This window comes from Brachyistius frenatus, unplaced genomic scaffold (genome assembly GCF_029030835.1).
Source record: "Brachyistius frenatus isolate BFR_SWC_R1_liver_20210118 unplaced genomic scaffold, ASM2903083v1 Contig_118, whole genome shotgun sequence".
NCBI classification, from domain to species: domain Eukaryota; kingdom Metazoa; phylum Chordata; class Actinopteri; family Embiotocidae; genus Brachyistius; species Brachyistius frenatus.
In genome coordinates this window covers 720,416-864,594 of record NW_027210717.1, presented here as the reverse complement: position 1 = coordinate 864,594, position 144,179 = coordinate 720,416, and the positions used below count along the sequence as shown (strand labels likewise).

Genomic DNA, 144,179 nt, shown 5'->3' with positions numbered 1-144,179 from the left:
TTTGTTCAGCATCTTCGTTCGCCAGTTTGCTCTCCTGCAGACTTTGTCTCCTCTTGTCGTCCGTCTCATCTGGCTCTGGTATTACCGTTCTCTCTGTCTCACATGGTCTGCTTATCACATTCTCAGCTTTTTTTCCTTTTGTCCTTATTTACCTTTTCTCTGTCTATGGTGAAAACATGGTATTAAATTTAGCCTGGAAACTCCATTATAACCCCCAACACAGCAGGGATACAGTGATGAGATGAACTAGATATCTTGGCAGAAGGTCACACTCTGCGTGCAAGTGTGTATGGGTGTGTATAAATATGTTACTGAGCAGACATAAATTGTACATAACTCAAAAATGATATCAGAATTCAAATCAGTCTTTACCTCAGCCGAGGGATGTTGGTTTTAAGCCCCGTCTGTCAACTAGACTATGAAAATTGGTGAAAAGTTGGACACAGGAAACTTTTAAAAACATATGTGATGGTAAAATCTTTAAAAAAAAGGACAATATTTTCATATGAAATAGTATACTTACCACAATGAAGAAAACTGTACCCTATTCTATATATGCTACATGTGCAGACGAAGTTTGTGTGTGTGTGTCTGTGTGTGCATAGTGCATTCTTTGTCATTATACAACAAACCTTGAAGTGTGTAATGTGAAATATATTATAAACTATGTACACGTCATTACCAAAATGCACACAAAAAAATATTGAGCTACATTTATTGGTTTACATCCTAAGTGTTGATCAAATTAAGTTGCAATAAATGTCTATTATGATAAATACAAAAATTAAAAAAGGCAACACTGCAATTGTAAACATGTCACTTCCTTACACTTTCTATTGTGTTTCAAGGATGCATTTACAGTGGCAGCCACCAGGGGGAAGATGTGAGTCTTCTTCTGAACTGTATTTGAGTCCGACTGAGAGAACATGCCTGAGTGTGTGTCCCCGTAAAGTTTTTAGGGCTGGACTGAGAACTTACAAATGCTGTTTTGTTTTCAACCCGGAGACCACACAACTCCCAGTGTTCCCAGGCCTGGGGTGCACTAGTAAGGGTTTCCACCTCTGCTGGTAATAGCAACCTCAGCTAATTAACCGCAGGCATTTAATTTGAGCCGTAGGAGACCTGAGCCTTGCTCTGAAATGTCCCTGGAGGAAATGGGGATGAGGAGAAAGGCAGAAGGACCAATAAAAAGGAGCGGGGTTTAGGTTCGGGGGGCCACGCCAGAGGTTTGGGCCTGAGCACCTGTCACACACAGGCTGTGAGAAATGAATGCTATTGATGAACCAGGCAAGGTCAGCCCCGACCACACCGGGGCCGCCACTCAGCCTCTTTGGATCTCCGGCGCAAAGCCAGGGGGATTGTTGGACACCTGTCAATCAGGCCGGGGAGGGAAACAATCTGGACTTGGCTACTGTGTCTCAGCTGTAAGACAGTTAAGCTGGCCCAAGGCAAGCTCATGACATTCTCACGGAAACCCCTGTAACAAGATAATGATCTTACAATATTACACCAACATTGAGAAACATTTTGCACACTAGCACATTATGAGGGATGAGATGAGTAACATACTCCCTCAGCAGTAAACAGACTTTCGATTGTCTGTGTGGCTTTTGTGGAGAAAGCTGTGCTGCCAATTGTGTGGGTGTGTGTGTAAATGATGAATGAGGAGAATACAAGCACTGCACATGACTTAAAAGAAAAAAAAAAAAAAAAAGTTATTTTTTTATTCTCAAAACACTGGATACAAATTTATTCAATGTTGAGAGAGAAAAACTCCCTGGTTCCAAACAAACATGTATTGATGAACCTGCTAGTTGATGTCTCAAGTAAACGTTCCTTTAATATGAACATGCAGAACAGATAAGCCATGACATGAGCTCTGAAAATCCACTTTTCTTGTCACAACTTGGTAGTGAGAGGTTGTTCAACGATACAGTATCAAAAGTCTTAAGGAACCTTAAGACTACCTTCAATACCCATACTGACATACTATGTAATATACCAGAAAAAGATATAATATGTCTCAATGCATAAATGCAGTATGCCATTAATACCAGGATGTTGAAGATACGTCACATATACAAAGCCGCTGAGAGCACCTGTTCCATATCACATTATTGTTTCTTTTATTTCAAATGTCGTGCTACAGTTTGCGACGGATGTGACCAAGAGAGTCAAAGTTCAAGGCACATTTTTGTGATGAAGTAGTTTGTCCCAACTGTATGCATACTGCATGTAACGGTACATACTTTGTAAGGATAGCTGAAGTTCGGATTGCAGCTACACACTAGGCCTGATTATAGCCACAGCAGGTGTCTGTGTTGAATTGTCTGAAATGAGGCATGACCACTGACTTCTCTTGTTCTCTGTTTTGTTGTTCAAGTAGCAGTCCTGTACTTCAGAGTTCTTTTTTTTCTTTTTTTATAGGATTTGACAAATACTAAATATTAATACAGATTTCACAATACCCTGCCCCACACAGGCTTACTCCATAATTGTGCCTGAATAGACCTGTGATGAGGACAATGTGGGCATGTACAATATGTGTTCAACAACTCTCTAACCCTCCTACTATTCTGTTGCACACATTACGTTGTAAAAATGTACATCTTTTACCATCATATTGCATGATTAGGTCGACTAAAAGTAAGACTAGCTTCACCCAGTTTCACCCTGAACTACACTCCAATCATCCAAAATAATGAAAAACATCTGTGTGGGTTTACATGGCTTTTAATAGGAACATCTTGCTTTCTGTCTTGTTTATCTACCTTTCTAAAAAAAAAAAAAAAAAAAAAAAGAGAGAGAGAGAAAAGGCTGAATTATTGCACACTGTCAACGAGTTTCAAAGATATTTCAGTCATGGATCTTTACCTCTAATAAACCTGGTATACTTATATATTGTGTGGGAATTCAGCTTTTTCTTTAATGATTTCATTTTACTGCCTACCTGTGAATTAGATTGTTTCTTTTTCTTTAAAATGCTTTGTTTTGCACAACAGAAACTTTACAAGTTTACCAGAGCTGTTAAATATTAGGCTATTCCAGCAGAAGTGTGTCTGTTGTCATTAATATACATCATGTAAACTGACACATGGCCCATTAAGCGCACAAGATAGAGAAGACCATCCAGGACAGACCTTCAGCACCGGATGAATAGAATTTAAATTATGGCTCATAAACCAAGATGACATAAATGGCAAAGAAAGCTAATGTTGGAAGCTGCTGTGAGAAAGGTATTGTGACATCATAATGTTCAGGTGTGGTAATCAACTGAGTAAATAAGCATGTTTTTTTATTTTTTATTAAAGGTCCCATATTGTATAACTTCAGATTACAATTTTTTTTTAATTACAAAGCAGTTCTAGGCGCTATAAATTAGCGCCAAAATGCTCAGTATATCGAGAAATGCATGCAGCCTGTACTCAGCAACCGTGCTGTTTGGATTTCCGTAAATTTGTGATGTCGCAACCTCACAATCATGTCCTATATGAGCCCTCAGCACGGCCCACTGTCCAATCTTTTATGTAGAAGAAAACATAGATTGATCATTGGGTTAGAAATGTCTTCCAATCAGGGTTGTTGATATCAAGAGCCTGTTCTTAGTAGAGCTCTAGAAAGAAGCTTAAGAGAAGAGATGTGAAAGTATATTGAGATGGTTTTTGGTACTTGAAAAATATCTTCTCATGGACATCAAGACATTGGCAAAACAAATATGGGACCTTTAAAGACATTCGTCCATTAAGTAAGCAAGCCCTTAAAGTAGTGTCTCTAAATAATATGTATCATGTATCTGATTCGAAACAGTTACAATGACATCAACTTTACAGAATGTTCCTGTGTAACAGAAAACACACTGCTGTTCCAGATTTGATATAACCCATCATAGACCTACGATAAAGACAATGTGCTATTTTCTGTGTGCTCACAGGTTTCAGTATGTGTGTGATGTGATAGTGGTTGAATCACACTGGGGAGGTCTCAGAGTTCCTTTCTAGATGCTGGCTAAGCTCCCCTTGGGAAATGGCATTAGTTCAGGGAAAATGTGGGACGTCCCGTGAAACCTGTGGTGATTCCATCTGGGACTGACCTCTGACCTCTTGTCTGAGAGACTGAGGGAGGCATTGGGGTTGTGTTGAGAAGGGATAAGAGAGTGAGAAGGACACCGAGATGATTGAATCTTGTTTTTTGGTTCAAGGAGGGGGGTTTGAGGATTTAGTAAGAAATCAAAAACCCCTCCTCTCGCTGCCTTCTTCCCTCTGTCATCCACAGGACCTTGCAGCTGTCCCTTTTCCCTCTAATTTTTCTCTGTCAGATTTCAGCCTATAATTAGCAGAAAGACCTCAGTGACTCTCCACACACATGTGAGTATTTGCCCAGGCAGCCCAGAACTAATGGCCTAAATCCACCCCCATACACACACTCCTCCTCCCCCACCAAGCCTCCAGATTGCAAGAGTGACAGGTTCACATGTAGAGACTTCAAGCTGAACTTCGTTCTCACTGCCTTAAAGGGCAACCCTGCAGAGGTCTCCACCACAGTGCCAAGGGGCATCTTTAAGCCCCCACAGAGTCCTTCACCCTGCTCGACATTCCTGACGTGGCATGGAGCCCCCACCTGCTGCCCGCATCGCATTTAAAGAGCGGTTTTATAGAACCGGCTAAGATTCAGGGTCTGTGAAGTTACAAAGTGCAGGCCGCAGAGTATGTGTACACTCCATGCCGGTGCTGAGAACAGGGCAGCAGGAAACTCTGAGACCTTTTCCATTACATCCCACCTGAGCCCATCCGTATCGAGTTGTGGTTGTGTAATCAACGAGCAAGGTTGTGTTGGTGCAGCTCACCGGTTTGTCCATGACGAGTCGAGGTGCTCGTCGTGCTGGGCACTGGGCAGCGGAGGTCAGTCCCCGGCCCTTCCAAGAAATCAATTAGGTCGCAGTGATTTCTCCACCTGTTCCATGCTGCTGCCTTAAGCCAGAGAACACGTCAACACAAAAGCAGTGAACACTGGACATCATATATGCTGCAACCAGCTTCATTATGATCATTAGTCAGTGTGAGACACCTTTATGTTCTCGTTCCCCAAACATATTCAAGCATATTGATGTTGTTTTTGAAGACACTTGATATCTACGTTTTCAGATGATTCACTGAAGTAAATCTTTATTTATTTATTTTGATTAATTTCTTCAACGAAATGAAAAACATCATCATTTTTTTAAAGTGATATCCTGTTTTGCTGCAGGATGAGTTACAATTTATTATTAGAAACAGATTTGCACAACTCCAACCAGATCTAATAAGCCATGTAATAGTGCATCATGTGCCTATTCGTTTAACTGTAAAATTGAACTTAACTTTATATAATATAATATAATGTCTGTAGGAGAGTGGGAGAGGTAAAGAGTGGCATTTATAGTCGATTTAAGTTCAAGTAACTAAAAGTAGTACTCAAGTAGTGTTTACTGCTGTAAAGTAAGGTAGGCATGTAATCATTGATCAAATGTTGTTACCACACTGAAAAACAAATGCTTTGTGCTGCAATATGTCTCCAATAAAAATAGTAACTACTCCTCAGAAATCCTCCGTTGCCAATAAACATGTGAGTGCAGTTTATATTTAATGGAAGTGAAAGAAGTTCAACGCAACATCGCAATAGCCTGAAATCCAAGCATAACTATTTCCAGTGTAATACCAAAGCTTAAGTCAGCGTGCAAAATGAGACAAATGCCGGCCCGCATTTCGGACGCGGCATTATTTCCGAGGAAACATGACACTCATCCTAGAGTAAACCGTGTCGTTAAAGGTATTACAAAGTCATTCTTTTCCCCCTTTTTCTCACACTTCATTTGGGCATTACACTAGTTTACGGAGGCTTTCTGTGGTTATGGTGGATTTGTGTGGTTTATCAAGTTTTCCTGGCTTTTACCCCTGAAAGCCACAACACTAAATCACACATTTGTCTAAACAGATGTGGCTTTTGCTCACTATGACTTAAGAATTATACATAGCACCTTTTCAGTTGTTGTTACACGCAAAGTTTTGATCGATTCAGTAGTGTGGCACTTCTCACAACTGCGATCTGTCCCTAAATTTGACACCAAAGCAATCATTCATTCACAAATGCATTTGGCATTCGGTCTTAAGAACAAGTTCCTCCCCTTTGCTTCGATTCACTCTTCTGTGTCTCACAGCCATGTTTTAATAAGAGCAGAGGCATCGAAAGTTAGCAGAAGGAAATTGTAAACAAATAAACACTGTTGACCTGATGAAGCAGTAAAACTAAAATGCTAGCAAAACATTCAAAATGAGGTTAGCAAGAGAAGTGTAGGAAAACAACAAAACAATAAAAACATCAAGTAGCTGCAGCTTGATTGACAAGTTCATGTGGGGAGATCTTTACCATAGCAACATAACTTTGGTTGCTAGGAATAACACGAGCAGATGGATGGACCGTCTTATTTTCCGCACTGACCAACAGTACGAGACGGCATCTGCTAGTGTGTTTATTTGTGTGCGTCAGCATGTGTACTTGCATCTGAGTTTGTGTGTATGGGAGCGTCCATAGGACCATGTGTAAGTGTGAGGGCCGTGATTCCCCATGTGATTCCCCATGTGATTCTCCATGTGATTCTCCATGTGATTCTCCATGTGATTCTCCATGTGATTCCCCATGTGATTCTCCATGTGATTCTCCATGTGATTCTCCATGCCCGGAGAGTTGGCACAAGGAAAAAGTGTTAGATTTAGGGGACCAATAATTAACTGACATCAGCTGGTGAGGTCTGGAGAAAGGTTGCGGCTACAAATATAGCCGGGTTTTTTTTTCCTAATAAATCGTTGCCGTCGTAGGCAGAGGCCTTTGGATAGACAGAAAACACTGCCTGGCATTCACTACAGCCCTGATTAATGTGACAGAGAGGTCTTTCAAGTGGGCACTGAAATAGAACATCAAACGGTTTGAACAACAGCAAAACAGCGTTGTCTCGACCAGCAGGCCGGCCTGATATAACAGGACAATTTGTCTGGTGTCCTGCCACAGTGGAGGACACAAGGAGTCCCGCAACCCCTTCGGTTTTTACTCAACAGAACTTGTCTTCACAAAGCAGTGTGTTATGTTATAACAGACACTGGTGGTTGAACAAGACTCCTGCCTGATCATAATTATAATGCTGTAAAAAGTGTGAAAGGATTTTGTTTTTTGTTGAGTTTTAAATGTATTCATTTTTATTCAAAGTTTAAAATGACTATTATTTTTAGTTATTGTTTTAGTTACAGTGCTTCCATGGGCAGAATTCTACAGTCTGCTGTTAATTGACAGTCCCACGGCACTGTAGGGTTGATTTCTACCTAGTTCTTAACATTTACAACAATAAAGCTTTTTTGCATTTTTATGGCATAAAATTAAATGTTTAACATGTTCAAAATGTTGGAACAATATACGAAGCGAGTCTTGTGATATTTCCTTCTTAATTCACTGTATAAACATAGTCATACAGTAGTCATTATTCCAAAGAGAATTCAATCATTTATCTTTTTTAAACATTGAAAAGAAGCTGCCTTTTACTTTTATAAATGTTACTTCATATAATATTATAATATATAATACAATAATTATAATATTCATATCATATTTTGTAATATAAAATATATTTGTAAAATATATTAGAAGGAGGGCATCAAAAGTAAAATGTTTTTATAGGAGCTTATAATTTTGTCTCAAGTCACAACATGATAACCCTTGGCCTATTAATTGGTCTATGCTTCAGCTCATCTGGTCGTACAGGAAATTAAATTATGTGTGTACACGTCTAAAGATTATCAGTAGTAAAAGTTAGTGTGTGTGCTCATAGTAAGAGTGCTGATGGAATGGGCTGCTACAGCAGTTTGACCTACTGTAATACACGTGTGAAGACTGTCAGTAAACACCTCAATGTATTAGGGTGTTAAGAGACAGTACCGAGGTGGTTTGGGCAGTCAATTACCGATCAGTAACAGGGTGATATGAGGGAAGGTGTCAGGGACCCCATGTCAGCATCTCTAGCACCGGAATCACCACAAGCCGGGAAAAGACGGGCAGCCCAGTTTTCCCATCGGTTGTACCGGCACTGAAATCTTTTGCATATCTGTGGGTTTAAGTGTTCTGGTGTCATAAAATTAGCACCTTTCTTAAAAAAAACTGAGAGTGTTGTTTGGAGACGAGCCGGGCAATACGACGAGGGATATTTTGGCAGCTGTTAGGCTCGTGTTTAATGACGAGGCTGATGATATTTCTGCTTTTATTGACCTGTCAGTTCTTATCAGAGACTGTCTGTGTAAACAGCCATGTAGCTATGGCAGGATTTTAGTCCCTGGAAAAATGAGCAGAACTGAGGTGGTGACAGTGGATGTCTCTCAATCTCAAGAATATGTCTTTGGTAGGACGGGTACTTCCACTTCAAAGGGTTGGCAGGACTCCTTTCTATCATTGGAAGGACACAGAACAGTCTGACGAGTAGGGAGGTGTGCTTCCTACTTATTGTTCTCCATTTCAATGACAAATTGAAACCGGGAAAAGCATTATCACTACTACTAGTGCTGTGGTTCAGAGTCCTTATTTTCTAGGTGTGTGTGTCATTGAAAAGGTCCTGGCTGTATATGAAAGTGGACGTACAGTATCTTCCAGTCCTGTCATTATGGTGTTGTTAGCTAAAGTCCTTCTTTCTAATTCGTATTCTAGCTGTCCATCTGAAAGTAATCCTGTCATTAATTAAAATGTATCCTTCCAAAGCCGTGTTTATCTAGGTGTGTCAAATTGATTGACAGGCCTGCGGTGCTGTAAGGTTTTCGCTACCTGTGGGTGGGGCATAATGTCCTCAGGTTTCCAATCAGATCGAGTCAGATCCACCGCTCGCTCCTCCTAAGCTTGTCCAAATATGGTCACTTCTGGCTCCAAACCATTTTGAACTAGCAAAATGGCGACAGCCTAAATCAGAAGTTAAGGGGTTCACAGCGGTCATTCACAAACCAATGGGTGACGTCACTGTTGGTTACTGCTTGATCCCATGCAGGATTGTTGGTGCTTTAAGGACGCCGAGGATACATCTGATGAAAGAATTCTTTGAACGAAGCACTCCGTCCTCAGTAGAATTTCGAATGAACGGTCCTTCATGGGATCTAATTTAACTGCATCCTAGAAAGGCAACCAACCAAGGACTCAACCTTGAGACTTAGAAACACTCAGTATCTCACTACAGGTGTAGCAAAAGCCATTTCATTTCTGAAGCTCAAACTGCCGTGCTAATTAGATTTGCATTCCTCTGACTGTGAGTTAAATCAGTCAGAATAAATTTCGATCAGATCAGAGTTAAAGGCTTTGGTCATCTTTTGGCTCGTTCTGCTGGCTAAATATACACAGCTACTGGAATCACAACTCTTAGTAAGCTTTTTGTAATTATATCAACTCATGGCCTTTTCAGATTTGCTTCAGAAATGCATCCATCATTCAGGTAGAGTCTTGCCAAAGTCAGCCTCTTTTTTCTTTTGAAAAATGAAAAAAGGACACATGTTCTTACTCATAAAAAACCTCCTTTACAATTTATACAATACAGTTTCTACTTATATGCCCAAAGTCAGAGACACAAACAGGCCTGCTACACACTGTGCACACACACCAGTTCACAAACGGGTTACGGTCTGTAAACAAGGTACAAATGCTGACAACTTTGCACACAAAGTTGAGCTCAATTTTAGCCTCCAAAGTAAACTATCATTCCTGGTCCAGCACATGGCGCTCACAAAGGCCCACTGTAGTTATCACCTAAAGTGTGAACGGACTTCTCTCTCAGCTTCTTTATAAACAATGTGGACAGCCAAGAAAAACATCATAATTCTATTTATTTACTTTGAAAAAGATGTAATCTCTGGCACTGGATATCTCTGAGTGTATCTTTGGCCAAAACAGGGTGAACTTTGGTGCCGCACATTTCTACACACCTCCGCCCACAGCCCCACTCTCTGATTCCTCAATGCCTTTATTTGATTTTCACATTCCTACACAGCGGCTGGCTGAGATTGAGACGTTGGGGGCAGGGGGTGATAGCCTAAAGGTTAGAGAAGCAGGCTTTTGACCAAAATGTCGATGGATAACAGCGGGATGGGGATCATGAATGAGCCTGCAGTAGCTCTGAGGCTAACAGATGAATACTATGGCTGTACTGTGCAGATCTTAGGAGTGAATAACTGTAATTGTGAAGGGGTTTGGAACACTTCTGAACAGCAGCAGTGACAGATAAGTTTAACACAAACATGACAGCTTATAGCAAAATTGGTTTAAATTGATCGGGTAAATGCTACAGGAAGCTCGAAAGAAATGAATAACAAACCAGCAAGTTTTATTTATTCCGATAAATCTACCAACACGGTATCACGGCAAAACGTGAAATAGGCACGCCGGTCCACTAAAGTAAAACGTAAAATAGCCACGCTTTGGCCTGTCTAGGTGTAACAGTTACACGTTTTCCTGTCTTGGGCGAAAATTAAACCTACTGCATGCATAGAGGCATGTGATTTACAGGAAAATGAAACTTATGGCTAAAACACGTGGTTGGGGTTACTAAATAAGCACTTGGTTGGGGTTAGGGGAAAAAAACATGGTTGGGGTTAGGAAACAAAAACCAACTCAACAAAAACATTGTCCCTTCTTCATCTTACATGGCAGCCTGTGACTAATGCCACCAAAGAACCCCCCTGCCTCCTAATACTGCCAAAAAAAAATCTTTTGTTGCCTCTGTTGCAGGACCTTGATCGCATGACATTTGCGCGTGTAAGTTTCATGCTTTTAAAACGTGTAACTGTCATGCCGCGACCGGCCAAAGCGTGGCTATTTAATGTTTTCTGGTAGTGGACCAGCGTTACAAATTTAGGGGTCAAAACATATTCTACAATGTATTCCATATTCTGACGTGGCTGTCACACTTCAGGACACACTAGGCCGGAGCATTGTCAAGCAGAGCCACATCTCAGACACACACACATACACACACGCCTGCTGATATATGCTGCACCATGATTGATGTGCGCAATGAGGAATCTTCATGTGATGTGACGATATCCGGAACATGCGGTGGCTGCCCACCCACATGCCGGGGGGTCGCTGCCCATCCTGCTTTTAGATTTCCACTGGCCTTTAATGTGAAAAGCCCACCCTGCTGTAATTTGCGCTCCTCTAAGGCCCGAGAAGTGACTCAATGACGGTAAAGGTTGCACTGACCCTGTGAACGGCCCCGCCGGCAAAGTATTAAAATTCAACTGACCCAGAACGGATACGTTTATTGCAACGTTAGGTGTTCCTATTGAGGAATATGCCACGTAAGTACAGTTTATCTTTTATCAGTTTACAAATATGATATTCATATCCAAAAATGAAACAGTTATTATTGTATTAATATCACAAAAGACAAACCCTGTTTTCAATTACTTAACTTTGATGGACTGCCCACTTCTAAAAGAGAAAGTTCGTTACGAAAGTTGATCAGCTTTATCATTGTATACCTGATTGTAAGAATACACTCAGTTATCTTAAACATGCAGTGAGTTACGTTACAATGCAGTCTTTCTATTTATACACTGTGTGTATTGTAAATATGCTCTGTACCTTGTGGTCTATCTATATCTCCATCTGGTTGAACAGGTGCAACCTTACATGCAGCCAAAGCGTTCTGGAAATGTATCCCCATAAATCAATTTAGATATAATTACAGACAACACTATTCATCAGTCAGCATGAGCTCATATCGGGTCTTCTGAAATGATTATCATAGCAAGCTATTTTCACTGATGGGGTGATCAAATCACAAACTACTTTGGTCCTCTTCTCTTTCATCTGCTATCGCGTCAAACACTTATGTACCTCGGAATGTTGAGTCAACATTAAACAGAATATAATATTAGGTAAACTACTACGTGTTAATGCTCAAAGCACATTGTGTTCAGTACATGTCCAGAGTACTGGAATTTGTTTGACGTTAATATGAGCAGGATTAGAAATTACTTCTTCTAATACTAAAAATGAATACTTTGCTCCCAGATTTTTTTGTGTACATAACTATCCAACAAATCATTTATCTTAGGATGTTGTGTGATCGGAAATCTGACTATGACCAACAAACATGCCTTGAAAGAAAAAAATATATATATATATATTGGCTGGAATCAAACCAATACTCAAACATGACGTTATCCGTCGGTTTGTGAACTGCCGCTCTGAAGCCTTGAGTTTGGTAATTACAGCTGTATCCATCTTGCCCTTTTGGAGCCAGAGAGAACCATATTTGGGCGAGATGGGGAGGAAGCGAGCAATGGATCTGATTCGATCTCCGAAGACACTATGGCCACTCACATATAGCGGAAACCTCACCACACCACAGGCCTGTCAATCAAACAGACACGCCCCCAAACATGTCTTTCTGATGCCAAATATCAAATTAATGATGGGGTTTTTGTTTCCAGATGTACCATCAGAAAATGAATGTGACTTTAGCGAATAACATAATAATGACTTTATATTTCATTAAATGGGAGTCTGTGCATGTGTACATATTTAATAAGTAAATACCAGGTGTCCTGTAATGTCAAAAGTAAGTCAAAAACAAAAGGTCTAATGAAAGGACTCATGTACAAAAAACAGATACAGAAAAGGATTGTATTGCAATACAGCCAACCCCATTGGGACTCCATCCAAATGAACAAAGATGGATCACACTCTTATTAGTTGACAATCATAAAACTACTGGTTGCGCTCTACCATGGTGATGGACTGAACATGTGTGACATGTAGAACCAGGGAAAGTGCTGATTAATTAGAAGCCAGCTAATTGGTGGTCGTCTGAAATAAACGTAACGACCTGCTGACACACAGTATGGGCAGTGTAAACGATCGGGCTCATGGCATTGTGACAAGGAGGTGCGGGAGGGGGGGCAGTGGAGAGAGGAATACTGTATAATATTACATTTTATGCACAGATGACTAGTTTAACGGGACCAGCAGGCACATGATCCGCTGTCGATGGATGAGATCTGTCCTCAGACCTCAGGGAGTCCTGCTGTAGTTTGATTTTAGCTTGAGCAGAACACAGAGAATTGGCTCAGTAAGCTTACATGCTATTCATATCACTGAGCCTGACCCAGAAATTACAAACAGGTTCCAGCTCTGACTTCGTCAGCTGTATATATGGTCAGCAAACTGGAACAGAGAATTAGTCTCAGTATTTATTTGGTTTGGGTCAACAAAGTATGTGCCTTTGACATTGGAGACTGCAGTTTGCATCCCACCTAAAGCCAAGTGTTATTGTTTTTTGGGGGGTTTTTTGGTTGTTTTTTTTTACCAACACCCCAAACCAAGTATTTTTTTTCAACATCAATCTAACTACACAGAAAGGCTCCTAATTATACTGAGTCTCTTAGTGTCTTTCAGGTCATTGTTTTGATTTCATGGCTTTAAATTATGTTTTTTGGGGTTTTTTTTCAAATCTTTCTGCTCTTACTGGTTTGAGCCTAGAAAGCTCAAGTACACAACAGAAACAGATGAAAAAGTGACCAACAGGATGGCGAACATATACGCGAGCTGAACGGTCAGATACTTCCCTCTGAAAGTGGTGGAGACCAAAACAGAACTAAAACAGTGAAAGTTAGACTTGTGTACAAAATGAGTCCGAATAAATGTTAATGTTTTTATATCTGCTGGATGTGTAAAGGCAACTGTTTGTTAACACATTCACCATATCAACTTGAGAAAATTGTAATACAGTATGTCAGTGTCTGCCCCATAGACGGAATATAACAATTTAAAGTGACACCAATACAGAAGTCCCAATAACTGCAATACCACTAAGGGCCACTGGGGGCTGGCTTCCAAAAACCTCAGGCTCCAATAGGCTCCTATTCAAAAAACATGAACTTCTCTCATGAAATATAAAGTGAAGAAAGTTTTTCAACAAGTCATTATGGTGTCATTTGCTAAATTCCTAAAAATTAAGAGAGGTGCCATGCCTGCTTTAATCGACATGCCTGGGGTGTGGTCAGATTTCTAGCACAGATGGACGGGCATGACGTCTTCAGGTTCTCCGTAAGATTCACCCCCTCTCTCCTCCCCAGCTCGTCCCAAATATGGTCACTTCTGGCTCCAAAAAAACAAGATGGCGACAGGCAAAATGCCAGTCAGTTCATAAACCAATAGGTGGATTTCAGCCTTGCCTGCCCCCATGCGCACAAAAAAAAAAAAAAATCTGTTTTTAGTGATTTATTCAAAGAAATCTGGTGGCAGCAAAGAAAACTATTATTGTAATGACTTTGAAATTTACTGACAAACAATGTTGTTGGCATTGTGGCAGCACATAAAAAATTAATATGGGTCTCTTTGCATGACAATGACAAGCAGCCTGTGATGTTTATTTCGGTGGACTCTTTGTGGATATTGCATTTGTCTCAAAACCTAACTGCTAACTAAATTTACCAGTCAGGACCACAAAAATGTTCAGGACCTCTCAAAAAAGTGCAGTCAGTGCCAGTTGATAGGAACTTGCTCTGACATTCTGAAACCTGGCTCGGCCCAGTGATGGTAAAGTAATCCTGGGGTCCACGCTCTCTCTCTCTCTCTCTGTCTGTCTTTCCCTAGTACTGAAACTCTATATCTGCAGCTCAGCCATCGCTGAGGTGATTAAAGCAGATCTGAGCCAACCGAGTGAAATGCAGTCTGCAGGAATGTTCCACTTGACCATCCAGAGCATACCAAGTGAGAACGAGAGGTGATGTTTGGGAGGAGGCTTGTGTTTCACGAGACCTTCTAATGTTGTAGCAGTCAACAAAACATTTAAGCTAATAAAAAATTGGATTGACGGTGACATTGGTCAAAATAGCCAGTTGATGTGAGAATATTAACGAAACTTGAATAGCATTAAAGGAGGAACATAGAATAGCCTAAATATATCTTTATTTGTTTAGCTATTAAACAAATTATGTGGAGAGCAGCCCTGTGTTTTGATATCAGGGTCTGTATTGGCAACTGGTGGGGGTAAAACATGAACAGACAGCTTTCATGCAGATAATAGTAACAACACTGTAACTTTCAATACTTTATATTTTTTTGTTCCAAGAGCAACAGAAGTGTAAATAAATCTTCAGTCCGACCAATTCACTGCACAAGTCAAACCACAGTAAAGATGAAGTCTTGTGTGATGTCTGTGAAGTGGTTCCATTAACTGATTCAGAAAATGTGAACTGTCAAACCTCAGTCCATCTGTGTTTATTGTTCTCCAAGGTCAAGAAGGAAAACTCCAGTAACATTCAGTAAAACTAGAGGGTTATCATGGGTGGCTTTCAAACGGAAACATCTTGAATAACATGTAAAGACCAAAAGTTTTACCAATGCATTTCATTTTAAATTGATTTAATTACACACACACATCAATTACATTTTTCTGAATAAATTACTTTATGTCTCATCTCAAATGTAAAAATGCCCATTGCTGCAAAGGGAAATCCAGGTTAAACAAAGCCACTTGATAGATAGCTTTTCCAATGATCACCAATGCTACAGAGTAAAACAGAGCCTAACAAAGCTAAACATGGTTTATGATACATGTCATAGTTCCCTAGCTGATTCAAAAAAAAACCAGTACTAACAAATACACCACTTCCTGAGCACAAGTGTATTTCCAAGTGTTTAGAAAAACAAGTAGTTCAGTTTGTTCCCATAGAGTTTCTGTGGAAACTCTGTTTCTGTGAAATTGTTTTAGTCTGTGATAGTATTTTGTAACCATCTTCTCATTCAAAAAACCTTAAGACAGTTCAAAACAACAATTCACAAGTTATTTCTGCTCCAAATGTATCCGAATACAAATGTTTGTTTATTTATGTACTAAGTGCCTATTAGAGAAGTTTGCTTCATGTCAGGTTTACTTTCAGAAATCACCCTTATGTTGAATATTTAACTACAAACTAAGTAGAACAGCATATAACTGATAGATTGATGTTCTTTAAATGAATACCAGACGTAACTTTGTCAGCTGATCATCCAAAACATCCATATAAAATCTTAGCCTGATATTTTGATGTTGCTCTCTTACATTCTTAATATTTAACAGATATATTTAGTCAGATTTAACAATCTGACTGTCATCTGAAACCACATGTGTCACCAAACTCAACAAAATAAGCTTTCAGACTTCCTAATATGGTGTGGTCTCAACTCAAGATTAAAGAAGTGGTCCTAAACTGGTACAACTGTCTGTCATTACTGTGAACAAAAAGTGAGCACCTGCTTCTGCACACAGACAGAACAGGCACACACACACACACACACACACACACACACACACACACACACACACACACACACACACACACACACACAGACACACTCACCTTCATCCTGGGGTCACTGTCACATTCTTTAGACAAAGACAGATCGCAGGTGTTCTTTCCCACTCACCCCTCCTTGCGTGCGCACAGACACACACACACACACACACACACACACACACACACACACACACACACACACACACACACACACACACACACACACAGGCATGCACACAGACACACACACGCACATGCACACCACTAACTGTTCTTTTGCCCTCCCGTCTGAGCATTTATCATTGCAGTCCAGGAGAAACACACATAAAGAACTACTAAAACTACTAAAAGTAATATTTTTAAAAGATGACAGTAACAGTTTTTCAGTTTGCTTCTTCACAGAACAGCAGCTGTGGTCAACTTGGATTTATTTCTGTTGCTAAAGGATACAACAGTATGGATGAAATCCATGGAAACTTGACAAACTGCTCTTGCAGTGTGATCCTTCTGTCTATCTGTTTGTTCAGAGTGCTCCAAACAGTAATTATATTACAAGAAACTAGCAGATACACAGTTTTCAGATCATGTTATCGTCCTTCCTAAAGCTCAAGAATAGTCAATACTCCAGTGATTTGGATGGAATATTAATTTAACCTCCCAAAGAGCAGGAGATGATTTGGAGAAGGATAATATTATTATCATTATTAATTAGGTTATTCATATTGTAGGTATTTAATTATTTGTATGCAATTAACAGGCCATAATAATAACAAACAGTATATATATTGATATATTTTCAAAAGAGGATTATTTTAACATTCCAGCAGTCCTGAAACATCCGCTGCGCTGCTCTTCTCCCACCCACATGAAAAGTTAATTAGCAAACACGACATCTCCAACCAAGACATCATGTTCTGGAGGCACCCAATGGTGCGGAGAATCAAGGTGTTAAAACGGGGAACTGATTTATTAAGCTCTAATTGTTGGTGTGGATGTCTCTCCGTCAGACAGGGGCTGAGGTTACTGACAGACTCCGCTGAGTGCTAACTTTTGTCAGCTGGCAGATTCATGGCGGACGCTCACGAAAGCTCCTGCCGGGGGAAAGAATATTTTCGAAAAGTTGCAAAGTTTTTGCCACCACTTGAAAGTTGCCCCTTGTGTCCTGGAGGGGGTACTGTTTTGGGGTTTTTTCACCTCTAGCAGGCAGATGATTAATAAGAGAGAGGGAACGAGGAGGGAGAGAAGTAGCATGGGAGAAATAGGAGAAAGAGAAAGGAGGACAGATAGACAGAGAGCAGGGGGTTGTGGGACTAAAATATCCTGGCGTGGGGGGTTGGCCGGGACAGCAACGGGGGTCACCGTGCTTGCCTGTGGGCAAGTGTGTTCACAGACCAGCACGCATAACACATGACTTACTGTAGATAGCAGGAGATTGCAGAGGCTCAAAAAAGTGAAGCTTGTCTGGCTGGACTATTTGTGGAGCAGAAATTCTGCTCTGGACACTACTGTCATCCAATGATGGATCAGTGGGAGAGGAGTAGATCAGATGGGAGGACAGGACATCTCGTTTCAACACAGGGGTTTTGGGGAAAACATATCTCAGCCATCCAGCCATGTGCCTGCCAGGCCATCAAGCGTTGGACGATCCCAGACATTCAGCATGATCACAGCCACAGTTTGTTTTCTTTGGTCTGAACCACAGACGGAGAGCTGACTCTGTCTGTCGGTCTGCTGCCACGTAGACTCACAAGCAGCTCGTTCACTTCTTTCCAGGTTAACGATTCAAATCAAATCTCACTCAAGACGTGTAGCTTCATCTACGTGTGATCACTTCGTTCGCACAATTTTCTATAGTTGACCATCTCTGGTGTAATAGCAGTTAAAACTTCATCTTAGCAGCCATTTACAGTATTTGCATTTAGTTTGCCTTCTATTCTACACATTGTCATTTCTGATATGGCAGACATGATGCATACACCCTACACACAAGTCGTATCCATCCATTCTCCGCCTACCTGTTCTGGCTTTGACTTGACATTTTGTTTGATTGGCTCTGTTGCTGTGAATACCAATACTCCAACGGTACATTCCAAGCATCAAACAGACATAACTGGCAAGTAACTTCAGAGAATGTAAAGAAAATGGAACATTTTTTCCTTTGGTTTGGTGGAGCCCAAAATCAAGCTACAAGGAGAGGAAATACACTGCTCAAAAAAAATAAAAAAAATAAAGGGAACACTTAAACAACACATCCTAGATCTCAATGAATGAAATATTCTAGTTGAAAATCTTTACTCATCACATTGTGGAATGTGTTGAGAACAAAATAACATAAGAATGATCAATGGAAATCAAAATCATTATCTCATGGAGGTCTGGATTCAGAATCATACTGGAAATAAAAGTGGAAAAAATCAGATCACAGGTTGATCCAACTTCTGTGGAAATTCCTGAAGACAAGTCCAAATGAGTCTCAGTAGTGTGTGTGTCCTCCACGTGCCTGTATCACTCCCTACAACACCTGGGCATGCTCCTGATGAGACCACGGATGTTCTCCTGAGGGATCTCCTCCCAGACCTGGATCAAAGCATCAGTCCACTCCTGGACAGTCTGCGGTGGACGTGGTGTCGGTGGACGGAACGAGACACGATGTCCCAGATGTGCTGGATTGGATTCAGGTCTGGGGAACGGGCGGGCCGGTCCGTAGCATCGATGCCTTCATCATGCAGGAACTGCTGACACACACCAGCCACATGAGGCCGAGCATTGTCCTGCATCAGAAGGAACCCAGGGCCCACTGCACCAGCAGATGGTCTTCAATGGGTCTGAGGATCTCATCCTGGTACCTAATGGCAGTCAGGGTACCTCTGGCTAGAAACATGCACATTAGTGGCCTGCTGGAGGTCATTTGTAGGGCTCTGGCAGCGCTCCTCCTGTTCCTCCTTGCACAAAGGAGCAGATAGCGGTCCCGCTGCTGGGTTGTTGTCCTCCTACAGCCCCCCCCCACGTCTCCTGGTGGACCGGCCTGTCTCCTGGTATGTCCTCTGTGCTCTTGACACTGTGCTGACAGACACAGCAAACCTTCTTGCCACAGCGTGCATTGATGTGCCATCCTGGATGAGCTGCACTACCTGATCAACTTCTGTGGGTTGGAGACACCTCATGCTACCTCTAGTGGTGAGGACACTGGCAAAATGCAAAAGGGACCAAAAATCATCCAGAAAGGACGAGGACAGAGAAATGGTCTGTGGTCACCACCTGCAGAACCGTTCCTTTATAGGGTTGTCTTGATAATTGCCTCATTTCCACCTGTTGTTTGTTCCATTTGCACAACAGCAGGTGAAGTTGATTCACAATCAGTGTTGCTTCCTAACTGGACAGGTTGATTTCACAGAAGTGTGATTGACTTGAAGTTACATTGTGTTGTTTAAGTGTTCCCTTTATTTTTTTTTGAGCAGTGTAGTTCACTTTCATTCATTAAGTTTTTTTGAGACACAACACATTCATGAGAACATCATCTATTTTTTTCTTCTGGGTTTATTATTTATCACCTGAAGTAGCCAAAAAAGAAAAACAAATGTTAATACAGCATATCAGCTGTTTTTAATGTTTTTGACATGTTTTATAAATTTGAGTTATATTCCTAAAATAGGAGGGTAAGACAAATAATGAGTTTACATTGAAAAAATGTAAAATTCTTTAAAAATCTCAATTTGTATCTGAAATATACATTTTTAAAAGTTTGCCTTTTTTGTTAAAAAAAAAAACAACAATAAAATCCTTGAAAGGCAAGAAGGACTTGATAGTATACAGTAAACATGATAGACAAATTATTTATTTCGGGCATGAAAAGTGCACACATGTATGATCAGGGTCAAAAAAGGAGGCCCTCTGATGGAGGTCATGTGATGTAGTAAACAGAGTGATAAAGCCAGAGTAGGGGGAAGGTCAGGAGTACTTGGATAGAACAAACATAGGACTTCCCCCCAGTTGACCGGTGTTGGAGTCCAGCAAAAGACAGTGTAGAAAAGTACAAAACATAATGTAGTTAAGTATCATCAAGAAACTTATGTATGTAACGTTACTTTCATAAAAATACTTATTTTAACCTAAACTCTGATCTATTCCTAAACCTAACCATGTGGTTTTTGGTACCTAAACCTGATGCACATTCGTTTTCAGATCTCGGCTGGGCAAAACATGACACTGACACGATATCCTCTAGTGGACTGACAGGTGTATACATGCTATGGTGTGATATTGGGTTGCTTATTAATATAGAATTATTTTTGCAGTGTACTGAACCAATTAAACTGAATTTATTTTTCCATAGTTTGGGGACCTGTTTAAGTCCCCCCATTAGTACAGTGACACCTTCCTCCCCCTCCTCTCACACTCTGCCCTCCTCTTCCCATCAGTGGTTGAACAGCTCGACTAGGTTTGGAATAGCACCGGTGACCCTGGGGGCAAAAGTCTGCAGATCCTGTCATGGCCCCCCCTGAGCCCACTGTGCCCTGTGATTTATATATCTGCTCTGAATTTACAGCTTGCGAAATACTCTCCGTTAACAGCAGGACGAGAGAGGATGGAAAAGCAGGGTGGTGCGAACTGAAGGAATCATGGGCCTTTCCACTGGGACACAAATTTGTGTGAATATTTATTTGTATGTGTACCTAGAAGATATATTTAAAGTGTTACTGTACGTGTATACAATCATGTTTTATACTCTGTGTGTGTCAAATATTCTAAAAGTGTGTATTTATGTGTGTGTATGTCAGCGGCTGTACAATTGTGTTTTAATGTGAAGGTCCATGTGAATGACACATGTCTGCACTGTAAGTGCATATCTGTGTGTGTGTGTGTGTGTGTGTGTGTGTGTGTGTGTGTGTGTGTGTGTGTGTGTGTGTGTGTGTGTGTGTGTGTGTGTGTGTGTGTGTGTGTGTGTGTGTGTGTGTGTGTGTGTGTGTGTGTGTGTGTGTGAACATTCCCCACACAGAGCACCTGGTGCAGAGGAGAGCTTATAAATTCCCACGATAAGGAGAGGGGAAGTGTCACATAGCTGGGTGTCATTTTTTTAAGATGTGAGGAAATGCCGCCCAGCTTGATTTCCTTTTGAAATACAGCAACACTGAAAATACTGCTAGGTTTCCCATGCTGCGTAACATTTTTACTGAAGCTAAAGATGGTGGAAGATTCTGCGCGTGTCAGTCATCAATATCAAATCCAATCATTACTCACTGTTTTAATTTTACAGTTCTGATGCTCAGAGCTAATGAATCTATAACAGAGGTTAAAAACAATCTCTTTCATTAAATTCTTTGAGTTGTTACAGTTGTGTGTGAGCAAACAGTTTCAAATCTCACACTGTGCAGAAACAATTGTTTTTACATCCACCTGATATATGACGTTTCTAAATTCACTATAAGTTCTGTTTTGGTCTCAACCCAAAATATCTTTATCTTAAAGTAAATGGTATTAACAGTTAGTCAATAACTCTATATGCTCTGAGCTGCTGAGCAGGTACAGGGAAGCCCACGTAGAAAACAAAAGCTTAAGCAGTCAGTTTAGCTTCCACTGGAAATACAGTTGTACAATTTATGACTGTGACTTGTGGGCTGGAAAACAAGTCACTGAAAAAAAACTAAATCAAATTATTGCAAAATTTGCAATAATACTCTTTAAACCTCAAAGAGAGCTGCAGAGCTGTCTGATAATCTTCGGATTCAGCAGTACAGAAACACAATTTTTGCAATACAAACATTCATTGTTAATGTAAGAAATAGAATTGTTCTATTTCCAGTGACTCCCAAAACAACATGTTATATAAGTGTTTTTTGTACAATCAATATGACCCATACTTACTTGCACCTTAACGACATGATAGCTCATTTGCCAAAATGACATACGACCACTGGACAGTACCGGTGAGGGATGTATCAAGCCTTCATTGTTATGGTAACCATGCGGTCGCAGTTCAGTATAGGTTTCGGCACCAAAAATACTTGGTTAGGATAAGATCATGGTTTGGGTTCAAATAAATATGTTACTTAAATTAATTTATAATGTAAGTTAAAAAAGATATGTAAAAAAGCTAGTGTTGTTGCTAGTGAACTATGTCACTCTACGTCACCTGACTTCCTCCTTTGCTCCCGCCATAATAACTATGGAAACCACAGGTTCCAATACATGTAAATATGGGTCTCAATAAGCTGCTTGCACAGACAACCTACAGTATACGGTCATGTTTTAAGGAAGGATGACTGGGTTGAATGGGTTTAAAAGAAAATTGACTGCCTAAAAATAAAAGTACTAATGCTGGATAAGTGGAAAAAAAGAATCGATTGTGTTCTGAAGTATCTACCAACCAACAACCATTATAAGTGTGAGGCTATGTAAAGGCATGAATATATTAATTAATCACAAAATCTGATCTTCAGATACACGGGTGTTTTAACGTTTGCAATGTTGTAAAGCACAACCACAAAATCAACCCGATGGTTCGATGACAGCACGGTGAAACCGAACACTCTGATCCTGGCCTTGACTTTGTATTATGAAATCAAAAAGTTCAGTGATTTCTCAATATGTGATTCCTAAAATAACTCCTCCCCCAGTGATCTGCCTGGATGTCTCCGTACATAACTGCACTGCCACACAACCCTCCTGGTATTGATGACACTCTCCTATTAAAAGAGATGTTCCACACATAAGCTCCTCATTAATTGGTTGTCAGGAGAGATATTTTATCATTTCATTTTCCGGTCGAGTGAGACATGTAATCTCTAAATGAGACAGTTTATCAGAAGAGGTTTCTTCGTAAAGGATAGGTTTACATAATCTGTATTATTTGGATGAGTGGGGGCAGTGGGTGGGGGTGGAGTAGATCAGAGAGATCAGGGGCCACTGGAAAAGCAACCCTTCTCATTACAGCTAATTATAATGTACACCTGCACAGTTGTATGCAAATAACAGGCTCCACTCAGAGGAAGCAAGTCTGCCTCTTCTTTGTCCCCACATATTATAACACATATCGATGCGTCCTCTACCTGTTCAGTCTTTTGAAACTTGAGACCTGTGCACATTTGCTTCAATGTGATGTACAGTATCCGTGGGTACGTCCCACACTGGATAGTGCTGCACCTAATGGTTTACATCCACAGTCATGCTTTTATGATGCATAGTAGAGAGTAATTGCTGGACTCCACAGGGACTGTCTGCAACGCGGCTTTCTGTCTTTGTTTAACCCTAACTGCAATATGTAGACTGCAGCTTGCACTTGTATTGAATTGATATCGATGTATGAAATCAATCTTGCATTAACTTGTAGTGTTGGCATTTGTTTCCTTTTGTGGTTCTTGTTCTTGTTGTGAGTCCTTCTTAGCTTCTAAGATGCGGTCTTTTCTGGGACCATCTACACATAAACATTGTCTCATCATCATTGTCTCAAGTGTGTAACTACAATGGGCACATTTGACTTTAAAGAAAAATGCAGTCAGAATTTGCAAAAATTTCAAAATCTTTTACAGTTTCTTTGTATAAAAGATACTGACGTTTCTGTTCCCTGAGTGCATGCCAGCTAAAGGCTGAAACTATAAAATGCTAGAATCACACAACCCCAGAAGTACTGTGTTCAGCTGTTGGCCTGGAAACGGCTGCTGGTGATGTTTAGCAGAACCAGGGCTTCATGCTGATTTTAATGTCGCAGTACCTAATGTACCTGAAATGGGTTTTCCTTCATTTCCTCATTCGTAACCAGAAAAGACTCCACTTTTTTCCAATTATTTGAGAAATAAAGCAGAACTGGTGTTGAACAAGCTAAAAAGCTAAACCAACCCCAACAATCTATAGTAAATCTCTGAATGGGTCTCAAATGCATCTGTAAGTTTTATTAATAACAGAAATTTCAAGGAAATGGAAATCTCTTTCCGTACTTCCTGATGTTATTCAAATCATCTGGGGTTCAAAAGGGGGTCAAAGATACACAACTGGCTAAAGACAAGGCAAGACAAGATGTGGGCTGGGTGTTGTGGCATGGCGCATGTTGGTGTCGGAAATCGATCCTTTGCGGTGAAAGTAAGAGGTAAACAAACAAACAATTTTGCCGAATGTCATCGTCTCCCTGCTGGGTGTTTGTCGGTGGGGGTCAAAGGAGTAGAGGGGAAAACAGGAGTGGAAACGTCATAAATCAGAAAGATTTTAGAATCTGATGACAAACCTAATTCCTGTCTGAAAAGAGCCGAGCCGCCCCCCCCGCGACTGTCATCGAAGCTGGCCTATAAACATCGCAGCTGTCATCCAAGCTCGCCCGGACCGCGAAGGACATGCCATCGTGCCTCTCACATGCTCTTTCCGTGGGCCAATTCTGGACTGGAGGGGCCGGCGAATTCCACTTTGCATTTTGTCACATTCGGCCGGAGTGGGGGCTGAACCCAGACCCCAACAGTACCCCCCCCCCCCACACACACACACACACACACACACCACCACCCGCTATCCCCTGTCATGTCTGGCCATCTGTTGAAGGGCATTTACTCCTGCAAAATCACTTCATCCTTCTATCACTCCCAAAACAGTTTGTGAAGACTTAAAAAGGGAAATATGGGTGAGGGCGAGGGTGAGAGGTGGGGACAAGGGAGGGAGGGTGGTGAGTGGTTGAGAGGGGGGGGGGGTTGCAGCACACAGTGCTAAATGTTGTCACTGTGAAAGGTGAGTAGAGGAGCTTTAGAGGCCATTTTCCACTCAACGAATGCTCTCCCCACCACGCACATGCAAACACACGCTCCCACACACACAGGCAGCGGTAACTAGATAGCTCCCAGTGAGCCTGCACTGTAACCTATACAACTAAAGTTGGCAACACCCTCACTAGAGGTAAAAAAAAAAACAACAACAACTATAAAATTACACTGGGACATCCAGGCATTTAAGGAGCATGTCTCACTGTGCCAAAACTGTTGTGTTAACTTGAACCTAAAGCAAGTGAAACTGGGGATTGTTCAGAGGCACCAATAACTTGACTTTAATACCTGTTTCTGATTGGTGTTTTTTTCGACACCAATTTTTTTTAAATCCATCTCGTGAGGAAGAAAACTTTACTTTTCATGCAGGTTAGAAGGGAAGAGAGAAACCAGGTTATTTTCTGAAGCAACAATTTACAGACACCCCTTAAATGCATCAAGCTATCTGTAGACGCAACAATTTACTGATGTTCGTCACATGCTATTTGCAGATGCTAGCTCACTGTCTGTGCATTGAGAAGCCAAAAATGTTCTCCTTAAAGAGTGAAATGAAGCGTCCCAATGTAAGATTTACCCACATACCGTGGTTTTATCAAGGCGGGCAGGCAAATTAATGCTAAATACTGCGCCACTGACACTGATGAAATTTACTTCTGTAAACTTAACAAATAAGTAAAGTATTGAAATTTGGTGTCCAATGAAAAGGCATTATATGATTGTTGATGCTAACGAAGCTATTCAAGCAGTTTATAAAAGTTCATTACTTAGCCATAGATGAGAGCCTCTACTGCTGTATAGCACCTAGTTATCCTAGTTATGGGGTATGGCACCTTAGAGGTCCTGCTGACACTCATTGAAATATCAAATCCATTCAAATATTAGACCTCAAAGGGCAATGATTAAAACGATGTAATGTAATGTTCTGAGCGTTGCCAGAACAACAAATAATGCATTCTGCACATTGACATTTAAGATATGCTATGGTTAATATTTTTGGTAATTCACATTCAAATAAAGTAAATTAAAGGACAAATGACAATGTTCTGATGCCCCAGTTGGCAGGACAACATAATTTGTCTGTGCCTTCCAAAACCATTAAATCACTATTGAAAAATGTCTGTTTTAGTTGGATTTCAATTTAAAATCACGTAATTTAGTTTGTGCCAGAAGATAGCCAACATTGACTGAGACATTTTGTTTGTCCATCCACCCACCTCAGCATACTGTACATGGACCTTGTCACTCTAAATGCATGTCATCTGGCTTCCTCAGATGTCACTACAGTTATAATTAGTACAGCCACGACAGGCTTTTTCACTTGAATGTAAACATAAAATATGTAGTTTTTGTTCACTTGCAGAAAAGACTGATGCCCATTAGAGCTATTTCCAAACTATGGGGAAGTAGTTGAAGTCACCTTTTTGCAAAACAGGAAACATTATATCATCATAAACAAATGTAAGTTCATTGCCCAAAAATCCCAAATAAGATGATTCTTAAGTTTTGTTGTTGTTTTGATGCCCTTTACTGTAAAGGAGTGTTTTCCGACCAAAGAGGTTGAAATTCCTGACTAACTGCTGCCCTGAATTTCCCCTTCTTGGATGGTTTAGATATAAATGGCCACAACACATCATAAATAAGAAGAATGTCATAGAGCCTTCTTCCTGTATAATTAAATCAACGTGTTGTACTATATGTGATGCTAGAGAACGCCTGCATGTGTGCTCACCATATGCACCATTAGACACACACACACACACACACACACACACACACACACACACACACACACACACACACACACACACGCACACTCTGTCTTTGTCCCTACTTTCCTCACACACACAGTTGAACGTGTTGTATGAGTGAACATAAAACAGTTTCCGTATCTCTTAATAAAGAGGTTCACATCCAGCTGCTGGATTTATTGAACGCCATCAGCAATTATGGGAAGAGCCTCTGCGGCTGTTTGTATTTGGCTTTAGTTTTAAAAGAAACAGGCATTATTCATTTGTGACAAAATTAATTACTCACTAACCAGATTTTAACAAAGCATGTTTTAATGACACAATAATTGTTGTGTATTTTTTCACCATCACAATTACAATTAGAAATTCAAATTAAATCACAGATTCAAGTTGCAATTTGTTGATTTTGTTGGTTTTTTTCTGGTGTAGCATTACTTTTCATGATGTTGACACTAATCTGAATTCAGACTGTTGTTACTTCAAAATTATCCGCAGTTTGGTACACACCTTGGTTCATAAAAAACTTTACTCAACAGCGTCAATGTTAAAATAATTGTATTCTTTAAATGATACTAATGAGTATAGTCATTAATCAGTAATCAGTCCAGCTGCCTTGATATTTGTTCATTCCTTTATTGAAACACTCCAAATCCTGGGTTTTAATCAGTAGCATAATATGTTATTGGTTAAGTATTACCGGGCTAAATATGACGATGGAGTTTTACTTTTAAGAAAGGTACATTTGCGGTATGCTCGACTTCACCTTTACACAACCAAAACAGAGCATATATTGAGTGCGAAAATGATTCCTTCAACTTGAAAACTCCCAAAGACCTTGAAATGTGGTTGAAATTGAACTTTTTCCTGTTTTCTTGTTAGTTGGTTGTTTTGTTTGTTTGTACGGCGGCATTTTCTTTTATTGTATGTATGTAAAAATTATTTAAATACTCTTAGATATCATAAAACTGTATGGTTTCTGTTCAAGATGTTTTCCATCCTTCAAAAAGTTTCAAAAAGTGAAAGATGGTTTTTAATATCACTGCACCACAGCAGGTAGACTGTCACTAACCATAAACCAGTGGGTTGTTGCTGGTTAGGTTCCCCTAATGTTAAGTTTCTGCATGATGTCACTAAAATAGCAAGGTGGCAACAGAAAATATATTGTTGTATTGAGTTGGGCTTTGGACTTCAAGGACTGAACAATGAACAGGATGTTTATTACTTTGTAGACTCCGTAAGAACATATTATGTTGTGAATAATGTGAATCTCAATGGTTCCTGATATGTGTGTATAATTAAGTAGAATGTCAAAGTGTTGAAGGGGTTGATGTGTCTGACCATCTGCCCTTTGACCATAAACAGACCCACAAAACACTTCCCAAAACTCATTTAGCTTGAATAGGAACTCATCTGTCAACACCTTTTGCCTCTGTAGCCAAAACAGTGATTATCTCAATCACTGCGGCTGTGACTCATGGAGATACCAGAAACACAGCAGAGAGAGAATTGAGTCCAGAGCCGAGAGGCAGGCAGGGAGAGGAGCAGCGCTGAGGGCCTGCCCTGCTCTCTGGTTCCCTCCACCACAGGCTCCATTGTCATTTTCAGGAAGGCGATCACAGTAATAGTCTTGTAATTGGCTTTAAGTGGATTAGGTGGCAGGCAGGGCAAAGCAGCTCTGGCCAGAAACGTGCAGTCCAAACACAACCTGTTGCCCAGGCGGGGACTGAGTGTGAGGTCTCAATCTGGACAACAGACATGGCGGCTTGCAGTGTGTGTCCGAGTCACTGTTCATAACAAAGCCTATTACTCCAGCCTATGCTTCTTGCTGAGTCACTTCTGAAGATTTTGTTAAATAGCCAATAAGAGCACACCTGTGTACACTAAACTGTCAGTTTACTGAAACACCACATGGCAACCACTTTGTTTAGCTTCTGTTTAGCAACTACACTGTGGACCAGAAGATCAAAAGTAAAAAAAAAAAAAAAAAAAGGTTTTATAAAATTCTTTAGATCATCTGAGAGCATGTCATATGATGATATTATTATCGAGTTCGGTCTTGACAGGAGTAATATGGACTTTTTAGCATACAAAGCTAAAACACAATGCTGTGAAGAGTTATCAGGGAAATTAACACTTCTGTGGTAGTTAAGATGGAGTTAAGTGGATCAAAAAGTTTCAGGATTGTTACTGTTGTGTACACAGAGTGCAGCACTGTGATGTGCACAGAGCAGAAGAAAGCTATAACCTTTGTGAGTTGGTATTCTAAGTTAGATCGCTTCATCAAAACCATCACCATTTATGTGACACTGGTACCTATGCATTTTCAATTTTAACATGGACCTCAAATGTTAGCAGAGAGCACACATCAAATTTCTGGGGGAACAGAAAGAAGTCACGGAGCCCACGCCAGTGAGTCGGGGTGATGGGGAGTGACGATTGTGTTGTTGGGTGCGTTGCCATGTTGGCGAACCAAAGTGAGAGTTGAAGTCATTTGCTTTGAATGTTTTGCCTCACACGCCTCAGAACGTCACAGCAAAACTCAGTGTTGACAGTTTAAGCCTGGGGGACAAATTGATGGTGCACAACTTTACATTACAACACATCCGGTTGTGCTCCTGACCTGACGCCCTTTCGTATTAACCCAACTTTCCTGCACATATATGAATTTTATTGTATTATATTAATTTATTATAAAAAAAATTAAAAAAAAAACTATGAATATGTAACACCAAAGCATTTGGCTAATGAATTACTCTTTCTTGCTCTGATGAAGGTAAAACATCGGAGTAACAGTGCCTTCGTAATAGTTTACAGCTCATTTTGATCAGGCTCTGTCACACCATTAAGAAGTAAATGAATAAACTACAAGGATTAACACTTAATTTAATGTAAACTAAAGTGATTCACACAACTGTGTTGTGCAGGCCAAACGTCACAGTCCTTCCACTGGGACTTTACTTGTGGTTGTAAATTTAACTTGGCGTTCCTTTATGGAGCAGGTGTGAGGGATTAGGCTGACAGGAGTGTTCACAAACTGTACATGTTGTGAGACATCTGAACTTGAACTCTTTCACACTCAGATCGACTCACATACTGATGTGCATGAAGACCGCCGCAGGTTAAAGATACATTATTCACTGTTCACTATACATGTTAAAGGACAGTTATGGAAACATTGGCAACTTTGTAGCACCATGACAACAGACGTTGCTCACAAACATTATGGTAGATAGACATAAATTATATAGATTGAGAGAGAGATACTGATAAAGAAGTGTGTCAGCTCCTTGTTCTTTCACCACCTGACATCTTTACTAAGAGGTGCCGCTGGTGGCGACAATCTGCCTGCTGAAACCTTTACAGTTTCCTTTAAAAGTTGAAGGAACGCTGCAGATGTAAGCTGAGTATCCACCTGTCTGCGTATCCATATAATGAACTCCTGAAAAGCTGGGAACAGAGTCATGAGTCTAAGCTTCCATAACCTGTTTTTCGCATCCAAAACTAATTGTTGCATCAATATGTTTCAGCAGAGATTCGCAAATATTATAATTGAAGTTTGTGAACGGCCATTATGAAGCCTCGAGTTTTGATTTCGGACGGCACCATCTTGCTAGTTCGGAGCGCTTCGGAGCTGGAAGTGACCATATTTGGAGGTCAAAGCATTTTCGCATCTGCCTCATTTTTCAGACACAGAAGCTACGTCCACTCTTATATATAGTCAATGACTGAGACAGAATTTGCAACAATTCCTTTTTCAAAACAAGCACTTGTTGTCTAGAATATAAATAAGATTCTATAAATAATCTTCACTCCACAACACACCCACAAAGTGCCCACAAGCAAAGTGTTCTGATCGAGAATGCAAAGAAGTTGTCTTTGATTTACACGGAGCTTACAGCTCCCGTATACTCTCACTCCATGGACTGTTTGCTATTGTGTGTCCACGTATGAATACTGAAACTTAATGCTGAAGCCACTCACACAGTACATTCACCCACAGCCAGCCTTTGCCTTCCAGTTGTGCATTTCAGGGACTTAAAAGAGGGTTTGGCCGAGTTCAAGCAGTTGTTCAGTGTAAGTTTTTGACACAGGTTTCAGGATCTCTCTGAACATGTGCAGCCACTCCGAATTCCAGCAGGCGAAAGAGAGAGGACCCCGGCTTCCTGTTTTCCTCTCTCAGCGCACGTCGCAATGTGACCCAGCCAAGCTGCTGGGCAGCACAATGAGCGCGGGTGTGATTCAGCTTTCAACAGGCGTGTTACCAAGGATTACCGCAGCGTTGTTTAATAGTGTTATCCGGACCACAATAGAATGTTGGTTTATCAGCGTAATAAGTCAGACACTTTGCTCACTGACGGCTTCAGAAATGTCACCGTGAAATTTCTGCGAATATGTCCCTGGCCTCTGCCCAGTCAGTGCAGGTGAGGTCCATGAGAGAGTGCAGCTGCCACCCTCAAACTTGCATTCAGACACGCACTAGCAGGCATGTATGGCCCCCATAGATAGATTGATGGTGGGGGGGGGGGACCAAGAGCTGCATGGCTGTCCTGAAATCAGGCCAGCCTTAAAACAGCGGACACGCTCTCGAGACCTCAGTCGTGGTAACATTTTATGTGACAAGCATTATAAAGGTGATTTATAGAACGCATGTGTGTGGGGCTGAATATTTTCCAGAATATTTAGCCGGGGGTATTAGCTCTGCTTTTTTCAAATCTGAATGGTTGTTCGCATCGTCCCTTACATTGACCGTTAAACAAACTTCCTGTGAAAGTAATGAGCGTAGCGAATGGAAAACCCTGACTACCCTCTCAGAGGACCTGACAAGGACAAAGCAGGCACGCCGTTCCAGGCACACACTTCTAAGCATTGTTTTTATAAGACGGCCTTTAATGTATGGCACTGACCTCTGGCTTGTTCTCTTTTGTACTCTTACATTCAGAACAAACCTGGGACCTAGAGACAATACTACCTGCCAGTCCAAAGGTTGCATGTAAAATGCATGCAGATCCAAGTGAGTGAAGCTTAATGGAAGCAGTGTGACTTATCAATCACTCTATGATTTACTCAAATTACTTTGAAACGCTGTTTTGCTTGTCTGAACATTTCTTGTGTCATGCTGTGAGTACAGTGAAACCTACAGGCAGTATTTCACTGCATCAAAAGTTCAGCTTTTGGAATATTTAGGAAGCACATCTGATGTGTTATCTTTTCATTAATTTCCATCTGAACCAAAAATATTTATAGATGTTTAGAATCAGTGTGTCACTGGACAGTAAGACCCCATATGACTTAAGACAGCATACGTTCTGCTTTAATAGCTATGGTGCCAGAGTTGCCGTCTATTCCAAATTTACATGCAGTGTAATAGGAAATATGCTGGAAATAGAATGATGAAGGAAAGATATACATTTACATCAAAATCTCTTTGACCATCACTCCCATTCCCGCTTCTAAAAAAAAAAAACGATGAAAAATGTAATCACACAAATAGAAAATGTTACACTGAAGAAGTTGTAAATCCTGAACTCGTATTTTATTTTCAGCTGTTGACATGGTCAGATATTGTCTGAGGGGAGAAAATTAAACTGTTCTTAATTTTCAATTCTTGTGCCTGAGGCCTGGACACACCTGTTTCACTGTATCTAGCCCCACAGTACAGCCATCACGAGTTGTCCCTCCCCTCTTATCATCCCACCAGCCAGCATCTGTGTGCTGCAGTTTTTGGAGTGAATGTCTGCATTGTAAAAATGAACTGTATTTTTTTATACAGTGGAAGAAGCACAGACGAGGGTTGCAACCGTATGAGTTTTTCACAGTGTGAAAATATCACAGGAGCATTATTAATAATATAGTCATCAAACTGTGATTTAAATAAAGTTTTATCCACTATTATGATCTCTCCTTTATTGAATTAAGTTTTTGTTAAGTATTTGCTTATTAGATAAGTTACATGTTATAAAACTAACGTCAACAAATTAACGGCCATGTGGGAGGACTGTTGTTGTTGTCTGTCAATATAGTGATTATTATAATAATAATTATTATTATTGTTTAACAGCACAATGCCCTGCTCTAACTGGTATGACCTAAATTAATCATAAGTGACTTATTTTTGTGCTGAGCAAGTGTATTTCTTCCTTTCACCACAAACGTTGCCACGTCGAGTGATATCACACCTTCTTCTTGGAGCTCTCAAAGACCTCAGACTTTCATAGAGAGATATTCCCAGTTCGACAGGCGTTCAGGTGGTTTCTCCCACTCAGAGGTCGGAACTTTCCCACTTCCCAGTTGCTTATGAACACACCATAACATTGGGTGTCCAAGTTGTAAGAAATACATTCTAGATTTGATGGGATGAGATCCACAGGACAGGTGGAGGTTCCTACACATGGGAGAACTGTAACAGGGCCAGGGCGTTAGAACAATTGACTCAATAGCATCAATATCACGACTCATCACAGGCATAATTGCAGGTGTTATGAACTATGTAACCTGGACGATTAGCTTTCAGAATGTGATTGTTGGCACTACTCTACAACTGGTAAACAAAGTGCCGTTATCTAAAGTTGACATTGGCATTATCTGTTGCAGAACTACAATTACACCAACGATTTCTGCCAATTGATCCCGTTACATCCTACACACCTTTAAAAGCTGTTCAAACAACAGTTACTGTATGTATAATCTAGACTCCAAAATAAAAGATTTGTTTTTAACGAAGCCATTTTTTACAAATGTATCTAAATTGTCTGTTTTACCTGCAAACTGCAAGTTATTTCTTCCTTTTTTTTATCATCACAGTTTCAAACAGTCCAAAATGCAGTTCATATATCGCTTGTGTTTTCAGAAGCTCTGCAAGAGAAAGAAAGAAAGAAACAAACAAACAAACAAACAAACAAACAAAGAAACAAACAAACAGAGAAAAAGTTCTCAATGTAATACAAAGAAAAACAATACATTTTCATATCTGACAAGGTAGAGAAAGCTAATTTTTGCAGAATAAATGTATTGATGCCATAATTGGTTATCAGTATTCTTAAATTAGTTTTAAACTATTCAATCACTTTTTGTGGTCGTCAGCGAACAGATTGCTCAACTATGATTGAGCACAATTGGACGTTGCTTGCTTTTACAACTGCACACTCTTCTGACACTCCACCACTTAAGTTCTCACACTCTAAAATCAACCTCTTTGGGGGTTTCAGTATCCGGGTCACCTGCCCGGTCAGTCACCCAATCTGCTGGCTCTCTGAAGACCTGACAGCAAACCACCACATAGCACCGGACCTCTCTCATTTAGACCCGGGGGGCTTTCCAGCGGGGCGTCTTTGTTCTCAGCAGGCATTGCACCGTGGGACAGCCGGGGGACGGGTCTGTCTCCATGTGGGCCCGGGGTCTTTATCAGAACCACCTGCCTGGGAGGGTCGATTATATCTCAAACATCTTTTTTTCCACTCCCGAGAAAGAAGAAAAATGTTTTTGACTGTTTTCCTGTTGACCTGCATGCCTGGCTGAGGCCCTGCTTTCTGAGCGTGTGAGGATATATTAGTGTGTTTTATTTCTCCTCTCTCCGCGTGTCTGTGTGTGGATGACTGCGTTCAGATACTGAGTCTGCCAGTCCTCTGCTCTTGAATCTGTTTCGGGTTTAAAGTTTTAGTTTGGTGTTAAACTAAGGATTAAAGTTAGTTTGAAATTTTAGTTTGGGTTTAAAATTAAATTAAAGGTTTTCATAAAGGGTAGAGATGAAGATACAAATGTAGTCACAACTTTTTTTGTAACTAGCATGAAAAATGCCCCTCTATTACATTTTACCAAACATTGGCAGCTCCGTTGCTAACACATGTTGATAAGCACTTTTTAAAATCAGATCACTACTTTGATTGTATAAAACTCAAATACCATCGACAAGTCAACTTTTTTTTTCTTTTTTGCACAAAAAATATTGAATACTTAGAAAGTTAAGATAAAGTTGCAGCCATAAGATAACACAAGAACCACTTGGATTAAATATTTTACTAAATATAAGTGTATTTATATATATGTATAGCTTCGAAAAAAGTTTGAAAAAAAAGTCTATATATGATATACTGCATGTGTGATATTTTTATACAGGGTTAAAATATTTTGAACTTTATGCAATTTTTCTATATTTTCTCTTTATTTTGTGGTCATTAAACAGCCATGAGTAGACAGCATTTATGAAGATACAACTTTAAGGGATATGGTTTCAATAATTACAACTTTGTGAGAATTAAATATTACACCGTTATGATACATTCCATTTTATTGTCTCAATATACGTCAGCATTACATGTATTCACAATCACAAATATTTTGACATCTAATAGTAATTCGAATAGTTTTGAAAACGTATCCAGACATGTATCGAGGTTTAGGTTGCAGATTTGCATATTATTAAAAAGAGGATTATTGGCCTTGGCGAAGGTGTCCTTAATAATAATATTATGATGTGACCCCATGCATGGATATGTACGGCATTACAGCACATGTGAATTCTTTGTATTTACAAGATTGGGTCATTTACTGTGTTACAGTACATGTATGTTTTTTTATGTTCTGAATCATTAAGCCTCAGAGGTCTGTACTCCTGTGACTGTGGAGACTTTGGCCACCAGAGCCTGTATGTTTCTTTTTTTAAGCCTGACGTGTGAATCATGACTTTATCAATCCTGAAATAGCTTCAAGATGTTCCTTGAAAGGGAAAATAACTTTGGTGTAAGGCAGCTGAAGGTATGTGAAAGCCCTTTTCAGAAGAACAATGATTTAGTGCTTCAATATACGTCAGGCGAACTGTAACACCTCAGAAAAGTGGATCTACATCTCCTGTCAGCCGTAATTTACAGTGGGGATGAATCCAGCCAAAGCATATCAAGCAGAAGAGTGGAATAAACACAAGAGGGCAATAGTTTACCAGGAATTTTTGATTGAAGTGTCTGATAGAAACTCACTCTGTCATATCAAAACCAGACCTGCAGATCCCAAAAATTAAAGCCGCATTTTTTTCCTCTCTTTTTTGCACATGTTCACAGCCCCCCTGCGGCCGGACTTGCATCCAATAGAGTTCCCAAGAGGGCAATTTCGGAGTCTTTTCAAATGTCTGAAATGTGTTCGGACGGACAGATCAATGGCTGAGAGAGGTGGGATTATGGGATAACTTCCAGTCAGCGTGCTGTCACTCAAAATGGGCTCAAAGCGGCATCTCTGTCAGAGGACCTCGTTAAAATACCCGGTCCTGTATCCCCGATTCTTCTAGTTTCATGTTTTACGGCGAGCCGGCCACACTGCGCCATTAATCAATCAATGGAACTGTTTGCATATTGTGTTTCTAATGAAAGACGGAGTGTGGCTCCTACTCAAGCCTGGCCATTCTTTTCCACTTAAGGACCTGATGGATAGTTTACGGCACGAAAAAATGGACCTGCTGTGCATTATGTCATACTGCTCCTCTTTACAAATATGTCTCCTAATTTAACAGGCTCTGAGGTAAATCTGCGGTGAAGACTGGCGGGGGGGGGGGGGGGGGCAACAGGGTGAGTTTTGAATGTTGCTGGAACAAGAGCGAGAGGCGCGTATCAGACAAATAATGTGAAATAATTATTGGAAATAATGTCCAGATAGATGGAGTGGAGCCAAATTGTGAAATCATACGCTCTTTCTGGTACATCACCCGGCTCATTATTTGAAGTCATGCTCGGAAAAACAGGTGTTTCCAATACTGGGGTCGCTGTCTCTACGGTCCTGCACCCCCTTCGTTTTCTGATGATGGTTCAGATATGATATTTCATGGCTGGAGCTGAACACATGATAGGAGGTGATTGGGGAGAGCCGCTCAGAAGACATGCGTGTAATGGATGCTGATTGGCCCTGGCTAAAGCCCCTGGCGTCTGTGCCTGGGTAACAAGAGGGGAACCACAAAGCTGGAGTAGGAATGATCCTGAATGTTTTCCCTCTCTGAGAGGTTCGAATGATTACAAGGGGATTTCTCTGTCTCTTTAAACAGGTGCCATATTTATGTGCATCAAGCAACAACAGTGGTGCAGCTGAGTGCGGTTGGCACAAGAGCTTTATTCTTCACTCATTATAAACAGAACCAGCAGGGGAAAAAAATTGTCTTTTTTTGGGTCTTTTTCTTCCAGTTTGGTTTATGATCGATGCATTACGTCAGCGTTTGAAGCCCAGGCCTGTGATGTGGAGCACAGCAGATGTGTGTGTGTTTTATAAGTAGAGACCACTCTGCTTATGTGATTAATAATCATGTCATTTGCTGTTATTGTGGCTGAGACGCTGTGACCAACTGGTAAATCAGCAGCCACAGTTACAATTTTAAGCTCAATTCAAAATGGCCTGTTTTTTTTTTTTTCAATAATGCTTATCCCTCATTTCTAAAAAGGAATCACCAGCTGTGAAATACAGAACATCCAGTGAGTAAAAGCAGAATTTGTCTTTATGATTATCTATTGTAAACACTGTAATTTGTTTTGCTCATACACAACTCCTTTTTCCTCTATAGTTTGGGGATCTTTATGACGTATTACCTATAAAAACCATCCTTTCTCATTCTCTTGATTTAGAGAACACAGTATGCTGTAATGGTGCGTATTTCACAGTCTGCATGCCAGCATGCTTCACTGGCTGTTCTCACCCACAAACCCCTGTGCAGCGGAAGACACGTCACATCGACTGAGCCACAAAGAGAGTTGGTGGCACTGATGCTCCGCTTGGTAGCAATTTGTAAAATAAATTAGAAAAAGAAGAGGAGACATTAAAAAGAAGTTCCATTCATTCCAAAGCAAATTCTTTTTTCTCTTACTTTAAATGTCGCGCTACAGATCGCAAAGGATATGATCAAGAGGGTCAAAGTTCAAGGCGCATATTTAATGACAAAGTAGTATGTCCTAATTCTATGCATACTGCATTGCACCAGTACATGCTTTGTAAAGGTATCTGGAGTACGTACAGAAAGTAAAAAGAAAAAGTACCTGATTTGGAATACAGCTTTGGTTAGCCTAGTATACCAAGTTTTCCAGCAGTGTGAAATGACGTAGAGTATAAATAATATTGATCTCCTGAGCTCCATTTCATCCCTGCGTTGTTTTTTATGGTTGATGACAAGGTTATTTGTCACTTTTTTGTTTTCTGACAGCAGAAATAGAGCACATTTTCTGGGGGCGGCCATTTTTGTTTGCCTGTTTGTGGCTGCACTCAACTGGGAAGCGGGACGTTCCCAGATGGAAAACTTCCCAATTTCGAGCTCCCTGACTACAATTATTTTCCCCAAATAATTCTCCTTAAATATTGAGTTTAATTTGAAAATCTATATCTAGCAAAAGAAAAAAAATCCAATCCAAAGTACATGAATTAAAACGTTTATTGAGCTTTTTACGTGCTTGGCACCTGTATTTACATTTTTTTTAAATGCCTCAAAAAGAATTCCTTTGATATTTCCCTTTTGTCACACATTTTTTTTAATAACACATTGGCCTGTAAAATTGCTATATTGCTCAGCACTTAAATACACATCTCTAATACACACCACAACATACTTTACTCTTTTTTCTATTGCTTATTTTATAACTTTTCACACGACAACTTTTTAAGCTTATGTTATTGATTGCATTTGCCATCTTATATATATATGCTTAAAAACATAATCCACTCCAAAATAGTGAAACTAATCCCAGTCTATGAGGCAAACAGGTTGATGAAGTTGTGTGGTGGAGTCCTGAGCTCTCATGCTCACGTCTGCTGGAGGTTTTCAGGATGAAGTTCCTCAGTAAACCCAACAGTTTACAGCACCATGTGTGTGTTCATTGTCTGGCACGGCAAGCGGCCGCCACAGCGTCCAGATACTTCATCTCTTGCACGTCTGTGGAGCAGCGAGTCATTCACCGATCTCGTCCGGTCGTCCCTTTTATTTCCGGCTGGGCTGAAACTTCCGACCGTGACGGCGAACCACTGACCCTGTGACATTCCTAGAGCGATTTGGCACAAGTGATGCTTAAAGTAAAAACTTCTGGATCACAATGAAGATTCTTTGGTTAGAGGATGGCAGGAAGACCGGACGGCCTTTTGAGTCCCCAGAAATCAAGGATGAGTCACTTGAAGAGGCTGTTGTTACTATTGCACCAATACATATTCATGACTGATAATCCCTTCTGAAGCAGAGCATGTGAACGCCTCCTCCTCCTCCTCACCCTTCTTCCACTGATCTGAATTTGTTGTTTCTGCTGTCAAACAGTAAAAGAGTCCCGTTGCTGTCCTTTTCTTTTTTAAATCATTAAAACAAAGATACTTAAATAATAGTTTTAACTCCGTCTATGATGCTTTATGAGTGGTGGAGTGTCTTTAAAAACTAAAACATGACATGATATCCTTTTCTGAAAGTAAAAACGTTGGTTCAACATCAACACCAAACCCAGTACATAGATTTGAGATTTGCTTTTCGGCTCAAAGACTCGTGAAGTTTGATCCAAGTTCCTACACCATGTGCATGGACATCTGAGAGGGGGGGCCGTACTGACGTCCATCACAGGAGCCGCTGCCCTGCTGGCCGCCGGGGGTGTTGCCGATCATGTGCATAGTGTCCATGCTTCCGTTGGACAGGTACTGGCGCTCGGCGAAGGCCCCCGCTGGAGCGGAGGAGCAGAGCAGCCCCCCCTGCGGCTTCTCGGGGCTGGCGGCCAGGCGAGGAGAGGTGGGGAAGTTGTATCCGTACAGGTTGTAGGGGTTGTGCAGGGAGAACGCGTTGTAGGAGCCCTGCTGCACGTGGTGGTGGCTTCCGCTGAACATGTGGGCGGAGGAAGGGGAGGATCCGGATGAAGAGGATGAGGCAGAGGTGGAGCTGCCTCCGGCTTGCATCACGTACTGAAGCTGAGAGGCCGGGAAGGAGCCCAGCTGACCGCTGTAGGCATCCATCTTGCCACCGCTGCCGCTGCCTCCGCCGGTAAGGGAGGCATGAGGACTGCCCTGCATGCCAGCAGCAATCAAAGAGGGAGTCCTCTGCGGCAGGAAGGATTCAGAGGGCTGAGCAGAGGCCACAGCGCCTCCTGCAGCCTGGAGGCGTCCGTAGGAGCTGTCGGCCAGGCCGCCGTAGCCCTGCAGGGCCGCCATGTTGCTGCGGGCACAAGCTGGGTACTCCGACAGGCCCAGGTTGCAGAGTTGACTCTCTCTGCAGCCCACGTTGAAGGTGTTTGGGGCCAGGTGGAAGGTGGGCGGGGAGCAGGAGGGAGACAGGAGGTGTGCCGCACCGGAGGGAGAAGGAGTTCCTGTGCTGGAGGTGGTGGGAGAAGTGCCGGTGCTGCCACCTGGAAAACAGACATGCAGACAGAGTGAGTGAAACACATGGTCATATGACAGGCTCCTTAATAAATATGCTTTAAAATCACTTCTAAGACCAAATCTGCTTGAGTTAGAGTCAGGACCAGTGAAAAAATGTTAAAATACTCAAAGAATTCATGAGCTAGAAACCTTTCAAGTACGGATGTAATCTGGTAAAGTATCTGTTAGAATCTGACAATAGTGGATGAGACTCAAAAAAATCCTTTAAGAATGCTGGAGTCCCAAACAGAATATTCAAGGTTTCAAAAAATGATCAATTGTAAAAGAGATGATTTCATGTCAAATTAAACATGAATTTTTTTGAACAATGAATAGTTAAGTATTACCTTTCCCTCTTAGTGTTCAAATCATGATCTTGGTTCTTTTAACTAATACAATAAAATGATATGATGTTTTTGTTCTTTAAAATAAAATCACTATAGGAAGTGTTTTGTTTGCAGTATTTTAACATAGGATCCCACACTTTTTATTTTTTTTTTTTTTTTTTTGTCAGAGAAAGTGACCTGAATTCCTGCCTGCCTACCTCTGACCTCGCTAAGAGGTAGCCAGAAACAAACACGGTTTCCCTCTGGGGAGGTATTAGTCTCCTGTTGCCAGACCTCCACATCCGTCCTTCCTCAGTGGCAGCGCAGCAGAAATCTCCTTCACTGCTGGTCTGACTGTGTGACTTTTCATTTAAGACCGACAGTTTTCACCACAGCTGCCATGTCTCTTGCGCACAAAGTTTTTGGAAAAAGTCTTTATCACGATGCTATATCTACTTCAGCTTGTGTCTTCCTTGTATCTTTCTTAATAAAAAAGCAGGCCAAAGTGAAGTGTAATCACCAGTGGGAATGTTTCCAATTTGTCCACAAAGACAGAGTCAGGCTAATAAACTAAGTAGTACACAACATTATGAATTCACTCATTGGTTGCCAGTTTCATATGTAACTTTGTTGAGCCACATGGACTTTTTTTAAACTCCTTTCGTCAACTGCTTTACTCTTTGAAACAGCGCTGAATACGAGATCATGAGCCATATTGTAAAACGCTATGTGGAAATAAATATGGATTCAGTTTGATGTCTGTTCAACACAGCCACATACAATGTATATATATTCTGTATATATATATATATATAAACTATATAAATTTGTTGGCACAAATAATCTCCACAAGTCGAGCCTTTCAGAGTGAAGCGATAGCTGTGGGATATCAATCACATTCTTCTCTATTAATGAGAATTTGGCCCGCGTTCACATCACTGTTGGAGAAATTCAGTTTGAAACCAGGAAGAGGAGGAGGCAGAACTAAATAATCCAGGACTCGCTTGGCTGAGGCTCTGATTTTGCACCATATGCATTCGATAATATCACTGCAGTGCTCTCAAGGAGATGGGGGGAGGGTGTGGGGTCTTGCTAGGAAGGAGAGAGATAGTATAAGAGGAGAAAAGAGAAAGAAGAGAGAACGATAGTTTGGTGATGTCATGTTTTCCTCTGGTTCGAGGTGCTTCAGCGCCGAGGGAGGATCGCTGATTACTTGAAGGGTAAAGGGGGCCTGGTGCCATAAGGGCAAAGCTGCACATGAACATCCCTTTAATACACTGCACACGTACACTACAGTGTCCTTACAGGATGACACAGGGTTCATTGGCGGCGCAAGGACTTTAATTAAATCCTAATCACTACGGAGGAGTTGAAAGATAACAAACACACGTCAGCCTGCTCACACAGAATGCAGAGCATCACGTCATGCTGACCTCCGGAGGTAACCGAGATGGGGTCAGCGAGGAAACAGAGTCGTCTTAAAGATATGAGCCATGACTAAGACCTTGTTGCCGGCGCTGGAGCTGAGACAAAGGGAGGCGACCCGGCTGATGCTGACTCGTGTCGTGGAGCCGTCCAAAAGCCACAGGCTTTGTTTAACGATTTTATTTTCGAAGGCTGCGCGCGAAGTGAAAAGTTCAGCAGACGCGGGTCGAGCTGCCAGAGGAGCGGTGTATGGCCAAGCTCAAGCGAAGGACAACCGTGGCTGATGCAGCGTGTGGTGATATATGCAGGGAAAATATGCAGAGGGAGAGTTCAGGTTGGGACAGCAATGCGGCAAGGTCACGCAAAGTAGCACTGCACACTCAGCGTTTACGTTAACTGTGCACTAATTCAACACTTTATCTCGTAAATAAGCTTAAATATTAACTCTTATGTTGAAGATTTTGCGAACTTTTTCACTGAAAATAAATTCAGAACCAATAAAAAACAATCTAAACAATAAATGAAGTGTATAAAACCAGAATGGCACAGGGTAAAATGGACGTCATCAGGAGGAAGTCAAATCAACAGCTTTGAATTTCAGCCCTTCAAAATAAAACAATTCTTCTTATTCTTCTAAATCTTATTGTTTCTTAGGGCTGGCAACGACCAGTGCCTACTCTGCAAGTAAAGGATCTGACCCAGAGCTTTTAGACTTTAGACTTAGAATTCTATATATCTATCTCTAAAAAAAAACAATAGCAAATCCAAGGGAATTGTTTTAAAAAGAAGAAATCCGAGGTAGGCAGGAAAGACTGAAGGATGATTTTAAATAATAAAGAGGAATTCTCTTGTTAACTGCACTGCACTTGTTTATACATGGGATATCTGTTGAGCAGGTCACTGAAACCAAATCATTGGGTGTTAAGTTAGATAATTTATCATCATGGTCTCATTATTTCCATGATGAGTAATGGCAAAGCAATTTCAAGGAAATGTTCTGCATATGTTTCACCTTCTGTTATGAAAAATGTAATTCGGTCACTTGTTTTGTCACAGCTGGAGTACTGCCCAGTTATTTGGTCTCGTGCAGCAAAAAAACATCTAACAAATAGTGAAACTTCACAGAACAGAGCAGATAGGTTCGCTCTTTATTGTTCTTTCTCTGCGTGAGATGCAGAAACGATTATCATTATCATAAAATCTTGCCTTCTGTTCATACAAAAGGTTATTTGGAAAAATACACCCCTCTTCTTTTGTGAAAAACTATTATATACAGCTTTTTGTCATGAGCATAATACTTGTTAAGTGAACACTGGTCATTTGGTTGTGATGAGTCCCTGAGTAAATCGTACGATGAGAACTGATCTTTATGGAGATTCTTATGCTTAGAATTTGCTCCCTGTGAACATCAGATGGATCAAAAGTCAATTTTCTTTTAAAAAGTCACTAGAACAAAAATGATTGATCTCACATACTTGTTACTGTAGTTATCGCTGTCATTGAATCTTTGATTGTGTCTGCATGTATGTGAACGTTTGTTTTTTGTTTTCAGTGTATTCAGTTTTTTTCTAAAGTAATAAGTGTGTTTACACACCTTGTTGTTTTTGCATATTGGTGAAGTCTTCAAATGTGAGCGTCCTCACTGGAGGTCTCCAGAAAGCATATGTTTCCATGATCGCCTCCAGGCCAGTCCTGACAGAGACAAATGGAGAGAGATATTTCAGGACATAGAAAACTTAAAAATAAAAGAAAGAAAGGGAAAATAGGACAATAACAGCCTCTGAGTGTGTTGACCAGATGACATGAACAGAGAAAAAGAGTTTCATATTTATTGTGGACTTTGATTGATTTTAGGATTTTATTGCTTGAAATGAACAGACTTTTATATCTACAATTTGTTAGGTCTCTACAAGCCTGATCATTGCGTGAGCTCGTCCTGCAGAAAAGTCATTTGTAGTTGCCTCAAAATCTCCCCTTGCCACTAACATTGACCAGACCTTTCGTAGTGCAGCTATAGAACTTTCTGTCCAAAGATCTCAAACAGCCAATGGCAGAGTCTGCTGATCTGATTTGTATATCTTTTTTTTAATTTATTTTTTATTTTATTCTTATCACATTTTTATTTTAATTTATTATGCTTGTTGTATTTTGATACTTAAATTTTGTTGACATAAAGACTGCAACATTAAATGACACACAAACAAACAACAACAATAGATATTAGTTTGGGAAATACATTCAAATTGTTTTCATCATTCATGCAGTCTAATCCAATACAATTGTTTTACTATAAAGTCTATTCTATGATACCCTTAACTCTTTTTGTATAATCATTTTAATCAGTTATATGTTTTATATACACTTTTGTGATGGTTTGGTACTGGACTGCAGGATTTTCAGAGGTGTTTCTAATATGTGTTTATTGGCAGAAACACCTTTGTATATACACAGTATTGTATTCCAGTACAACAACACCTTAAACTTTGACCTCGGTATTAAATATAGAATTCACTTTACACGTTTCCGACAATGTCAACAAAATCTGAACTTTATAAACTTCATCAAGGCTGAATTTATGGAAAATCTTTATAGGTGTCCCTAATAAAGTGGCCACAGAGGGTAATTTATGACATTGGTTTTGTAAATAAAAGCTATTTCATATTAAGTCATAAAACATGTGACTAGTGCACATTTGATTGTGTGAGTGAAAGACCGAAAGAGTATGAGTGAATAAGTTTAAGAAATAGTCAATAGGTGAATTGAACAGAGGGGGAGTGATAGTGTGTCAGTGAGAGACAGACAGACAGAGAGAGAGGGGTTGGTTGTAAATGTCTGAGTCTGAAAGAGACGGAGAGGCGGGGGAAACGGAGTCCTGCTCGGGAGGAAACTGGGGCCATTAAATAGGAGCAGGATTTTACTGTGCACATAAATCTGAGGTGACGTTTCATCTTGAATCTGTACACGGTTCTCCTTCCTGCTTGATTTACTTCCCTGCACGCCGCTCGGCCCCCGTCCCGGAGAAACCAGCGCCCGTCGCTGCTCCCCGTGTTGTTTTAGGGCCACTAACTCCCTGGCCATAGCAGCTCGTTAGTGTGCCATACTAATCGGCCCGGCCCTCACCATCACTGCGCTCATTCATACGAGTCGCACTGCTGCGGGACCAAAACCCAACAAATGAGCTGTATCCCTCCGCTCGGCCATAAAGCCTGGTCACCAGACACAACTGACGACACCGCCATAACTTACTGTAGCGCTTGGGAGAGGTCTGCATTAAGATGCAATAAGAAATTCAGAAAAAGGAAAACAAGTGGGTGCTTAATTTGAGAATTAGCAGCGCAGGTTTGCCCTTTCTTTTAATTTGGAATTTCCCCTGAATGTGGAATTAGTTGGTCATGATCCATAGCAAACAGGCTGCACAGTCACTTTACTGCTCAAATCCAAAGAAAAGTACCTCAGTTTTTCTTTTCACGACTGTTTATGCCACTCATATCCGATACTAATATAAACTGAGTAATGTTTAAAAGACACACGTGGCAATAATAGCTAAATATATCACACCTGTTTTTATGTTTGCAGCTTCTTGTTTCCAACACTTAAAGCTGCAGCTGCTAGCTCCAACTTATATATTTTGGCAAAACTGACCACAAAAAGTGAAATTCAAAAAAGTCATAATGTTTTATTAGAGGATGTTTTGGAGGTTTTCAAGCTGCCCTTTGTTTCAATGAAGCTGATATTTATTTATATTGCATTAAGAGATGCGAGGAAAGAACCGGACTGAATAACTATCAACACTTTAATCAGTCAGACCAAGTAAGTCTCTGTTTATTTGTTAATATAGATTATAAAATGTTTTGCTCTGTGATAGAAGGGGATTTTTTTTTTTTTTTTTTTTTGCAGTGTCTCTGCATCTCTGCAAACAACTATCAAATTAACCAAGCATACTCTGGCAAAAAAAAAAAATCAAAGCTGGTGAATGAAAAGATGTATTAGTTGTCATGGTAACAAGTAATTTCCATTGCAAATTCAGTCTGGTACTCTGTGCTCACTTTCAGTTCCATGATATACATATGTTCAGTTTCTTTTTGTCGATCGTGGTTCTAATTTTGACCTTTGACCTTTTAGACACCAGTCAGGATGTCCATCATTAGTTGATGTTAAAAACTGTTCAAACCTCTCAAACTTACTTTGGTGTAATTTTGAGATATACAAAATTGAACTCGACTGTTCCATGTGATTTAACTTTGCAGCCAGGATGAGTATAAAGGTGATGCTTCAGCACACTCTGCATGCGATGCTGTCAGATGAATACGGTATCAAATACCATAAAGTGTAATCACTAAATAAAGCAGCTGGAGCATTACAACTCCTAGAAAGCTCATTTCAAAATGTCTGTGTTGGTGTCAATGCACACAACCATTTGTTTTAGAATACATTTAGTTGCTGTACACAGGAGCCAATCACAAATCAGATTACCCTTTATTACCCCAACCAGCTGCATGCAACCAGCACCACTGAAACACCACCCTGATTGTGTTAGTCAGAGGGATTCTTTTTGCTTTATTTTATTTCTTGAGAATATTAAATAGTTGTCTCTTTTTATCTATTTTTCCATATTCCTTGTAATGCTTTCACTTATTTTACCAGCTCACTATACTACCTGTTAAAAATATAAATCAAATGTACTCATTAGATTTCAAAATGACCAAATATGAGGCTCAGGCCCATAATTCAAAATGCAATTTGTGCTACCATTTGATTGTCATCAACAATGTTTAATACCAATAAAATAACTTCTGATCGACCTGAAAATAAGTATGATATTCTTGATTAAAATTCAGATTTGAGCCGCATGTAGGGGAAGAAAAAATCTAAACTTTTAGCTGTGATGTGAAATCCATATAACAATGCGCTAAATCAAATCTACATTTACTATCATACCGAGCACACACCCTTATCCAGAGTGACTTACAATATGTGACCAACTGAACTCCTAATCATCATAATTATGCCAAAACAGCAGCATGAAGGTCAAAGGTCAGAGCTGAAGCTCACTAACTATATTCATGAAGGATCAAAGAAGAAAAAAAGCTACTTAAACACAAAGCATGAAATTCAGGATGACTCAGAGGACTCTTAAGGTGACAGAAGCAGACTTCTGTGTCTGAATGCTCTGTGTCCTTCTTGAATCTGAACAAAACTCAACCCAGACAGGCCGAAGGGACGAAACACCGAGCAGTACGAGCAGTACGTGGGGATACATTCATTTTCTCTAGCTGTGAAAAAAAATATCTCTCTCTCTGTTATCTTTTCATCTGTAGCTTTTCTGCAATGAAATTCTAATGCCAGTTCATAAATCAAACGGCCTATTGTTTGAAAAACGGAAAAAGATGTCTCAAATATCTGTGCCAATAATGCAGACCAGATGAAGGGGCTGCTTTCATGTGCAGAGGGGTCTGGTGGTTGAGCACACACCCCTTTCTTCCCCCTCTCCCCACTAATGTTATATATGATAATTCAGAGACACAGAGAAAAGGAGACAATCAAGCCAGGGAGAGAGAGAGAGAGAGAGAGAGAGAGAGAGAGAGAGAGAGAGAGAGAGAGAGAGAGAGACAGAGAGAGAAGGCAGAAGGAAAGGAAAAAGGTGAGACAAGGAAGAAAGAGAAAACAAACCCCAAATATATTTAAAAGTATTATTAGCTTGCATAAAAAGTTTGAGATGACTAATACGGTTTATGATAGTTAAGTGTCAACAGCCAATAGAAAACGCCTCTCTGGCTGACATCACAATGTAGTGACACAGGTGATGCAACAGCTGACAGAGCAACAAAAGAATCTGCCTTTCATGGTCATAAATGTATGTTGTGTGATCTGCCTGTCTGCCTGTCTGCCTGTCTGTCTGCCTGTCTGCCTGTCTGCCTGCCTGTCTGCCTGTCTGCCTGCCTCTGTCTGTCTGTCTGTCTGTCTGTCTGCCTGCCTGTCTGCCTGTGTCAGTAAGAGGAGATTCACCATATCTTGAAGAATCCTGTTTGAGTTGTATGCATGGTTTCCCACCTACATTTAGTCATATAGTGTGTGGGAATGTGGAATAAAAACAAAAGCATGAGTTCAGACAGTGTTAATAACTCTGTGGTGATTTGCAGGTCAAAAGATGTCTAGACGTCTAGGTTAAAGTGGGCTAAATTTGGTTACATGTCGCCATTATTTCAGCAGCATTTTATGACCAGATTTCAGTCTGAAGCAGGTCCCAAGGACATGGTGAAATTTTTACAGTTTTATGTAGCTAAATGTCTAAAAAGAAAGAAAAAAAACCCAGCCTGTTTTTAAGCTATAAGGGAGTAATGAAGGAACGCATCTCAAACTCAACAGCCTTCGCAAATTCTCAACTTTGCGAACAGCTCACTGTCCATGCTGCAAACCCAGAAAACTTAACTTAACCTACTGGTGTGTTAGTTGGATTACAATGTAATGGTACATCATATGCCTGGGCTGACCTGCACATTGGTAGAAATGTAACCATAAGTAGGCCTTTCATAATTACTAAATAAATATTTAGCATATTCCCAACAAACATTTCCACTTATTTGTATGAAAACAGCAGGATGGAACTATCAGATATGTCATATTTCCATCACTGTTTCCTTGAAGCTGTTTTAATGACATCATCATGTTGGGTCCCCTTCTTCTATTATATTTTAAGGACATGAGTGGAAAATTAGTACCATAAAGGAATGCTGTTTATTTTAATTAATTGGTTCCCGTCATTATCTGTAACTTCTTTGTAGAAGAACAGTTTCGTATTTCAGTTGTTGTTTACGTCATATCTGCCTTGTGCAATTAAAGACAAACAGAAACACATATTTCATTCATATGTTCCACTGTTCTATGCTAATAAATGGCTCCTTTCTTCATAAGATATTTGTGTTATATTAAACTATTAGGCTTATTCTATCTCAGTGTCCAAAAATGAACACAAAAAGACAGTTAAATTATGAATCACAATTAATCATCAATTAAAATTCCATGATAGTGACAGCCCTGACTACAAGTTGGGGCAACAGCGGCTGCAGAGATTAGAACTGCTTGTTTTTTGTTTTGTTTTTCCAGGAAGTCTTTGATAAAGATTGTTTTTAATGAAACAACATCAAGAGAGTTACAGTCCATCTTCACATGAGACCGATCCAAATAAAAACTGTTAACAGGATTTCTTTGGGCTATTTAATTAGAACATGCCGTGGCCTGGTAATATACCTCACATCTGACCATGGGTCTTGTGTTTTTTGGTGGTAAAACTGCCATCAACAGGTGAAATGCATTGATTAATTTCTATTTCCGCTCTCAACATTTTTAAGCATGACCAGATTTGTATTTTGGATCATTTCATTGGAGGAGTGAGACAATTATGGTCAGGTGACTCTGTCTACCAATCACTGACCGCCTATGCTGCAGCTCTGAAATGTTCCTCTTCACAACAGACAAAGACAAAGTATGTTTTTTATATGGAGCACCATATGATACTCAGCACTATCCTCTGAGGAGTATTTCCACATTGAAGGTCACACAGAAAGAAGCAGCAGGGCCGCAGCAAAAAAGGTTGTGAGTTGGAGTTTCTGCTTGTGCCAGTGTAGGTTTTTTCTTTGAGTGCTCCAATTTCCTCCAACAGACCAGAAATATGCAGGTTGGCAGGAACTGGAGACTAAATTGTGTTGGTGTGACTGTGAATTTGAAATATTGTCCTTCTCTGTGTGTCAGCCCTGTGATTGACTGGTAGCCTGCACGGATAGACTCCGCCCCCTCACGACCCTCTATATATAAGAGTGTATATTAGATGGGTGGAGCATGAAGACACTGTAACAGGTGACTCTGTAATAATGTACCTGTTTCTGCCCGAGTCCCGGAATCCTTTGGCAAATGGGTTGCGGTCGATCTTTAGTCTGGTGATCTGCGGAAAGAAAAATGTTGAAAGGGTTACATTTATTTTTAAGCTTAAAATGTACATTCAATGACTTTTGCAAAATACGATAAGAGATAAGATGAAGAGATAATAAAAAAAAGGAACTTTCTTGAAGACAATAGCCTCCCTGTGGTTAAAAGAAATTAAGACTGAGAGTCAGTTGTTAAAAATGCGACTCAATTTGATCATTTCTGCAGAAAAAATTACAAGGATTTTTAAAGAAATTTTACATTTGTGGAGGACTGTTTCAACTTTCATTCATTCTTGCAATTGCAAAGCTTGATTTTCTTGTTTTATTTAACTGTATTTTACTCAGTTTTATAGACTCAAACTACCCACTTTATGTTTTAAGGCTTTTTATATAACTTTCTTACTTTATATTTTTGTTGATTTGAATTCATCTTTCAGGTTATCTTCCCTAATCTGACAGTTAAATGGTTATTTATTAGCTAAACTGTGGTACAACCTCCTCTCTGTCAGCTTGTCTTATTGCTGTGATCCCTGCTCTTGCTTTTATTTTTCTTTGCTTTGCAATTGACTCAATGACATTGTAAATGAGGGTGAACCTTGCTGATATCTAGAGTATAAATAAAGGTTGAATGAATGAAAATATGAAAAAAGGGTTTTCCTGTGAGGACAGACTGAGAGCTGCACACCTGCTGGTTCTGGTAGGCGGTGACAGTGGTGAAGACGGTCTCCGGGAAGCTGAAGGTCTTCACTCCCTCCCCGCTGGGCACCGCCTTGTTTGGAGACAGATCACTGCTGAAGTCCTTCCTGATGACGTGAACACGAGGCTGATACTTGTGCATGGAGTGGAGGATGATCTGAAAAGAGAGGGTCAATATTTCTTCTGTCAATCATCCAGCTGGTATGAAGTCTGGAAAAAAGGTTTCGGAAAGGGTTTGGTTGTTTGGTGGGTTCACAAAGTGAATCTGTGTGTGATCGGTGCTTCAAAATGTCCTCTCTGCAAACATGCAACACACATTTTCTTCAGAACATCAATTAGCTGCACTGATTCTCCATCAGAGCAACGTGACATTAAGAGGAAACTGAGTTCACCACGCAGTGACGCTTGCTTGAGGATTATTTCACAGCAGAGGTGGCGGCATCAGACGGTGTCGGCCCCAGCTTCGCCTCGGGGCCTCGGTCTGCTCTTGATTAATCTGAGAGTGAGAAAACCTCCCCAGAGCCAAACAGCCGCGACCCCCTCGCTCTGCTACAACACAGAGGGTCATTTCCAACCAGGGCCGCGGGGGGGGGAACACCTCTGAATATCAAAAACATTACATTCAGTGTTCCAGACCTCAAAGTCACACACCCAGGCACTCACTCTCTCACACACACACACACACACACACACACACACACACACACACACACACACACACACACACACACACACACACACACACACACACACACACACACACACACACACACACACACACAGTTTGAATCATGGGCTGCTGCATGGAGACAAAAAAAACCTCTAATCTTTCTTTAAAAATCACCGTCGTTGTTGTTTAACATTAATTTCTGTGTTTGGGCATGCACTGCCCAGAGATCACCTGTCAATCAAACTGAGTGGGCGGACCTGTGATGTCTATTTACTCTGAAGATGTTGCACAATTTGTATCCCCAATTATATCGTCCTGTCTGCGTGTCTCTGCATCAGTTTTACCTTCTCATTTTGTGGGTTGTTTTCATTTCCTTAACTTGGTGAAACAGCATTTTGAAAATAGAAATGAAAGGATTAAAGAAGCCCATCGGAAGTAAAAGTATGTGAGTTACATGAACAAAATAATACTTGAAGTATGAAAAGTAAAAGTATGCACTGTGCAGAAAATGCTCCATGTCAGTTTTTTGTTTTTGTTTTTATAATGATCATTTATGGTACTTTTAAATGAATATTCCTGCTGCATTAATGTGCTGTTAATTAGGTTGTTGCTTGTCTTTATGTACTATTGGGTAGTTTAATCAGAAGTATTGGAACATATTCTGGAAGTTCTTCATAAATATATTTTCTGTTCTGTAAGAACCACGTCTCTCTAGGAAGTCAACAAACCCAGGAAAACAATGCAAATCCAAGTAGGTTTTCAAGTCTATCTTAGAATTTTCTCAGACCATAGAGGAGCATCTAATTCTTCAGTTTATCAGAAAAAAAATCTCATTAAAAATCACCACATTTGGACATACATGGTTTTTACTGGACAGGAAGGGTATGAAAAAGTGTAATCTTAAAAGTAAACAGTAACTAAAGCTGTCAAACAAATGCAGTAAATGGAGTAAAAAGCACAATATTTGCTCTGAGATGTAGTGGAGTGGAAGTATAAAGTTGCATAAAATGGAAATACTTGAGTTAAGTACTTTAGTACAGCACTTGAGTAAGTTCTACCACTGAATGAGACACACCTCACTTCCTGCATATCAGATGATTTTTGCTAGAAGACAACAAGTATTAAAAGAGCAAATAGGTAATATTTTATGAAATGCACGTACAGGCTTAATCATGTTTGAGAATTAGAGATTCTAAAAGAGGCACACAGTTCTGCCTTCGAGGCTCTCTTCAGCCCGAGGTGACGTCCAGTCACAAGTCGACATGCTGAGCTCAGAACAAACGACTCGGGGAGCAGCCAGAGGACATTAGCTGACAGTTGTTCACGCTCAAATGCAATTAGCTTAATAAGAGATGTTTTCATTTTCATGCCAGGTAATGACGTCCTTTAAGTCCTCTTTGAAAATCTTCTGGACGTTCACACAAGAGACTCCAACACATGCATGTAACAGATGTTGTGTGCAGCTCCACAAAGGGAAATCCAATAGGTTTTGTTTGTGAAGTACATTTTGGCCTGAACTGATTTTTAAACGTAGTTAAAAACAATTTAATGACCATAAAAATTTTTTTTCATCAAAGCAATGAATTACACGGACTGCAGCTGAACTCCTGTGATATAGGCTATAAAAGAACATACTGTTACAGTACAGTTACAGAGAACAATGGGGACTCTCAATGTGGGTCATTAGCAGTAAGTATTGATCACAACACACTACGATACTGCTGTCATGTGAAAAAGTTGCATCTCTAAAAGGTCACTATTTAAACTATTTTTGAAGAAAACCAGACAAATGTTTAAAGCATACGAGGCAGGACTATTTTCTGAACGATCTCACACGGCAGCATTGATACATTATAATGCAACGCATCATTAACGACGGAGAACAAAAGAGAAGCAACAAAAAAGAAAAAAATGTCTTGGCTCATCCAGCCTGCTTCAGAGTTTTATTAGGTTTTTCCCAGAGACCAGCGAGACGGGAAATAGACGACAGAGCAGAGTGACAGCATGAGGCGGATCTGCAGCCACGAGGCCGAAGCCTGAGGGTAATGAGTACGTTCAGGGAGGCGTAACAGAAAGCTTTAAAGTGCTGGTAGCTTACAGTATGATGTCCTCTCTGTACAAATGACACAAAAAGGCTGGACGGACAGTTTTGACCACAATGTTATTAGAACTTAAAATCTACAAAAGCAAACATTGGTGTAATGAAAGCACGGTCTAGTATTTTTTTTATGTATGAGGCAAAACACAATGACTTAGCATAACTATGTAAAAATGTATAAAATAAACTTTTTATATGCTTTTTTCATTATTTTTTATTGCTTAATCTATGAGGAGGAATCACTGATGGAGTATAACTACCTACTGTACTTAAGAGAGCTTTTAGGCTACTTTAAACACACTTCCCACACTTTCTTGTCTACACTGCAGAGGAAACATGATTTACTTTATTCCACAACATTTCTTTGGCAGCTGAAGTGATAATAGTTTAATATTTAACATATGCAACACAATATCAGATTTTAAACTACCCAACAGATTAATTACATAAAATAATTAACTTACAAGCAGCTACATATAAATTAATTTTTAAAAACAATGCACCATTAATTTGTGCAATACTTTAATTTTTTGTAAATTATTTTTTGAGTTAAGGATCTGGAAATGGCTTCTATTGCTGACCAAAATGGAAATAATCCATTATGCTTAGTTGGGTTTTGCAGAGTTGCAGAATTAGTAAGAGTTTAAAAAAAAAAAAAATCAACCATAAAATCAATCATAATCAGTAATGTAGAATAGTTTATGAGCTGATAATGTGTTTGTGTGTAAAGCTGAATAATCAGAAAAAAGAAAGGTTACTATAGTAACATATACAACATTTCCAAGTGAAAGTGGAGTATTGGTATTCAAAGGGATTTAATTGACACACTGATACTATCTCAAAGTTCCTTTAACCAGTAAACATTAACAGAGGATAAATCCAAGACATTATCATCTGCCATGACAGATGCTTCAATTACAACAGTTTTTAACTAATAAAAAAAGTCACTTGTGTTCTTTTTTAATGATGAGTGTTTATGTGCCACAAACGCAGTCAACAGTTTAACCTGCAAAATCATCTTAAACCCACAAACTAGTGGAGACACTGTTTGACGATGTGCTGCCTGCAACATATTAAATATTGTTATTTCTCACAGACCCTGCTTCTGTTGTGCACTGCGATGTCTAATGATTTATGACATATACGGTGTCTGTTTCTGATGAGGCAGACATTTTTGTAACACCACAAGTCAGGAGGATGAGCTAGAAGTGGTGAGGTTTCCCCACACAGGAAGTTCTAGAGTTAGTTTCCTTTGGCCACTAAATCTCACTCCAGGGCAACAAAGCCCTTAAAACTGAGCAGCGGAAGAGGAAATACAGCCTCCCCTGACTCATACGTTGTAACTTTTGTCATCACTGAGCTGATGTGATCATCCGCAGAGCCGTGACGGAGCAGGAACCTGCCGGCACCATGCAGAGCACTGCACAAAACTAGAGGCAGCCATTTTGTCGCAGAACTGGAAATGTCTGTCATGGCAGCGTCATTTCACAGCTTTTCTGATCATCACATCACCTGCATCGGGCAGTGGTGCGCTTAGAGGAGGAAATTATTTCTAGAAGTTCCTGAGGTTCTTTTGAAAAGTATCTCAGACTACAGCAATCAAAGCAGCCTCCTTTAAAATAGTTTGACTGTCAGGAGGTATCGTACCATCTTCCCAAATGAAATTGATGCTCTGAGTAGTTTCACATATTTTGTAGGGGATATTTTATTCAGTAAAGGAAGCTCAGTGTTATGGGTTACCATCTTTCATGACTTTAAATGCTAAACGCTGCACGGAAATGTTTTTTTTTTTTTTTTGTAAATATCACGTGAGATCAAATATTTAGTAACACTCAAATGTAAATTCAGTGTGTTCACAGCATTACCTGAGAGTTTTAATCCAGTATAATTGGAATCAGTAATAAAACTACTGAGCCGAAGAGCCGAAATGTGTTTCGAGATTCGTTTTAGGGCTGCATTAATCAATTTCTGGTCACTTGGAGGCAGAAGAGAGTGAAAATATAGCAAAAAAGTTAATCAAATACATCCACCATATTGTAGGGTTTTAAGGTTGTTCTGGGTAACATGTTACCAAATGATTGCATATATAAATCCAATATGCACTTCCCTTTTGCTCTGTTTTGGTCTCCAACTCCTGACAGAAAAAAACATGGTCTTTCACTTGCTAACGCTGACAATATTTTCCACTGTAAGTGTTTATCAGAGCTTTTTTTTTTTACCTGGGAATTGACAACGGTTTTGGCTGCAGTGCTGCTACACAAGTAACTTATATGGTCATTTTTGTATTATCCATTTTAATATTTTGCTGAGTATCCTGCAGGACTAAACGTGAGAGGCCATTCAAAGCTAATAGCCGTCACCTAATTTTGTCCCTTCCCCAGAAACCTATTTCTAACTTTTGAAAAGTATGAAGTGCAAATAAGGGACTCACTTCAACTAGCTGCCCATTTGCTGATCATACATAAGGACGGCTGTAAATCAAACAAATTGTGGTCTAACTTGTTGCATTACAGTTAAATATTTCACCTAGGAAACCCACATTACAAACTTAAAGCAGCCAAGAACCAATAAGAGACTTACTTTAGCTCACCACCTCTGTTACTGACTGGATACAGGCAAGGCAGTAAATCACAATGATTGTGGTCAGACTTAGAATTTAACTCAGTGGTGTGGCAGCTGGAGCGTACTACAAATCAAATCCAATCATTAAGTGCCTTTAACAAAACCGTTTTATTACAAAATGCTTTACGGTGCCATGAAGGAAATTAAAATTATATATTAAAACAAGGGCTCTGCTTCAAATCCCAGACTTCTAATATTTTTTTCCGGGTTAATCCTCAAAAACCTAAATAATATTCAGTCATAGCGGACCATCTTCAAAAGGAAAGCGTGTGTGTGTGGGAGGGCAGTTTGTGGCCGAGCAGACAGAAAATCAATTCTGAACAGGTCCCATGGCTCTGTGAGTCATGACAGCATGAAGTCCATGAAGAACCGTGTCAACTTTCCCTTCAAGCTAACGCATCACAAACATTACAATCCAAGAAGTGTCGCACAGCTCTGAGTGTGCACTCATTTCTGCAGCACCATTAACAGACGGGAAGCTTAAAACACAAAAATGAAAGTAATGAATCACAGCTTGAACACTGAAATCCAAATTATTTCAGCAAAAACAGATCACTGGGTTTTTGTACTGGTGGAAGTAAAAATGATTTATGTTTCTTTCTATTCTGTGTGTGTCGCGAACATATGCAGAATATGTACCTATATAGAATGCAGCTGTGTGTAGTACCCAGCTCCCTTGAGGACAGTAAAATACAATCTATCCTATATTTATTTCAGGAAGACACGATAGTGAGCACTATATTAAACTCTGACATTTGATTGGTCCGTGGGCCCTTAACATGATTTCACCAGTTGAAAAAAGTGACTTGAGAGCTGCATTAAATCCCACAATCACCATTACAACATATGAAACTTTAAACTCATTGATCTGCTGAAGTCATCATTTAACCTCTAGTTGTTTTGTCAGTGAAAAAAAATCCCTCATATCTTGTGCTGCCTTTAGGTGATGTAAGATATCAGAACTAATTGTGCAACGCAGGAAGAGGAAATATATGGACTTATTCATAATACAAATCCGAACAGATTTATTTTTATCAAGCAGTCTTTTGCTATTAGTATGTTATGCTAAGATGTTTTAAATGCAAATGAGCCTTGCACAATTATTGAGGGAGCAAACCGAGAGTAGCATAAATTAGTGTGGAGTTACAAGTTACTTCTGTTACAAAACAAAGTGTAAATTATCACCATTGTTACCAAATCATGGGAAGGTTTAGTATATTCCTGTCATTCAACTTTAGTTCCTCAAACTACCTAAACATAGCATACTCAGCAGTGTTTAGAGGGTTACGTTTGAGATAGATTACAGATTGATAGTTGTGATAAATTGTGTGACTATTTTAATTAATTCACCAAAGTAATTTAAGTTACTGTCAAGTTCTTCAGTATAACTTAATTAAGATTGAAATGTTTTGATTTTAAAACTCAACCCTTAAAACAAACAACATGTAGCTCACAACTGACTGCAGTGAAGGAAAAATGTTCCCTGAACCTCAAACATTCAGGTCGACTACATGCTGAGTGGTGATACAACTATCAACAGGGCTGGGTGCTGTTCCCAGGTTTTTGACAGTGGGTTCCTGAATGACTCCTTAAATATTCATCCTCTGCAACAACATGGTGAACCTCCTTGATGTGGCTTCCTATAGCAATGGACATTAATTTGATTGGGAGACAAGAGGCGGCACAAATTCAAACAAAAGAACCAATCAGAGACTCAAAATTAGAGTTCATACTGCCAAATGAATGGAGTCTGTCTGAACGTAGACGTAAGGTGAAAAGATTCAAAGCAACCGAGTCCATATTATATTCTACACATAAGCGTTGTTGAAAAGAATATATTTACATGTAACCCCTTTGTAATCACCAAAGTTTTTAGTAGTAATTGTATTTTAACAACAATTTTTTTTCTCAGTAACTGTAACCAATTACAGCTACATTTATTTTGCAATTTAATTACATGTAACTAATTACTCCCCAAAACTGGCCTTGAGTCACATCGACTCAAATACAGTTGCAGTATGTTAAAGCACTGAGCAGCAGATATGCTGTAAAGATAAAAAGAACAGACTTACGTGTCCCTGGTCGTCCAGCTCGTTGTTGGTGAGCTTGAGCTTGTCAAAGCTGACCACCTGCCTCATCCAGGTGTCTCCTGAGGCCAGAGAGTCCGGATGGATGTAGACCCGCGGAGGCACTGGGGAGTCTGCGTTTCCCGCCACCATCCACTTGGAGCTGTGGTACACATACCTGGAAGACAAGACGGGAAAACTACCATCAGCACCAGAACATGAGGTGCAACATCTAGACATGAGAAGAACATGAATGCAAACAAAGGAAGGTCACACGCCAATGGTAATGTGAAAAACGTCACTCGACTGAGGTAATCAGAGGAACTACCTAATGTAAGTAGGTCGAAGAGATGGTGTCATCATCTTTCATCCAGAAGAATGGGGTTTGAGTTTGGGAGGTAACTGTGTGTGTGTTTTTTTTCCTAACCCTAACGACATTGTTTTCCACATGGTTTTGTTTTCCTAAAACACGTGATATTGATATGCTTTTCTCTAGTGGACAGGCGTATGTAATACATGCAGTGAGGTGGTACCAGGTTGTCCATATACCAAGTTTTGAATAAATGGTAAATTCACCACAATTTAACACAGGAGGAGAATGGGATGTCATGCTTCAAACTCAAATTTGTAATATTAAAAAAGATATGTATATATATAAAATGTTGTTCACATTTTCAATTCTTTTTGACTTTTAACATGATCAATTTGCAGGAAATCAGGCTCAACTGTTTCTCTATTCCCAATATACTGAAGGAAAATGGTGCAGACTTTAATTTGAGTTATTTTAAATGTTAATGCAGACAGGACAAGCATCCTACAAATGTCATCCTTCAGAAATGTTGTTATCTTCCTGTTCTGCAGGCTTCTCTGGGATTTCTTGTGGTTTCAAGTGCATTTGTTAATCATGTTTTTGTTCCACAGAAAGGATTAATATTCCCTCATCACTTCACTGTTTTCAAAACTCATGTGAGGTTACTCCAGGGTTGAGCGGGTTATTATAAAGCCTGTTTGGATTTCAAAAAGTCTGCAGTGCCTCTGATTTTTTTTTTTTCCCACTACGCTGGAAAACAAACTCCAAACACTCATCCGCGTTGCCACAACACCGGCTGTTAAAACTCATCTGTTGTTTCTTCATTGTGCTTGAAATTTCTAACAAGCGCGACATAAAATATTCCATGTGCAGTCACACGCTCGGCTGCATAGTTTCAATTAAGCACAGCCATAATATTTGATGATGTTGTGTGTGAGTTCGGATACAACAGGGCGTCCCACCCATTAAACAGCAGGGAGGGAGAGAAAGAAAGAAAGAAAGAAAGAAAGAAAGAAAGAAAGAAAGAAAGAAAGAAAGAAAGAAAGAAAGAAAGAAAGAAAGAAAGAAAGAAAGAAAGAAAGAAAGAAAGAAAGAAAGAAAGAAATAGAGAAAGAAAGAACAACAGAAAGAAAGAAAGAAAGAAAGAAAGAAAGAAAGAAAGAAAGAAAGAAAGAAAGAAAGAAAGAAAGAAAGAAAGAAAGAAAGAAAGAAAGAAAGAAAGAAAGAAAGAAAGAAAGAAAGAAAGAAAGAAAGCATGCAAGAAAGGGGGGAACAAAGAAGGAAAAGAAATGCATGGAAATAGAAAGAGAAGGACAAACATCACAAGACATAAAGAGAAAACTAGTGAAAGAATGTCAGTAGACTGAGAGGTAAAAAAAAAAAAAGGTAAAATGAAAGAGGAAGAGGAGACACTGGGCGAGCGAGGCTGAGGGTAAGTGGAGGAGAGAGAGCCCGGCACAGCTGTTTGCCTTTAGTTCTGGCCCTGCGCTCAGTTGAAAGTGTTTTATCTGCAGCGTCTCTGCCAAAGTCATCACTCACTCCTGAAACATGGACAAAACTCTCATTTGGTCCTTTTGTTATTGCCTGGAAGGGCTGCACCAGCCCATTTTACAAATACTCATTCATATACAAGAAAGAAAAAAAACACACTTTAGAGCATTTCTAAAGCATATCGGGGGCATTTTTGGGAATCATGGCAAACGCCGCTATTTGAGCTAAAGTCAGCTTGGTGAACACCAGAATAGCAAGTTTCTGGCATTACATTAGTAAATACATTTACTTTATTTGACTATTCGGATTCACTGAATGGTCCAATAGGCATAAAAGGTGTTTAGGCCTCAAACTCCTCAGAGGAATCAGGTCTCACACTCTCCATTGATTTTCCCAGTCAGATTGGGCTCGCTGTGGTTCGTATGGACATTAGACAGAAAAGGAAACTCAGCTAAACATTAATCAGTGAAATTAAACAAAATACAAAACCAAAATTTGGCTTTGTTGGTGTCGAGATGTTGCCTGTCACTTTAAAACCATTTAATGTTGCCTCAGCTTATCTCCAGTGGCTTCTCATGAGCAGTATATGACAGTTGGACAGTTATGATTCATCATTACTTAGCATCATCACTGACAGGTGTAGATTTTTGCATCAATGAAAATGTATAACATTGTAATGTAAGACTCACAATGTGTCATGCAGGACTCATCTACCTTCAGCCATCTTCACTGATGGCCATTTTATTCATACTTGTGCATTACTTGTATCCTTTTTTGCCACACAATATCTTACAGGTAAATGTTGTACCCCTAAAGAGGTTTAGGATGTTGGACTAGTTAAAACCTTTTCAATTTATGTAATTAGAGGTTTTATAGAGTGGTTTGGACTGGAGGCCCGCACCAGAAACAAACTGGAGGCTACATCTGCAAATGGTCTGTGTTAACAAGCTAATGTTTAATGCAGTCCCCAACCACACAACTAAAAGTTTCTATTGATATTTCATTCTTTCTCTGTCCTACTTCTTGTACTACAAACTTGTAATCATCACAGGAATGCAGTTTTCAACAGATCTTTATGATTGAGTTCTGCACAGATAGCAACAACCACATAGTGACATACCGAATTGTGTTTTTCACTCACCATTATCTGAGTTTTGGACAGATATTCTGTGATATATTTTTGTTTGGTTGTTTGTGCAAATAAAGACAGACAATAAGCTTTGAGAAATAACTCAATCACCCATACATTACATTACATTTCATTTAGTTGACGCTTTTATCCAAAGCAACTTACAATAAGTATTGGAAGTTGATGAATATATAGTAACAGTCTGCTGTCTCAACTCAGTCATGGTGGGAGTTATATGAGATGTCCACTTCCTTCTACTTTATCTTTCCATAGGTGTGCTTTTTAATACGACATTGCGGCTGCTTCTGCTCATGCTGAGTTAATTTCAAACGACCTGGAAATAAGAAACACACACTTCCTGTGTACGAGGTAAACGTGACCAGACAGCAAGTCTTAAATCTGGCAGAAATTATGTTTTTGCTACTTATGGGAAGCAGAAGCAAGTTGTGAACATAACACTTACGTACCATCATGTTTTAAGTTGATATGACAAAGTGTTTGTCATAAGTTGCTTATTTACACATCATTCATTTGTTGTAGTATCCCTGGCTGCTTGGCAAAGTCCAATATCACTTTCTTTTAGCTTCGCTTTTGGTGTCCTCCAACTCTTAAAGGAAATATGTGGCTCTTTAGATTTTTAAATGCTTCACAGTTTTTACCAGATTGTCTCTAACTGTATGTCTTTGTTAATTGGTGCTGAGCAGGTAGATTGCAAAGTTTAGAGAGCTTTTTTTGATGAAAACAGGTGCCTGCTGTGGCTGATTATGAAACTATAAGAGCAGCGAGGGTAAACTAGAGCTGTAAAGTTAAAGCTGGATCACTAAGCTAGGAGCTCAAAGTCACGACAGAGCTGAGTCAGGAAGGAGCAGCAGATAGCTTCTAATTACACTATAACACTGTTTTCATATTAATATTTGATACACTGTCATAAAGGTATCCATTAGAGCCATTTTGAATTGAAGGAAAAGGCTAGTTAAGTCAAGCCAAGTCAGTTTTATGAAGCCCAACATCACAAATCCACTTCAAATGGCTTTACAATATCCACAGCTTACAACACCTTCTATTTATGGAAAAAAAAAAAAAAAATCCTAAAGTTGTATTGAAAATTGTCATTTATTAAAACTAAAATGTCTTTGCTTACTGTTAAATGCTGATACATGGGTCAATTAACTGCAAAAAGGAGCACATAACCATGTTTTACTATATCTAATACCAAGCACAACCCTCCACACACAGCCCTGACTTTTAACCTTAACACACACACACACACACACACACATTCTCACACACACATGCATACAGACCCACATAGGATGCCCGGTGTTTCTGTAATTTCCTGTTTGGACTGCTGTTTAGGGTTATGCTCGGCGTAGCAGGGAAAGTGTTAAGGAACTAGGAAACTTTAGCCCCAAACAGGACTGGAAATCTGATTAGTCCCTCGCTTTCATCTTCCATAAATCTGCCATCTGGCACCGGCACGATCAATAAAGACTGGACTTTATGTGACACTCTTACTGGACAGATGGGGGGGGGGGGGTCTTTCTGCCTTCGCAGCCAACACCAAACTATACAGCTGACAAAACTGAGCAGCAATGCACGCTCTAATTCTCTCTTTATTTCTTTCTCACACATGCACACACACACACACACACACACACACATACATTTGCACACACACACAGGGACAAACACCCGACAGAGTGTGTGTGTGTGTGTGTGTGTGTGTGTGTGTGTGTGTGTGTGTGTGTGTGTGTGTGTGTGTGTGTGTGTGTGTGTGTGTGTGTGTGTGTGTGTTTTCCCAGCTCATCACACATACACTCTGCACACAGGCTTGCATGCACATAAAAACACACATTTACATGCTTGCAGAGCCCGGCTGTATATTGGGTTACTGTACTGGCAGAGTAAATATTGCGATTGAATTACCTTTCAGGGTTGTTGGTGTGTGTGTTCTGAGCTTGTAAGATAAGACCAACAGCTTTGTGTGAGCATATGTGTGTGTGCTTTAATTTCTAGACTTATAAGGACCAAATGTCCCCACATAGATGGATATTTTGCTGATAATCTCTCCAACAGAGAGCCAGTTTCAGAATGTTTAAATATTAGAATGACATTTGGTTAAAGTTGAGCTAAATTTGTTTTGGGGATTTTAGTTCGGGTTAAGATAGGGTGAGAGGATGATTATAGTCAAAGATTGTCCTCATAAGATGTGTGCGTCTCATTTATCCCTTTAAGAAAATATTTATTTTAGTTGATACATGTGTGTGTGAATAAAACTCTTTTTCTATCCTCACAAGTACCAAATATTCTCACAGATATCGTTTTAAAAGAAAAAGTTGGAACTAGGATTAGAGCAGGTTTAGATCAATTTATATTAAGAACTTGAGTTGTGGAAACGATCTGATTAGAGTTCAGGGTCGGGGAATGGATGACTACCCTCACAAATTTAACAGAGTCCTCGGATATGTTTTTATGTTTAATGCTCAATTATAGTGTTATTAATTGTGGGTGGGTATCCAGGTATATCTGTTCTTAAAAAGACCATACATTCATAGAAATACACACAACAGAATTCCAAATATGAAATTGATTTAAACTTGTTTCAAATATTCATTGGATTAAGGTTAGAATTAGGATTAGGTTTACATAAGGGTATTACTATAGAGTTAACAATTTGGGTTTGAATGATCATAAGGTTGGGGAACAGTGATCGGAGGAATAATTATAATTAATGGCTGTCCACATAAGTGTTTTAACAAAAATGCCTTTGGTTGTTTTTGTGTCATTTATCCCATAAACGTGTATTTATAATTGTAAATGGGTACCTACAAGCATGTGTGTCTCTTTCTATAGGCTACTTAAGACCAAATGTCCTCCCAAAGATGGAATAATGATGTCATGTTGACAGTCTTCACTCACACTTGGGGTCACTTTTAGACTAGAGTTGGGTTTTCTAGTAGTAAATTTTGATTTAAGATTTAATTTGCTCTGGTAAAAAGTTAATGGAGGGTGAACAACTTGGGTTTAGGATTCAGATGATGTGCAGAGTATACAGTTAGGGGAACCAGTACATTCAATGGTTGTCCTCTCAAATGTAGTAACACAGATGCCTTTAGGTATTTTGTATGTCATAAAAAAACATTACTTTTTATCAATCCTCACATCTACATCATGTTTCATGATAGGTGAAGATTTCTTCTTTTAAAATTAACAACTTTGGTTTAGAGATAACATAGGGATACGTTTATAGGTTAGGGAAACCATGATTGTCCACGAGTATAGCGATGGTATTGCCTGAAAATGTGTGTGCAGTTTATCTCTGCAGAATGTATATTATACTAACTTGTGAACTTCCTCACAGAAATCAGAAAATGTCAGGTCAGACTCAGGATTATGTTTAGTTTAGCTAAAAGTGTGGCTTTGAGGCTTGAATCGGATCAGTGGAAGGGTTTGGGAACAGACTGAGTTCAGTTAGTAGGTGTTTCATCCAGTTTAATGTTTCTAAATGCGTGGGGGTACCTGTGTGTGTGTGTGTGTGTGTGTGTGTGTGTGTGTGTGTGTGTGTGTGTGTGTGTGTGTGTGTGTGTGTGTGTGTGTGTGTGTGTGTGTGTGTGTGTGTGTGTGTGTGTGTGTGTGTTAGAGCAGCGCTGCAACATCTGTCACACACTCGGAGGAATGAGGTATGTTTGAGGAGCCAGACAGCCCCCACGCTCAGCGGCTCGAGCTCGGAGCGAACCGAGCGACTGTCCACATAAAAGAACTATAATATATGGAGATTTAATGAGGCCAGTACCAATGAGATGTTCCTAAAGAGGGGCAGGAAGCCCAAGTAAAGCAAACCCATTCCAAAAAAGACCATATTTCCAGACCCCAAAACTCCCCAGGACTGTGAGACACAGCAGTGACAGCTCCCAGCTCAGTTTGCAAAGCCCCGCAGTAAATTCCCCAGCCAGGAAGAAAATCCTATTTAATTTTACAAGATTTTCTGGCCCCTAAAACTCCTCCATGATGTCTTGGTTCGCTGCTGGGAGAGCAAGGAGAGGCAGCAGGGCAGAACGCCTGCTGTACGCTCGGGTGCACAAACTTTACGTTAATAAACAAAGATATGAAACAAAGTAAGTTCAAATCAAATGCATTTGTTTTCATGCAGACTCCGTTATAAATAAATCTGACTCGACACGAGGGGGGACCTTCTCACTGGTAGATGTTTTGTTTTGCAGAGGATGTGGGGGTAATATCTGTGGCACAATCAGGGTCTGATCGAATATTCGGTCTCACATAGCAACACGCTGACACAAAACTAACTCCCTGCAATCATCTTTTATGTCATTGAACTTTGTGCTTTAAAATATGCTGAGCAGCTGCAGGCAGGCCTTCACAGCACTGCATATACTTGATACATCACTGACACACACACACACACACACACACACACACACACACACACACACACACACACACACACACACACACACACACACACACACACACACACACACACACACACACCACAAGTGAACCTGTTACACAACTGTACGCAACAAAGTCTATCATGTTCTTTTTCTCCCTGAAATAAAATCCACACTGAAAGTCAAATCCATATTTTTTTATTTAGGAATTATTTCATTATTATTATTAATATTTTTTACAAATACAATAGAAGATTGTGACTTTTAGATTTAAAAAATAAATATATTATGTTTTTTAGTTAAAAACATCTTATTACTAAACTATTGATTTAGCTATTGTTATGTGTTGAACAAGTTGTTGATCAAATGTAGAAGGTTCTGTTTCTTTTATATTTAGAATTTTGCTCATATGGTGACAGTTTTCAGTGATGCAAAGTATCTTAAATTTGTACTTGAGTAATTAGTCTGCTGATGTTTAATACATTTCTCCTATAGTCAACAAATCTCGTATTAATCCTCTGCGGCGGGCTGTTTTTGAAAGCTATTAAAAGTCCATTGTTAAACTAAAGGACTATTTATTCTCATATGATTACTGTCTTCTAAAAGTAGGAAATTACTAAGCCTTTTTATAATTCTAAATAATTCTTTTGGAGATTTATGTCTTTAGTAGGACCCAGTGGACAGACAGACTGACAAACAGGATTTACTCTTTGTTATAGTTGGCTTTTTTATGGGATTTTGTGACAAAAACACAAGTATAGTGTACAGGGTCTGAGTGTAGGAGCTCTGTTTTCCAGTGCGCACCGCCAATAAACATGTCACATGTATGCACATGTGCACGTGTACCGCAGCGAAGTCACTTGCAGGATGACTGCAAAAAAAACATTCTCTTTCTCTGTTAGCTACCTGCCTGACTGCCTGCCTGCCTGCCTGACTGCCTGCCTGACTGCCTGCCTGCCTGACTGCCTGCCTGCCTGCCTGCCAATAAGTGATTTGACTGCAGCGCCATCACACAGATGGCCACAGCAGGAATAGACACATCATTGTGATTATCAGTGGAGACAAATGCTCAGAAATTGGTTTGTAATGATGGAACTAACACACAACAGTGAAGATTATTATTATTAAAGCTATCATATATTTAAGGAACCTTATTGTTCAAAATTGTAATCAGACTACAAAAATGGACGATGTTTTAAATATTTCAAAGTAGGTTTTCAGGGGAGCTGAATTTAGGGTCCCCCATGATTCAAACCATGATAGTATAGATAACCAACTGCATCCTTTCAGATTACAACACCTTTAAAAAGAGGTTCATCTGTCTGCTTCACTGACCTGTCATTATTTAAATGTTGTTTAAGTGTTTAGATTTTGGATAAGTCACGAACATCAGAAGAAGAACTCTGATGCAGCGATGCAGGGTCTGAATTATTTGCCTCATTTTCACATCATCAAACACAATGACAGCCTGTATCAACAACAATATCATGAAAAAACAAAAAACATATGCAGTCCCTGTATATGCAGGTGAAAGTAAACCTCTGCAGTTGACCACTAGAGCAGCAGGTACATGTGCAGCGCTGCATGTTCCCTCCATTTCTACCCCCCCCCCCCCCTCTCTACATTTCCATCATTATACATGAATGTTGAGAGTTATCCTATTTGCAGGCAGCCTCTGGCTCTGCTGCTCGGCCTGTGGGATGATGAATATATTTCAATCTCCTCTCCCTGGCTCTGACTTCAGGGACTAAGTCCGTGGGCCAGGATATCAGTCTTATTGCATATCCAGAGAGATCCATCACATACAAGCCTTCCTCCAGTACATGCACTCTTTAATCACTTTCACTTCGCTCCACCGATGCAAATGATGGGAGAAACTACTTTTCTCTGTGTAGTCAACAAGAAGACAGGAACGCCTCCAGTAGCAGTTATGAAAAATCTGAAGTAGGAAAAAAGCTGCAATATCTTTGTTTAATCGAAACCTCGTTACTCTGACGTGAGAAATATGACAGTGAGAGTGATCCAAGTAGGTCAAAATGTTTACGCTCAGTCTGACATTTGAGAATTGTCCAGGAAAATAGAGTTTTTAGAGAGATGTGGCTGTGCGTATGCATATTATGTACCGCTCCGCATTTAATAAAAGGATTTCTGAAGACTAATGCTGCTATTTTCATACATAAGAGAAGTTTCTTTCTTTTTTTCCCGACGGGCAGCATCTGTACATTTGGTATTCTTTCATGACTATGAAAAACTACAATTAGTCCGCGTTTTCTCCTCAGTTGAATTCTTGTTGTGGTTGAAAAGCATCTAAAACAGCATTTAGACCATCATGGCACATTAAATTTCCCACTGAAACCCGAAAGAATGAAACCGTTTTAATTTAACTCTGGGACGCAGTTCTGCATTCAGAAGGAGGAGGAAAAAAGGCAAGGGACATAAATAAAGACAATTACGTTTTATGTCAGGCTTTACACTGTTTTCTGTTACTTTGTCTGCAGAGGAACTTCTGTTATGGACATGTTGGCACAGGCTTTCACTCCCTTTCATGTGTTAGTGTGTGAGGGAGGTACCTGTATCTCTTATTGTCCACAGGCACGATGTCCATAGCGATGTAATACTGCTGATGAGGGTCCAGACCTGCGATCTTTACTCGCATGGCAGGAAACATCCTCCTGGAGGCGAAGAAGCAACAGAAACAAAGAAACTCAGATTTAATTTTCAACTGTTCATGCAGCTGTGGTCGGGGAGGAACCTGAAGTACTGAAACTTAGTAAAATGATTTCATTTAAGCAAACGCTTCCCTTCTTTTCCCAATAAAAGGTTTTGACAAATATTAACATGAAAACTGCTGTGAAATACATATGCAAAGGAAACCACAGTATATATTTATTATTTATCCATATTTCCAAAAATTTTAAGGTATTGCAGTTGATGCTTCTACTTATTTTTAAGAGGGAAAAAAAGTCATTCTGTTCCTGTCACATGTAAAGCAAGGATAAAAATGTGAACTAAAAGATTAATAGATCCATATAGGCCTTTTTTTTATACCAGGTCGATGCAAAAAGTAGCCTAATAAACCCCATAACAAAATCCTGACTAACAAAGACCACCACCATCAATCAAAGCACCGTCAGTGACCGTCTGTCACTCTAAATGCTCCAGATATTTTTTAGAATGTAATCCTGTTGATTGTCAAAGACGATCCTCCTTCAGAAAAACAATCCAGTAGGTTTTTTTTGCGAGCAGCTTTTTACGACCCACAGTGACATTTTAAAATTAAGCGACCTCTAGCGGTCATGAATAAAGACAATCTGGTGTCCTGGAGACGTGATGCAGTTCAGATGGTGTCTATAAAATGTGTGTTTCCTTGTTAGAAGGAGGTGTATAGGTGGAAGGTTTGACACAACAGCAGACTTGAGTGCAGGAGACCTGTTCATTTCCCATCATGAGTCTGGAGAATTTTTTTAAGACCACATTTACTGTTGCCATGACGACAGGAAGTAGTAACTTTAACAACACAGCTAATTTTAATCCAAATCATTATCTTTTCCTATAGTTGTTTGTACTAAATATAACAAGGAGCTCTAATTTAGGAAACACTCCTGAGGGACTCATGTGGTCATCGGGTTGGAGGACTTGTTGGATTGTGCAGTGAAGCAGTGAGCAGGCTGCATCTCAGATTTACTGATAGTTACACAATAAACCGTTTCATAATCATAACTCAGTTAATTGGTAAATGATAAGATTGCAGGGCTACAATCCAGTTCAGTGATGAAGAGCCGTGTCCTCATCACTGGACACAGAACAGGATATGCAGTACGCTCACTGAATAGCAAACTAGTGAGATTTTGCAATAAGTTTTGCAATTTTTAAATATGTAATTCATTCACACAGGAAAAGTTGTTTTGTTTCTACTTAAGATCAGAAATCTCTTTTTGTTCTGTCAGTTTTAAATCTTTAAAATAAGGAGCAATGGTGTGTCCTCATCATTCATTTGAAAAACATCCCAACAGATGTAAATACAGGACACATGAAATATACATTTTTAGACTGTTCATCTATCAAAAACATGTGAGCTAAAAATATTGAAATCAGTCTGGAAATTTGATTCTTTGTCAAAAGTTATTTTTAGGTTCCTCCTTTTTTATATATATATATATATATATATATATATAAGTGGTTTTACATTAACTGGTCTTGATTGCTACTTTAATTGAAATCTGTTCAATCAGGCCAATTCTCATTAAAAGTCTCCTCTCAGAGTGTTTACCATCTGAATAATCTGCAGCTTTTTGGTCAATCAGAGTCCAGTATTTTAAGGACAGAATTATCTTAAGATTTATTATAAAAAATAGAAATAAACACATTTATGTAAAAGGTTTCTTGAACATCACTATCTATTAGCTCTTTTGATGAAAGTCTGTCCAGCTCCTGTTATACCTTTAGTGTTTCTATAATTGTCATCATTTCAGTGGAGAGAAATCCACAGTGTATCAGTAATGTGGTCAATCCCCTCTGACCTCTGACCTTTGGTTTTTATTCTGCAGTTGCAGTCCTTGTGTTATCACTTTAAAATAGTCCAATTGAATGCTATTTAGATACTACAAAAAGATTTTATTTTATATCTAAAATATTTCCTGCCACTCTTATTCTGAAGCTGCAGCCTGTAAATTCTGCGATTTAAACTGATGCAACCTCCATGAAAATTATAGTCTAAAATTAGAAAAAAAATAAACTGCACCTATTAAATAAATGGAGAGGGAGACATTTCAATTTAAGTCCACGTTTTGCGCTTCAAACGCTGCATTTTCATTTAAAGGTCGTAAATCCGGGCCAGCCTAATGAGAAAAGAGGGCTGTTCTCTTGCTTCCCTTCTCTTCTGGATTTATGAGCTTATTATGAGCAGGCCGTGAAATACACACGGCGACGGTCGTGTCCGCCTTCACTCTGCTTCGGCGCAAACCGATTGTTGCTCTGGTTATGAGCTGATTCCCAATTTAAACCCAATTCATAAAAGCAGCCGAGTGTAGTCTGTGCAGTCTATAACGAGAAGAGGAGGTTAGACTCTACTTTAAATCTGAAGAGAAAGAAGGGCTGAAAAACAACTTTAGACTCATTTTGACGCATACAAATAAGTTAAAAAAAAAAAAAAAAAAGTAAATCTGTTTTACAGCCTACAATACAAATAAATACAAACTTACCTGTTAAACTGAAAAATATACAATTAAATTATAGTCTGTAATATTTTATCAGATCGGGCCAACGAGATTTCCCGCCAGCCTGAAAGGGGGTTTGGATAACTAACACCTTCCTTAAGATTGATCGCTAGTTTTTAGACATTTTATAGTAAAAAATAGTCCTCACATAAAACGCGTCATTAGCCAGAGAAAAGAATAGAGCGCGAACCAGTTTGAAGGCAAATTTTAAGAAGTTCAAAAACATTAAATAAAAGGCCTAAACAGTTGTTGTTGTTTTTTTACTCGTTATTAATAACTATAAACTAAACGAGATCCCCGTTTCACTGCTCTTACACTTTTGTCCTGAAAATATCTTTCAGACTACCCTATAATCAATGACCTTTTGATCCAACAATGTCTGGAATGTAAAGAATGAAATCTTTAAATATTCAACACGATACAAAAACCTAATTTCGGGGGGTAATCTGCTGTAAAATTGAAGCGATATCAGTGCTGCCGACTGATGTGCGCAGAGTTTGTGTGTGTGTGTGTGGGGGGGGGGGGGGGTGCTGCGCAGCGGGCGCGGAGAGCGGAGCAGGCTGCGGGGAAAAGGTCCTTTCCTCCAGGATCCGCAAGTCAACTTCTGTGCTCGCTCTGGGTTTGGACTGTTGGCCCGAGAGAGCGAGAAAACCCAGAACATGTTAAAGAGAGATTAATTAGAACCAGCTCTCTCCTACAACATCTCGACTAACCTGCCGCGTCATGAAGGCCCGAGCGCAGCGGAGCGGCCTGCATGTGCAACACATTAACACCCTGCGAGCAGAGCTTAGAGGTGTGCGCGTGTCTGTTTCTTTTTGTTTTTTAAATGACGCATTTGTGTGTGTTGGTGCGTCTGCAGACTTTAGGCAGTCTGCGCCTTCATGGGACGACCTGAATCTGAGCTGTCATAATCTTACTTCGAAGGAAATTATTTTTGAAAGGCTTGTAATAAAATGAATAAGGAACTCACTTCACTGTTTGTCCTGATCAAATTAGGGGGGAAAGCTTTTGCGCGTAAAAGTTCGCAAATCGCCATTTATCCTCAATCAGACTGCGCCATGAGTCCGCCACAGAGTTGCAAACGTCTGAGCTACAACCAGCAGATGAGTGTGAGAGTGCGTTGAAGTGCCTACCTGCCCGCCTTGGTGATGATCATCTCGGTGCCGATGTCGTGGAAGCGCTTCCACAGGTCTGCGCACTGCAGCTCCACCTGGATCTCCTCCATGGAGGCCGGGGGAGACGGGTCACAGGGGCCGGGTGCCAGATCGGCAGGTGAGTCGAAGGAACACGGCGTCCTCTCGGCCAGACCTTCTCCGTCCGAACCGGGACTCGCCTCTGAGTCTGAAGGGAAAATGAGTTAGATGATGAGCGAGCAGCTCCGAAACAGTGGAATTAATGCGCTTTTGGCTTTACACAGGAAACTTGGCAGGGCGACGAAGTGCAGCGGTTCTCTCAGCTGACTCCAAATCACCTGCCGTTTGCAGCTTGGAGAGAAGCGGCCGAGTTTGCCTTGCTGGCCTGGCTCGTCATGGAGCTTTGGGTTGATGTCAAAAGCAGAATAAATGCTGCGTAACGCCTTTGAAATGCGATGTAGAAAATATAAAATTTTAAATTAGGGCCACACAATGCCATAATTCCGAGGGGAGACGTTCAGAAAATTAAATTTCCCCTCAAGTGCTCCTTCTGGATCAACTTTTACAGACTGACCATTCACAGTCATCAATACAGTCACAATGTCAGAGCAGACAAAACGTTCCTTCCATCCTGAACCACATCCAGACCTACAGGAGAGGTTTCCATCCGCCTGAGCTCCAACTCCCAGACACCAACCAGGGTGACCTCAGCCTGCTGCATATTAGCATTATTCTCTTTATTTCGAAGCAGCAGCCCACATAAGCAGGCCACAGTATGGTGGACAAAAAAACGGGGGACACCTGACCCTCTAATGCTTCCAAAACTCTGCATGACCTTTGTGATGACCTCAGTCTGCAGTCATCCAAGTGAATCATTCTTTTCTCTCCTGATAATTACACTTAAACATCAAAATCCACTTTGACATGAAGAGGCATGCAGACTTTCTCCATACAGAATTATTGTGCTTGATTTTGTAATATTATTTCAAATGCTTGATATCATTTAAAACCAAAATGAGAACCTTTTGGGGTTAAACGTCAAAAAGCATCATCGTTTTTCCAGCTGATACGTCATTTTTTACTGCTCAGCGCTTCACAGCTGCACTTTATTCAGATAAAACCCTCCTAAGATCCCCACATGCTGGCTCTTATTTAATTTTTCTCAGAAATAGTTTATAGCTGAATATTAGAACACCCCCTCAAACGCCACCACCAGTATCCAAATAAAAAAATTAATAAAAAAAAAATAGAATCTAATAATGTATTATTTATTGAGGGCCCTGACATGAGGAGGTGGACTTGGCAGACTGAGGGCACACAAATATGGTTATGCAAATGCAGAGCTGCTGAGAGACTGGAGAACGTCCCAGGCAAAACCACCGCAGTGCAGGCCGAGCCAAGCCCGCTGGAAACAAGAGAAGGAAGGGGAGAGAAGGAGATAGGAAGAGCAGAGGGAGGTGGAGGAGGAGGAGGAGGAGGAGGAGGGGGAGGAGGGGGGAGAGGGCGATGGGGTGTGATGACCACAGAGAGAGACAGAGAAAAGTCTTTCCATCATCTTCTTGGGAGATCCTTCCAGTGTCACTGCAGCCGGAGAGGACACCCAGCCCCTATTTTCATTTGAACTGTTCACACACATGCAGATTGACACTCAGTCAGTCAGTCAATCAGTCATTCAGCTGTACCTCTCACACTTTACAAACACACTCATTACACAAGCTGCCAGTGTTAAAGAAAAAGGACACGACTGACGGCTCAGCCTCAACAAAAAAAAAACAACTACACCTCTGTACTGTTGTCATTCAGCTGGAGGTCAACAAGGTCAGATCAGGAAAACAAAAGGCATTTGATTTGAAAGGGAGAGCAGCGACACCTGACTTACAGTTACACCTTTGTTTTTCTTCCCTGTATTCCCAATTTTGACCACAGATTTGATATTTTCATGAATTGTTTAAAATATGTTGCATGTTTTCCAGAATCAAGCTGAATGCTGCACAGATAAGGCAGCAACACTCTGATCTAAAAGTTTGAACTGCAACAAAACTGGACCAAAGCTGTTTTGTAAATGTGTTATTATAAGTCTTTCATTAAATATTAGCAGGTCAATATCATCTACAGATATACTGCAGGCTTCATACTGCTCAAATCCACAGACAAAGTGGTTTGATCCTGAGTGCAATTCATTTTTTTCATGAGAATAGGTACTTGTGAGTATTTTATCACTTAAAGGCTTAAAATAAGAAGCCTAAACAAGGGCATAAATTACAAAAAAAAGGAATTTTGGGGTCTTCTAATGATCCAAATGCATCTGTGTTTCCACAGTGACAGGAACAAGATTCCACACAAAACTTAAACAAATTTGACATTTCTGGCCTCAAAATGCAAAGCTGCCTGAATATTTACAGCAAACACAGCCTGAAAAGCCACATTGAGCGAGTTCATATCTAATATACGCATCTGAAACTGGATGTTGGTGTGTGAATTGGAGGCGTTCAGAGGAAACAGATGCATTCCAGACAGCAAAAAGCAGCCCAATTAAATGAGATAATTTGGGCAGGAACGCCTCCAAGATGCAGAGGAGGGAAATGGCGGCCAAGCAGGAGCCTGTCGACTCCGCCCGGCCGCCCTGTCATCAGGCTGAAGGACCTGTCCTCCGCCACTCAGCAGCCGCACAAACACGGGACCAAACACAGCACAGCTCTATACAAGGCCAAAGTCAAACATCAGATCTGGAGTCAGTTCTTCTCCAAAGTTTAAACACTGAGAATTATTTCAAAAAAAATATCAACACAGGAAACAACCCAGGTCAGTTTAGTCCAGAATCCCACAGGATCGAGTTTACGTGAAGGGTTTGTTTCAGTTTCTCAGCTGAAGCTTCGATATCAAATTGAATGAATAAAACCTGACATTTATTGATAAACAAAAATGTGCCCACTCAGCAGGACCCTGTCCACACACACACACACACACACACACACACACACACACGCACGCACGCACGCACGCACGCACGCACGCACGCACGCACGCACGCACGCACGCACACACACACACACACACACACACACACACACACACACACACACACACACACACTCGGGGCCTGTATATCTTGCGGTTCCCGATCAGCTCATGCCAGGCCTCATTAAAATGAGACCAACATTCATACTCGGCCACTAATCTGAATTTAATCAAGTTGGAGCTGTACATCACGTTGTCCTCTGTGTCACATTTTGTCAGACTCACATCAGTGGGTGGAGGAAGGTGGTGGGAGTGAACATGGCTCACCAATGATAAACAATAGTTCTGCACATATACATTAATGAAACTTTACAGAATGACAATTAAAGTGTTTTTTAAGAAATTATTAAAAGGATTTGAAACAATCCATTATTGTTGGGGTAGTTCACGAGAGCATTATAGATCAAATTTGGAATTTATTAAGGTGTAATTATATTTTTAACTTGAAGTAAAGATACATTTTAGATTTAAATATTAGTGCTTGATGGCAAATTAAATGAAGCTGTATAAAGGTGTTGTGTTATAGTAATCATGGCAATCGCTCTTACTATCACCCTGATCTGCAGCTGGGATTTTTCCAACATTTCATTTTTGAAATGTTTAATTTTCTTTTCAGATATCTGTAACAAAGACAATTAACCTGTCAAACCTGCATGGAGGTGTTTACATCTTTCCAGTCATTTTTTTTTTTTTTTTTTTTACAGCAAGGTATTTTTTATTTTTTTTATCGACAGAAATTGGCTGTGAAAAGTTCAAAACTTCAAAATATGTAAAGCTGAAATTTGGGAAACTGGTTTAAAATTATCTGCAATATTTCCGCTAATTTTTATTGTGCAGTGATTTAAAAAACAACAACACTATTCTGTCTTTGATTATATTATTTGAGAGTGCTCAGTATTCTGTATGAGGGAGAAATTCAGTGGGAATATCAAGCACTATAAAGGTTAATAAACCCGAGTGAATTTGTACTTCATTTAAATCCCATATAGATGTTTATCATCTGGTGAAACTGTCCTTCATGAAGATGATCTATTTAATGAAGTTACAGCAGGTTTCTAAAGTGGACAGTAGCAAATTGCCAACCATGAAATCACAGTGAAGAGCACCTGTTTCCTCCCCGGTGGAGGCTCAGACACGGAGGAAGCAGTAAAAACTTCAAACCGGCTGGTATCAGCCTGCATGCTTTGACTGTGAAATGCCTTTTCATAGAAATAATGAGTGGAAGTGTTTGAATAGTTATGTTGATAGATTTTTTAGTAAAACGTCAGGTGTTTGTGGAGGATTATTTTTGTGCGCAAAAGTCAAATCACAGTTTGGGTCAGGCCTTTAATAATTGAATTAAATATGAATTTATAGATGTACTTTACCTTGTTAATGATTGTATAAATGGATACACATTATGGATGCGTGGTGGTCGTTTTGTGAGGTCCAACAAAACTGTTTTTTCTGTGCTAACTGAACTGTTGAGCTCTCACAGGCTGGCTGTTAAATGCGCGCCTGGTTCAGAGCCTGAGCGGCTCTCAGTCCTGCCCTTGTCTTTGAGGCTAATAAACGTGTTATACGACCAGGCAGCTTCCAGCCTCGCCTGGAGTTGAGTAAAAATAAAATCACTCCGTTAAGGATTCCTCTAAACCACATAATCTGACCACAGAGACTCGCTGTTCTCGGTCACCACCGCCGGCGCGTCAAAGCGGAGGCTTTAGGACCCGAGTAGGACCCGCTGAACCTGCCAGGAACTGGCCTGCTAATGAGAAGTGGGGGGCGGGGGGGGGGCAACTGAGTTGTTCATTCAGCCACAAATCCTGAAATTATCCAAGATAAAACCTTGGGAAGAGGAAGTTTGGAGACTGGGCGCGTGGTTCTTTAAAGATGTTAAATATTTGTTGATTATCTATGCCTGTCTGAAAAACACACAAACAAGCTGCTTGCAATTAACTTTTAGTTTAATCTCCTTCATTTAAATACCGCGCTGACTGTTCTGAACTTTCATAACAGCAACAACAACCTTCTCAACCTTCATAAACTACCCTCCACAAATCCTCAAGTAAGTTACCTGTCCTTTTTTAAGTTTTGCTTTTCAATCACTTTTGAAGCACCTTCAGAGCGGAGAGGAGCGCTGCGTAAAGGCGCTGCGCCCCGGAGGTCGGACTGGTGCAGGCGGCGGGGCAGCCTCGGCCTGAGAGCCGGAACAGTGCGCAGAGGCAGGAAAATGTGACTTCTGCCTGCTACAGAGATTTAATGAGCTGTGATGTACATTAAACATGACACGATGTGTGTATTTCAAGGAAACTAGATATGCGAAAATTAAAGCTTCATTTTAAACAATACTCACGAAGATGAACCACGTTCACCAAATCCCCCAAATACTTTCAAGAGACTAAACTTAAACGATGTTCTTTAAATTATTTGGACTGAATTACTCTGATTTACCAGCAAAATGATATTTGCAGCTGTGACTGAAGCGGTAAAGTAAAAATGAAGAAAAAAATGAAGCTTTAAAAGGCCTGAACTCAAAGTTAAGTTTGTTCTGAAGGGTTTTATCTGCGATCAGTTCAACTCTAAACACTGAAATCTACAGAAGGATGAAAGCTCCAACAGCCACAATAATTCACTACACGTGCAATTGTTTTTTTTGTTTTTTTACTGTTTAATAACACTATCGTGTTAATATGTTAAAAACGTTTGAGGTTAAATAACGGTTAAGTTATATAATATAATAGTCATTGATCGCATACAAATTGTAGTTGTAGCAAAAATGGCCTGTTTTGAAAATTGCCTTATTTCTTGCTTTTAAGGGGAAAAAAATATAAAATGTGTATAAGAAAATGTTACTACTTTTCATAACATGGTGTCCACAACCTGTCGTTTACTTTACTAAACGTAAATAAATAAACAAAATCTTCATCCTTCTTTGTTTCGGTTATTATTTGTTTTGTTTTTCTGTGATTTCCTTTTCTTGCACAAGCCGCCCATTTCTATTATCAGTGTCAGATTGTTGGTTCCCTTACAAAACATATTCAAACTGCTTGCGCGTTTTCCACGAATGCACAAATTTGTTTCTACCTTAAAAACTTCTCTCAGCGCCCTCAAACCTAGAAAACAGACTACTGGATGTTCTGCGTGTGTCACAACAATGACATTTGTATTGCTATTTGCAATTTTGCACTGGAACCGGGGTTATTTCTTTGCAGATGACCATACAGAGTGATTTCGAATATTTGAAAACTGTTCCTCGCGCATTACATGAACTTTGTGCAGCGAGCCGAGGCCTCCGTGCAGGCCTGCAGCCAAATTTATGCTGAAAGCAAACACATTTGAAGCAGCAACACAACTTTAAACTTTGACTGAAGATGTATTTTAGATGTCTTGTGTATTTTACAAAATCATCCACCAGTCCGGAGTCAAAACTTGGACGAGCCAACCCACTGTGACCTAAAAAAAATATACGTTTACCTGAGTACTAACATATTATGTTTGAGATGTTTTGGTCGTTTGCTTTGTTTCTAATGTAAATCAGCTCCTTAAAGGCCATGGCACACACACTCTGTTGTCTGCTCTGTCAGTAAGACGAAGACAGGACACCATAGGCCTGCACGTACCAGCTTTCTAAACTACATCTACAGCAGTAAAGCTGCAGCGGAGCGGAGTCACTGAACGGCATCTTTCACTTTGCTTAAAGAAAAACGACTCCAGATTCTCACTGGAGTCTGTGCACCCAGTCGTGGGTTGGGTCATTGAACGTGGAGCCATGTTTTGACTCGGGACTTGTGGCCTCGCGTTGTGCTGCAGTGATCTAACGGGGATCCGGACATTTGAGCGGTGTTGTTGTGCATATCTGCGCACTGACCCGGGTCCATATCCAGACAGTGCGCCGGGTCCTCTCCGTCCGTGGCGAGGCTCTCCATGGACAACTCCAGCTCCTTCTCCTCCCAGCCCCGGAGCTTCCTCTTCTTGTTGGAGCCGATCAGGGCTTCCACGGAAAAAGCGTGGGCTCTCGAGCTCAGAGCTGCGGCAGATCGCCTCCTCTCACTCATTTCTCTCAAATCCACCCGAAGCGGGGACGCGGCGAAAAACCCGCTCCGTCCGTCCAACGCAGTGAAGCAAAACAATCAAAAAAAAAATGTGCACACGTCAGTGTTTACTGCGGGGCGCAAACTCACCAAGTGTCCAAAGTAATCCCAACTGTGACTAGAAACGCCGCGTCAAACTTTGGAAGGCAGACTGTGCCATCCTGGCTGCGCGCGGGATCAAGTCCAGATTGATAGTTTTGATGCGGTGAACCGCTTGACGCGTCTCTCCGTCCTTCCAGTCCGTGTCTTTCTTTTTCTCTTTCTGTCCCCCTAACTTCTCTCTGATTGATACTCACTTCTGGAGGAGTTTTTTTTTTGGTTTTTTTGCTGGCGCAGAGGGCGGCCCTCCTGCTCTCTGTCAACCCCGCGCGTCCAATGAGAAGTAAGGAGAGACGGCTAGACAAAGTGTTTTGTCCAATGGCAGCAGAAGGGAGACGCGCGTCCTGGAAGAGCAGCCATCACCAGGACTGCAGCGGCCTAATGAACTCCCTCTATAATGAATCTTATGGAAGCATATATTGGCTTTATTTCTTTATATCTGCATTGAAGGCACATTCCTCTGCAAAACGATTGTTTAAATAATACATCTTAGCAAATTCTCATTTTAAGTTTAATGCTGCATTTATTTACTTGTCCAGCCTGCCGTCTCACTTTTTACACTCAGTTCCTGCAGCTTCACTTCAGCTTTCCTCTGATGGTTGATCATCCTGGTTTAGTGGAGGCCGACGCGGGCGGCCTTCACCTCGTGTCATTTTAATATTTCTCATTCCATCATTACCAGGGATTGTAGAAGAAAAATGACAGCGTCATCGCGTGAGCCAACAGCCCGAGTAGAGCCGCAGCAGGACAGGTGGACTGATCTCAGACCGGCGTCCTCGGACACTAAAAGGAACGAGAAGATTAGCGAGCTCGCTTTTGGGCTCATCTCGGCTTGTTGAGCGTTTATTTGAGCGGATGTGCAGGTCGGTAACAGAAAAATAGGTTTACACTCGTCACAATAAAACTTCTGTGTGGAGGGAACCAATTCAGAATTCATGTCATAATTTATGAATAATTTTTTTTTTTTTTAAATCGACTTCTACCAACAGCTTGAATTTTTCTTATTATACATTTTCTGGTGATGGATTTTACTCTAAAATGTTTCACCCAAATCGCCAGCGCACATGAGTAATAATGAGCTCCAAATGACATCACTTTGTTGATTATTCGATTAGTAAGGTAAACTTTATTTATAAAGCACCTTTAGAACGAGGTTCTGTACAAGAAATGAAAGACTAATGAATTACTAATGACTGATGACTGATTAAATGACTCATTAATTAAATACAATTTAAACTGTTTTAAAACGAACTAAATTATTGTCTTAGCTGTACTTTGAATACAAACTAAATATTTAGTTTTTGGCCCAAAGACTTATTAAAAGAGATTCGTCAGTAAGTATGCAAACATAATGCAGTTGACTACATCTGTGACTAAATATTAAGACAAATACAGGATTACATTTATTAGATTATTAGGAGCCCAATAGAAGCGTTTTAAAAATAAAAATGCAGGCGGATCATAGGGTGCTGTCGGACAGCCTCGCACAGATCATCGGTTTACAATGATCAAATGTTGCTTTAATAATACAAACAAAACAAAAAAAAATACAAAAGGAAAAAAAGGCTGATTCTTTTCTCTGAGCTGCACGCCGTGGCTCTCCTGATGCTCTGTGGAGCCGCACTGGTCAGAGACAAGAGGCTGATCACTCTCTACAAGCTGGGGGGAAATGCTTCACACATCTACCGTCAGAGGCACAACGGCAGGATCGAGGTTGGGAAAGAGCGGCAGGAAAACGGCGCTGGTTTGATCCGTCAGAGGGGAGACGGCTGTCTGCTGCACCGAGAGGGCCTGGAGTCAACCTGCGCCTCAAAAATGAAGCTTTCCAAAGGTTACTGATGTGCATTTGTCATCTTCGATATTTAAGAACACAACCAGGATGACTAAGCAAAAGTAACCGTGGAAAAAAAATGTCAGAGCATCAAATGGATAGATAGATAGATAGATAGATAGATAGATAGATAGATAGATAGATAGATAGATAGATAGATAGATAGATAGATAGATAGATAGATAGATAGATAGATAGATACTTAACCAATCGGAGATTCAGAATGGAATAATGAAATAGGCTATATTTGGATACATGATGTGACATGTAACATTTTAGTGAATTATTGGAGTATCTTTTAGTTTGGATTTATTGATGTAACCATACGTCGCGGTTTTTATTTGCTGTAACATTCTGGATGGTCTCGTGCGCAAATTTCTTCCACAGTATGCAAGTAGGCTAAATATTCTGCGCGCGCTCGCGTGTGGAGGGTGATGGAGTTTTAATCCTGTGGGAGGAAACTCGTTAAACACGAGGAGTAAAAAATGTTTGCTGTTTCGATCCCAGTTATTTCCCTCATAGCAACTCATTGACCCAAAAGTGGATTTGTTTCTGTTTAACTGAATCTTAATTCTTAACGGCTCTGTTCCTTCAAATATTTTCTCTCAATTTCTCTACAATGTATTATGTCCAGAAGCTATGTGTGCTACGTTGACTTGTTTTCATAATTTTTTCCCAAAAATGAGGGCTGCTTGGACGCAGAAAATACAGTCATAAACGCGCTGTGTGACGTCACCCGAGCAGACGTGGGGGGTGGGCGGAAACGGACAAACATGCTGCTGATATTCAATTAGTCAAATAAAGCTTTTGACCCCGCCTGACCCTGCGGGGGGGGGGGGGGGGGGGGGGAGGCATGCAGCAAGCAGTAAAGCATCCAAAATGACAGCAGGTCTCGGGTTGGTTCAGCACCTTCCGCCTCAGGTCGACGACTGCGCTTCCCCACGAAGGACTGAACTCTCTAAATACTGTGGGGAGGGAAAAGGGAAGGAAGCGACAAACACTGACAAAGTCGAAGAGGTGAACATGAAGGCTGGTCAGTGTTACGGACCTGTGATCAACAAACCGAAATTCACCTGAAGCTCGTTTCTGGCCTAAAATAGGAAAATGATCAATTGTGCTTTCAGCTTTCATCCCAATCAAGAGGTCAGAGTTCATCCTTCTAAACCTCAGAGAGGATGCATGGTCGATAAATGGTCTGCTTTGTGTGAGGAAAAACATGAAGACCAATGAAAAAAAATAAAAATAAAAATAATATATATAAAAAGAAGCTCTATGGGGGGGAGGAGCAATTAAAACCAGGAATAAAAAATATACACTGACCGTGATTTAAAAGGTCAATTTTGCGCATTTCTTTTGTTATGTAAAATGTATAAATCTTAAACGAATGTCATCAGATGATTATTAAATGAAAAAGATCAGTCAGCTATAAGTATATTGTGGGCTATAGGTATCGTTGTATTCCAATTATTTAGCAATAATCAAACTAATTAAATGAACAGATAACATTATTTAACATGTGGATTTTTTTTTGTTTCTTACGCAATTAAATAAGTTCCACACGTGATGTAAACACTTCAGCTCCACTGCTCAACTTTAGAGTCTAAAAGTGCCGAAATAATCCAAAAGTACGGTGTTAAAAATCACAGCTGAGTTGAGCCGCAAATAGGCTACAACAACTTGATAAGACACAAGACTCCAGTATTATCAAGTAAAATATTCTACATACACACGTTTGTATTTATGTTTTTGGAAGGACCCCAATTGACATAACGCATTCACTATGACACGTGTCCAAAATGTAAACCTCAAACAGATCGTCCCAAAGTGAGGAGCGGCCATAATGTTATCTATTTCCAAAAAGTACTCCCTCTGATGGTATAAAAAAGCACATGTTTATATTAAAGGCTAAACTGTGCATCTATACACTGCATATGACTTTCAAAGGTCACCAATAAAAATGTTTATAACTTTTAAATAATGGTTTTCTTGTGTCGATTTGCGTAAAAGCGCGAGAAATATTAAAATAATATCTGATTGGGTTGTTATTACAATCAAAAAAAAAGTTTGATAACATACCTTCATGAGTAAAAAGGCTATAATGTCCGCCGTTTAAGAGGCTTAAGGTTTACCAGTTTCCTATTCTGCTCACTGCGTGGACACCCTCTAAGATCAACACCAATAAAATGTCTCCTTTTTTTTTTTTACATGTATTTTTGTTCTACCAGGTCTGTAGTTGTTTCCATGTGACACGATTTCCATTTACCGCCATTTCTTTAAAAAGTAACATTTATTACGACTCTGTTAAAGTTTTTACTCCTGCGCGTAAAACGGTTGAGTTACGGTGTCGCTTTCATATTAAAACACACTACTTAATACACCGCAGCTCTATCACTGCTGTCCCATTTCAAACAGAAACATAGATTTGTCATAGCGCTGCGCTCTTAGCAGCTCGCTGTGATTTACAGCCTGCTGCTCTGTAGTCCATAATTTTTTTTCTTATTTATATTCCGTCAGCTGCTTATGCCAACAGAAAAAAAAGGGACTAAAAGGGAAGTAAACCAAGCAAGGATCCGGCCTGTTCCCAGGTAAACACAGATGGAAACTCTGCAGCGCAGTCCAACTCCGTAATATCTGTGCGTGGGGAGCGCGTGGCGCGAGAAATATTAAAGCACTACAAGTGCATGTAATTAAATTAGTGAACGCGTGATCTCACGAGAGCAGAAAGTTAAAACTGTAGCAGAAAAAGCAACAGAAGGAAGATGAACTGTAAGGAGAATATAGATATAATGGAGACAAGAATTAATGAATGCCAGGATAAGAGGGAGAAATGAGGGGAAAACATGAGAAAGGGAAATTAAAAGAAATAACAGGGGAAAGAAGAAGAGTTGAAGGAGGCAGATCCATAAAAAAAAGATAGAAAGAAGTGAAAGAAGCAAACAGCAAAAAAAGAGGTAAATGTGGCAGAAGGAGGGAGGAAAGGATGGAAGGAAGGTTTGTGGTATTAAAATACCTTCACTGCTCCTACTGTAGTGCTGCAGCTACACTATATATCCTTACAGAAGTATTGCAGGCATATTATTGGAGTATCTCTCTACTGCACAGCTTCCTTAACAGTAAAATGAACTATATGGGCGTGATCATGTGTGTATAAACAGTGAATCAATAGCAAAGTGTTCAGATGAGAAAAATCAAGTTCAAACTGGTGTGCAGGTTAAAGTGGAACTACCTGCATATGCACAGTTGTATCCTTGAGTGTAATTTAATCAGTCATGTGTTGTGGCTGTTAATGACCTCAGAAGTGTTAGAATGAAAATGTGAAGAGTGAGCTTTGATTCACATTGTGCAAATTCATTAAATATTTGTGTCCCAACATGTAAACAAAATCATTGTTCATGAAATATCAAGGTTGAAAAATTGATGAGCTAAAAATATATAAAAACAGTGTGTTCCAATTAAACTCCTACACCCCACAAATAAAAAAGACCAAACAGTGAAATCATTTAAAGGGAACTTTAGTTGATTATCTCTACAGCAGAGATGAAAACCAGCAGAATGGACAAATATTCAGCTTCTGAGGCCATAACGAGTCAAAGGCTTCCTTTCACCGTACGAGACATTCAGGTGACCGCTGAGAGAAACAAAACAAAACCTCAAAAAATGGACAAAAATATTAAAGAATATTTTATTGCTGTAGCCTTAATCACAGGAGCACTTTTGTCTCAAAGTTGAAATTTAAGATGTCTTCAGTAAGATCATTCTTCAGATGTGATTTTCAGAAGTTTTCATTATTTTGGTGGCCCGGCAGTTTGGCTTGGGACTGCCAGCGTTGAGGGCAAGAAGCCAAAATACTGTAAAGAATATCAAAAAAATAGATTGTGTGGTATTTGGAGAAATAGATACCGCCAACGGTCAAAGGCAAATAAATAAACTGTAAAGTATTAAGAATGATTATGTAGCACATGTACAAAAATAAAGAAGACATGAGAGACACAGCTTCCTCATTCATTTGAATGAGAGAAATTGACCTGCAGTCAGTCTGAACTCTGCAGTTGAGTCTTTTCCAAGTTGCTTTCAACACATTGAATAAGTTAAATCCTTGAATATCCTGAAAAGTGAGCAGTCGTTGGAATAAACTTGATATCAGGTAAACAGTGAGCATTAAAAGCCCACAGATGTGATGTTGTTTTCCAACCTGGCTGCCTCTCAGCAGAAACCAACTCTCTGCCTGACCTCTCTGAGGACCGGAGCAGCCAGTTCCCGGGCCCTGCGGGTCCCCTGAGCCAGCACCCCCTCCAGGTGAGCCCGGTCCGACCCCAGCCTCTCGATCTCCTCTCTGATGGGCGTTAACCTCTGGATCACCGCCTCGGTTACAAGCTTCTTATAGGCTCCGGTGTCCAGCCCTGTCGCCTGGGACACCGCCTCCTCCACGCTGATCATCGCCATGGCAGCGTGGATCGTCACCAGGTTGGACACACCTGGGCGTGTCTCCGGGTCAAAGGTCACCTCAGAAGTGAAGTCGGTGACGGAGCGGCAGATCTTGAGGGCGATGTCGTCAGGAAGGTCTGTGATGGTGATCGTCGCCATTGCTTGGGGGTCGGACTTGGACATTTTGGCCGAGGGGTCGCGGAGGGATTTGACCTTTCGTGTAGAGCCTGTGGAAGGAAAGGGGGAGGGTTGAGCAATCCATCGGTAAGATAAGGAATAAATGTCTCAAAACAAGACATTCACTTCAAAACAAGACATTCACTTCAAAATAAGACATCCAGGAGTGGAGGGATTTCAGACATCGAAAAATTACTTATCAAAGTTGGGCACTTGATCGGACTGGAACATTTGTATATGTTTTCTGTTATATTTACCAAAGTCACAAAGCTGAGCATCACTGAGCAAGAGTGTAGAAGAAAAAATATGATGATAAAAAATATGTGTTTCAATATATTATTTTAGACTGTTCGCTAATCCGCCAATTTCCTGACTTCTGATCAGGTTTCAGTCGGTTCTTCTGAAGAGAACTCCATAAACAATTACATAGAAGGCCTCAGAGACAGGCACTTTTAGAGTCGCTGGGTCGTGCTCGTCCCCAGTGGCAATCTGTCATCCAAATAAGGTCTGTATCCAAAAACAAAGACGACGATGCTAAAAATATCAGACTCGGGGCTTCAAATTAGCAGCTGACAAACCAATGGATGGGTTGCCGCCTGATTCAGGCCAGAGTTTATGATAATGACTAAGCCGTCCCTTACTGCCTTATCTTTACTGTTCAGTTCTGGCATCTTTGCAGAAATATATTAATTGTGCTTCAATATAAAAATGTAGATGCGGAGCCCTGAGCACTGTCAGCTAATCTTCCTCTCTGGCAGTGTTAGACTCCGACACCCTCCACCAATCAAACTGTGGAGCAGCCGGTATTCAGCAAGACCAGGGCAAAAAAACAAACACCCAAAAAACCCACAAAGCATCCACTGTTGTCCCTTAAGCTAAAAGCTAGAAGTGTTTACAGTCATAACTGAAAGAAGTCAAAACATGTGATCAACTCAACCTTCTTCCTCTTTATTTTTCAAACTGGACATAAGGACAAGATGCTACAGAGATTTTAGCAAGTCACTTAAACTGAAATTGAGGAAAAATAAATGGATTTCAAAAAATGTTAACACACGTACCCATATCTTAAACAAGTCCCTTTCAATCTGACTTAAAAGAAGAAACTCATTATTCAATCGACGAATTCACATATTTCCTTAGAAAAACATTTTGATATATATATATTTTTTTTATATCAAGTGAAGTATATCAGATGGTAAGTGTTATTTTTTTCATTCTTTATATTCAGATGTGAGGAGGTAGGGATGAATGAAGTTTACATTGCTGACTGGTAGGTGTGTGTGTGTGTGTGTGTGTGTGTGTGTGTGTGTGTGTGTGTGTGTGTGTGTGTGTGTGTGTGTGTGTGTGTGTGTGTGTGTGTGTGTGTGTGTGTGTGTGTGTGTGTGTGTGTGTGAGAGAGAGAGAGAGAGATAATGTCCCCCTGTGAAGCAGACGTGTCTCAGTGTGAAGTGATGAACAGACGATGGGAGCCGGGATTTCCTTTCCTCTTGTATTCATCAACCTCATCCTTCCGCCATCTTGCAAGCGGCAACTCTTTTTCTGTCCCATACGAGCGGCCCACATGTGTCCTGTTTATCAATGCAGACGTCCTTGTTTCAAGCTAATTAAAAAGGCCTTGGTTTGGTTTCAAAGGGAAGGTGCTGACTGGCAACGCTGCTCTGCCAAAGACGAGATATGAGGTCGGGATCCACCAGAGTGAGTTAAATGTTACTGGAGTACTGGCTGATTATATAGAGCTATGTTGAGAGAGAGAGAGAGAGAGAGAGAGAGAAACAGACAGAGAGAGACACACACACACACACACACACACACACACACACACACACACACACACACACACACACACACACACACACACACACACACACACACACACACACACACACACACACACACACACACACACACACACACACACACACACACACACACACACACATTTTGGGAGGATGTCATCTTGAGGACATCCTCCCAAATCTATTATCGCTCTATTATTCTAATACAAGAGGAGGAAAATATTTCTTTAATCAAAGCTTCTCTGCACACATGACTGACTCCATCTTGTGCTTTTATGATACTGATAATCAGGAGAGTCAAACCGGGAGGTGGGTGGGACTTTTGAACATGTTGGCCATGTGTGTGTATAAACTGAGTGAATGATGAAATAACGTAAAAATAGAACAGGAATAATAATGTCATCTTATATGTCAGATCTTTGTTGAATGGCACAATATTTCCCTGAAGTATAATTTGTGATCGGCCACTCTGCTATTTAACCTCTGATGTTGGAGACCTCTTTTCAAAGGAAGCCTGCAGGCTAAAGTGGTGGTTCACTATACTTGTTCCCTTGATTTACTTTACTTCTATTCCAAGTGGCCGAATCAGAAAAATACAGTGTTTTCAATTCACTTCTATCAAAGCCCCGTAAAAAAAAAAATACACATCATGTCATCTGAGGTAATGACTGTAAAATCTATTTAAACTTCCAATCCCCAAGTCTCAGCTACTGTTGCAACCAAAAAATGTTGAAAACAGAAGTATAACCAGAAAGTAGGGCTCAGCGATAGAGACTAAATCAAATCAAACTTTTTTGTTCCACATACCTCAATCTTGATATTGCAATTATATGGATATCTTTTGGTCACAAAATATTTACACAATGAGATCTTTCATTTCTATTAGAAGAGATTGAAATATTCCGACAACACTGGAAGATCTTTTGACTTTGTTTCAATAAAATAAAATGGGCACTCAATTAAGATGGACTCACAAATCAAAACTGCCTTCTCTCCACTTAAATGCACAACTTACAGCTAAAATCCAACAAGGTCATACGCCAAGAAAATTTGAAGGAGCGACACATCATTTAAACAGCTGCTAAGTCGAAAGATATTTCTTGAGTGTCTGTTTTAAAGGAGTTTAATGTGCAATGATAAGTCAACTTAAATCCACTTTTACCAAAGGAAAATGAAACTTTGTACAGAAAAATGTAGTGCTGCTGAATTTTGGCCCCGATCATCAGCTGCCAGACAACTACTTATTTAGGAGAAGCTGGGCTTTAAAAGCTCATGTATGCTAAAAACCCGATGGTCTGTGTATGTGTGTGCATATGTGTTTATTCTTACTCAGCAGAGCGCAGGGTTCAGGGAACAGGTCACCGAAGCGGTTGTTGAAGATGCGAGCGAGATCCTGAGCCAGCTCCAGATGCTGGACCTGATCCTCTCCGACGGGGACGTGAGTGGACCTGCGAGACAAGAGACAGACGATCCCGTGACACAACACGAGCCTCCTAAACAACTGTACACACCGACAGCACAGAAGGTCAAACACACAGCGAGACGCGAGCGCAAATTGGAGACACTCGGAGTCACTGCTGGAGCCCTCCGACATCTGTTTAGCAACTTTCCATCTGTCACTCGGGAGGAAGCGATACATTAATTCCCTCTTCAATGAAATCCGGACAGCATTAGAGATGAGGTTTTCTTTAATACGTCACCCTTTTTTCAAAAGATTATAGGTTTGGACTGCAGGATTCTTCAAATAGAAACAGCTGAAGAGAGATTTGTATTTGGAAGCTACAATAACTAAACCAGCAAGTTATATTCCACTGATGCAACGGCAGCTGACAATAACTTACAAATCATATCGAAAAACACAACATGTTGCCTCAGCACTAACATCTGATACTAATATTTACAGCATATTGATCATAAGCTATTGGCTTTCTCCCTTTGTAGTATGCACTGACGTAGCATTGGTGTTTTTAGAGCTATCCGTCTTCTGTGCCTCCATGCTGAGAGGAATTTTGTTATGTTGCTAACAGCATTCAAAATGATCCAATTCAATAGCAATTTCTCTTTGCAGAAACAATATCACCATTACTCCAGAAAAACCAGAGGACACCATGTTAAGTTTGTATAGCAGTTACTTTATACTGAAGAAATCTTCCCGGTGAGAACAGTTGGTGTGTGTGTTGTGGATTATCAGGAGTAACGCGATCTCAAACAATCTGTAGTCAGATATCACTAGAGGCGAGTAGATAATACTTTTCCTTTGCAATATGGGGTACATGTCCCTTTAAATTGTCTTCAACTGATTATATTGGCCAATCAGGCTTTTCCTCAGGAATCATTTGTTCGATCCAGATTGTGACACTTCTCGTGATTAAATGAAGGTATACTGGAACAACGTATGGCATTCACTGTGTGGATTGGCACCTCTGCTCTTTTCCCCTTAAGGTTAATGGTTTATTTCTCACACATTTCATTCCTTATTATATTAGTAGAGGTTTCTATCTTTACAGTCATATCTGTGCAATAATGCAGTGCTGCAAATAATGTTTCCACATATTATCAGCACCAAAAGTAAGAAAATAAAAATTAGCAGGTCAAAACTACAAGCACAAGAAACTATAGTATTGTGGAAGCTTTTTTTTTTTTTTTTTTAAACTCAGACCTCATTGAGACATAGTTTAATTGTCATAACCACAACCTCAGCAACAAATCAGCCTTTTAGAAAGTGACGTCTCTCCGCCAGAGTCTCTCTGAGATTTAACAGGCAAATCATTTTGGCCTCCAAATAATATAATAAATCTGCTTTAGAAACACAGGATGGTCGCACATGTTTGTATGTTGTAACAAAGACAAAAGCTGCAGAGCATTCTTATAGAAAGGATATAATGCTCCCTTTTTTCCCAGCTTCGTATGCAATAAGCAAAAAAAGGAACCTTGACAGAAAGGACAGTAACTGATACCGAGAGGAGGAACACATAAATGATAGGAAACAACATTTTTATCGGTTTGGCTTAAAAAACAATGAAGCCTTTTCTATTTAACAGGCCTCAGCAGTCAGTTTGAAAGGCGTGTGGAATATGATAAAAAAAAACATTTAATAAGTGTTCTTTGAAAGACTTTACGGCTTCGTGGATGAAGCTCCAGAAACAAAGTAAATGCTGCAAATGATGATGCTTAGTTTTTTATAAATGCATGTAATGGCAACATTTATCTGGAAAACAAACACACACACGCACACGTCATTCACTTGCATGGAAATCTCACTTGTAGAGAAGAACATCGGCAGCCTGCAGGACAGGATACGTGTAGAGGCCGACGCTGCCTTCGTTCTTTAGTTTGCTCTTTATCTGGAGGAAAAGATGGAGGGAAGCATGTTGAGAAAGAAGAAAAAAAGGAGGAAAGGAAAAAAAATAGACGCTCAAAACAAGCAAAAATAAAGCAGACGGGAGGGAAAGACTGACTCAAGTTGACTTTTTCTTTCCCCCACAAAGAGCCATTTTCACTTTTACGACTCATCGACTCTCAGACAAACGGCGCGGATGAATTCACACCACGTTTTCCACTGTGTTTGAGATCAACTCAACTGTTGGGTAAACAAAAGGTGTTTTCTATGTAGCAACAGAGACCCAGAAGACTCAGCAGCGGGCTCTCCGGCTCCAACTCATCATGCGTTAACGCTGCATGTGGCCGAGGGGATACAACTGTAATTATATGACTTCAGAAATATGGCAGGTAGAATCGAAAAACAAAACGATAAAACAGACAATAGGGATGCTGGAAAATGCAGGATATTCAGAGGGAGTGGACAAAGGACGTTTTAATTTGCAACTATTAGACTGAAGGTAAGTACAGATGCAGCGACAATTAAATCAACATGAGTCAGGACCAGCGAAGGAGGACCAGGAGGTTCAACCATTGACAATAATAACAACACAGTATGTAATTTCTTTAAAAAAAAAAAAAAAATTTAAACTCTTGGTATTCAGATTACAGGTGGTTTGATGAAGAATTTAACTTTAGAAAAACTACTTTGGTCAAAGATTTAAAGGCTGCTTTCTCATCTGTTCAGTTACATTCAGCTATGATAAATATACATTTCACACAGTCGATGATATGGTGAGAGAAGAACGACTTCATAGTTGGACTCACTTTGATTTTACATCAGACGACAGACACATCGTATCTAGAAATAAATCAAAAAGTAACTTAACAGACAATGAATTTATCCTTTTTTTTCTTCTTTTTTTTAACATTGTCATCATGGTTGATATTCATTGTTATTGGTGAAAAAAACGAATCATTGTTTTTGTCTAATCAAATGGTTGTATTCAATTAAACCTCAGGGACTTTCTCCTTTTGGTAACATTTTAAAACATTTAATACATTAACACAATGACACAGGCAACTATTAGAGCTTATTATTTGTAGTCATTGTCACCAATTGTGACTTCTCCAATGAAGAAAAAGTTTGAATAATTATAACTGTGTTTTACTACATTATCATTTAGGTGTTAAATACAGCAGCTGGGCCCACAGCTAAAAGTTACTGAGAAATACATGAATAAACACTTTGTGGTATAACATTTATGAACTTTGTCAGACTTTAAGTGTTGTTCTCCTTTTAACCTTTCAAGTATTTTTTCATTGGTTTAGTTATTTTTATTATTTGGTAATTAATTTGATTAAAACAAAATAGTAAATATTGATTGTCAACAAGTAATAATATAAAAATGCAGTGCATGTTTGAGTTAAAAATACCGGACATCAAGATGTTTCAATATATCATAATAAAGTTTTAAATTGCTTTTCGTCGGACTTGTAAGCCATTAATGTACTGTCACTAGGCCACAGTTAAAAGCTGATAGAAGCTTGTTAAAAGAAGATATAAATTTATAGCAGAGATTTATGTGTAATTCTTTATAATCCCATTTAGAATAAATGACAAATGAACTCAGTTTGCACCAAAACAAAAATAAAAGGAGGCAAGATTTGTACAATGTACCATCAAATAGTGTCGCACATCATTAGAAGTCATAAATATTCCTCAACACTCACCAATAAATATCTAATTATAGCTACAATGAAAATAAACGGAGTACTTTATTTCACTTTGTCACTGCTCCATCAGACTCACTGCTCATTGAATGTGTGTGTGTTTGTATCCGAGAGTCTGACCTTCCACTGCGGTAGGTGACGCAGACGGGGCATGCTGGTCAGACAGCCGAGGATCCAGGAGAGCTCAGCGTGCTCGGACACCTGCAGGGGGGAGAGAGAAGTTAGAATGAATTAGAATATTCCTGTCTGAGCTTAATGTAATTCATTCACAATGAAAAATCGGTTGGCTCACCAGTTAATACAAATCCTGATCCTTCAAAAATCTGTATTAGAAACCATCGCACAATGTGCGATCTCAAGTCAAGATTTGAGAAGCGGTTGTTGTTGCTGCTGTAGTATGAATTTGCTGTGCATTGTTTCTTCTTTCATCTTCATGTATATACATTCAAACACATGCAAACAGCCTGTTCGTGTAGTCCGGTTATTAAATGATACTCATAACGTCACAGAAACACTCAAGACAAACAGTCAAGATTAATTAAGCAGGCAGATTAAACAAACAGATGAATGGATGAAATGTCTGGTGTGGGACAGTTGTGGTGGAGGAAGAGGAGGGTAACTCCCTGGTGCCTCCAAGTGGACGAGATGGGCACTTTCAGTCTACACTTCTCCAGCTGTCTTACACCTCTCACACAGGCAGGTGCACCCACTGTTTACAGTTTGGGTGGATGAGTTTGAACTCAAATTATTTCCTGATGTCAGTTTATAACAACCTTTTTCTGCTCTGTTGTTATCTTTGCTGTTTGTTTTAGATTTGTATTACATTTTGTGCATATTAAAAAGATATTAGCTTTCCCAACCAAGCAGGCGCTGCACCCAAGTGTGTTTTCACAACACCCAAGCCAAATAAACATGAAAAAAATATATATTTTAAGTGCTAAATATGCGAGGATGAAAATAAATGCAGCTCTAATCAATTGAATCAAATCGATTCACAAATGTTTTGTAAAAATGACTTTTTTAGGGCAGCGTGTGTTTTTATATTGTAATGATAGCAGTCCAAAACTATGTGAAAATACATTGTTTTTAAGCTACCCCGTCACTTCTACCACTGAGCACCTGCGTTTTCCAGAAACCATAAGAAAAACCCTGAATATGAATAAAAAAATACTTTGATGACGACAATTCCTTCACTATTAGAACTTAAAAAAAAAAAGAAGATATAACTATCTATCGCAAAAACAAAACCTCGCTTACACTTTTAAATGAGTGTTGGGGTCACTAATGATTCAGACATAAAACAGAGCCTGGACTTTGAATCAGCTGTGGTCACTTAGAGGGTTATTGGTGTAATTATTTGAGGAAAGTCAGATTAACAAATACAAAGCCCTAAAGTTCAAACATTTTTGCAATGTTTTTATATTGTTATTGTTCCTATACTTGAAGAGTCTTAACCTTTAATCGCAGTGTGTTTGTATGCTAAAGTAAACACATCCATTTTAAATTCTTTATGCAGAGCAGAACATAAGACATTTAAATGTGTTCTTTAAGTTGTTTTTCTACTTATGGTAATGGGGTAGCATTGTTTCATAAATGAATGGATTGGGTTGTTTTTTTTGTATGTGGCCAAATAAATGAATAACATGTTGTGAAGCGATGAAGGGTGCAATGTAGCTGCTACATCTGGCAGAGGGTAAATTAACTCCAACAAAACATACCGCTTTCATGGAGGCTGTCCTTGAGAGTGTGTGAGGATGCAGGAAAATTCCTTCTGCTCCAGCGTATTAAGGTTATTAAGGCTTATGGATGCTGGCTGTGCTGCCGTCCTCTGTGTCGCTTGCAGCTTGAAAAGCACGTTGGGGAGCATGACGTCAACGGCAGACAGCGGGGGACATAAACCAGGATTTCAGGCTAACATGTAGGGGGCCAGTATTCATTACACACTGCAGACGGACAAGAGATGGGACAGATGTCGATGACAGCACAGAAAGGGGATTGATATGGTTTGAAGTGCAATAAAACTCTTGATATTTAAAGGCTTCGGGAGAAACAAGGCGTCCATTCATGCTGCATGCAAGAATGCACCGCAACAACAGATATGCTGATGTTACGGCTCATATCGGCATTACACTGATGGCGACTTATCATCTAGGCATGGAGACTGTACATAAAGGATTTCGAACAGTTGTCCCTGCACAGTGAAGCCACTTTTCTCCTCAATAAAAACTCAGTGGTATCAAAAATGAAGCCAACGGATCAGCACATGCACATATCCTCAGCTCGTCACCAGTTCTGTTCATTTTGTTTTTTTCTTTCTCAATGGAGTCAAGTATTTTCTTTGGGCGGCAGTCTTATTTTTACATGTGGAGCAGGCGTGTTCAACACGGGGGTCGCCTCGCTGCCAAGTTATGTGGCATGAAGCTAAACAGGAATAAAAATAGGACTGCATGTGGGTGTAGAGGAGGGGGGGGGGGTGGCAAAGAAACACAGATGGACTGAACTTAACTATTTCACACTCTTTCTCTCTCTGACACACACACACACACACACACACACACACACACACACACACACACACACACACACACACACACACACACACACACACACACACACACACACACACACACACACAGGGTGTCAGGGGAGAAGCAAACAGCTGTTCTGTCTCTCTCTGACCTCGCTGTGAATTTAAACCGGAGATCTGGGATGTGCTGAAGTGCTGCAAATGTTCAGACTGTCGTTATCCGTCTCACCTCCTTCATGTGGCCAAAGAACGGCTTGATGGTGGTTTATGTCAGTTTGTGTTTTTACTCTGTGAATTTGCAGAGCATGCGGCGGAGATAAAAATCAGGAGGAATCAAACAAACGTTTTGGGGCCTGTCGGCATGTCAGCAGGTAAACATCAGAGTCGACAGCAGGAAAATAAACACATTTCCCCTTTTGACAAACTTCCAGAGAGAACAGAAGCTGTCTGCAATAAAGAGCCTTATAAATAGACACTGACCTACCTTCACACTTGATAACCACATTAAACGTGTGAAATAACATGCGCAGAAAACCTAAAGAAAATGAAAAGCATGCAGAAGCATATATGAGGCAGCAGCACATGATCACATGAATACTACTTTCTGCTCCTGTGAGGATTATTCATCTTTCTATTTATTTCGAAAGAGCAAAACACAATATCGATGCATTCTGAGGGAATTATTAAAATAGAAAAATTACTCTAAATAGTAAAACAATTATATTTCAAATGTACAGTACATAACAATTAATTAACTGACATAATTCAATGATTAGTCAAATGTCAGAAAATGTATCTGCAGCTACTTTGATGGCTGATTAAATGTTTCAGTCATTAATAAAGTTAAAATGTAAGAAAAATGTGCTTTTCTTTAAGGTTTGGTTCTGTTGTTTGGACAACTATTTGAAGTCATCATCACCTTTTAACATTTTTGTGACATTTTATAGACAACATTATCAATCACTGGCAGATGAATCATTTGTTAAAAAATAATTAGTTGCAGCCCTTTTATAATGTTTGTGTTCATAAAATAAATCTGCGACATCATAAGTGGAAACTGCACATCTGTCATTCAAAGTGTGACAAAACAATCCCAAAGGTTGTCTGTGCGAGCAGCTAATTACGACCCACGGTTACGTTTTAAAGTTAAGCGATCTCAAGTGGTTGCCTAAATAATGACAATCTGGTGTCTGGAGAATTGATGCAGTTCAGTCTGTATAATGGGAGTTTTTCCTTGTCAGGAAAAGGCGGGAATGAATGGATAGTCGATAAAACAGGAGATTTGGGACCAGGAGGCCGCTGTTCGCTTCTCGTTTTTAACCAGGAGTTGGAACCGTTTTTTTAAAACCAAGTTTACTGTTGCCATGTCAACGAAGCAGGCATAACTTTAAGGAAGTAGCAACTCTAACACAAATCAAGTCATCATTGTAACCTAATCTATTATCTCTTCTTAACCAAGAGGTTTTAGCACCTAAAGTTAACCAGAGAACCATTTAGAAAACACTCCTGCTGGGATCGTGTGAGGATCCTGTTTTACATCAAGTTTTTTTCAACTGCACCACTGAATCAGCAAGAAAAATTGAATTTAAATGGAACACAGCAAACACCAATTCAGTAATCCATCTTCACCCTTTCCAACCCACCTGGGACTGCTGGAAGAGTATCGTCTTCTCTGGGTTGATGCCACAGGCCAGCAAGCTGGCAGCCATGTCCAGTATGCTGCTCCTGAGCTGGGTCGGGTCCTGAGGTTGGGTGATGGAGTGCAGGTCCACGATGCTGTAGAGCACCGAGGGGTACTGGTTCTGCAGGGCCACCCAGTTCTCCAGAGCACCCAGGTAGTTGCCCAAGTGGGGCACTCCTGTTGGCTGGATCCCAGAGAATACACGGCCACTTCCTGGAGGCTCCTGGAAAAGAAGGGGCACTTTGTAAGTTAAAGATACCCGATGCAAGGAATTTGAATTTCATTATCGAATGAAATGTGAATCAAGATGTTTCGCAGCCCGTATCTGAAGGTGAAAAGGGGAGAAAGTCACAACTAGAAAGAAGCCAGTAAAGACTGAAGTGTCAGTGTTAAACTATTGGCAGGTTGGAGGCCAGCAGCAGTCATGCTTGTATTACTGCGATGCTAACTCCATGGCTAGCACCTCTGTTCTCTCCCAAACACATCCAGTACAAAGAATGCATCACCTCACTGGCCAACAATATCACTTAACATCCATCCAACCAGATTCAAGGCCTCCAATACCACAACAGGGAAGGACACTGGAAAAAGAAGAAGGGGAGGCAGAACCACAACAATACATCACATATATCAATACAGAGTACTAACATTAAAACAAGACCCTTATTTTACAGAGTAAGAGCTGACACAGCATTGAGGCCCTCCACTAGAATAAAAGGGAGAACCCTCATTGGGTTTGTGTTGTTTCTCTTTCTGCAGAGCCCGCCTGGGAGACACCGCCTCATTTCTTCTGGCATCGCTGGCCGGGTCGCTGGCTAGAAAAGAGTCTTGACCGCTGCTTGTGGCACAATGCACCACATGATACAATTAGAGGGCAAGCAGAGCAGCACCTGTCATGAGACATGAAACCACACTGGCAAACAGAAAGTAGGGCTTCTTCGCCAAAGCTGTTACACAGTAGATTAAGACTGTGACAGAGCAGAAAGGCACAAAAACACAGGCTGGAAATTTTTGTTTTTGTTGGGCTGTTAGAAAGACGTCGGGCTCTATTTTAACTATCTAAGTGCACGGTCAGAAGGGCATGAAGCAAATTCATTTAGGGCGTGTCCACATGCTCTTTTGCTAGTATAACAGCAGATAATCTGAGGGCAAAGTTATGTGCATTTGGTCTGAAAAGGTTCCTAAGAATTTGCACTGAAAAGATTCAGGGTGAAAAGAAGGAGGTTCAACAACTGACAAGTCAATCGTACCCAAAGCTCGGTTGAGAAGCGGTTTAGCAACTGTCAGTTCTACAGAATATCAACTTTTCTTGTTTATCATGACCTACTTAAGCTCAAAATTACAGCCATCAAGTATCTTATCTCATTTACCGTAATGACCTCAATCACATTCAAAGAAAACAAGTTGAGCTGGACATGTGATGGTGTTGATGGGTTGTAAACAGCAACACCTGGACATTTCAACAGATGAGCTTGTTTTAAAACTTCCCCCGCAAAACCCACGGGATTTCTGTGTTATCACCTTAAATCTGACTGCCGATCATATGTTCCACGGCTGCACTTTTCAAGGTTATCATAACTAATCATTAAAACCTGAAGCTTTCAGAGGATATCCTCTTCGGTCGCTGCTGAGAAATCGCTTATCTTGACAGCTTGCTGAGCTGCATCACATTCAATCTGACTGAGGGACAGGCTCAGCACAGCATCTGAGATCAGATAACAGCTGCACTCTGACCAGCGTGGTCCACAAAGTCTCCATCTACTGGCCTGAGGGAGCGGCTCGCTACCCAGCAAGAGAGAGGCAGGAAGGAACTGGGCGCTTATGTCATTACCGACGGGGTAATTGCGCTGGAGTGCCATTGATGCTGAGAGCCTCTTAAGAGGTGTCAGGATTGATTTGGGTGCGGATGGGGCCCCGAGTCTGGCTCATGTGTGTTCTCACCTCGAGCTGACACGCCAAACGCATGTTCCCCCTCTGCTCCGTCCCCCGGGGGAGGCCATTAGCCATGCAGACATGGTAATGGTGTCATTTGAGCCAATCAAGTGTCAAATGAGAGTCAACGCCACAGCTAACTAGCCACTGGGCAATCATGGGCTATCACACGTTGCGCTACTTCGCCAGACACCTCTGTGTTGCTTTTGGTTGAAAGAAAGTGTCTTTAAACACGTGCCTGTATAGCTGTTGGAGGAGAACATTTTACACTAGGAAGTAAATCAACTACGGCATGATGACAGAGGAGACAGCAAATGTTGTAAAGCAATTAATGTTTGTAATGAATACTGCACTGCAAAGCCAACAGTAATAAAATATTATCATCTTGCATACTTTTGCCATGGACTATATTAAACGGCGCAAGTTAATTCATTTACTTGTGGAATACTTGTAGAGTGCTGGATTTCACATCTTAGAGGTGAAATGACACCATGCGGCTTGTTAAAGACTCCAGGAAGATAAATCAAACTCAAACTGAAAACTTTATAACCAGATGTAAACACCTTAAAGACCTGAAACCATCAAAACATAGTGGCTAAAATTTACTTTGCACAAACATATTGGAAATTTGGAGTGCCTTTATTTTTCATTTACATTTTTTTTTATTGATCTCCTTTTCTTTTTGTTTCTTTCTTTCTTTCTGTGTTAAATAACATTTTGGATCAACTGAGTTGTGTTTAAAGTGGCGTATAAATGGCACACTGCCCGAGGCGCAACACACTTGAAAGCATCAGTCCAGCGTAGAAGATTTCCGTCCTGTGACACAATGTTGAATTAACCTCTAAGCAAAGAACAGTTACACAAGGCTGTACTTAAGCACAGTGCTTTGAGATGCATGCTAATGTCAGCAATGCTAACATGCTGATGTTTAGCAACTATAATGTTTAAAATGTTCACTATCCTAGATATCAGACTGCAGACATTTGTTGACCAGGAATACAATGTTTGCAGATGTTTGGTTAGAATCTGAAGCATTCAGCACATGAAAGCTCAATGAAAAGTTTACCAACGTTATTTCTGTTCAACCAGGGAGGGGCATGAATGGCTGTACCAAACATCATGACAATCTATCCGATAGTAATAGAGATATTTCACTGAAATTCACAAATTTTAGCCCCCCGGTCATGCTATACAAAAAGTCAGGGGCCGACCAAAGTCGTAAAGATTTATCACAGGGGAGCCATGAATGTCTGAACAAGATTTTGTGTGGGTTCATCCCATAGCAATTGAGATATCTCGGTCTGGACAGTAGCAGTGGACCTGTGGCCGACCAATCAGCTGACAGAACAACATTGCCATCCCTGAGGCGAGGCCATTAGGGTGGCTAAAAAGAAGTCACAGTCTCACAACTGGAAAAACTCTTTCGAGACACGAATTTGAGCAACAGCAGCGACGACTCAATCCTCAGCTAACAGGAACAGCAATTCCAATTTAAATCAAATACCGTGATGGGCTGTGCTATCTGTCTTCCCCTATTGTCTCCTTACTTCTCTGTCTTCCCCTCTTGTCTCCTTACTTCTCTGTCTTCCCCTATTGTCTCCTTACTTCTCTGTCTTCCCCGTTCGCTCGCTGTCATTGGATGCCTGCTGATGACACGTAGCAGATGCGGGAAACGCTGCTCGTTCTCTCCTCATATTTTACTCTGACAGGCACGCCGCTGTCGTAGTACACCGTCGCAAAGGTGACGAAAGCTTTCTTCATCCACATCTGCCATATGCTGAATACATTACGCACCATGTGTGTGTGACATTAACGGCAACAGCTAGAAGGTTACATACACTAAAAGGCCATGTTTTCACACTCGCACTACCTTTCCGGGAATGAGTGTTCATTTGTCTGTGTGTGTGGTAATATCCATAGGGATGGAGGTCATGTGAAAACATAGTCGTATGTCCGCACGTGTCGCAGTCTTTGCCTACATCAACATCGGTGAGGCTGTGAAGGTGTCTGTCCACGTGAATTTGACAGCTCACATCGAGGATCAACACCGGTGGAAAGAAAACGATCAGACAGCCCATCAAAAACCGGCGGCCAGATCTTATGCACGAGCTGCGTCATTAAATGGAAAACAATAGTCAAGTTGATTCAAGTCATTTATTTTAGGACAAACAGATCAGTGCTTCCCACAAATTCAGAGAACATCTCATTCCTGGATTCAATGACCCTTTTCTCTACAGAGTCTTCCAGAGTGTTGGAACGGCATATTGGGAAATGAGAAATGTTGTTCTGGTAAAATAACACCATTAAAAGGTGCGACAGTTACGATTTTTAGTTTAAAACATTCCAAAATTAACTAAAATTATCCACGAAATATAAAGAAATAGCAGTTTTGACATCATGTGAAAGACTGATAACTGCAGGGCTGAATTTCTTTCCTCCACCTGCGTGTTAATATGTGAAGTTAGCTTCCTGTTGATACGCCGATCACATCTGTTTGAATATTAGCATAACTAGCTCAATTAGCACATCATCGAGCAATCCACCAAGTTGAAGCTATTTTATGTAGCAAACAAACTGTGCATATTGACCTTGTTGGGACAATTTAAAACAGATCTTAACTGCAGCTCACGACAACACAAGAAGTTCCAAAAGACATGCTAAATGGCGTCCATATATGGTTTTCCCGTGGCTGTTTTCTTGCTACCATGACCTTGCTAAAAGCAGAGATAAGCAAGCTGTAACGTAAATATATATCAGAACTTAATCAATCCTTTTTTTTGTGGAACAACTACAGGGTCAAATCAAACTACAATCAAACTTTAAAATCATCACTTGTAAATAAGGCCAACTACTAACTAATAGCAAACTGCCGAAACTCTGCTGCTACCGATCCCCTCGTAGCGTATCAAGAGGTATCGCAAGAAACAATTACATTTTTACATACTGCACCTTTAAAAAAAGAATATCAGAGTGACAAATAGTAAAGGGGCCAGGTGCATAAAAGTACATGCACTGAACTTGGTCTTGAACTTTCACAAAGAAAAAAATATTCATAGACATTTTTTTTTTTGCCAGATTTAGAAAACCTTACATTTGGATTATTTAAATTCTCACATTTAAGCCTTCTTAAGGCATCTTTTTCTTAAATGTGTGTCTTCTATGCTCACACACTGAATATTATGCTCAGTGGTTTTACTCTGTTTCCTTCATTCAGTTGTTTTTTTACTTCTTGGCCCCTGATCTTACAGCTGTTATCCCTATAAAATGCAATAAAGATGTTGCTAAAGCAAAATATGTAAAGCAACAATGTTCAAAACCAATCTAAGATTCATTGGTATCATTATTATTATTATTGAACGGTTGTAGCCTCCAGTCTGTCCCGGCCTATGGGCTCGCTCTGCTCAGTGTTATTAATCACTGGTTTTGGTTGATCTAGAACTCGCAAAACAGCATTTCTCTTCTCAGATCTGCTCTGGGCTGCTTTTCAGGGCTCATACATCATATCAGAGCCTCAGTGTCCCGGAGTGGTCCACTGACATCTCTCTCACCGAGGAGCTGACGAGCAGGCACGACAGTCGCCGCCTTTTTACCGCGCCAATTTCAACACGTCGCCAAACCACCTCTGGGAGCGCCGCCTCCTGCCCCGCTGTGAATTACCATCAGCTCTTTGTGGGCCAAAGAGCTCCAGATCTGACTGTCTGCGGAGCGCCCGGATGGGGCTGCAGATGGAGGATTTTTGCGGCTCTCCCGCTGGGTGTCTGACACACAGGGTCCAGTGTTCTTCTTCTGTCCTGGGCACCCCAGGCACCCCATTAACACCGACATCATGCTGAAATACACCTTGACGTACCTCCCCCCCCATTCCTGCGTATCTTTCTTCATCTCTGTCTTTCACTCAGTTAGGAACCTGTTAAAGCAGGCGACCAACAGAGCTGCACTTCAGTGAGGTATCAAAAAGGAAATGGGGCTTACTGTATCGCCCCCCCCCCTTTATCCCTAAAAGTATGTGTGTGTTTAGCCAATGTGGGGACACACCACAGCTTGAAACAAAGTGCATATGACCACAGAGAAAACATGCACACACAAGAATGCAAATAAAAACTCTGGTAATAAAATCAAGAAACAGCGCAGTGGATAAAGCAGGACAAGAGAAAAATTGTGATGGAAAAAGCAACGTGGTAAAAAACCCAAAAAACAAGAATAAAAATTGTGACTACAGTCTAGGCAAGACATGGACGTTTTTTTCTTCTTTTTTTTTTTTTTTTCCACCCATTGAGTGTGTTGGAGGGGCAGCCGAGGGGAAGGTCCAAAAGGAGCGTTTGATTAAATCTGCGGTTGACGTGTGGGACAGGTGAGATTGATGAGGTTCCTCTGAGCTTCACACTGTGCGGAGAGCGGGGGTACAGGAACAGAACGCTGCAGTGTGGCGGGCCAGGGCTCGGGGCCCGCTCGCGCCGTGGGGTCCCTCGGCTGATTAATGGGACTGGAGGCCCTTCAAAAACAGCACTCCCTGCAGACAGGGCCCGACGGTGCTCCAAAAATAACCGGGCAGGGAAGGCAGCCCCCGGCCTCCTGCCCCTAACACGCTGCAGCTTCTGAAGGAACCAAACTTCAATCCGGCCTGGGGGGAGATTACCAGGAGGAGCAGTGCCTACTTAAGACAGGAAACTGTGATCTGGCTCATTAGAAACGAAACATTTAATGACGTCTGTAGTTTATGGGAAGTCACTAACACTGACAACTGATGGCGTATCAGTGATAGTATAATATTACATCGTGATGTTGTTACACACAACACATGTGAATAATAACCAACCCAATGAAGAACAAACTTAACACCATGTGACTCCAAGGTTCATAATAAAACATCCTACTAAAACTGATTTATTAGCTTGGAATAGTTCAGACTTCCCTTCCATGTTGGCTTTAAAGTTGAGAAATAAAACTGCTCAGAGAAATGGAAACTCCACCAGTGGGTAAAATCTCCATCTGCTGAGGAAGCTCACAAACAGCTACTAAATGGAAGTTGTATTAAAATCGTTTCCTGTTGTTTGCAACGGACAAGAATTAAGTTAAAGTTGATCTTGAAACTTGTAAAAACATCAGAAAGTACTAATTTACGCAGCTCAGGCAACAGTATGACATTGTACTGGAAATAAAATCCAGGAAGTAAACTTTGAGTAACACTCAATGAACTTACAGGCTTATCGTGTGCAGAAACACTGCAGAGTATGACAGGATGTTACAGGCCAGATAACCTCCATATAATTTATAGGGTTGGGGGAAAAAATGCAAAACATTAAGTTAAGTATGATGATTCGGTTTTTCAATTACCACTCACCTGAATTATTATTTCATTTATTATTTACACTGAGTGTCATAACAGCTATCAGCAGTTAGTCTGTTAGCTTTGGCGGGCGAACTGTAGTTTGTTGTTAGTTTGTTGAAACGGCGTTAGGAAGTTGTGGGTTTCCGGATAACTCCGTGATTAAACCCTCACATTTAACATCGCTGACCGGAACAATATCAACTTCTGCTAACTGTTGTTGTCCGACTGTCTGCTGACCAGAAGCTTCAAATTCACAACAACTATATCAACACTTCTGGTCCAAGACAAACAGGGTGCTTCAGAAGAAGTGGTTTTTTCATTCATTCATTTTATTATGTATCAAATTATTTAATTTATGTAACAAGTACAAGCCTTCTCTATTGGCCAATGGCCCACACAAGTGGTATTCCTAAAGACAGATTTTCTTGTTAGCATGACTTTAAGCCACGGGGTTTAGAAACGACGCTGCTGAAATAAAACTCTGACAGACAAGTGATGTGGATTGTTTTTGGATGCAAAGTCTCTATAGTCTCCTATAGAAGCAGATGAATGAACTTTTTCCCCATGGCATAGAGTTGTTTTTAAAGAGTAAACAAAAATGGCAATAAATCACATCAAATCGCAATACTTGAAATCGCAATTCAGTTAGTTTCAGCACCAAAAAACTGTGATAGGAAACTGGGAGGTAAATATATCATCACAGCCCTAATTATTTACAACCATTTTTTATTTTGTTTTAATTTCCTTGCAAAAGGACTGACGAGTTCAAAACCAGCACTGACAGGCCAGACCCGCTAAAACCAAACCAGTTAGTCTACAACATGTCCAGGGTCGCATACAGAGCAGCTGGATAAGCCCAGATAGCATAATTTATATGTAACCATTTCACCGTTAGATCAACACACTCATGCCAGAGCTACTTGTTTCCATGCAGTTACTCTGTTCAAACTGCTTCGAATATTTTCATTAAACCACTTCCCCCTCTGTCTGTGTTGACAATGGACATGTTTAATTTGGTTTCACTTGCAGGAAACAAATGACTGACAGCAGAGCTAATAATAATTTATAATAATAAAAAAAAAACACATAAAAGTCACAACACAGCAAAAAAAATAACCTGCAGACACTTCATAAATTTATCAATATGTAATGATGGTAACACTCAGGGCAAAGCTCCACATCAGCCTCTGAAGAGGGCAGTCATTTCCTCCTGCAAAGGCAGCGTCTCTTGACTCGAGGGCAGCTCAAAAGCACAATATCAGATACGGTGTATGTTTTAATTAAATATGTCAGATTCTCAGGAATAGGCGCTCGATCCGGCATTAACTAAAACATGGGAAAACTAGTAAGTCTCCCCGGGTACCACTGAGGGTGCATGTCTATGGACTGATTCTGTAATTCGACTTGATTAATAAAAAAGAAAAAAAGAATATGTTGACATACGGGTTTGTTTTAAGAAACGGGCAATTTGCTCGGCATCCGAGTGAAGGCCCTGCTAGTAAATGATCACGACAGACATAATTACACAGAAGGGACTGCTCTGAATTAGCAGCCCATTTCTGACAGTTGAAAATAAATAGGGCAGTTAATGAACATCCTCAAAGGGGCGACCATGTTCCCATTGCTCTCGCCGGCCGCTCCCATGTGGTGCAGGAGCGGCTTTAATGGTTTTAGCTGACACCTGAGTACGTGAATTTGGAGTCGAGGAGAACAGAGAGGCAAATTAGAAGTCACTTCCTCTTTCCTGGAGCCGGGGGCTGACATGACTGATATCCGCCAATAACGGGACCACAGGCGAGGGACGGCTGGACGTGGAGCGACATATTTACAGCCGACACAACGCTGGAAGTAAGCGGCAGTAGGTTTGGTCAAATTAAACCAAACACGGGAATGAGAAGAATTGAGAACTCAAGACTAAAATGAATTTATGCCACGTGGGAATTGTCTAGGAACTGTCTCTAATAAGAGATGTCACATTATTAGCAGGATAGCTATAAATTCAATTAAGATGACAAGTACTACATACACTAATCAATAATGACAAGAAGTGGGCCCCAATCGAGTACAAACCGTTCACCTTCGATGTCGTTCTCTATGGAACTAGCTGGAAAAAAACACGTCTATCTTTTAATCCCCCAGCCAGTCACGACTGTAAAAAAAAAACAAGTAACCACTTTGCAGTTTTGAACCTTGACAACTGCTTGTGTTTCTCTCTTTTCCTATTAAGTGATGTTGTAAAATTACTCGAGGTTACCTCACTGATACAGAGCGAACATTAAAGGCAAATTTTAACTATAAGTGACAACATTTTAAAAAGCAAACCACAGCTGACAAACAATTCTCTCAAAATTGGAAGCACCTGACAAAAGGTCACACTTCATCTCTGTCAGTCGGTTGAAGCTCAGCGACTTTTAAAATACTTTTTCCAGAACAGAACAACCTCCAAAAGAGGTCCTCGTTTGACGCACATCACACCTCGCAGCATTGTGAGCGTGCTGGTCTTTGCACTAAGCCGGCCACATTTGGAGAAAATTAAAACAAATGAAAACCAACACTTCATCTCTGATGTTATTGCTGGTAATGAAGCACTGCTGTGATGCTTTTTCGAGTCCCCCCGCTTCCTCCCCTCTCGTCGCACACCTCCGCGGCCTCTCCGGAGACTTTGTCTTAACAAAACACAGACGGGACGGCAGTCAACGTGCATACTGTATTACAGCTCATACATCAGCCGGCTGCGGGGCTTTGGGCAGATGGGTGAGGGTTTAAACTGCACCGTAACGCAAGAACAGCTCGATATTCAGCATCGTTGTTCGACTGAAACAAACTGGTTACACTTATGTGTGCCAGGGGACTCGTTGTTTGTCTTAACACCCCATTTGCTTCTCCAAAGCAGCCGTGCAATGATAGAAAAGCCTAAGCAGAATTATAATAGGTGCGTTATTGAATCCACTGAAGCAAGTTACGCTGCTACTGAGGATATGATGTCACATGCCAGACGGGGAAAGTAAACCAGACAGAAAAAACTCCAGACAGACAAAAACAAAAAGTTTTAGTCACAAGTCATGAGTGAATAATTAATGATCACAGAACATTCTCAAAATATAGTAATCCAAACAGTTTAGATCTAATTACACAAAGAAACCATGAAAACAACAACTGATAATAAAACCTAACAATATGGTTTCATAGATCTGTGAAGCCTCAGTCAGCCAAGTCAAATATATAATCAAGGTCTGATATTTAATTCATGTGATGACATGCTCCAAGTGTTTTTATGTGGGAGCACATTTTGCTTCAACCAGCCCCGTTTAGTTCAACGTCCGTTTATGATTTCCTCCATTTCCCAGAATGCCTCTCCCCAAGGGATTGGGTGTAGCCATGTTTGCCTTCATCTCTATTTCCCTCTTTGATTTGGAGCAACTGACACCGAAGCTGACAGTCACCGCTGAGGTTTGAAGTCTCTGAAAACACTTTCTGCTGTCAAACTAAGTGCAGCTGTCGTAAAACTTCCAGCTGCAATTCCTCTCATGTTCTCTACACATGTTTGCATTCTAAAATAGCATCAAAAAGTAACAATAACACTTTGAACCAACAGTTCGACCTGAAAGATATGGACTAATAGATATATTATATAAAAGGGCTGCACTTTGGCTCGCTGCCCAGGAGGAACTTTGAATGATTGAATTCTTGTATTCAGCTGCTGCGTGTCGACTCCACACAATGACCATAAACACAACACGCCATTTAAGTTGTCTGGCTTCAAACTGGACCTGAAATTTTTCACACATCATCAGCAGGTAGTCAATCACCAATGACTTTTTTTTTACAACTTATGACCACACTGTAATTCTAATTTTAAACATGTTTCCTGCTGCCTTAACAGCAGGTTGATTAATTAGTCCAAAGTCATCTTGCGATATTAGTCAAAATAAAATGACATGCACATTATGGCGCAGATGTTTTTTTTCATGCAGTGTCGAGAGGGAAACTGTAGGTTATTGTCTGAAACTACAATTTGCAGATGTCCACTAAACATATCACATGTACAGTTTACAGATGTTCCTTAAATGCCTTATGTACATCGATGCAATTTACAATGTTCCCTGAACACCTCGCATTCTATTGCAGACAGGAGCAGGCCAGCAGTGTGAGGAGCCTCTTCTCCGTGGTTACTGCGGTGCACACAACTCAGACAGGTCTGTGTCCGGTAATTTAAAACAAGGCGTTTCTATGGAAACATTTACTCACCAAAGTTGAAACTGAGTGATTTTGTCTACATCGGCACTGATGGCCAAGTAGAGCCTGCATATGTTAAATGCTGCATCGGCCCCCTGACACTGATGAGATGTACTCCTCCATAAATGGAGCGGAGGTTGGGGCTTTTTAAAATGGAAACCTATTTGGATCGAACCACGGTATTGAAAGTCGGTACCGAATCACAAAGCATTTGTCAATACTGTTGTTTCAAAGAAATTTTGTTGGTGCCAAAAGAGAATAAACATTTGGTATCCAGCCCGAGCGGCAACCAACAGTGATGTCACAAGTTTGGTTTCTGAACGGCTGTTATGAAGCCTCCTGTTTGGATTTTGACCGGCACCATCTTACTAGTTTGGAGCGGTTTGGAGCCGGAAGTGACCATATTTGGACGAGCTGAGGGGGAGGGTTGAGGAGAGGGGGAGGGGGGGGGGTTAGCGGCGGGGGGGGGGGGCATCCCGCCCATTGATAGTGGAAACCTGACTACACCATAGGCCTGTCAATCAAATGGACATGCCCCCAAAATACTGCTTTTTGAGGCTCGTTTTGTCATTAATGATGGGATTATTATCCTCATGTAGCCAGGCAACACAAACATCCTCTTTTCTTTGAACACTTAACATTCATCTGCACACACTGTGAGCGAACATGAACACAACGGTTCACACTGACGTTTCAGGAAAACAACAGTAGGCTACCATACCATGGTGTAAACAACTAGATATATATAACAATAACAATAACACTGTTGACTGTGTTTCTTGGTTGTTTGTATATAATATATATAGATATATACTGTATACACTGTGCATTTTATATTTTATATCTTTTACTGCTATTTACTGGTATTTTATTGTTTTTCTATTATTCTATTATTATCTTATCCTGTATGCTGCTGTAGTGAAACAAATTTCCCCTCGGGGATTAATAAAGTAACTACCGAACCTAACCTAACCTACCTACCTAACCTAACCTACCTAACTAACCTACCTAACCTAACCTAGATATGCAAACTTTTACTTCAGTGTTTACAGAAGCAGCAGAAGAACTTGTCCTGCTTATTACAGTCATCCATCCATCTGATCAGAGCTGTAATCGATTTAACAACAACACCTGACAGAGCACCAAGTCCCTCTTTCATAGTGAACTTGTTTGAATGGTTTCAACAGAAGAAGGATTAAAACGACTCTATCACACGTGTGGAGGTTGTGCCTCTCAACTCATTAAAACACCAACTTCTTTCTCCAACAGAGAGACAGAAGAACCAGGGCCCGAGTGATTATAGACTCTTTATGGACATTAATAGCAGTATTTACCACTAAAACTAACATTTCATAATAGGGTTCCCTTAACCGCGCATGCGCAGCCCTGGAGGACCAACCAGCCAGCTGGTAGTAACAGTGTGGAAATGACCTTCAGCACACCTTGTTGCTCCTCAAACAGCTGGTGGCTGAATGTTGTGTTCAATGCATTCATTAAAACACCTCCTGTCGGTTTCCCTTCACGGATCAACACGAATGATGACTAACGCACCTGCAGGCTCGTTTGGACGGCTCGTCTTTTCACCGCAGCACTCACCCTTTTCTCCGGACAAGCTCCAGAGCACAGACCCCTTTTCGGGGAGTTTAACTGATGAATGAGTCGCAGGAGATGTTTAAAGTTAGTCCGCACGGGAAGCGCCATCTTGGACGGTGACGTCTTGCTACGGCGGCTGTGCAAGGACAAAAAGGGGTTTGCTGCATGTCAGCTACTCAACGAGGATAAACGGCAAAACGACAGAATGAAGGTAAAGGTTTGGTTTGATTCATCTTTACTCAAGCCATGTTTATTTCCAAATGTCCTTTGTCCACCATCTGGTTTAGTTCCAGAGTTGTCATTGTGATTTCCACCACCAAGTGTCTGTCAGTGAGAACAAGATGGGAAGAGCTCGTTATGGGATGAGCTATTGTTTGGTCTGAATGGGTGCACAAAGAATAACACAATACATGGTTTTTAGATTTTTGTAATTATTAATGAAACACTCAGAGAAAACAAAAAACAGAGGATTACTTTATTCACCCCTTCTTCTTTACTTCTCTATATTATAGTTGTGGTTGTGATTACCAGTGTGGGAGAGTTTCATTGGATAGATCAGAGATGTGTTACCGATTGATTTAACAATATTATCAGGTCTTGCTTTACAGAATTAAAAAAAAAAAAACTATGAAGTTCAATGCAAACAGAGTAGCTCTTTGCACGAATGAAATGGAGGAGAGATGGAAATAAACAAGGATCTTGTGGACATTGAAATTAAATTCATGTACAGTATCCTGTGAGGAAAAACTCCACCGCTGAATAGGCCAACTGAAAACAATACGGGACTTTGTAGTTTCTTTACTGAACTCTCCACCAGCTGCCTGCTCATATGCAGCCCTGAGCAGCCTATAGAAGAAAGAGATATGCAATTACACCCTTACCCCCAACCACATGTACAGTGGGCTATAGAACAGTGTCAGACATGTGCGGTTTCCTCATTGTCTGAGGTCTCCATGTTAATTGGGTGGTGTTGTGTCTGGCTGCTTCCTTAACAACTGAACTTTCCCTGGGAGCAGCTGCAGATCTCCTCGACTCCATCTATACCTTCCCTCATTACAAAGTGGAGATATACATACTAGAAGTGATTATACTGCATGCTGGGTAAGGTTACAATATGTTTGCAGGGCACACTGGCAGCTCACAGTCCCCGAGAATTCGTGTTTCTCAAACATCTGCTCTTGATTTTAATTTTTTTTCTCCACCTTTTGCATCTGGTTGCATTTGCAGCACAAAACAGAGACTATCATTCCATATTCATTATTATTTCCCGAGGCGCTCAGGCTGAGCTCTTTGGTGCGTCTCATTCAGAGACCTGAGTCAGTATGTTCTCTCACGCCTGGGTGATGGGAGATCTGGTTTGGTAGAGCAAAGCGTGACTCCGTGTGTGTGTGTGTGTGTGTGTGTGTGTGTGTGTGTGTGTGTGTGTGTGTGTGTGTGTGTGTGTGTGTGTGTGTGTGTGTGTGTGTGTGTGTGTGTGTGTGTGTTTGTGTGTGTGTAGAAACCTTCAGCTCCTGTTTCCTGACCACCCAGTAAAGCTCTGTCCTCCTGTGCTTCATCTCCTCTCGTCCTTCTCTCTGCCTCATCCTCCGCTTTCCCTTTTTTGTTCTGAAAGAAAACAGTGATATTATTCTCCATTTTTTTTTTTACTTTGAGTCTCATAAATAAAATATCAATTTACACATTATGTGGCACAGAGCAGGAGGGACAAACATTGAATTCCTGCGGAGATCATCAATAATAAAACATTAACTCCTACTCAACATGGTGATCTTAGGCCACGGCCTGATTAACCTACTCGGGCCCCACAGAGGCAAACATGAGCCGCCTTGTTGGTTTGGTGTGTGTTCATTTTATAACATGTTATTTTAATTTTAAACTAAAATAATGAAGGTCATAAAACTAGTTTCTGACACAGAGAAAAGGTCTCCAGATTAGAGAATAAAGCAGGCCTGAGTTTTTTCATAACATCTTTTCAATCAACAGTAATCATTTGTCACAAAGTGAGTGTGATATTTTTGTGACCCCTAAAGTTTTGCCTGCTTCTTTTGTTCATTTTGATCATTCAGTCTTAAGTAGCACACTTTGCATGTTTACAAAACTGTAAGTGTCTGTGGCGCTGTTAAAATCATTAAATAAAATGTACGAATATATTAGAAAATCGAAAGTAAAATCTGAATGATCATTAATATAATATTCCTTCATGAGAATTTGTTTCCTTAAAGCACGATGAAGATATTGATTTTGATAATACACTGAAAAATGTAGATTGAATGTTGGAATATTTCAAAAACAATGCATCAATTAAATGAAACAAACTGCTATTATATTGATGTATTTATAAAACAAAAACTGAACATTAAAAAAAGAAAGAACAGAAGATACGTTTTTGTAAAAAGAAATTGTTTTAATGTGACTCTAACACATCAAATGAAGAAATTTACAATTTAAAGACAGTAACTGTTAAATTTAATGTATGTCCTTCCTTACTTGTTTTAATTATTTATTTCACTTTAATAGATCCACAGCAATGTTTACAATGTGTGTGTACCATGTGACACCAATATCAGAAATGTTCAATGTGCTTACATTAACTTTAAACTAATGTTTAGATATATGTAAATAATAAGAATATTATCCTTGCATGGCAGAGGACAGAGAGCAGAAAATTATTGTTTGAATTTGAAATCAGACAAATTGACTCCTCATCATCTTGATAATGATCTATTCTCATTGAGTCATAATCATTTTTTATAATTCCTATGATAATGCAGCATGCTGTCACTCATACATGCACTATTGATTGAATTGCATGTTTTGTAGGAAGTAAACGTGATTATTTATTTTTGTATTAACGTGTTAAAACTGTCCGTCACTCAGTTTGAAGCAGAGAAGAAGAAACAGGAACTCAGCAGTCGGATCTCTAGAGAGGAGCGAGAGGCCGTCCAGGTGATGAGTGAAGACTTTGCGCTTTCATCACAGTTCGCCCCTTTTCACCATCACAGTGATTCATTTTTCATCCCAATCAGGCCCTTTGCACCTCCTGCTGCTCCTCCTCCTCCTCCTCCTCTTTCTCCCACCCAACAGATTAAATTCTTCTCACATCTCCGTCTTGGTAATTGTCACCAATGTCTTCCTCCTCTTCCTCAGTCTTGTCCAACTCTTCTTTTTTCTCTTATTTTCTGTTTTGCACATCATAAGGCTCATTCTTTATACTTCTCCATCACTTTCAATAAAGCCAGGCTTATGTCTAAAACATTTAAGTTTACACATACACACTCTTTGTATGGATACATACACACGTATCAAACACACACACATACTCCCTCAGCTCAGGAGAGATGTTGGCAGGAAAGTCCAGCTGGTGGCGTCCGATGCTCCACCTGTCATAATACAGCCAGGCAAGGCATGATGGGAGGGTGGAAGGGCTGCTGAGTGAGGGGTCGGAGATGTGTGTGTGTGTGTGTGTGTGTGTGTGTGTGTGTGTGTGTGTGTGTGTGTGTGTGTGTGTGTGTGTGTGTGTGTGTGTGTGTGTGTGTGTGTGTGTGTGTGTGTTTTCTGGACTCTGGATCCTGATGCTGAAAGATTGGATCTCCCCTCTGACACTGCAGGCATTCGGAGTACACAGGACACATCCACCACCCAAGTGGATAGATGGATAGATGGATAGATGGATGGATGGATGGGTAGATGGATGGATGGGTAGATGGATGGATGGGTAGATGGATTGACAGTCAACCAGCAGGGTGACAGTCACTTTGACAAACAGAAGATGTGTTAGCTGAAAAGACAAATCATTGATGGAGAACTCAGAAGGACGGACTGACAAACAAAAAAACTAAAGTCCAGATGGATTAACAACCAACCAGCTCATGAGTTCATCACTGGAGAGGTACAAATTGGCAGAAGGGAAGAAAAAATAAATAAACCTAGAAGTACAGTGCAACACCAAGAGGTGCAGAGGATACGTCAGTGATTGAAATGTCGGACTGACCGCACACAGCCTGCAGCGCCTCTCCCTCACTGGCCCGCTGTTCTCCGAGTGAGGAGCCTCGGCAAGCATAATAAACATCCAGGACAGAGTATTTTGTGTAAAGCAATGTTCGCCTCCCCGAGGAGGATCTGGGTTTCATTACTAATCTGTGTGGCTGTGAATGTGAGAAAGAGGGAGCATCTGCCAGGTCTTTTGTGTCTGTCTCTCTTTCTTCAACACAGCGACCACCAAAAAGTAGTTGGGACAGTTAAACTGTTAGCAAACTTCCATGAGGCTCATGAGATTATTGAATAAAATGTTAGATAAAATGGTGAACAAATATTTTCTGAAAATAAATAAATCCGGATTTCACGAGGTTTTCTTGATTTCAATCCTGATGCTTTTGTTGACCTTTAGTCAATGTTGTTATTAACCCGTCTAATTAACACCATCATGTCTGATGTAGTGGTGTCTAGTTTTAATGTCATGAACTATAGCCAATATTATTCCAATTAGGATTTAGGAGTAAATCCTAATTTAGAGTTGAGGTAAAAAAAATAAAGACCCGTGTACAAATACATATACACAAGCTATATACACTAAATAACTGAATACACATTTGACCTAAATGTCAGTGTAAATATTTCTGAATAAATAAAAAACTAATTATTATTGCATGCAAGTGATAAAAAAACATGTTAATTGTAAATTGCTCAGGATATATTGCATATGGCACAGATATTGCACTTGTTGTATTTTACTACACTATAAATTAGTGTGGAATTAGTTGGTTTAAAGCAACTGCATACATAGCAAAGACAAGTGGGATGATCTCAGAGCAAAATAAAAACTCCATTTGGTTTTAATGTCAAATAGTTAAAGGTAAAAATGGAGAACTTGTGACTGAGAACAAACAGGTTGATTCACCAGCAGATCAAAATAGCATGATTGTGAGAACCATGGATCACTTGAAAGATAGACAAGAATGATGAAAGGAAGTCAGGTCCCAGTGCTGTATGAATGCAGAGAGAGAGTGATGCAACAGAAACCCTTTACAATCTCAAAGAATAAAACAGTTGGATTCAAATTTCAAAATAGCAACACAGAAAGAGAGAGGTTTTTGGACATGTGTGTTATTTTCAGATGAGACCAAATTCAAGCGCCATGGATTTGATGGTAGGAGGTTTGAGTGGATAAAGTCAGGAACAGAACTTCAGCCAAACTGCCCTGAGGGTGCAGTAAAGCATGCAGGTGTGAGTTACAAAGTCTGGGCCTGTTTTTCTCAGTGTTGTGGTGAACTTGTACCTGAAGAAATCAGCCCCCCCAAAAAATAATTCCAGCGACAGAAGTGGATCTCTCAGAAGGACACTGATCCAAAACACATCAGCCGACTGCTGAAATAATATTTTGCCCAGGAGGAAACCAAACTGTTAGAACGGCCCTTCGAGAGCCCCGACTTTATCCTACAGAGCAACTACAGGATCCACTGACAGCTTCACGGGCTGAAACATGGAGGAAACTTTCACCACGACTGTTACAGAAGCTGATTGACTCAATGCACATACTAACGCTGGGAAATTGTAATCTTTAGTGAAGCTAATAGTGGGAGTTAATATATGTTTTCTTGATTTTGAAATCTATTATTCATTCATTTTAGACCTAACAAACTTGACATGGCATTAAACAAGAAAATACAGATAGAGGAATTAATATATGTGTGTGTAGAAGGATATACACCGATCAGCCAAAATATCAAGACCACTGACATGTGAAGCATAAAGAGCCCTGCAAAAAAAATCTCTCTTCACAAAGATTATAATGTTGATTTGTAATTTAATTGAAAAGAGAGAAGTGTTGATTTATTTTAATGGTCGTTTGTGTTGCTGTTAGAATATACAGGGCTCAGAGGCGTTCCTAATATTTTGTCCCCCATATTTAAATGAATTGGGTTGACTGACGTGTGTGTATTGACTATGATCACTGTCGTCCAGCTTTATTCTTTGTTCATTTTCCCAAAAAAGCTCCACCCTGTCAGTGTGTGTGTGTGTGTGTGTGTGTGTGTGTGTGTGTGTGTGTGTGTGTGTGTGTGTGTGTGTGTGTATGCAGTGGGGTTTGGGGGTCCCTCAGGGAGCCAGTGTGTTTCAGCACCTTGTCTCATCGCCTGTTGTAGTGCTGACAGGACAGCAGTGAGGGGCAGACAGAGTGAAACGCTGAATTACAGGAGACCAAGAGGGCACCTCCTCAACCTCACTGTGATTATTGTCAGGACTATTACTCATATGAGTGTTATTATTTCTTTTATTGTGTTTTCAATTATTGTTTAAAAGCATTGTACAGTTTAATAATTGACTATCTGACTATAATATGTATTGACAGCAGACACAGATTTTTTTTTTGTCATGAAATTAATGATCACTATTCCTGTGAGATTTCACAATAAGCCAATAAGACAAAGATGGAGGTAAAACATCAAAATAGAAACCTGGATTATCAAATTTTTAAATATACTGCAGCACAGTGGTAAAAACTATTTATACTTAATTTACATTTGCTGATACTTTATAATCAGACTCCAAAACATGTTATACTTTTTATTCCTATTATTTGACATCCTTAGCCAGAAGTTACTTTGCAGATTCAGATTAATGATAATAATAATAATAATGACCATTATGATGATTTATTATAGGTTAAGATAAGGTATGAGTTAAATAACCGCCACCAATTTTTTGGTAGTAGTAGTTTTGGTATTATAATATATTATGATAGCCTAACAAAACTATGATTATTATAATTATAATATATTATTTTATATAAAATATATTTTTCATAGTAATACTTGTATGCCTTAACTTGAAATTATGAATGCATGGCTTTTACTTTTTATAAGTTTTTCTATACGGTGGTGTTTCTACTTTAACTTGATTAAAAGACTGGAGCACTTCTTCTAGTGTGTCAGTTTAGAAATAATGTTCTTCGTACTCTCTACACAACAAAAGGTTTTCATCGAAACTTCTCTAAACGCTCGAAAAAGTTCTCACCGTCTCACCGTCACTCAAGTATGCAGATTAGTCGGAGTAACGTGGGCGCTTTTTCTGAATTTGTTTCAATGAACAGGACAAACTGCTCCTTCAAAAAAAAAAGACGCACTTTTAATTTTTACTTCATGTACCCAGACAAACGCAAATCTCACATGAGTGATGTTGTAAATGCGTCTTAAAATTACAGACACATTTCTCATATGGCTGTAGCTTCCTGTCATGAGGAAGATGTCCCTCCTACACCAGTGATCACAGCTGAGTAACACAAAATAAACGTCACCGCAAAAGCCTCTCCGCAGGAACAGTGTACATTTACTCCGATGATAATTTTTTGTCTCTGGAGTATGCTTAAAAGACATTATAGGCATTTGTCACAATAATACATATAGCTGAGAGCTTTGTGTGTAGTTTTCTGGGAACCAGAGTGGCTGTGTGTTTTGGGGGTTTCCACCACACAGCATCTGACTTAGCCGAGGTCGGAGGGAAATTTTATAACTGATGAAGACAGCAGAGTGGGAGCGAGTGCATATTTAGGAGTTCAAATAGAGTCAAACCCACATAAAGAGGATCTTTGGCGAACTTCAGGTTTACCTGAAACTTCCCAACAACTAATGCAGCTATGATATCCCTCTACTTAATGGTTCTTTCCCAGATCACCTATTGTCTTGGTCTAATACATCTTTAAAACCACTTGAATCATTATAAAAACAAGCACTTAAAAATTTTGATCAGAAGACATTCAGATTTTAAGCCTGGAAAACTTCATCAAATAAAAAAAGGTCTGCCTTGTCTACAAGATGATGCATTGTTTAGCACCTCCTCCTCTGTGTGGCATCATCAATTTCAAATATCGCGCCAAAAGTGGTAGGTGCAGCCTACAGAGCATCACATCAATTGAAACAACAGTACAACTATGCATTACGGAGTCCTAATCGTATTATTCATTTAAATGTGCAAAAACATTGGTGACACGTGTTTATGTCAATAGCATTGGTGACACTGTTGTGGCTGTATGTGGAAAAATGTCCACAAACCAACTGAAATGATTTGTATTACCATCAGAGTATGTCTCCATTCAGTCTGATTATATTTGGAAAGTCTAGAGGTGCTGCATGTCTGAAATATTTTATACCAGTTTCAGTTAGCGTACGCCTAAACTGAACGTAAGTCTGCAAGGCCAGTGGAAGTCTCTGATGTGCAGGTTCTGTCCATAGTAAATGCTCAGTTTGTATTCACCTGGCCAACACGGGAATGTCTCACCAGACACCAGATTAAAAAAGTCCATATGCTGTAAATGACATTTAGCAACAACGCTGACAATGATGCTGCTTTATCCGCCATCAACATGACTGTACTCACACTATATACTAGTATAATTTAACTGTACTGCATACTGGATTTGACTGAATTATGTGCTTTTTATCTTTACTGTATTATCACAATGTTTGATGTTTTTATTATAGTACTTGTTACATCTTTTTATGGATGCTCAACATCAGGCTAAAGAACTGCTGATAAAAACAAGCATTATGGTGAACTCAGTTAACTTAATATCAATTTGAATGTGGATTCATTTATTGTCCCTTTTTCAATTAAAAATAAATATAAATTATATTTAAATCACTATGCGTGTGAGTGGCCATGTAAATGATCTGTATATGTGTTTATGACCCACTTCCAAAATAACAAATGGATTAGTGCGCTGCAGTGTAACTTGTTCTCAGAGCCAGATCCTACAATCCATCAGCGCCGGGGTCGATCAGAAAAAGAGTGACATCGGTCGACGGATACTTTGTCTTGATTCCACCGCAGCAGAGACGCTCATTAGTCACACTGACAGCGTTCATTTATCCCCTGTGAAATAAAAAACAATGTGTCATACATTATAAACCCCTCAACCCAAACAGCCCACCAAAGAAACTGAAAGTCACGCAGACTAACTCAATTTAGATGACGGTTTCTCCTCGTTTTCCCTGTTGTGTAATTCCTCGAGACTGCACTGATCCCACAGTCAGCTGCCTCTCGATTCACTCATCTTTTCCTTCTTTCATTCACATGAAGTAAAACTAATGTGTATCATTTTTCAGTGGGACGCCCCCCACTACACTGTCATACAGAGAAACAGCTTTGATTGAACGTTTGGTTAGTCTGTTTTTTTTTTTATTTAGGAAGTGTATGGAGCTCTGCAGCACACACACACAAACATCACCAGTCAGCTCATGAACAAACTCATACATAAAAACCTCACTTAAACACACACATACACAAATCCGACTCATATGAAGTTGTTTGGTTGTCGGCTTATTAAACAAAATAACTCTTCATTTATCGTCAATAAAGAACTTCCATGTTTCCTCTCATCAAAACAAACCATGTGCTTGCTGACTGGAACAAATGGAAAACCCGAAGTGATGAGAAGTAAGAGACTGCACTTTGTTACTTTGTTTTTAGACATACAGGAGGCCTATGCGTTAAATAAATATTTTTTTATTAACCATTTAAAGCAGTTATTTTTACAGGAGGTAGCCTTCGTTTTCTGTAATACAGCCAGAAACTGAAACTACATCACTAGTATGAAGTATTGAGTCGCATGGTTCTCAAAGTTAAAAAAATACCAAAAAACTATATGAGAATTAGAGTATTTCTGTGATGTGCAATACGCTTATTATCATAGGAAATGATTACATTTGACCCTTTGGTAATCAGCACATTTTTTAATTTGAGGACAAAAACCAAACAAAATGTTATTACAAAAAAAAAAAAATCACTTCAAGCTCTACAAATTCTGGAGGGACTGTCTTTATATTTATTTGCATCTTTCTGTGTGTTTGTTTTCCAATGAGTTAACATTGCATTATGCACATGGTCTTTAAATACATCTTTAAATCCCCAAAAATGGAGTTTCTAACCAGCTAATGCAGTTCACAGGTTACAGTTGATAAAATCTAATAGCATCATATCAAGTGTGTGTGTGTGTGTGTGTGTGTGTGTGTGTGTGTGTGTGTGTGTGTGTGTGTGTGTGTGTGTGTGTGTGTGTGTGTGTGTGTGTGTGTGTGTGTGTGTGTGTGTGTGTGTGTGTGTGTGTGTGTCCTTAAACCTGATGACTGATTAAGAGTTAGAACATTGAATAAACTCTCTGCCCAAATATCAGCAATCCGGCGTGTGTACAAATATGTGTGTGTTTGTCCTCGTGTCTGTGTGTGTCTGTGTGTGTTTTCTCAGCAGCCACTAAAAACAGCCGCAACATTATAACACCTAATTTACTCTCATTTAAAAGCAAGAAAGAGTGAAGCAGAGGTCAATGGTATTTGCTTCACATACAGATGTGAAACACTCTATGTGCTGTTTCAGGAAGCGGCTTCACACGAGCAAATGTGAGAAAATTACCCCTATCTCACCCAAAACTGGCTTTTGGAGGAGATATTTTATATTTCTGACTTTTGATGTTTAAATCCAGAGCAGCTTGCAGCGAGTTAACAGGCGGGAGCTGAAGGACACTGACTGGATGGATGGATGGTAATGGTTAGAGAACAGGGTCTCTGTGCTTTTCACCACAGCAATCACAAAGGTTTAATCTGATTTTAGAACCACAACACAAGTATGGAGAGCTGAAAGGATTTCAGTGAAGAAAATAGGCATCATGTCTTGATTTGCTGTGATTTCACGGGCAGCCAATCCCCGAACCTCCCAGTATTAGACAAGACATTCATCATTAAGCTATTAGTACACAATTAAAATCACTGCGTTAAAAGTGTCTTTGCAACAACACAATACTGGGATAACTTTAGGTTGTTATTTTCAGATTACTGTTGTGCCAGTGGACCAAAACAACTTTACTTTTAACCCAGATTTTTTTTAGTGTGTATTATATAGTATACTATATTTATTTCACTTCTGTAACTTGTAATGTCTGCTAATGTTTGCATATACACAGTCCGTGTTGGGAAGGTTATTTTTGAAATGTAATAGGTTTAAGATTATCAGTTACCCTGTTAAAATGTAATAAGTAATGCAAGTATTTTAATTACTTCAATAAAGTAATAAAACTTATTACATTTTATAACTCGATGATTACTTTTCTAAAAAAAAATTCAAACTAGTCAATAACGCTAAAAAGTCATGAAAAATAAATATATAAGTCCGTTTAAACCTCCCAACAGAACTTAACACTGTTTTCTGTCATACTTTAATTAAAAACTTCATCAATATAACTTGAATTAGGATCGAATCTTTTAGATTTTGAAGCACAACCACCAAGACAAATCACAATTATGTAGATCACAACTGGGTGCAGTGAAGAAAAATGTTCCCAGAACCTCAAACCAAGCCTACATTCAGGTCGACTCCATGCGGAGTGTTGATACAACTATCAACACTGGTTTCTGAATGACTCTTTTTAAATATTTCTTTATGTCGTGGTCAACTGCCAATTCAAATTTAAACACGAGAACCAATTGAAAACAAGGCTCAAATGAATGCTGCCAAATGAATAGAGCCTGTTTAGACAGGTGATGTGTGGTGAAAAGATGCACATCAACAGAATAAATATTATATGATACATATAGCCTACAATTTTCACTCCAAAAAATATTTAAATGTAACCTATTTGTAATCACCAATATTTTTAATAGTAACTAAATTAAAACACTTTCAGTTTTAAGTATATTTATTTCTGTTTTTGTTATTGCTTCACTTTGTTCCAGCTGTTTTCTTTTTATGACACTCCAGTGTTACACCCACAACTGTGAAAATATGATGATGTGGGGGCTATGAAACAAGCCATATGATTAATGTAGTAAATGGTGCCAATAAAGTAAAACAAAACAAGTCTGGCATTATTCTCCATTGTCCTCTGAAGACACTAAAACCAACAATAAATCCATCCTGCTGACAGTGTTGTCTGTGTGGTGACATCAACTGCTTTCTAAAAAGGGACGGCCCCATGAAACTTATAAAAGAGCAAAATGATTACACAATAAACTATGACCACCGGTTTGAACGCATGAAGCGCTTTGATGTGCTTCATGTAGGTGTATCAATTGATGTTAACCTGCTGCGACACTTTTTGCTGAATATTCGCCTTGAAAGAAAAGGGAAAGGAGAGGACTCTACCTCCACTGGAAGACTTGTGGATTTCACAGACAGTAAATTAACAGTCAATGAATAATCTGCAAAGTAGCATTGACTGTATTTAATTAGAGGAGGCAATCAGTTTTTCTGTCAAAAAGAAAAATTTGCAGCAGACAAGTGTTGCCATGACTCAGGAAACATTTGTGCTGAGGATGTACATAATCCTCAATTTATAATACAACCCTGTTTCCACAAATGTTGGGACATTGTGTAAAATGTAAATAAAAAGACAATGCGATAATTTGCAAATCATGTAAACTAATTGAGACATTTTGGGGGGGGATATAAGAAAATATATGCTCATTTTGAATTTGGTGCCAACAACGCATTTGAAAAAAGTTGGGACAGGGTCAACAAAAGACAAGAAAATTCATTTAATGCTTTAAAAATAACACCTGGCCAAACATCTCACAACTAATTAGGTTAATTGGCAACTGGGCAGTAACATTATTGGGCATAAAAAGAGCATCGAGAGAGGCAGAGTCTCTCAGTAGCAAAGATAGGAAGCAGTTCACCACTCTATGAAAGACTGTGTGCGCCCTCAGGTGGCACTGCATTAAAAGCAGACACGAATCTGGAGTGGAAATCATGGCATGGCTCAGGAACACTTCTAAAAACATTGTCTGTGAATGCAGTTCATTGATGCGTTCACAAACGCAGGTTATGCAAAGGAAAAAACATTCTTCACCGCTCAGAAGCTAGATTCCATGATTGTATGGGGGTGCACTATTGCACATGGCATAGGTAGTAGTCTCCGTAGTAGAAGAGTCCAGGAGCTAAACGGGCTTGCAGTCTAGACTTGTCACCCACTGAAAACATTTGGTGCATCATGAAAAATTTGACAAAGGAACGAACTGTTGAGCATCTGAAATCCTATATCAAGCAAGAATGGGACAATTTTCTATTTAACCACAAATCTTTGTGCTTTTTCCATCCAAATGCATATGTGAGGCAGAGACAGCCCAGTGATAGGAGTGCTTTAATGCATGTGTATGGGGTGTGCTCACATGTGTAATAGATGTGTAATATCTGTTCCCAGGCCTCATCACTGCTGTCAGCACATCAGATCTGCAGCGTGTGTGACGGAGGATTGTTTTACATGCAGCTGGAACCGCCTAGCAGCCCCCCTAACAAAACCCGTTCATTTTGATCCACATTTCGGCCCGACCACCCCGACGCACACTGTAGAAAAGAAAAAAACTGCAGATTATTCATCTGTGTTTGTGAATGAGAGAATCTGCAGGTGACCATCTGCTACAATATGTTTGTCTGTATGTATGAGCAGGCATGTATGCAGGAGTGTATGTATCTGGTTGTGTGGACAGGAGGCTGACATCTAATGAGGGGCCCCAGGGGTCCTGTTGAATTCCTGTGGAACGGGGGCACAATTACATTGTTTTTTATAAGAAGTGAAGTTGGGGTCAGGAAACCAAATCTGAGTTGTTGTTTTTTTTCAATGCCACAGAGCACAGTGTATAAAACAGGGTCATGATGATGTGTGAATATTTGTTTAGCTTAGTTCAGGAAATAAGCTACAAACGGGTCAGTTTACATACAGAGGCCGGATCAGTAGTCTATACGTAAATGAGGTCCAGTGCAGAAGTCCTTGAAAAGTGAAAGGGAGTTTGGAGAGACTTTGGTCAAGTCTGAGGAAATAACTCATCATCAAAGATCAAGTCCTTCCGTTTAAGCTTGGAAACTATAACTTTTCAATGAAGTTTTAAAAATGTGGGTATGCACAGTAAAATACACCATTAGATTGATTTATGGAAAATATTTCATCCAGAAAGTTTGTAGCCTGACCCATTCAAAGAATATGTTTACATGTATGTTTTACCCATTAAACCTTATTAAAATGTAACACTGAATGGCTGTTACATTTAGAGCTTTTATAGGTTATCAATATTGACTCAGGTCTCTGAAAGTAATGTTGTCTGTTAATGTAGCTGTGTGATGTGTAAGCTTATTGTATTTGCTAGACCTATTATAAATATTAGATGAGAAGTAACAAAGAAATATACCATAGAAAGTCATAGATTATTTTACAGATATTTCTTTCTTCACAAAATAGATTATTTTGAGAAACAAACTTCCTAATAAAATAATTTTGGTGGATTTTTGTTAAATGATGACCTGATTGTATGTGCATACACACGTCTGTGGGTGTGGTCACATGTGTATCATGTGTATGACATGAGTGAGAGGCAGAGTACCTCCGCCCTCTGTGTGTGTTTGTGGTTCTACGTGTATGTCCAGCATAAATAGTAGACCTGTGTTTCTACACTATACATTATGTTATGTGGCTGTGTGCATCAGTGCGTGATGGGACGCGTCTGCTCGCCAGCTCCAGTGCAGACGGAGGTTGTGCTGGAGCAGCAGATAGAAGAGCCACACTCAGGATCAGGTTCACTGAACAGCGAGCGAGTGGCGCACACATGGAGGCAGAGCAGAGCTGCCTCTGTTTACTCACTGAGAAAAATAGGGAGGTTTGCAACATGACATGAATGTTTTGTTTCCAATAAAAAAGCAGAGATGGGTCTGACAGATAAAGATGAATAATTTTTTTCCATGAAAAAAGCATGAATTTTTACTAACACTTTATTATATAGTTTACAGTGTAAGTGCAAAGTTTGAATCTGGTCCTGATAAAATAATGACCGGTTCTTCTGGTACTTAAATTGAGGAAAAGAAGAAGATAATTAGACTATAAGGGAACAATTGGACACTGTAGAGGGTAGAAGTTTTAGGAATATAGGTGTATGCTGTAAATTTTTTACGAATTGGCTTTGTTCTTATTGTGTAATTAAAATAAAAGAGATCAGTCCATACATCATATCAGAGCCCATATACTTTGTTCCTAAAATGTTACACAATAACAAACATTATTATGGTGTGCGGGAGGAAAAAGGGTTGCACCGTTCATGGTGGGTCTACTGCAGGCAAGCTTAAGCCACAATCAGGGATTTATCATTATGTCTTCTTATTTATTTGTTTATTTGGAAAAAGAAATGGGTCACACAAGCAGGAATGTTCGTTGAGCGCCGCAGCGCAGGCTGGAGTAGAAAACAAACATACCTTTCTCAAATGTACAGCTGTATAATGTACAGCTTGTACTATCATTTGAGGATAATAACAATAATAATGTCTGATAATTACATAACATTAGAATATACAGTAGACACAAACATTAACAAAGCTAGTCTTTGATTTTTATTTACTTACATATTTATTGGTATTGCTTTTTAAATTATAAAGTAAGAATATTGTATATTGCACCAGCTATAATCTAAACTGTGACTGTTCGCCCCTTTGTATGATTTAATGATACAGTAAGAACAAGGTTATGGACACAGTTTTCCTCAAACTTCAGTTTTGTTTCGCCGTACTTTACCATTATTTACAAAAATACTATTTATGATTTAGTTCTCATCCAAAAATGCCAAATACTTTCTCAAGTGTTGCCTGCAGTGTTTTATTTTCTTCCACTATACCTCAATTTTGTCAGTACCTCATTAATACAACATAATTACACTAAAAAGTATACTGTGAACATGTGAAACAATTTAATATTTCTTATTTTAGAAAAAAATATGATCAAAGCAACCCAACACTGATTTGTGTCAGTTTGCACACATTCTGTTTGTAGCGTCTGACCTTGTTTCAATGGAAAGTCTCAATTTCTACAAATTCAAAGTAAAAATTAGCCAGAAACTCCTAAAAGTCTTTTTGCTGTGCTAGTTCTTCGGGTGGGGCCGAGCTTCAGATCTATTGCAGGTAATTTCAGCTCGGCTGAATAATAGAGGACTGAAACTCCTCTTCATTCAGACATCAACGGGAACACTGACTTGCATGATTCTCGCCCTTTCCCAAGTAAACTGCAGTACACCTCATCAAAGAGTTACCCTCTGTTTTCTACATATTTTTTAAAGTGTACATGTGTTTGAATTTGATCACATTTATAAACATTTGTGTTTTCCTACTGCAAAGAAAATTGTATATAAAATACATAGATTTTTATCTCAACTCTCAATAAATAGCACAAAGACGTAAACAAAGAAGGTTTTCAGCATTTAGATCAAAAGAGCCAACTAGCTATTAAAGATGTTCGAATATAAAGTTATTTTGGGGAGACGGGGCGGCCTTCTCCCCGTGGTCCCATCTGGAAGCAACATCCGAGGACATGAAAAGGACCTGAGTAATGCCTCGCTGCCATGAGAGGAGGCACGAGTGCTTCCCAGCAGACATGTTTATGAGCAGATACATGATTAAGAAGAGGTTGTGTGACACAAAGATGCTCTTCATCTGTGAAATTATAGGTCATTCACAAAGGACTTCCTCTCATTTGTACATCTCGTCTCTCTCAAGCCCTTCATCCTGTCCTCTGAGTTGGTCTCATGCTTCATTTTAATTCTTCCCTGAATGACTGCTTTATAGCAACTACTTTAAGGATGTAACCAAAAGCATCTAAATGAGTATGTCATGTTAATGCCCTGCTGCAACATCACAGTACTCAGGTGGGGCGAAATATAATACTAGATGATCAACTACCAATAAAGAAGTACGTTTCTGAGTAAAAATCTGTTCCAGAATCACAGCTCAGCTTCATCTCATGTGACATCTTAGTTTTTAACCATAGACCAATAGGAATACAAAAGATGCCTATTGCTGTTTAAGCAGGCATCTTACACATCATGCTACTGGAGCCTGGAACCAGCCTAAGGAAATAAAGAAATACAGACATTTTTGGACCTGTTGGCTTGGATTTTTAGTTTTTTTTGTTCAATTGAGGAATCCTACAGATATTGAACCATCTTTTATTTTTGTGTCCCGCTTTCCTCCCTGCTTGCGCTGCTCGGGCATCAAATTCAGAAGCTATATTTAGCATTATTTCAACCCCTACTGAGTTCAGATACGATGTTGCATGTGTCCTTTAGTACATATTCACAAAGAATACCAAAAAAAACACACACATATAACACCTCATAAACTGGGACATGTTGTGCATTCAAGCTGTTCTCCTCAGTTCTTCCTCTTCCTCACCCGCTCCGGACATCCTCCTTAATACTGTTCTGAAGGTACAATAAACACGACTGCAGACTGCAGTGAAAAACTACATGCATAATAATAGTGCACACAATTATTTATGGTCACTTGTTTTACATATAAAAACTGGAATCTTGGAACACTGGATATGGGAATGAGCTATATATGGCAAAATATGGTTGATAAGATGAATATTAGCGTTGATGATTGAAGTCTCTTATGGTGGGAGGGCAGTCAGCAGCTGAGACATTTACTGATGTAACAAAGGAAATAACAGAACACAACTCTAAAAGCCTTGTAATAAAAACATGACCATTTTAATCAATAGATCACTGAATGATTAGTTCCCTCTCATGTTTAAACTGAAGATTTCCAAAATTTGCAGCTGCAAATTAAAAATATATATATTTTAAATCTTTATATACAGAGGAATACATTTCCTTATACTATAAAGAATACCAAAGTTTAAAATTGGAAGCTGAATTTTCTATTATTGTGGTTAGTCATTTATTTTAGTTATTTCTCTGTCGGGTATTATATGAATGTTATATCAAAATAATTTCATATTCATTGAAAAAAACCTCTTTAAATACTGGTTCGTCAACAATTCTTTTTACATATCTATTTGTCTTAGCCACCCACCTTTGCGTTGTTGTTTTGAGTGAAACACATTGATTTGATTGGCAGACGTGTTGCGACGTGAATTCAAACACCAGAACCAATCAAAACGAGGCCCAAAATCTAAGTGGATGCTGACATCTGAATGGAGACTGAAGAAACTTTTATTTTTGAATTGATTTACATGTAAACAATAAATAGACCTGCACAGACATATATTATCTTCAAGCTGACTTAAAACGTGATCGTCAAAAGTGAAAATAAACCTTCCAAACCATCATCTCTGACCATGCCACATCATCCCACATGCTCAAAATTGCAGTGCTTTCTTCTAATGAGTTATTCTGCTGCCTGTCTGCAGCCTACATTCCTCTGCTGGGTTTATTCAGCTGCCTTCACCGGCCTCAGCAACAAGGGATTCACACCCGCAACCATCCGGAGCCAGACTGACGAGCCTCTGCTTACTGTCCAAACTCGCCGGCCTCCCACCCACACACATTAATCATAATTATATTTCCAGCTTCCTCCTCCTCCTCCTCTTCTTCTTCTTCCTCAGCTCACATGGGTTCAAAACAGCTCACCGTCACTTCATATATCTGCTAAATCATGCACCAATCTGTCAGTAAAGACAATGATTTACTCCTGCCAGGGAACAACACACTGAGTTTTATTTAATTAAGACTTTTGGAGGGGGAGCAGTGGGCAGCCAGTTCTCTGCAATATTTTATTAGTTTTTCTCGCCACAAAGACAAGAACGTGTGGAGTGAGAAAAGTATGACAGCACAGATTCAGCCAGGATTCAAACACAAACAGTCGGAGGCCACTTTCCAAGGCAGGAGTCAGGGGTCGACTGACTAACACTGGCTCATCAGTGTGTGTTCTTCGTTAAAGATTGCACAATTCCAGCTGCGAGGATACCAGTGATGCATTTGCTCTTGCACTGGACTGTAAATTTGTATATCTGAAAGCTGCAAACATGTGTTCTTCTGCAAATCTGTCACCAGCCAACATGGCGAGACTGATCTGAGACCGCAGGAGATTTTATATTAACGTAGCTGGACCAAAACAAATTAACCTTATTTTTTGCTCTATTTCATCTTCAGGGACGAATTAGGTTTGTCTCAACTCAGACTTACTATGTTCTTGTCACACTATTGGCATTTATTTAAATATGAATGCTGTCTTCTCCATTTTTCAAAAGTTTTAACAAAACATCCTGCATATTGCACCTTCAAAACTGCATACCTGATGTTTTGGCCATTTGCAGGCAGCAGAAACAGGCTGTAAATACAAAAGTTATTCCACATGCTGAACTCAATCAGTTGTCTTTTAACACATTGATAATAAACAAGGAAACACTCCATGTTTCTGACCATGTGCTGAGACCAATAGCTACTCTCCTTTGTATTTGCTCTTTACCAACTCCTGAAGGTATATCTCGCTGTTATCTGCTAAATGCTCAACTACTCACCAGCTTGTCACTGACTGTGTCTGTCTGCTGTTAAGTTTTTTTCTCAAAACAGTGGCGTCCTTCAGCTCAAAATGACAAGAGCAGTAAGAGTTAATTGTGAGTTCATCATTACAATCAACTCATTGAAAATGCACAGTCATGTGTGGTTGTGGGGAGTGGTTTTTGGTCAGCTGCATGAGGGAGAGATGGTGGGAGTGGTTCAGGAACAGTGCCAGGGAGGGAAATAATTAGCTCAGGTCTTTTGTGTTAACTGATTACTCTCTATTTCCCTATATATCAGCAGTAGAGCGCTGGGACGCATCTCTCTCAGACACTCCTGCAATCGCCAGGACAGCAGGACAGTTGCTGGGCAACAGGAGGTCACTGGGTGCGCGGAGGCAGGGCAGGAGAGCACAGGCACTCCATGAATTATTTCGGTACTGAGTCAAAAAAAACTGTCTTACTTGCATACAAACCGTATCGCGTTAAGAGTGTTTAACCATTAACTGTTACATCATGTCATTGTTGACATAAATTTAATAAAGCTGCTTTAAGAATTTGTATTTTACAGAAGTAGTGAACAGTATATAATAATCCCCTCTAAAATATTCTGCTCATGTTGTTGTTTGAGATGGTCCTTTGAAATCGCTTTCATACAGGTGTCTTTAAATGTCAGTCGTAACCAACCGTGACATCACCCATTGGTTTCAACCACCTGTAGCGGAAACCTGACTGCACCACAGACCTGTCAATCAAACAAACACCCCCCCCAAACATACCGCTTTTTGAAGCCTAATATTTATACCAGAAAACTAATAAGAGGGAGGGAATTTAGCAAGTGACACCTTAATTACTTGTAGAAAACATTTATGGACTTTGTATTTCATGACAGAATTTGAATGGAAGTCTATGGAGCTGGAGCTTTTTTGGAGCCGAACCCAAGTGGCCTTCAGTGGTGCTGCAGTTTAAGGCACTTTTGCACTGGCCTCACTTTTCAGTCCCGAAAGTTACATCCACATTTATATCCAGTCTTTGATCAATAGTAGGACTGCAGGAGAATATTCAAAATATAATCTAATTCTGGCTCGTTTACTTCCGGTTTTTTTCCCCATTGTGGTAAAAACTTTACTGGATAATACAGAACATTCACTCTGTTAAGAAGAAAATTGTAGGGAAAAATGTGATGACTTATATGATTTTTAGGATATTTTATGTACATTCATCATAATTCAAGATGTTTAACACTGCTATAAAACAGTGGACATCCAAAAGCATTGGATTCTCGGCCTCTGCAATACCATATCAAACCTGACTGAAGTCCAATCTGTATTTCATCCACAAACTGTTTATGACCCCCCCCCACACACACACACACACACACACACACACACACACATACACACAGTGTACCTGGCAGAAACACAGCAACTAATACAGACTTGGAAAACACAGACTTTCTGGAGAACTACCAGGTCTTAACAACCTCCTGCATGTTTTTTTTTATTCGTCTCTCCTCCATCATGTCAGAAACCGACGCTAGCCTCCTCCATCTTCCATGCTGCTACAACTGGAAAGACACATAATGCAGTCAGCCTACAGGGTTGTCTCCAAGGCAAGAAGAAGGAGCATGATATTTGGCAAAAACCATAGAGACCTCAAAAGATGGTTACCCGACATCGAATATGACGGTTCTGTACCTTTCCAGTTTAGACAGAAGGGGGAAAAAAAGTCTGCTTTGAACAATCCTCCTGAGGCTGAGTGACCTTCATGCTGTACTTTATGGTTTCAAAGATGCTACGTCCAGACTCCACAGCTGACTAACCTTTGATAAACAAGCAAGAGATACTTCTGGCAGCTGAAATCCTCGAGGGAATTCCCCTCCTTGCTACCAGCAATGAAAACCTATCTGTCCGTCATATATCCTTTAACCTCTTGCAGTCAATGTGAGAACCTTCTGTCCCCGCTGCATGTGTCAGTGTTTCTGTGTCATCACAGGTTGGGCCCCAGATTCTCTTGCAACAGATTGAGGCAGGCAAGAGTGGATGTTGACTTACAAACAACCTGTTTATATTTTCTCATGCAGAGGTCTCCGCCTGCCGGAGAAATCTCGAAGCAAACATCCTCATCCACCCAGCTGCTCATCTTCCAGCAGGGAAGACAGAAGAAACAATTAAGGGTCATGAACGAGGCTAACTATCCGTAACTGCACTGAGAGCGGAGGGGTAATGAGTCCCAAAGATCGTACCGCAGTTCACGGGTGAACGAAGGGGAACGAGCCACGCTAATGGAAACGGTGCGCGCTGATCAGTGCATAATGTGTTCCCAGGTTGGGGATTGAATGTCATAAGGAGATCCATATGGGAGGAGGTGGGAGACGGGAGGTTTATCCTCTCGAGAAGGTGCGTTGGAGTGACACCACATCTGTGCATCAGTAGTGTACTCTTCCACGAAAGAGATCCATCTTCTTCGGATTCTGCGCTAATCAAGGCCCAGGAAAGTTTTTTTTTTAAAAGAGGTTTTGGGTCATTGAAGCAACAATTTTAAAACAGAGCAGCGTTGCCTTAGGAACCCGAACACAGCCGATGCAAATAATGTGATCTATTGGTGCCATCTGGAAAAGATTGGGCCGAAGGGTGCCTCGTTTTTTGTTTTTTTGCCTCTTCTCTTTGCTATATGTGAAGGGATCCATTACTGTGTTTATTTGTGCAGCTAAGCCTTGGTCGGCGAATAGGATTATGTAGTGGGGGATCGAGAGTAGATCCTACACAAACACTGCTATTAAAGCTGGATTTCTGATATATCCTCAACAATAATGGATTTACAAGGCAGGAATTTTCTCTCTCTCTCACAACCTCTTCATTTTCCAGAAATTGAAACCAGACCCGGAGCAAGCAGCGCGTCTCTGCTGCTGTGTGTGCAGCGAGAGAGAGAAGAAGCAGTTCGGCCGGTACAGATTTCAAACACTTCTAAACCGGACTGAAGAGGAAGAAAGACCGAGAGAGAGCCTGAACTGTTCATTATCTGATAGATCTTCAGCATCCTATGACAGCAAGAGTCATAGTGAGAGACGATGACGGGGGTGTGTGTTTTTATCAAAGCATAAACCAATTCAGCCTTTCATATAACAATGCACCTCAAAGTGCTTCACAAAGCAAAAAAAATTCTAACACAATAAAAACAACAAAGAACAGTTGCATTATTTCTTATGCAACTGTAAAACCAAGATTAAAACAATAAATAACCCAGCGCACCTCAATTAAAAGCCAAACTACAAAGATACATATTACGTTTTCTTTTAAAAATGTCCACAGAAGTGGAGTCCCTCAGATACTCAGGTAGACTCTTCGACAGCATCGGACTGAAAGCAGACTCCCCATGCGTTTAAAGACAAATCTGAGAGGTAGGCGGGTTCCAGGCTGTGCAAAGGTTTAGAAACCAGCAACTGGATCTAAAAAACACATAAAAACTAATAGGCAACCAGTGCAATTAGGGAGGCTGTGGCTCAGTCGGTAGAGTGGGTTGCACACTAATCAGAAGGTTGGTGGTTCAATCCCCAGCTCCTCCTGTCCACAACCCTATATTGCTCTCAATGGTGTACCATCGGTGTGTTGTAAGTCACTTCAGATGAAAGCATCAGCTAAATGTAATGTAATTACTTTAAAATAGGCTAAATATGTTCTCACTGTTCGGTCTTTGTCAGAACTCGAGCTGCTGGGTCCTGGGTGAGTTTTTGTCAATAACTCAGATGAAAAGAACAAAACCAATCCATTTCTAAACACTTGTCTCGAAGCTCCAACCCCACTGATTTGTTTAAGACAATTTGTTTAAAAAAAATAAAAAAAATTGGTGACAAATATGGAGTTAAAAAAAATATATTTTTAATTAGGATTCTGTCAGGGTTACTCAACCTCAATGTCCATGTTTCAATTCCAGCTGGGGACCTCTGTTTAATTAAGTAATGATTTGTTTGGTGAGCACAGGGCAGCTCTAGATCTCCTGGTTCTCCCGTAGTGGAATATTAGCTGCTGCAGGGTTTCCGTTATTTGATCAAATATAACTTTATTCATAAAAATGCATCATGTGGCTGAAGGTCAAAGGTCAAACATGAGCAACATTATAATCAAGATATTTTTTTAGCATGCAATACAATAATCTTGTTCACACTTTAATGGTGCGATGTCAACCAAATTTGTTTGCCTACTTGGTGAGCCAACCTGATGTCACAGCGCACACACACACACACACACACACACACACACACACACACACACACACACACACACACACACACACACACACACACACACACACACACACACACACACACACACACACACACACACACACACTTTGTTTAATGTTACCTTTCCAGACAGGCCCAAAGCACTTTTAAATTCTCTCTCTAATCACTATAATGCAGCAGAAATGTATGGTTTCTCCATTTCAGGCATGTCCAAAGTCCAGCTGTGAGCTGTGCTGCCGTCCCGGTCCAGTCCCACAGAGACAGATTCTCTCTTTCTTTCTGTCTCTCTCCCTCCAATCCCCTCATCTCTGTCATCACCATGCTTACCTTTCTATATCATGTACCACAGAAGCCAATGTAAAAGACTCCCTCGTGTATTTCTTGTATTTTTCCTCCCCTGTTCAGCAGAACAACAAGGTCAGTGCCCTGTTCACGTGTTCACATCTACCGTAACATAAAGAGGTAAAAAAAAAAAAAAAAAAGGAGCTGTGATTCCTATACATCGGGTTGTCCGTGCGTTCGTTCCGTTCTTCTTTGGAGCAGCTTGAGGTTTCGAATTTTGCACAAATGTTCATTTGACTCAAGGATGAACTGATCAAAACTTGTTGACCGAAGGTCAAAAGTCACTGTGACATCACAAAACACATGTATGGCCACAACTCAATAATTGAGAATTATAGCAACATTTGTAATAGAATAAAATATCTGATAGAACAAAATTATCAAGTGATAACATTTTATCTACAAAGGGTCAAAGGTCAACTACACTCTGACATCATAATGTTCTGCAAAAACTCTTTTTTGTCTGTTATTCAACACCATAACTCAGAACAGAAAGGAGATTATGAGCATATTTCACATTTGATCAGAAGCTGAATTGGTGACGCTCACTCAAACTGATTGTGTCGCTCTTCTGTACTGTCAGGTTGAAGATGTGTGTGAAGCATCCACAGCTCAGAATTTGTAGCTTCTTTGCACCAACATTTGTATTTGACTTTTTTCAGAGAAAAGCTGCTTTTTAACCTGTTTGGCCCCAGAAAAATGAGTTGACATTGAATGTTGGACTCTTAAAAACCCAAAAGCGTGTTTAAGAAATGCAGTTTTGTATGTGTGTGTGTGTGTGTGTGTGTGTGTGTGTGTGTGTGTGTGTGTGTGTGTGTGTGTGTGTGTGTGTGTGTGTGTGTGTGTGTGTGTGTGTTCATGCCTGCGTGCCTGCGTGTGTGTGCTTCGCGCTGAAGTCACTCATCATTACCAGTGATGTCACAGGTACACATCTATCAGTGTATATGGATGGACAGGCGGCGGTCGGAGGAGCTCATTCCTCACAGGAAGTCAAAAAATTAACGACAAGGCCGCTTTTGTACATGAATGAAAACGTTTTACAGAGTCAAGGGAAAAGACCAAATTTAAACTTTACTTCAGAAGAACAACAGCAACTTTTTTTTTTTAAATGACTTTCTTTCCCATTTTAAAAATGTATGATATTTTCAGGTTAGTTTCAGTTTAGTTTTCATTAGAATTTATTCTATTTCATACAGATTTATTTCAGTTTAACTTTTGCTTATTTTAGAGGACACACAATGAACATTTTCTTTGTAGAGTTTATTTTACATATAAACCAGCAGATACTGTCAGGAGTTGGGCTGCTTTCCCGACCACAGCAGCTTTTTCAAAATAAAACACTTTGTAAAACACACTATTCGCCCTCGTTGCACCAGGTTTCTACAATCATGCTAGCTGTGGTACTGTCAGGCATCTCGTAGGCATCTCTCTCTTTGCCATCTTTAGAAAGATGTTTGTAATAGCACTTTGTTTTTTTTGTTTTTTTTTTAGTATATTCAAAAGGTGCACTCTCACCTTGTTGCATCTGTTAGGTTAGAATAGGCCTGGGACTCACTACATGGCACAACTGTCTTTTATGACTTTAATTTGACTAGATTTTGTTTTAAACATGTTTCATGTAAAGAATTTCACAAATTAAATTAAATTAAAATCAGGTCAATAGACCAAAGTTTCCATCGAGCCATGAAAGACAGTGACTTAATAATTATTGTTGCATTATTAGATGAATTATTCAAGTGCTTTGCTTTTTTTTAATTTAGTTTCTGCGTGTCAATCATGGATTCAATTATGTCTATTGTCAGTACGATGCTACTTATAACAAAAAAAAGTGAACACCAATTAACCATGCCTGACTTTAGCTATAAATTCAGCACCGTTGATTTGAAAACTTGAGTTGATTTGTGCTGCAGTCCTCAAAGCTGTCATCCCTGTGTGTGTCAGCACCAAGAAAACCCATCAAAAGATGGAGACAAGCAAACTGTCAGCACCTCTCACGCATAGACACACACTGCAGAGACGGAGGACAGGAGATAAGAGAACATGTGTTAAGTTGTTGTAGATGTGAATCCAAGACAACAAGACATCGAGAAAGAAAGAAACCGACTGGTGACAGAGAAAGAAAAGTGTACCGTCCCAATCTTACACGAGGTTTAAAGTTTTCTACACCAGAAATGATGACTATGTTGCTGGTTAATAAGTTAAATACAACTCCTGAGTAACCTGCATCAACACAGAGTATCTAATGTGTTCGTTGTCATTTCAAAATTGTGACCGTGTGATGATCATAGAAGAAGTTAGAGTCAGTCAAACTGAATAGAGGATGTAACTGAAAACAGGAACCCTGTCATGGTGTTTCTTACTGGAACAGGGAAGAAGCCCCCATATTCCTTTTAGTAACACCTGTGCTGTGTGTGAAAGGTCTATTGGGAGCGGGTGGTGGGAGCAGGACGATGACAGCGGCTAGAAAAAGCTGTTCGAACTAATCTAATAATAAATGCTGCAATGTTGATCAGAAGAATAACTTTGACGCCAACTTTCAAAGAAATCCTCACGGCAACATAAATGTCAATGAAAGGTAAAGACATGCAGCTCATAATTTACTAATTGGCGAAGCTAAGTTGGATCAACTAATATTCACTCGTCACAGATGTAGTAGCATCTATATGTATATGTCATCCATCATAATAATATAAGAAGAAGAAGAAACAGCTTTATGGAAATGCCAAAGATGGCTCTCGGTTATCATTTTTGTATGTTTGAGGTAGTTTAGTGATGACATTACTTGTCTCTATACAAGTCTCTATATGGAGTTATTTTTTACTGTGAAATGTACATATCTAGGAAACTTCTCTCAAATTTGACTGTTTATGCAACATGCTCACGTAAAAAAAAAAAGGTTAGATACATCAAAAACAGAAAGATTAAAAAAACAACCTTTATATTAGAAGAATAAATAAAGTGAAGTCAGAAATATGTACCATTTATAAAAGAAAGGCCAATTTTTTAAAGAATACGGGAACATGTATTCTGGAAATTCAACTCGTGGAATGGCCCAATCAGTAGAGATGGTCCAAAGCAGCTTCTGGAAAATATGGAATAACATTTGAAGAGTACGATTACACCAAGCAGCAACCAACCACGAGGTCACCCATTGGTCTATGAGCGGCTGTTCTGAAGTCTCGAGTTCAGGTTTTAGTTTTCGCCATTTTGCTATTTTGAAGCCATGAAGTGAAGATATTTGGATAATATGGAGAGCATTTCTGTGGATCTGACTCGATCTGATTGGAAACCCGAACATATTACGTCCCATCCACCGATAGCCGTAACCTGACAATAGTACAGATATGTCAGTCAAACAGACACACCCCCCAAAATATACCACTTTTCTAAAGGCCTATTGTCTAATTAATGATGGGATTATTTTCAGATGGACCACCAGAAAACTAAGCAAGAGAGACTTTAGCAAATGACACCATAATCACTTGTGTAAAAAATGCATTGACTTTGTATTTCATGAGAGAAGTTGAACAGGAGTCTAATGGAGCCAGAGGCTTTTTTGAAGCCAACCTCTAGTGGTCCTCAGTGGTATTGCACTTTAAGGCACTTTTGCATCAGCCTCACTTTTCTGACCCAGAAGCTACGCCCACTTTTATATAAAGTCAGAGGATTAAACCAAAAGAGAAAAAGAACCAACTTTGAAAGAAATGAAAACAGAGGAAGTGAGGGGGGAAACAAAAAGCATTGAAAACTGTCCACAATTTAAAAAGGTTTGACCTGTGAGGAGCACCATCTGCCCACAAACCAGAGTCAGACCGTTTGCATGAACGTCAACCCAAACTATCAACCAGCATAATCAACACACACACACACACACACACGCACACACACACACACACACACACACACACACACACACACACACACACACACACACACACACACACACACACACACACACACACACACACACACACACACACACACACACACACAGTGATTATCAGGCCTGCTGATTTCTAGTTGTCTCCCTCTGCTGTGGTGAGCCATCATCTGGATTATATTTCTGCACTGTAATCCAGAAGGAGAGCGGGACGAAGGAGGAATGGGGAGGAAGGAGGTTGAAGAGATAGAGAGACAAAAAGGAGTGAGAGAAGTATGACGAATGAGGCGAGACCCCACTCTCCCGCTCTCTCTCTCTCTAATTTGGCTCCCACCGCTGAGCCAAAAGGAAGTGGAGCTGCCATGTCCCCTTTCCCCCACAATCCCTCACCTCGGCTCGCAGCGGACCGCCCGGGGGCCGGGCCTCGTCCCCCCGGAGCTCCCTCCGAGTGTGAGGTGCCAGCTTCAATCTCAGTAACTTCTTCCCAGTTCACTGAGGCGGCCAAACCTCAGGGACTGGGACGCCTACAGGGGGAAGCCACGATTCTCACGGTGGTTATCCCGCCTCGCTCGGCCGTGTAAATGAGCTGTGATTCACCTCCCTCCTGGTTTGCATTATACGGCAACTTGTTAATTTGATACCTCAGTGCTGACAGAGAGAGATGATAATAAAAGATGGTATTTTTTACAAGTATGTGCAGAAATCAGAATAATACCGTTTTTTTAATGACATACAAATGTCAAATAGTGATTAACTATTAATCTGCCTGTATTAATTAAAGCTATATTGACTCATCATGTGATAATAAAGAAAAGGCGTTTTTACTATTTTGTTTACAACCCTTAGTGACGTAAACAAATTTTAAGCCAATTAAATCAACCTCAGTAACTTAGATTATGTTGTTTGAAAACACTTTTATTATCCATAAAAATATGGAAATTTGACATTGATAAACTATTGGGTGGAGTTCATATTAGTGATGAAGGAGGAAGAGTCCTGTGGGATGAAGGTGAGAAGAGATCTGACTGGGGCATGAGGGATGATTATTTCACCACTACTGTGTTTTTAACAAAGAGGGGCAGAAAAGTAGTCTTTTTACTTCATATTTCTCAAAGAGTACATTTTTAAGTGATGCACAATGCAGTATACTGTTTACTTTAAATTTAAAAGAACTCATAATATCTACAGTAGGGCTGCCCCCAATTTAAGATTCTAATAGTTGATTAATAGTCAACTAATTCAAGCCAAAAGTCAACTTATTATCGCACATAATTTAATTATTGAGATATATTCAGGGTGGTTGGGAGGGGGGGCATCAGAAAATGTTTCATGTTCCAGAGCTGACAAAGACTGTAATAATTAACATTGTTAACACAGTGCTACATTACAGAGAAATACAGAACTGTATTAACGAGCCTTTGAAATATAAATTTTAGAAGTGCACACACACCGAGGTTAGCCTGACTCAGCCAGACTGTTGCTCTCAGCTTCAGTTTTTATTGTTGTCTGGAAACCTTGTTCACATTAATGTTCACACAACCGCTCTGAATGGCAGACCAATCAGTGAGCAGTGTCGGTGGCTAAGTGTGATGAAGCTGAAGTCAAGTGTTTTCTTTCTGAATGTAGTTACAATGGTAGTTAATTAACCCGAGGTCTATGCCAAGTAGGATGCAACGACGGGAGACGTTTCTCTACGGAGGGAGACCAGAACCATATTTTAGCCACCGAGCCTGAACGTGTCGGAACAACAGGCAAGAAGTCCGAACATTTAGTTCAGTATATTCGATCTTAGCCTGATAGAGTCTATGTTATACTAACAGAATATTGAAAGCCAGGACATAAAAGGACCTGCAGTGTGTGTGTGTGTGTGTGTGTGTGTGTGTGTGTGTGTGTGTGTGTGTGTGTGTGTGTGTGTGTGTGTGTGTGTGTGTGTGTGTGTGTGTGTGTGTGTGTGTGTGTGTGTGTGTGTGTGTGTGTGTGTGTGTGTGTGTGTGTTGCAGAGGTACTTCTGTAATATTGCAGGTAACAGGCCTTTATTTCCTTTTCTGGGGCAGCAAACAAAGTACACAACATCTGGACAGCTGTTTTACTGAAACTTGGGCTTATCTGAACACTTAATGGTTGATTACAGCAACTTAACCACCGCTGTCTGCATGCACTTCACAGTGGCTGCAGCTGTGTGCTACTAATGTTACTTCTCACACGAGAGTCACTTGCTTCTCACAATGAGGTCCAACTGGACAAACGTCTCCCGTTACCCACAGTGTCACCTTCATAACGAACGTCTCTGTAACTTCTCTAACAAGGACCAAGTTTGACAGTTTGTTTTTCTTCCTGCAACGAAACAACTTGCAACTTGCAAACTTGGTCAACTAATTCAGAAATACTTTATGACATGTTCTTTACTGATGTAAAAGGACATTTCTATGAAAAACAGTAAGGAACACACTGAATTACATCATTTTGCATGTTTAATTAAAACATGATCATAATATAAAGTTATTTCCATAAATATGAGAAAAAGATGCTGATGGAGTTCAAATATCTTTATTTAGTAGTTATGTACTATGTATTTCCTGTAGTATTAGTGTTTTAACCACTGTTGGCCTAATTTTGATGAGACAAATGTATCTAATATCATCTAATAATCGTAACCTAATTATCAATATTCATATATTTTTTAAGAATATCAGTTACTTCCCCAGATTTCTGCCACTTATACTCTGCCATTGACGAGCAATCAGATCAGGTGTGGCCAATCACCCAGCTGGAGGAGGAGGTACCTGGAGAGGAAGAGCACACACACACACACACACACACACACACACACACACACACACACACACACACACACACACACACACACACACACACACACACACACACACACACACACACACACACACACACACACACACAGACTGGCCGTAACAACACATTTGTTCTATGGCAAAAACACTGACAAAAATATAACGATCAATTACATATTAATAGATGCTGCTCCCTTTGCATATTCATTTGCATACTAATAGCCCATTATTCTGTTCTTTTATTACTGCTTGCATCATCATCATCATTTACACAAATCTTTTCCTCTTTTCCAGTCACACACAAACGCACACCTTATAGTATTCACACACGCACACACAAAAACACATCCACACACATTAACACCACCCAATACATCTCTGACACATGTGCAGCAGACGTCCGGGGCAGATTGATGCTCCACATGTAGCAGAGAGCCCCGACTCTCAACCTGCTGCACAGATGTATCCATGGAGGCGAGGCTGCTCAGCTTCAATGCAGGCCGAGTGTGAAACAGAGAGCGAGAGCAGCAGGAGCACTCTTTCCCAAAAACACACAACAGCACAGAAAAGGTGAGTTGTGAGATTGTGTTTTTTTTTTGGCAGTGCTGCAGCATCTGACACTTTTCTGAGTTTCGCTATAAAAACCTCAAACCAAGATATAGAAATAGATAAAGAGAAGATCTGAGAGGAGATCTACCATAACATCATAAATTCAGCTGTAAACCTGTATAGCAGCATTTTATGTTCATATGTAACTGTTCCGCTTTTTTTTAAGCCCATAGTGCCAGCTAGTATCCTTTTGTTCTTCAACTGATCAGATAAAAAAAACCTTTGTCATATTTTGGCAGGTCACAGCAGGAAAAAACAGGTATAACTAATAAGAAGTGCAGTCCATTTAGCTTATTTTAAGGGCTCTGGTGATTTGCATGCAGGCCCATTGGGAAAACAAATAGTTTTACCTGCTCTTTTAAAATGTCTTCCATAAAAACTTCTGCTCAAAATAACCAGTAGTCTGTGACTCATTAGTCTTCTCCTGTCCGTATTAATTATTGTAAAGACCAGGAGGACAGAATAACTTCCAAACATGTCCTCTTGGGGGCAGTGCTTCAGCTTGGCAGTAATATTTTACTCCATGCGGCTACAGCCATAAAATGTGGAACTTGTAGGACGCCTCCATCTGTAGTTAAAGCAGCGTGAAAGCATCAGTACTTCCCCTTGAAGCCTCCGAGGCCTGACCCGGCGAAGAGGAACCCTGTCGAGCGAGCTCCGTAACTCAGACAATAACTGGCACACAGGCAGCGCCTGGCCTCTGGATGTGGCATACACATGTGAGATGGATTTCAGCGGCTTCAACAATACTAACAACAATAGCAGCACATGGTGGGAGACTTTTCAAAGATGTGATTCCACATCAAAACGCTGTTGGACCGAATGTGACAGTAATGTGAAATACAAGGAGCACGCACATGACAGAACATTAGGATCAGTTGTATCTGTGTGACATTGGGGTAGTTTGTGTTCTCTGTACTTTAAGTACACAAAGTAAACATCCACGTTACATTTCTTGGTTGTCTAATATTTGGATGAGATCCTGGATGTCCAATAAGAGTTTTACAAGGCAGTTCAGTGGGGATTTTTTAGCCTCTTAACATTTTAATGGAGCAGAGCCCTTCAGATCTTTCTCTCTCTTCTCTCACACACGCACATACACACAGCTTCAGAGGTTCTCTGTATTGTTTGATAGGAAATAAAAAGAGATGAAGAGGGGAAGAGGCAAGAGACATGAGTACATCTCTTCTTGGAGAATGCTCAAGAGACGCTCTATCAAAGGCGCTTTCCTTCCGCCTATAAATACCAGCCCAATGAATAATATCCCCCCTGCCACACGGCAGGCATCAAGTCAAGATCCCAGATCTGCTCAACACATGAGGAGCATGATTAGCACTTCAATGAGAACTTAGTGGCCCATTCAATATACAGTCTTGTGTATTACTGAAACCAAAGTGACCTGATGGTTGAAAGATACAAAATGTTTAAATTGCCTTAGTAAAATGCCTTAAAAAGTAATAAAAAAAAAAAAATTAAATGCAGAAATTGGGGTGAATGTTTCTTTCAGTGATGAGTTTGCAGGATGATAGAGTGACATTTAACTATTTTAATTCAAACCTGCATTTTCTGCAGAGCAAACTGGAAATACTCGATTAATCTCCTTATGAAGTTGACAATTTACACATGAACCACATCGAGAAGCATTCACATTTAGTTAGAGTTGTGTCCCTGGCGGAGGCGTCGATATGTTTTCTCGAAATATTTTGTCATTAGTACTTTCACAAAGAATGCGAATGTTGCACAGCAACAAGGGAATCAACCAATCGTTGTGCATTTCAGGTATTGTGGCATCCTAAGTTTCCGCTGTAGAGAACATGAAATGAGATGCTGCACTTTAGGCTCACATGCAGAGGGATATGCAGACGACCATCACAACTTTCATTGAGCAGACAGAGAATCACAGCTTTGTCCATGTTAGTCGGCTCATCTGTATCATCAGGTCTGAACCCAAAATATTCCCAAACAAAACTTCTTCTCTCTCTGTTTGTCCAGCTGCTGGTTCTCAGTAACTAAATGTGCACAACGTTGAATAACTAGTCGTTATTTGTCACATGATTATCGCTGGGCAGGATGCGCACGGTGGACCATTTTGCTCATAAGAACTGCATGCAGCAGCTGAAGAGACGATGTTGATGAGATCGATGAGAGTGAACGAGTGAAGTCTGGACAATAAAACCAAAAAAGAAGCTGAACTCTCCATACATTTGTGGGGAACTGCAGAGTGTCCACTGGCCTGTTGTGAACAGTCAAATGTAGAGAGAAGGAGCGAGCTGATGGACCACGTGAGAATCCAGCATCAGGCGGATTAGTCCTTAGAGTGAAACATTCACACAAAATAACAAAAATAAAATCACACTATGTAATGTTAACATGTTTACTTCATCAGGCTAACTGATTTAAGTGATAGTATGTGGACAAATCGTCCGTTGATGTGAATAAAACACACTTATCACATCTACATGAGTTTTTTCAGTTGTCTAACTCGAGTCGCATAAGCTTATGCTTTAGCTGCTTAAATATGACTAAAACTCTATTTTACAGTCTTATTTTTTCCCATTTTACCCATGTGACTGCAGTGATAGTGTCCATAAACACATTTTGTGTAGACACGGATAAGCAGAGGAGCTGCTCCTTTAATTGGTACAGTGCTGCAAACACCACACCTCCAAATTGTAAAATGTTGTGACACCATAACTGTGATTTTTCAAACAATGTGCACTACCAATTCTATTTTTACAGTCATTCTCACTCTCTCAGCGACTGTTGCCATGTTGGTGTCAGTTCAGCAGATTGAGCTGAAGAGCTATTCTCAGAGACATTTTGATTTGATTTCTGTGCTTGTGGCGAAATAAAAGGTTGAACAGAATTTGCGGGTCAAGTCGGGATGATTTGCTTGTTGACAAGTGCACTGATTAGAACTCTTACTGTGGTGAAGTTGTAATGATTTGTGATATTTTTTAAAGGCACTATACAGGGCTTTTGTGGCTTAGGAGTGGCGACTGGCCAGTTTCCAGCAAACTGTTGATTTGGGGGAAATGAAATGGAAGAAATCCAACTTCCCAAAAGCCCAAGGAATATAGCATTTAGTATTTTGACCAGACCTATTAAAGTGTGAAATGATTCATATATAAATGTGTAGCACAGGGCTGTCGACATACAGGCAATCTACTCTTCATCGTTCTTTTATCCTTTTAAAAATTATTTAAAATATTAAAAAATATTATTATTTGAAAATAATAAAATAATATGGTCTCTTGAGATTTGTTTCAGGTAAGTCATGGCTAAAATCAGCCTGAGCATGTGTACTGCATGTATCGGTTCTTTACAAAGTGGTATCTCTTTAAAAGTTAGCACCTCGGTAAATCAGTCTTCTTAGCAGTTTTACAAGATCAGCCTTGTTCATCTGTTGTAATTACTGGAAGGAAATGAAGGAGGACCAATTCAGGGATTGTTTTTCCTCCGTAGGCAGTAAAAAGCTTATTTCTAAAGAGATCTTTATCAGCCACAAGTCTTAAATTGACTGTCAGAGGATTACTGCAGGATTTCCTCAAAGCCGGGTTGACAGAAAAATGTGGCTTCCAACACATCCATGCTTCTTTTATC

General features: G+C 40.0%; 2 protein-coding genes across 3 annotated transcripts; both read right to left on the bottom strand.

Annotated features, from left to right (window-relative positions):
* Positions 1-38,198: 38,198 nt before the first annotated feature.
* Positions 38,199-79,037, bottom strand: tbx15 (T-box transcription factor 15). Its single transcript, XM_069713394.1, has 8 exons — positions 78,540-79,037; positions 71,675-71,882; positions 67,896-67,997; positions 57,993-58,164; positions 50,520-50,687; positions 49,787-49,851; positions 43,507-43,604; positions 38,199-40,148 (listed from the first exon to the last, which is right to left on the bottom strand). The coding sequence occupies exons 1-8, from the start codon at positions 78,724-78,726 to the stop codon at positions 39,322-39,324; spliced, it is 1,827 nt and encodes a 608-aa protein (XP_069569495.1). The 5' UTR covers positions 78,727-79,037; the 3' UTR covers positions 38,199-39,321.
* Positions 79,038-84,221: 5,184 nt separating this feature from the next.
* wars2 (tryptophanyl tRNA synthetase 2, mitochondrial) lies at positions 84,222-109,548 on the bottom strand. 2 transcript variants are annotated; one of them, XM_069713395.1, is made up of 6 exons: positions 109,399-109,548; positions 96,313-96,573; positions 92,263-92,343; positions 90,352-90,434; positions 88,420-88,538; positions 84,222-85,344 (listed from the first exon to the last, which is right to left on the bottom strand). In XM_069713395.1, exons 1-6 carry the CDS (start codon positions 109,546-109,548, stop codon positions 84,896-84,898), a joined length of 1,143 nt encoding a protein of 380 aa, XP_069569496.1. In that variant the 3' UTR covers positions 84,222-84,895. The 2 variants fall into 2 exon arrangements, with proteins under 2 accessions (XP_069569496.1, XP_069569497.1); XM_069713396.1 differs by having other exon boundaries at positions 109,444-109,548.
* Between the last annotated feature and the right edge of the window lie 34,631 nt (positions 109,549-144,179).

Bases quoted from the DNA above. Each gene is read 5' to 3' on its own strand.
- tbx15 (XM_069713394.1), bottom strand. From the start codon at position 78,726: ATGAGTGAGAGGAGGCGATCTGCCGCAGCTCTGAGCTCGAGAGCCCAC. The intron at 49,852-50,519 runs GTGTGCAGCTCT...TTCTTTCCGCAG, and splicing joins CCGCCTACCAGAACCAGCAG to ATCACCAGACTAAAGATCGA. The intron at 40,149-43,506 runs GTGTGTAAACAC...TCTGTTTTCCAG, and splicing joins CAATATGCAAAAACAACAAG to GTGGCAGCACCGGCACTTCT.
- wars2 (XM_069713395.1), bottom strand. From the start codon at position 109,548: ATGGCGCTTCCCGTGCGGACTAACTTTAAACATCTCCTGCGACTCATT. The intron at 92,344-96,312 runs GTGGGTTGGAAA...TCCCCCCTGCAG, and splicing joins TACTCTTCCAGCAGTCCCAG to GTGTCCGAGCACGCTGAGCT. The intron at 90,435-92,262 runs GTCAGACTCTCG...CTTTTCCTCCAG, and splicing joins GTCACCTACCGCAGTGGAAG to ATAAAGAGCAAACTAAAGAA.